The sequence below is a fragment of the Falco rusticolus genome, chromosome 5, assembly GCF_015220075.1.
Source record: "Falco rusticolus isolate bFalRus1 chromosome 5, bFalRus1.pri, whole genome shotgun sequence".
Taxonomy (NCBI): Eukaryota; Metazoa; Chordata; class Aves; order Falconiformes; family Falconidae; genus Falco; species Falco rusticolus.
This window is the reverse complement of record NC_051191.1, coordinates 6578552-6687383: the sequence shown is the minus strand read 5'-3', so window position 1 is coordinate 6687383 and position 108832 is coordinate 6578552. Positions and strand designations below refer to the sequence as shown.

The 108832-nt window shown below is 41.5% G+C and overlaps 2 protein-coding genes and 1 long non-coding RNA gene across 6 annotated transcripts; 1 reads left to right on the top strand and 2 right to left on the bottom strand.

The window, feature by feature from the left end:
- Positions 1 to 20191: 20191 nt before the first annotated feature.
- PANX2 (pannexin 2) lies at positions 20192 to 44798 on the bottom strand. Of its 4 annotated transcripts, none has more exons than XM_037389266.1 (4): positions 44252 to 44798; positions 43451 to 43769; positions 23916 to 25367; positions 20192 to 22041 (listed from the first exon to the last, which is right to left on the bottom strand). In XM_037389266.1, the coding sequence occupies exons 2-4, from the start codon at positions 43674 to 43676 to the stop codon at positions 21680 to 21682; spliced, it is 2040 nt and encodes a 679-aa protein (XP_037245163.1). In that variant the 5' UTR covers positions 43677 to 43769; positions 44252 to 44798; the 3' UTR covers positions 20192 to 21679. The 4 variants fall into 4 exon arrangements, 3 of the variants coding, with proteins under 3 accessions (XP_037245163.1, XP_037245164.1, XP_037245165.1); XM_037389268.1 differs by adding an exon at positions 22882 to 22955 and having other exon boundaries at positions 21935 to 22041; positions 43451 to 44798; XM_037389267.1 differs by lacking the exon at positions 44252 to 44798 and having other exon boundaries at positions 23916 to 25420; positions 43451 to 43650.
- Positions 44548 to 69153, top strand: LOC119148733. The gene is made up of 3 exons (XR_005104474.1): positions 44548 to 44661; positions 55002 to 55144; positions 68935 to 69153. It is a non-coding gene; the product is annotated as an uncharacterized LOC119148733 (long non-coding RNA).
- A 2607-nt stretch (positions 69154 to 71760) lies between these two features.
- Positions 71761 to 102830, bottom strand: MOV10L1 (Mov10 like RISC complex RNA helicase 1). Its single transcript, XM_037388192.1, has 23 exons — positions 102705 to 102830; positions 100062 to 100218; positions 99538 to 99650; positions 98511 to 98701; positions 96294 to 96434; positions 95298 to 95539; positions 94969 to 95164; positions 92807 to 93001; positions 91947 to 92061; positions 90309 to 90486; positions 89631 to 89701; positions 89172 to 89263; positions 88351 to 88409; positions 82915 to 83093; positions 82257 to 82403; positions 81456 to 81577; positions 80591 to 80690; positions 79980 to 80144; positions 78315 to 78488; positions 77426 to 77575; positions 75704 to 75811; positions 72602 to 72739; positions 71761 to 71856 (listed from the first exon to the last, which is right to left on the bottom strand). Exons 1-23 carry the CDS (start codon positions 102828 to 102830, stop codon positions 71761 to 71763), a joined length of 3255 nt encoding a protein of 1084 aa, XP_037244089.1.
- Between the last annotated feature and the right edge of the window lie 6002 nt (positions 102831 to 108832).

Below are 108832 nucleotides of genomic sequence, written 5' to 3'. Positions count from 1 at the left end.
ATTTAAGGGAGATGGCTGAGGTCAGGATGTAGAAAGGGGACCTGTAGGGCTCTCTGGTTGTGACACGTGGTGTTTCCTGGGATGCGACTCCAAGCAAGCCACTTATGAGAGCAGATGCCTACACAACTGACTGGACTAAGCTGAGATTTTTTTATTCTTGGGGGAAATTTTCTGCAGTTAAAAGTGGGGGGAGTTTTCCTACCTGCTTCTCGACACCTCATTCAATAAAGCTGATCTGACAGAACAGCTGGCATCTCTGAAAGCAGCCGGCTGTGATACAATGCAGTAGTAGGAGAAGAAGAAAAAGAAGGAAAGGGAGAAACGGCCTCTTCTTATTCTGTCGCTGACAAGTGGTGGTCAAAGCAAAACGCTCTTCTTCAGTCTGTCCTAATTCAGGCAGAGCAGTGCAGTCCTACTGAGTGTACACAGGTGGCAACAAGGAAAAGAAAGTGTTTGCATTATCTTGCTACGGAGGAATTGCCTTGGACAGATGTAGCGGAATGAAGCTGGGTTAATTAGCATTGATAACATACAGCTGTGGGCTGGCTTCAGGGGTGTCAGGTTGGCCGATGTAGATAAGGTGCAGCTGTGGCTGGTTCTGTTAAGTGGTTGAGAGTCAATGAAGAGAGAGCAGCTGAGGAAGAAGCAAGAGGAGAGAGGACACATGCCCTGGATGAGGTGAGGAGAAGGCAGCAGAGGGACTGTATGAAGAGTATGCTGGTATGAGATGGTAAAAGACCTTGTTGCAGCTTGATAGTTTGGAGGGAGCTGCAACAGACAGATGCTGTGCAGAACTCATCCCCATCTGCTGGTTAGCAAGGAGAAAGCAGACTTCACTGCCCATCCAACCACAGCTGCCCAAATCCATGCTGGGCTTCTGGAAGCAGTGTCCCCCCAGTGATTTTACAGCTTTTGGTGCTGTATTTTTGTAGTCTGTATAAACAGATAATTCCATACAGAATGGGTCAGCGCAATGTCAGCTGCGCCGTGCTAGTATCATGAGCGATCATAGCTGATGTAGGAGCTGTTTGCTGGTGTGGGTGAGCATATGTTCAGAAATAAGGAGCTAATCAGAAACGGGAATGTAACTGAGGTTATCAATTCATAAAAGCACAGATACTAGGGACAAGAATAAAATGTGAAATTATTCTCCTTGGTATTAATTTTGAAGTCCACTGCTCTAGTACTTTGTTCCATTTTCAGCTTTGCAGAAAAGAACCTGGCAGCGGTGGTGGGTGAGTCAAATGAGTCAGCAGGGTGCTTCTGTGGCGAAGGTGGTCAACCACATTCTGGGCCGTAGTAAACAAAACTGTAGCCATCAGGTCCAGAGAAAAGATTAATTCTCTGTTTGTAGCACTTGTGAGGTTGTGTCTGGAGTAGCATCCAGTTTCAAACAAGAAAGACTCAGCCAGCTGGAACTAATCTGGCTGAGGGCCACCAAGCCTGTTTGGGAGCTGGAGAGCATGATATATGAGGAGAGGCTGAAGGAGCTGGGTTTGTTCTGCTTGGAGAAGAAAAAGCTCGGTGGGGCATCAAAATTCTGTCTTAACCTTCTCATGACATGATTTTAGGATGCTAAATATACAATTCTCTGGCTATCACAGATCTCGACATTTGCAGATCCTGCACTCCTGGGTTTAATCACACAGCGGTCACTTGTAGGAACTGAGACGTGATAGTCACACTTTAGGTTTGAGGCAAAAGTGTGGGGCAAAGAACAACCATTATAGAAGCAAAAACCATGTGCAGAATATTGCTGCTGGGCAGGCGCTTCATCGCACCTCCAGACAGATCCTGGCAATCTATCTGTATTTGCCAGGAAGATGAGTGTTTCATTTCAGTCCCACTATGTCAGAGACAAGAAGCAGGGGTGATTCTCACTGCCTTCTGCAGCCATTTCAGGACAAGTCAGTCTCCATTTATATCTGGAGATTTCATACATTGTTCGTCATCTTCTATTTCTTATTCTCGGGCTGGGCTGACTGACTGGGAGCTGTGCTGAGTGGAGGCACTTGGGATGAAGTGGTGTGAGTTCCTATTGTGCAGCTGTCCTTCATTCACCCGTTCTTGAGGAAGCTTTCCACCTAGAAGGGACTGAAGAACCATGGCACAGCCAGGAGCAGAAACCCAGAGAAACCCGTAAACATCCCGGCTGGTGAGTCCCTATAGCTCAGCAGAGCACCACCTAAGTCTGCCAGCTTGGGTCGTGAAGCTTCCTGGCAGGTCCATCCAGCTGGGGCAGAGCGCACACTGGCGTAGCTAAGCCTGCTTCTGGTTGCAGTGATGGCTCCCACAGTGCTAACCGAAGCATCTGTGGATGCCGCTTCTGGGATTTACTCACTGTGGTTACCAACTTGGATGTGTCTGTACTCATTGTGTACATCAGTCAAACCGCTGGTTCATAGAAGGTTTGAATGAAACCTCTTGAAAAATGTAACCAAATGTTAAACAATAGTCACTAAGTAGTAACAGATGTGGCGGGACCGGTCAAGTGTTCTCGAGGCCTTGCCTTGGCATGCAGCAGCTTCTGGACTAGAATGTGGCTAAACACAGTCCTGCATTTTTATTTTCTGCATCATGGGAATGTGTTACGCACTCTGAAGAGGTCAGGATAAAAGCTGATTACAAATGTGTTATAAATTCTAACCTGATAAGAGAAACTTGATCTTGAAAATATGCTACACTGATTTTTGGCACATTTCAGCTACGTTTTGTTTACAGTAAGCTTCAGCAGAATGACTGGATGCTCAAAACATGGTACTGTACTTACTAAGCAGTGTGACTTCAGGTTATAGTTGAGCACTTTTGTTCATGTGGGCACATTTTGGAAAGCAGGAGACCAAAGGTATCATCTCAGGAGGTACCCTTAGGCTGAAGTACACTGCCTGCTTGGGCAATGCTTTTTTGGAAACAGGAATTTTACAGACGCTGCAGGAAGGTTTCCTTTCAGTTAAGTCCTTTGCGCAGCAGCGGGCTGCAAGCAAATTCATGAAGTCACGTTTTAGTTGAACACTGGCATTAAGCTTGACCCTGTGAGGACAAACATTTCCCTGAAGACATTCATACCTTGCATGTATACGTTTGTGTACACATGCAAAAGAGGAGGCAGTGGTACAGTCACCTTTTCTCACGTGTTCAGTGCCAGGCACTTTAGATAGCTGTCATTTTGTTGCTGGGCACTTTACCCAACTGTCATCTACCCGGACTTGTGCAAAGCATTTGACACTGTCCCACGTGACATTCTTGTCTCTAAATTGGAGAGACATGGATTTGGCGGATGGACCACTCAATGGATAAGGAATTGGCTGGATGGTCGCACTCAGAGAGTTGCGGTCAACAGCTCGATGTCCAAGTGGACACCAGTGATGAGTGGTGTTCCTCAGGGGTCTGTACTGGAACCAGCACCGTTCAACATCTTTTTTGGTGACATGGACAGTGGGATCGAGTGCACCCTCAGCAAGTTTTCCAGTGACATCAAGCTGCGTAGTGTGGTTGACATACTGGAGGGCGGGGATGCCATCCAGAGGGACCTTGATAGGCTTGAGAGGTGGACTTGTGCGATCCTCATGAAGTTCAAGAAGGCCAAGTGCAAGGTCCTGCAAGTGGGTTGGGGCAATCCCAAGCGCAAATACAGGCTGGGCTGAGAATGGACTGAGAGCAGCCCTGATGAGAATGACTTGGGGGTACTAGTGGATAGGAAGCTTGACATGGCCTGGCAATGTGCGCTTGCAGCCCAGAAGGCCAACCATGTCTTGGGCTGCCTCAAAAGAACCATGGTCAGCAGGTTGAGGGAGGTGATTCTCCCTGTCTAATCCACTGTCATGAGACCCTGGCTGGAGTACTACCTAGAGCTCTGGGTCCCCCAACATAAGAAGGACGTGGACCTGTTGGACTGACTCCAGAGGAGAGCCACAAAGATGATAAGAAGGCTGGAGCACCTCTCCTGTGAATGCAGGCTAAGAGAGTTGGGGTTGTTCAGCCTGGAGAAGAGAAGACTCTGGGCAGACCTTGTAGTGGCCTTGAGTACCTAAAAGGGGCCTATAAGAAAGCTGGAGAGGGACTTTTTGCAAGGGCATGTAGGGATAGGACCACAGGTAATGGCTTTAAGCTGAAAAAGTGTAGACTTGGATTAGAAATAAGGAAGAATTTTTTTATGATGAAGCTGGTGAGGCACTGACACAGAGAAGCTGTGGCTGCCCCATCCCTGGAAGTGTTCAAGGCCAGGCTGGATGGGGCTTGGAGCAACCTGGTCTAGTGGGAGGTGTCCCTGCCCATGGCAGAGGGGTTGGAAGTAGATGATCTTTAAGGTCCTTTCCAACCCAAACCATTCTGTGATTCTAAGAAATGCTCAGTGAAGATTACTGACTTTACAGTGGCAGTACATGGGGGAAAAAAAAATCACTGATATCTGGAACTGGTCAATCATTTCTAAACCAGTTTTCATCTGGCCGGAATATGTACAATGTGAGAACGGCAGCCTGCACACTCCTAATCTTGCTGTTTGTCTAGTGATGCAAGTGGCAGAGCTGTATCTCTAACATGAATGAGATTAGCAGCTAGAGGGCTTTGTGAATTGACAAATAACTTGGAAAGACAGTAAGTACTAAGTTACCAGTACATTGTTGGCTAATAATGTCTCAAGTCCCTGTTAGGAAAAGGGATTGGTAATATGGACATTTCCTACCTCACTCGTAGGTCTATGCCAGAGGCGTAAAGGACGCAGAAAGAGCAGTGAGAGACATTTTCTGTCAGAAATGGCAGATCAGGCACATGCCCATGTCTCATTTAGACTTCAGCTGTTGTGGTCTACAAAGATGCTGAGAATGCAAGAGGGAAAGGCTTGGCTGTTCTGGGCCACAGATCTCCCTGGGATGAATAAAGAGGTTACTGAAAATCAGAGTTGTCCTGACAGACTTATTAAGCTGGGATGCTTAGAAATGAAACCAGCTCAAAGTACAAGGCAGTATATTCCTAATTTCTTTACTGTCTGACAGTGTCCTGTTGTGTTCAATGAGCGTGAGTAAAGCTAAATTGTGAAATCCAGTTAGCACTTTTTTGGTAAGAAGTAAGAAGTGGGAGAAGATAAATACTTTAGCTCACTATTTAAAATTTGGAACAAATAGAGTAATTCAATAGTTGAGTGGAACATCTCTCTGAAAACATGATTAGAGAACACTAGAGAAAATGTCAATATTGTGTAACTTAAGTTTATCTTATTAATGCCAGAAAACTTTTCATAATGCCCTTTTGTAATGATTTCCTGGTTTATTGCTTGTATTTTAAACAAACTTCTCCATTTAAAGCATGCAATTACCAGCTTCAAAATCATTGTGGTGTGGGTTTTTTTTGTTTGGTTTTTTTTTTCCCACTAAGTAGGGCACATAAAGCCCCTTATGTAAAGAACAGACAAGAAGTCGGTTGTTTACCTTGCTCCTAGGTATCTAATTTCTGGGCAGATTGTTTTACGTGTTTATAAAGTTGACTGGAAGAAAATACAGGGCAGATATGTCACTATTATTAATGCCATTTCTGGCAACAGGAACTGTACTATGCAGGTTCATGCTGAGCTGTTTTTTCTGTCTCCTGCAAATCTCCACCTTGTACCCTGTGGTGATACTGCGGATATAACTGAAGGCTCCAAATACCAGGCAGGTGTGGTAGGTTGGAGAAATCACTGCAATGCTTGACAGCGCTGCTTGTCATTCAGATTAAAATGGTCCATGCTCACATTTTCATAGAGGGCACTTTTCACAGGATAAAAAAGAAGTCAGTGCTTGACATCATTGTATTAGACATTAGAAAGTTGACATTAATTTTTTGCGTGATGCAAACATCAGTGATCTGCAGATTTTGTGTTTAAAAAGTAACTCTCGTCTCCCTTTTTAGAGACCAGCAGGCTGAGCAATTTTTAGTCACCCAGTGACTGCGCAGCTTTTGGTATTTATCTAATGGGCTGTTAAGCTTGATGCTGTTATATTGATTTTCTGAAAATGTCTTTATTAGTGTTATTAAAAAGACAGGAGTGCCTGTATGTCTGTAGGCACTCCAACAAGTTTTTAACAATGCAGTGGACATAATGAAATCCAAAAGGTAGTGGATATCAAGCTAGCAAGTTGATTTTCAAGGGGTAGGTTAGGTGGCTGGGTACCACGTCATACCCTCTGCGAGTTCTGGGAAGCCCCTCCAAAACCCTGTAGAACACAGGCAGACCCTAGCTGTCTTATGTAGACCCTTGCTCAGTGCGTCACCAAATCTGGATGGATTCAGACTTGGAGGGCAGCAGACTTGTACTCTCCAAGATCTCAGAGTAAACAGTCTTGGACCCTATAATGAGGGGAAGTATCAGAGGAGCTCCTCTGTGACCACAGCTGTGGAAAGAGGTGATTCTGCACAGGCTGGCCCCTCCTCATGGAGACTCGGATGACTGAAATTCTTGCCAAAGCCTAAGCAGCAGCCAGATCCTTCGAGATACTTGCAGATACTGTTGTCTGATGCTCCCTATAAGCTGCCCCAATCACTGATGTTATATGATATCAGTTCCTTAAAGATTTTAAGATATAGCACCTCTATAGAATTATTTTTCTTTCCTTGTTTTGTATTTTGTTCTCTGATGTGAAAAAAAAAACCCAACCACCAAACCACCACCACTTTTCTCTTTCATTGGACTCATGTTAGGCTCTTCCTGTTTATGTATTTTTACTTCAGCTATTTCTTCCACCTAGAGATGAATATCGTTTCTTTGTTGCTAGGACTTTCCAGGCTGATCTACCTTTGGGAAACTCGAGCTGTCCTGAACAAATGCCAGAAAATGGCCTTTAATTTCATGGGTCACTTACGCTTGTGTTCAGGCGTGACGTGATCCAATACCCATCCTTTCAGAGTCTGACCTTGCCCATCAGAAAATATACAAGTAAAAAATGTTTAATCCTTCTTGCAGCCAGAGACACAGAGACCTGAGGGAAAAACTGGCTCCAGCAGCAATGTGTTTGCTGCACATTGTGGATGCATCCTGCACACGGCTGTGCTGCCAGGTGTGCTCAGTTACCTCACCTGGAGCCACGTATGCCAGTTGTGAAACTGCTCTCCTAGCACATTGGTATAAATTTGGTTTATGCAAAGTCAGTATTTTCAAAAAAGGAAGTTTGACTTTAGAGTGATTCAACAAAGCTTTCCTAGAAAAAGCTGTTTAATTTCCCTGGAAGCGTTGGGGTCCCTGGATATCTATAAATGTACTTACTCAGATACTTTAGAGCACGAGAACGTGAGACTGTACAGAGATGCTGAAACTCCTGAGTGCTGGCTTGGGCTGATGTGGGCAAGCAGGGACCTGCGAGGCCGCAGAGATGGGCTTGGGCCCCAAAGCAGCCCAACCCACAGCTGCAGCATCATGTCTCAGTGAGCAGTTACCCTGCTTGGCATTTTGGGGGTAGCTCACACAGAGCCAGTCTCAGCATCTGCATTGTGACTGCCCAAATCCTGTACACCATCTCTGGCCTTTCAGCGTATCTGCTCTTGTCTGTCTGTTCCACATCACCCACTCCTGTCCCATAATGGGAATTCTCTGCTACCTTCAGTCCCTTAAGCATTCCCGTGGGACTTAAAAAGAGATGCTCTATTAGCCTTCAGTCCTGGGTAATTTTCACCAGGTGTAATTACAGCCTGACTTCTCTCCATTCCCCCTGAAATTTTGCTTTGAAATTGTCACTGCTCCCTATTAGGAAAGCCATTTCACTTCACTCGGGGTGATTGCCCTTCAGAAAAGAGTGAAATGATTTCTAAATGCAGCTTGAAAATGCTTTCAGCTGAAGCTTACTCTGGCTTTTTTTTTTTTTTTTCCAGACAGAATGCAGTAAAATTGTTAGTCAACAAAGGAGATGGAAATTGAAGCTTTATGCATATACATCAGAGAGGAGTCTGGCTGATGAAGGGAAAGGTAAAATAATTCTTTCTTCTTTGAAACCTGACCTTTCCTCCGGCAAGGTAAATCCAATTACAATAACTGCACTGATTTCATTGCAGTACCACTGAGAGCACTCTAAACCTATAAAATAAATTAGCATAAACACAAAGCACACATGATAGGTACACGGAAAACTGTTCCAAGTTCTTTCTGTGCAATTTTAATACGTTATTTATCAAAGCTGTGAGTGAAGGCTTGCAAGTGAGGAAGGAATGTTTTCAGCTACATATGACTTGTGATAGTGAAAGAATAAACATTGCTGCTTACTGCTAGGAGGGTGTCTCTTTGCAGAAGGCTTAATAGAAGAATTTCTACTCCCTGTCCATCACTGAGATTAATTCAGATCCTATTAAACAAGCTTTGTGGAAACATATTGTCTCTATTTTTGTCATCTGCCGTTGTGGTAGTTTTGCATTTGATGTTGCAATTTAAAAAAATTAATTTCTTCCTGACAAACTGATTATAAACCTCTTGGTAGACAAGACTGTACAACATGTGCAAAGATGTGTAAGTACATTGGTTGATTACAAATGGGTAATAAGAAAAAATGGGTATGTATGAAAAAAATGAGATAAATGACCATGTCTGCAAGTTACTTGCAAGTCCAATGTTGTGATTCTCTCTTAATAAGAAAAAACGTAAAAGGTGTGTTGCTGGCTGAGGTTAAACCATGACAAGGTGATTTTAGCTTTAAGATGTTAAAAATTTATTTATTGATTCTTAAGTTTACCTTCAGACAAGGCTTGAATTTTAATTGGTGTCACTGGGTGAATGTATAATTAATGCAATCTACAATTAAGGTATTGTCTGATTAATTGTTCTTGTAGTTCATTTAGGAAGCCTGTTATTGATATTAGTTACCAGGATAAATGGCTGAGATTGTTACAAATACTGGTACTGGATGTTAAAATCACTCATAAGCAAGTTAACATATTGTAATATTTTATCTTCTCTAATGATATTAGTAATGGATTCGGTGATAATATTAACCAACAGAACTGGACATTTCGTGAGTCTATTCAGGACTGGTTAAATCACATATGAAATATCAGCTTTTTTATCAGAGGGAATAGAAAGTGGCTCCTTCCTGAACTTTTCATTTCTACCTCAGCCCGTGATTGTGATCAATGGCAATTTTGAAGTTAATAATGGAGACATTTGCACGTGTGTACTGAAGGTAGCTCCTGTTAACACTATTAAAGTCTCCTGGGGAGGGGTGTGGGGGGCGGGGAAGGAGCTGGCATAAGCTAATTAGAAATGCTTGTTATGTACTGTATGTGGAAATGCTATGTTACCTATACTTGCCACATGGACAGAGCACTGGCCAGCCAGCCTCCGGCTGAGCAGAGCAGACCTGTCAGCTCCCATCAGGCAGCAAGTGAATATTGAACAGCACCTTTTAGCTCAATACAATTCATACTGCAGATCCTCGGTTTGCTCTCCAGCTCAGTACGGTGTCAGACTTACTGGCTAGAAAATCTTTCTTATTGCAAGATTCTTAATGATCAGGAGCGTTTTAACAGTAAAGCAGAGCTGGCGCTGAAAGAATGAACCCCACCCTACCTCAAAACACTGGACCCTAAGAAAAGGGGAGAAAATCCCTCTACTTAATTTTTTTATCCACCGATCCAAAATTGCCAAGTACATTTTAATTGTATTTTTTATTGGAAACTTAATTAGCTGGATTCCTTGCTTCATATCAGCCATGGGAAGGGAGTGGAATTGTAACTACTGTTGTGCCTGCCTATTCATATATTCCACCCTAAAAGTCTCAGAGGTGGAGGACTGTCTCTTTTTTTTATGCAGCCTCAGGTAGTAGCCAGAACATCACTGGAGTGGCTCCTGCATGTAAGACAGGTATTTAATCCTTGTTTGAGAGTCCCAAAGCAGCCTGGCAGGAGCCTGGTTTCTGCAGGCTTGCACATGCCATTTATTGACTGAACGAGATGCTTTGAGGATGGGGATGCAGAGTGCAGGTATGCCTTAGCCTGTGTTACTACCTTTGAGTTAATAAACATTAAACCCCTTGGAGAAGGAGCAGTTGTACTTGCTCAGATGAATCTCTTTGTGTATGGTAACTCAGCTGGCAACAGACATATTCATAATAAACGAATATTTGTCACCAGACAGGTGACAATCTTAATACCCCATCAAAACCCACTGAGCTCTCCACCCCCAACCCCCTTTCCCAAAAGCAGCACCTGTTATCCACACTGTTCAGCACTGGGTTGAAGGGGGAAAGAACTGAGAGGTGATGCAGGAGGAAGGTCAATAAAAAACTTATTTGATAGAGGAGTGTTGCAGCCTGGCATTTGATTTTGACAGTTTAGCTATAGAATCATAGAATCATTTAGGTCTGAAAAGACCTTTAAGATCATTGAGTCCAACTGTAAACCTAACACTGCCAAGTCCACCACTAAACCTTGTCTGACAGTTCTGTCGCGCTCCCCAGACACTGACGGCATATCGCATGTCTTTATTTTACCTGTCTTAACAGTCTAACAGAAGAGGTGAACTTCTAATTTTGCACAGGCTGCTTTTATGACAGGAAAATGCAAGCTGGTTGTTATCACTGAGTTTTCATTTAGTAATTTCATGCGTACACCTGCTGTCCTCTCATTTCCAGTCCTGTACATCCCTTTTTCTGTATACACATCAGGTGTTTTCATACCAACATTTTTGCAGGAGACAGAGAAAGAGCACTACTTGAGAAAATATTTCACACAATTGTGTTTTTATTTATTTTCTTCTTCTCTTGACGTGTACTAAAGTAATGATCTCTCAGATCTCTGGCTAACCTTAACAAATTATGAAAATAATTGAGATTATGAAAAAAGTCCTGTGCCAGTTATGTCTGAATAAAGCAGTTTACGTTAAATTCCATCTGAATTTCTATGGCCTGGGATTAGTGGTTCAGTTATGCCACTGAAGCACAGGCTCCAGCCGATCAAAATTGCTGTGGTGGAGAGCACTCAGCAGGTAGGTGGCCTTTCAGTCACAGCCTTTCTGAGGACAAAGGCCAAGACATTTGCTGCCTTTGTCTTGCTGAAGACAAGCGAGCCCATCCTGACTGTCCAGCAGGACTCACGCTTGGCAAGACGGCAGGAACAGGTCCTGGTCCAACCCAAGTAATTACAAAACAAATGGTACAGGCTAATGTAGAGGAGTGTTGACTTCATTTCATTTGTAAAGCTTTTGTTTTGAACTCTTTAATTAAAAGGAAAGGATTTAATATATCAGCACAAGGGTGGATACACATCAACATTTCAGAAGGCAGTTAAAGGAGCTATCAAGAGGAAGATATTTTAACAGAGACATTTGGAGGTAATGTATCTTTGGAAAAAAGTTCTGCTAAATACTAAGAATTATTTCTCCAGGAGTACTAGATAATTGGACCAGCACATACGCACTACCTAGCGCACAGAGCAAGTCAATTAGCTGATTGCCAGCCTGCTAACAGAATCAATGTTATCTTATTCATACATTTGCTGCTTGATTAACATTCAGGGGAAAGAAAATGGAAATGATACCATTAAATTCTCAGTTTGCATTCAGATATAGAAACTTCTATGCCATAAATTTTGTATGTATCAGTTATCCATGCTAAACAAGTCTTGACAATGCTCCTCAGCAGCCAGATGCTTTGGGGCTTTATTTCTGCTACAAATCTGCAGAGGAAACATCATTAAAACTAGCTGTTTGTGTAGTCATTTCTTACTCTGAACCTGATAAGATTGCTCAACATAATCATAACTTATTTGGACACATTTTGTATCATGTGACATGGTCTTTGGCTTCCTAAGGAAAAGCAGTAAATGAACATTTAAAATTTCAAAATTGCAATGGAGACATAAGTGTTCCTGTCTCTAAGGAGTTTCCTAATGTGGAGTCTACTCCACAGAATACAAGAAGCTGGGGGGGGGAAGGTTAGGACATGGATTTAGGAGGTGTTAAGGTACTCTGGGGTAACAAGTCTTGCATATGTGTCTATCATATGGTAAGGTAAAGCTTGTTCTTCAGAAAGAATGGGGGATTTATTTATCATTTAGCATGGGGCAAGAGTAAGCACATGCATAGTTGCCACACAGAGGTTGTTAACACATGATAAATCCATAGTTGAATCTTACTTCATGGTAGCTGAACATTACCACATTCAATGGGCAAAGCTGAACATCATGATGGCTCATATGCATAATCTTACCCTCTGGGCAGAATTCACCTTGCACATGAACTGGTAAATTCCACTGAGTTTGGCTCTCCAGATCCAGTGAACAGTACTAGCAGCTGCCGGTCCTGCCTCTTTTCTTCATTGCTGGAAGGGGAAACAGTTCTGCAGCCTCTTCTGTGGCAGCTGTGGTGGTGTGCTGCAGGCGGGTGGGTGCTCAGGCCAGGCAGAGGCGGACGAGGTGCTGCACAGCCAAGATACGATCTGTAGCCTCGGCGTAAGGTGGCTGCGGGAGGGACAGTACGGGAGAAGAGAGTAAAACAAGGGCGTCAGCTCCAGCATTTTGGCTTGGAGGAACAGTGTGGGTTTGGAGCAAATTCCCTGATGAACCCGCCAGCTGTGCGCCGGTATGTTTTGCAGGGTAGATCTGTTGTGATCGCAGCTTCTCCGGGAGAAAACAGCCCCAGAGGCCTCACCTGTGGTACAAACTAAGCCCTGGTACAGAACTAAGGGCTCAGACACATGACAGCTCTCAGCGCACGCCTGGTAGGAATGTTTGGTCCAGGGCAGCCCATGAAATGTCGCCTGAATTTCAGCTCCCAGACCACATGTACTGGAGCAGTGAGGAGACCGGCACCAGCTGCTTCAGCTTACTGCTTGGCCCCTCTGGCCCTGCATTACTGGCTAACAAAGGAGTAACCAGTGAAACCTAGGCACAGTATTTGTAAGAACCGGCTTTAGAAGAACAGGTTTTATGTGCAACGAGGTATATGGTAGAGAAAGAGGGAGAATTTCAGAGGAGGGCTCAGCCGGCAGGGATGTCGCAGATTGTGGACTCTGGGTGAAGGGGACGGGAGCAGAAATAAGTTATAGTGTCCTGCCTGACAAAAGACAAGCGCTGGCTGCACAGCCTTTGGCTGTGATGAATTTCTGGAGAATGACCGTTGTCTTTGGTAGCTCTGGGCCCTGACTCACGCACTTTCTGCTCATCGCCTGCTCTCTTGCAGAAGCGAGCAGGTCAAGCGGTCTCTCTGGTGCCCCCATGCACTGTATAGCCAAGGCAGCAGATCGCTGGGCTTTCATTTCTCAGCGGGTAATATTTTGGCCTGCAGAAACAAAGAAGTGGCCAGCCCTCCGGAGCACAGGGTGCATTTTAATGCCTAAAAAGTTGAGGCTGCTCAGCACTTGCCCAGGAGCCCTCCAAGCAGGGGCAGCCCTATGCCCAGGCAAGCAGGCAAAGCTGCCTGTGCAAGGGCAGCACAATGGCTGTAGGCTTGCTGGCTTCTTGGCCGGAGCTGCCATTGTATTACTGGTCTATGACAGCAGCTCCCCAGTGGTCCTGCTGCCCAAATACTAGGTAGTAACACATAACAAATTATCAAGTTACCTCATCAGAGGTCTCCTGCCTTGATTTTGCACATGAAACCTGTCATCAAGTATCTTGCAAATTACTGTTAGCCCAAACAAGAAACATTTTTTTAAAAAACTGGTGATTTAGACATCTTAATTCAGTACACAACTTACAAAACTTAATTATACAGCTCAAAACTTGCAGAAATTGGATAATCTTTTATGGATTTTGGTTTCACTGCTTAGGGTAAAAATCAAAATGCAAATTTCCATTTGCAGTGAAAATTTTAGTATGTATTTGCTGAGGAAGCCAGCACAATATAAACACATAAAGTTTTAATTATAACTGCATAAAGTCCAGGCCAGAACCTCCAGAAGAGATACTTGGTCTGCTGGGAAAAAGAGGAGCATGCTTGCGGAGGACATCTCATTTGCCAGCCCTCTAGTGTTTCCCAGAGCTGCAGTGTAACATAAACCTGCATTTAGATGGTAAAAGGGAAAATAAGGAAAAGAAATATCTCTTGCTTTAGGTCCAAGTGACTCTTTCCAAGACTTCGCTCTTGGATCTGCCCTCAGTTCCCATCCTGTGGTTACTTTAATGTAAGCGTTCATTAAAACAAAAGGACTTATGGCAGGAGACCAGGCCTCCCCAGCACTTGAGTAGAAATATGGTTTGGAGCAAATTAGGTAGTGGCAGGCCAAGCCAGCAACTCTTATAAGTAAAGACAGGGCTGCAGAGAAATACTTTGACTGCTGCTGTGGGACATTCTGACAAATCTGTGGGAAAGAGAGTTAAACAGGCTTTTGCAAAGATTCTAGAACAGGGGTCCTCAAACTGTTTAACCAGGGGGCCGGCGCGCGGATGAAGCAGCAGGCAGCCATCTGCGGCTGCTTGGTTCCCCCCCCAACCCCTGGCGGGGGGGTCTGTAAATACCGGGGGGCCGGATTGGGGACCCTGGGGGGCCGTATCCAGCCCGCGGGCCGTAGTTTGAGCACCCCTGGTTTAGAATATAGAGGGGAAAATACCTATCTGCATATACATTTTATTGCTGCCTTTTCTCAGGCTGATGCTGCTTTTCACAGCAGAGAGTCCCTTGATTTCATATGGTCTGAGAGGAGTTTGCAGGAGAGCAGCCAGGCTGCTAGGGGGCCTGGAGTCAGGAGTCTGCATGATGGCAAGGACCTTGGGGGTGCTGGATGCCAGTCCTTTCACAGCCACCACTTTCCTAGCTTATATACATCGTCCCAGTGCCTCCGCTTTTACTCATAGGAGAGATGCTTCAGCACCTGTGTTATCTTTGTGGCCCTTCACTCCATGTCTTCTTCCCAGGTCTTACAATATTCTCTGACACTGCCTTGGAGTCATTCTCATGATATTTAAAGCTTCTCCCAGAAGCTCCTTTGACTCTTCTGTCATTCTTGTTGTCATGTGAAGCACCCCTTTGCTCTGCTGGAATACCTGGTTCCTCAGGTTCTCAGCTCTGTTGGTTTAGATTATTTCTTCCTTACATCTAGGCTGAATCTACTCTCTTCTAGTCTAAAAACACTACCCATGTCCTATCGCTACAGGCCCTATTAAAAAGTCTGAATCCATCTTTCTTATAAGTGCCCTTTAAGTATTGAAAGGCTGCAATAAGGTCTCACTGCAGCCTTCTCTTCTCCAGGCTATTAATTTCTTCTCTACATCTAGTCACTCCTTTCCAATAACAGGATAAAACTGTCAATGTGAAATCCGCATGACTGTACACAGAGGACAAAGAGTGCAGGGTTTTCTTAGCCCCCATTGTGGCATATCCTTTTTTCCAAGTTTGCATGGATGAACACATCCATCACTTTGCAAAAGAAGTTCCTGAACTGCTCTCAGAAGCTCTTTCCCTCAGCAACAAAATGTACCCATCTGTCTCCTGTGCTGTGTGCTCCAGGGTCTGGGCACAGGCCTGTTATCCCAGAGCAGTAACTGTGGTGAACTGCCATGGATGTATTGACATAGTATAAAAGCTCTAAGAGGGAAACAGTATTAATCTTTTAAGCATGCAATGCAATTTTTCTTTACAGGCAAGCATCTGCAACGCAGGTTATGGGGCGGTTTTCTGTCTCATTTCATGCAAGACATCAGATTTTCCTTGTGAATCATGCATTCCTTTTCCAGGGATTTATTGTATTCTGTGCACTCCCTGGATGTGTTTGTGGAAAGCTAGAGTGATGAATGCTATGAGGCCTGAGAGTATAAAGCAAAATTATTTCTGGTGAACCAAAACAGTCAGTAAACTTCTTTGCTCTTGACACCCAGCAGGAGGCACAACAACTTCTTTCAGCTTCAGCTGGCTCTGACTCTGGGCAAATTCATTCTGTGAACAAACAGCAAGTTAGTAAAGCATTAAGGCAGAAGCATCAATAACCACTGAGGAGAACAGGACTGGCAAGCCAGAATTTCTTTGAATCTGACCTGTCGAGCCCTGAAATCCTTATTGGTGTAGCAGAGTCATTCATAAATTTTTCTGTTTGTACAATGTTGCAAAATAGCTAAGAAATGCTTTAAAACTGTTCAGAGAATAGGAAAAGCTGAAAATGTGTTGCTTGTAAATAATTGTGCACAGAATGTTTTCCCATTAGTTACAGTCTGTTTACAGACAGAGTGGAATATTCCTCATTAAGAGTCAGAAAATATTGGAAGGTGTCTGAAAAATAATTGTCCTGTTTAGAACTCCCAGTGTGCTCTGTGGCTTGTATTTTAGCAGAACGATTTTAATGAGAAAACCCATTGTTTCTTTACAGCAAAACATAATCCAAAATGTTTCTGGTAGAATCAAAAAAAAAAAAAAAAAGTGCTTTCTTCTAGGAGAGCAATTCAGAGAGCCTTCCTGCAGCACCCAAACCCATCCTCACCTGCTTATGCTGGCAGGTAAAGGCAGCACCCTACCTAGGGCATGTTCTCAGTTTTAGATTAGATAGTCTAGACACAGCCTAAGTAGCTTTGGGACAAATCGTTTCACTTTCCTGTGCTTCAGTGTCTGCATCTGTAAGGTGGGGACAATGATGATAAGCACCTCTAGAGCTTCTGGGACCCTCTGACCAAAAGGTTAAGGCTGGAGTTTTCACTAGTCCTATTAATACTATTCTATGACTGTGATATGAAGGGAAGAATTTTCCCCTAGGCAGTGCTAGGTCAGGTGTGTTTAAGGCTGTCTCCAGTTTTCACTGAGTCAGTGGCTTTAGGAGCCTGGGGTCATGCCCTCAGACTTGTTTTTTCATTAGTGCTCCTTCTGATGCAAGCCTGAAAGGGCAGTGACAAGCTTTCTTAAAGCTAGCGATGAAATGCCCTCAGTGCAGCATCTCTCTCCTGCAGACACGGAGCCTGTGAGCACTGTCCCTGCTGGCAGACAACCTGGTGGCTGGTAACCAGCGACAAGTGAGAGGAACTTCAGCTCTGCTCGGCTTGCCTTAGCGTCCAATGCTGGCTTTGGGAGCCAGCTCTGGAGCTACAAAGGGTGTGCAGAACAGCTGTCAGCTATACTAACCACGTCCCCAGCACAGAGATAAATTCTGTCCTGTGGTTTGGTGCTAAGGAGTCATAGGAAGCACTGTGCAGAAAAAAGCTCCCAAGATCAGGGCCTGACTCATTGTCAATACAAAAGTATAAACTACCCAGCACACCTAACTTGCAGGGAATAGAGCATCTTCACCAGCGTGCCGAGTATCAGAAAATCCCAGTGGAGTAAGAAAGATGCACACGTTGCTGGGCTGGGTCTAATGCATCATAATGGGAAATTTAGAAAAAAGAAATAAATATAGCTTATTTACAATCAAAACCGAGAAGATGAACATTTCTGTGCAACAGATAATTTACAGGTATACATAGAATTTGTAGGTATACAGTTAAGTGTATATAAATCTGTGTGTGTTTGCGTACATTTACTTAGTACAGGTAAACGTTAGTAATGTCAATACTAGAAAGCATTATTGCGCTAAAAATATCCCAACAGAAGCACTTTAGCTGGCTGTGAGACAGATATGGCTGATCTGCTGGGTTTGCACAACCTAAATATAGCCCAAAAGATGTTTCTGACACACTCGCCTCTCCGGTTGTCAAACATACTCTGAATAGGAGTTCGCTGAAGAAAGGAGTTTCTGTGCTTTCAGCATGTGGTCTTTTTCCCAGTGAAGTAAATGGGAAAGCAGCCTTGGAGAATGTGAGTCATCTGATCTGTCAAGCTGAAAAACCATTAGGCAGAGACAAGGCAGATGGAAATGCTAATGCGATTCAGGCTAAAGGGACATTTAAAAATGAGGCTTTCTTCCTCATCTTTGCTCATTCATTTTAGGTAAGCTCCTCTCGGTGGCTAGGGCACTAACATTTTCCCTTCAGTTCAGCAAGGCAGTGTTTGCTAGGTGCCTGCATCAGTTATTTACCCCACGTCAGCCAAGACCAAGCCGCACGCGCTCTCTGTTTGCTTGGTCAGTGAAATACCGTGTCTAGGCCCCCATCCTGCCCTCAGCAGCAGTTAGCGTGTTAACACTCGGGGATGGGGGCCTGACATCTGCAGCCTCCAGCTTGTGAAAGAGGATGGCACAACGCTCCTGTAACACAGTAGGTAAAGTTGGGTGAAGTGGGTGTTCTCTAGGTTTAGCTTGTCCCAGGCGTGAGGAAAGCTATATGCTTTCCTTTCTTTCTTTACGCTGATCCAATCAAATCTAATATTGATTTCTACAAGGGCACCAACAGGTCCTAAATCAACAGAAACCAGCAGTATCATGGAGAACGACAGTGTCTCCACACAGACTCGAGTCCTGCTCTTGAAGGAATAGGGGACGTGAACCTTAGTGGGCAAACCATCCTAGGAAACACCACCCTCGTTCGACTGGTACGTGTACCTGCCTGAGAACCCAGCCCTCCGTTTGCTGCATAATGAAGACCCCTCTAGCTATTGAATGTTGCTCTTTCCAATGTACTACACAAAGTTCACATCCTGGGTTTTTAGACATAGTCTGCTTTGCCTGACACTGGTGTATACATATGTTGGTATGTATCGTTTCAGCTACAGACCTGCATGGTTGATATTTATTGCTCGACGTGTGATCCAAACGGAGAGCGAACAGGCAACCGCAAGGACTTCCCCATGCATTTGTAACATTGTGGGCTGAGCTGCTGCAACCAGGAAGAAATCCACCGTGCTACCTCCCGGCAATTGAAAGTACAGTGGCATAAGGGAGTTATATCTCCCTAAATCTGGCCTCAGGGTCCTATTCTTTCACTCTGCTTTTGTTAATAGGTTGCTGATTTTCTTAAGGCAATTTTCCATATTTTTTTCTAATTATTTATTGGTGTTTAACAAGTACTGAAGTATAATGTTTTTAATTTTCCAGAAAAATTAATTATAACTACAGTATTCATCTAAGTGAATAGGATATAGTGGGGTATTTGGCTCACCTCCAAAGTCTCCATTGCTTTCAGGTGACTCTGAATGGATGGCAGCTGTCCATCAGGCCAGGCAGACAGCTTGCTTGCAGTCCTGTCACAGGTGATGCTCCACTTCTAGGCTGCCTCACTGCAGAAAGATTCCTTCTGCACCTGGGGTGGAATGAGGCCCTGGCTATGCAGGTACAGATTTGTTATTTAAAAAGTCACACCAGTCTATCAGTCATGCAGGCGGTGGTGCCAAACACCCTGCAGCTTGTATTGGAGCGGGTTGGAAGAGAGGTGACCAACCGATGGCCCTGGAGCCACAGGCAGCGTATGAACTGCTTAGATCCCTGCTCATCCCACAGCTGCCTCACGCAGACAGCTCTGCTAGGGGGACACTGATGTCCCCAGGGCTGGAGCAGACAAGCCAGCAGCAGCCACCGCAGCCGTCGTTTCCCAGCTGCCCTGGACTGAGCTCCATGGCCGCCATTAGCTCCACACCACCCTGTGCTGAGACCTCGAGATGTTACAGCCAGGTCCTTCAACTGTCCCCAGCACCCCCTCCCCTGCCTGCCGTACGTGCCCTGCGCCTTGCTGCCTGTTTGGTATTTGGCTGTTCAGGTGTCCTGGTTTCACTGGGTTAGGGTTAATTTTCTTCTTAGTAGCTGGTGCAGGGCTGTGTTTTGGATTTGGTGTGAGAAAAGTGTTGACAGCACTCTGATGGTTTTAGTTGTTGCTGGGTGATGTTTGTACCAAATCAAGGACTTCTCAGTTTCTTGGGCCCTGCCAGCCAGAGGGGTGGAGGGGCACGGGAGACTGGGAGGGGACAGAGCCAGGGCAGGTGACCTGAACTAGTCATATGGCGTCCTGCCGAGTATATAAGCTGCGAAAAAAGAAAGGAGGAGGGGGACATCCAGCGTTATGGCGTTTGTCTTCCCGAGTAACTGCTACATGTGATGGAGCCCTGCTGCCCTGGAGATGGCTGAGCACCTGCCTGCCCATGGGGAGTGATGAATGAACTCCTTGTTTTGCTTTTGCTTTACTTATTAAATTGTTCTTATCTCAACTGCTGAGTTTTACATTCCTTCCCGATCCTCCTCCGCATCCCTCTGGGTGAGGGGGGAGTGAGCGAGCGGCTGCGTGGGGCTTGGTGACCGGCTGGGGTTACACCACGACATCAGGCCAAAAAGGTTAGGCATAAATGAAGTCATGTATGGGGGGAAATGGTAGCTTTACATGTCCTGCCTACTGCTTATAATAAAATCCCACTTGTACGTGACTAAGCTAGGAAGTAGTACACATTAAACTATTCAGAATAATAGGTATTTATTTTCAGAGCTATTTTCATTAAATATTGGTATAATAGATCCATGTCTGAGGTAATAAATTAAAAATAAAGTCAAGATTTCAGTCCCATATTTTTGCTGCATATTTTTTCTACCATTATACATAGTTTTGAAGCAAACACACATAGTCCATAATTCTGAATGCAGCCAGGAATATTATTTTAACACAGTCACTTTTTGTTCCACTATAATTTTGCTGAGAATGGTTATTGCATGATACACTTTTAATAGATGTTTTAGTTATACTAGAGTTTTCTATTAAATCACACATACCATAGTTATAGGAAGATGGGCATGAAGATGTGCTTTGAGCCAAGGACGGCAAATATTGAATCAAGAGTGATAGCACATACTGCAGGTTTATTGTCTGCCTGCACTAAAGCCCAGATCCAGCAAAGCCATTTCAGTGTGTGCTTAGCTTTAGACGTGTGAGTCGTTCCAGTGTCATCCATGGCCTTAAATGTTTGCTGAATCAAGGACTAGCCACGCCTGCAGACCTCCGTTGATAGTTCTTTAACTGTGTGTTAACTGAAAACAGTTTTGCTGGTTTCCTATTTTGTAAGATATTTTGTAATGACCTTCCTAAGATTTTTCGTATCAGTGAAGCACCCATGAAAGTTTCTAACCTGGTTCATAAATACACTATGAAAAAATAAGCAGCTACAATGACTCTCTTCTACATGTTTTGTTAAAAGCAACACCTGGTTTGAAAAGTTATTAAAGTAATTTTTCCCATGGTAAAATATATTTAAAAAAATAAACTCTTCATTTCATAATCTTCCATCAAACATATAAGCTCATTAAAGGGCGGGGCATACCTCAGGTATTTTCATTTATAAATGCAAGAGACTGAGTGTACCAATCTTTTTGCACTTAAATGCTGGTGGTCATAAGGCCCTTTCAGCTAAGTCTCCATCAAGCCCAACACTAGTGAGCTAAAGAAACAAACAAACGAAAATTTTGCTTGCATATAACTTTTTCATAATCCTGAATTGAAAAAAAAATCCTCCCTGCTTAGAAAAAACCTCTTATTTAACTGCTGCCATTAAAAAAGTATACCTCACCTCCATGTTGTTTTAACTTTAATCAGTGATTCTGAATACAAAGAATTTAAACACTCACTAAAATTACTGTGGCATGCCGTCAGACTCTTAATGTTCAAAAATTGTGCTAATCCCCACCTAAATCAGGAAGCTATAGTTTAGAGCTCGAGCTAATGCTTGTCTTGGTGTTAAACGTCTATTTCCACCAGATTTTCTTTATTCTATTTTGCAAATGACTGACAGTGCTCATGATGTGATCCTGAAAAACTGTTTGGTGTTGTTACCAAAAGCTATAAGTCTGTGTGAAAACTCTCCATGCTCATGCAGTGAATTGCATCGTTGCGGGGGACCGTGGCCTGCACTGCAGTGGTCTTGGGCCTGGCCACGGGGGCACAGCTGCACAGCCCAGGGTCTTCAGTACTCCACCGAGCTCACAATTGCCATTGGTTCATCAAATGTTGCCAACCTTATCTGCTTTGGAGTAGGGATGGAGAGAATTTCCCCAGTGTCAGTTGGTGAGTGAATACCATTGTCTATTATGTTTGAAACTTCCTCCTCGTGATCCTCGTACAGCGTGTTGATGTGCAGCAAAGGGTGGGCTGGGTTGCAGTTCAGTGCAGGTGTTGGCTCTGGCTTGACTTGGTTCAAAGTCATACTTGTTGCAGCAGAGGTTGTGGCTATATGGTTGTGGTTACATGTGACAAAAGCCCCAGCAGTAGGCACAGTTCTGCATGTCTCAGATGAGTATAGGATCTCTTTTGCAGGATGAGAGGTGTCTAAAAGAAAAAAAACCAAAACCAGCCAGTTAAAAGACAGGTAGTCTTTCACCTTTCCAGTCCATCAGAGAGGAATGTTCTGGACCAATAAAAGGCATTGGCAGTTTTGCCACTGATTTCAGTGGGAGCAGGAGTGGACACAAAAATGAATTGTCTTGGGACCCTTTGAGAAATCCAACAGGACTGTTTCAAAACAACAGGGTTGTGAGGTCAGGGAAACAGGACAAACAACAGATGGGTTTTGTAAATCTTGCTCTTTGTTAGCATGCTCATGCTTCCTTACATGAATGGTGTTTTCGTAAAATGAACAAAAAACAACTGAAAAGTATCTTTTATTCTCCTCTACAGCCTGGCAGGTGTTTTTCAAATGTTATGATTGAATGTTTTGACAAACGTTATGACTGTTGAAATCCACCGGATGGAATACAAAAAGCACTGATATTTTCAATGGGAAAAACTAGTGGTTACACATTGTAAGCCACTCGTCTTTAGAAAGAACTCAGCAATTTGACATTAACTGATGTCTCTTTCCAGAAATTGTAAGTCTTCCTTACCTGATGGACTGCAATGTAGGTCTAACTCAAAAGCAAAGCTGAAAATTTTAAATGGGAATGGGGAGTAACAGAGCCCCAAAACTACAGTAATTATTTTTTGCCCTTAAAATATTCAAGCACTAATTTAGATGAAGGTAATTGAGACCAGAAAACCCCAGTAGTTTTGAGGAGTTGAAATCAGAGCAGGTGACTGGATAAGGAATGTGTAGAATAGCTCACATGCACATTGGGGAGTTGGAGGGCTCTAAGGAGCATAGGGATTTGGAAGTGACAGAAACTTTTATACCTCAAATCACTTCTTTGCTGGGCAGTGGGGTGACGGTAGCTGTCAGTCTGTCGAAGCCCAGAGGGAGGTCTTAGCTTGTAATGAGATGAGAGCCATTGCTTTAAGTACATACAAATCTTTCTGCAACTTCAACTGCATAGTGCTTCTTTCTTATGTCAGTAGCTTACAAAAATAAACAAGAAGATATCTGTCTATCAGTTTATCTACTGATCTATCACTTTTCTTAATGCTCACATGGCTTTCCTCATCACTCTAGCATACAACAATTATTGATATAATTGAAACACTCCTTTGAGGTAAGAAAGGGACAGAATTTCCAAGACACACACAGGCAACTGAGGCACAGAAAGAGCATCTCCTGTGAGGCTACATGGGAAGGGAATGTCAGAATTCCTGAATCCCTGACCAGCATCCACACTTCAGACCATCCATCCTCTGGTCCACATGAGACAAAGGGCAATTCAAAACATCTCTTGTGTGCGTGAAGAACAATACCAGTAGTCTGAGTTGTAATTTCCTAGGTGGCAAGCACATGCCAACTCCTAAGAACTGGTAGTTAAAGAGAATTTTTTCTACAGGCAGCTTTAACTGCCATTAGCACAGTTTCTCACAGACTGCTAAGTGGCTGTTACTGGTCATCTACCATGGCAGTTCCCATATGACTTGAAAATAAGGCAGGTTTGAAACATGCCAGGTGCTGTGTAGCAGGAAAGGTACCATGGAGGCCAAACTCTCCTCATTTCCTTGGCAAGGCATGACCATATTCGTAATTGTGAAAATCTGGTTACACTTGAAAAATTACCTGCACCTACAGCCTCGCATGCTGTTTTGCGATACCTGTTCTCTATCCTTATCCTCCATATAGCTGTCAAAGAGAGAGAACCTCCATTTCTGAGGCTTGCAAGACCTAAGATTATTGCTATCCCAAAATCTAGCAAGGTAGGTCAAACAGTTCAGATAAGCTTTGAGTTCCCGAAGTTCGCTATGCAAATTATGGTCTGTGGAGGTGGTATGGGCATTACGGCATACTGTACCTTTGAGAGAGGAGGTAACGTGTACTACGACATTCTCTTCCTGGTTTAAAAATCCACCCTCTTGGCTTTTTGATGTAGGCATCGAGGGGATGGCTTGAATCTCTGGCTTGGTTTTTTTGCTACTAAGTATATATGGATGAACATCCAAGGAAAAGTGTCGCGTGTGTTTTTTTTCACTGCTTGTGCTTGGGATGGCATTTGGCTCAGTTTTATGAGCAGACGATTGCTGTGAGGTTTTTGCAGCAGACTCCAACAAAGGAGCTATAAGGCTGTCTGTTGCTGTTTTTCTCCGCACAGGCTTCGGTTTTTCAGGTTTATGGTTCTCAACCTTCATAATGGCTAACTGTTCCTTGAATGGCTGAGGAAGGGGATTGGTAGTTGGGATCCATTTCATTTTCTTCCTTGGTCTCTTAATGATGAGCTGCTCATTAGCATCAATGTCTGCTGGATCAACGCTAGGGTCTATTGTTTGGATCCCTGAATCACGCATGGTTGGAGTGGCATCATGGTTGGACTGGGCCAACGCTGCAAGCAGCTGGCGTACCACATTGTCATACATCAGATCGCTTTCATTTGTAATAAAATCCAGACGGTTCAGTGATTTTATGTGGTCCCGATTTTCATTACAAAACATGGCCAAAATATTGATATCACAAAACTGGGACTTCTGCCACTGTTTCTTTGTCTTTATTCCAACTTTGTTCAGTTTATCAAATATGAAGTTAGACTTGCGAAATATGAAGAGGTGAATTAAGTTGATGAGGATTATCAAGTTCATGAAACAGAGGAGAACAATATCTACACCAGCAATAATCCGCTGGAGCTGGACAGATGGCAGTTTACAGTTCACTCTAATGTGCAATTTGGAGCTGCTTGTTTTGTCTGGAGGCTCTCCTAGTGCACAAGTAAATTCATTTTGCTTCTGTGTAGCATAGTAGGTGGATAAGTAGGTGATTGGTATGATGCTTAAAAAGATGATGAACAAATGTCTCGCAAGATAAAGCTTAGCTAAAAAGTTACTTCGTCCTCTTCTTTCCAGGTATTTCTCAAACAAGTTCTGTTCAGGGCTTTTTTCCTTCTCTGCATTCTCAATGATTTCTCTCTTCTCTCTCTCAGTGATCCCTGGGCCTTTGGACTGAATCTGTTTCTCTATTTTTGGTGCCCGCCCTTCAGCTGCACGGTGGTAGCAGTTATCGATCTCCTGAAGCAAAAAATTAAGCTCTGAAGTCAGTCGGGTGGAGGCCAGAAATTCCCAGCCCAGAGCTGGAATGTACATTATCCCAGCAAAAGCCAGCAGTGCATAAGGTAGGAACTTATGCTCAAACAAGGAGGGCCAGTGGCTGGCATCAACTCCTGGCAAGGCATCTTTTAATTCTGTCCAACAATATCCTCTGGCATACAAGGCTTGATCGCGGGTGAAGTTGTGTGGTGTGTAACAGTATATTGGCTCCTCTGTATAACAGAGAGAAAAGTCACTGCTGTGCATTTAACCTACAAAAGGAGCTCTGGAAAATAAACATTTCAAATTATATCAATTTTTACTGTATCTTTACATGACCGTTAAGCCCTCCATGTCTATTAGGCAGCTCAGCCTGCACACATCTTCACAAGCCCCCAAGCAACACTATTTACCTGTAAGTTTTAGAATGAACCTGAGCTAGAAATTTCAGTGAGAAATACATATTTTGGTTTAATTACCTCCCTGAGAACAAAATCCTAAACAACTGTGACCTAAACTCTGTAAAGCTAAAAGACCTGATAACTACTATACAGCAGCTGAGGATGTTATGTGCAAACGCTGAAAGGCTCATTTAGGTGAAATTTAAGGTTCACCCCAGCTAAATATTCTAAATAGAAAAAAAAAGTTAGATGTAGCTGAAGGCAATGTTTTTAATCCTTATTAACAAAGTCTACTCATTGGATATGGTAGAAAAAATTGAAACTTAAAAGACTTACAAGCATTTAGTCAACTGCATCCCTCCCAGCTAACACTCTTGAATTAAAGTGTGACTAACCAGGACAGAATCTCGTGTGTTAACTGTACTTATCACTATGAAAATTTAATTCTACATTTGAAATTGTAACATTGTTTTTTATACAATGTGCAATTAAATGCTGGAACTTGCTTCATACAGTATGATGGAAGAAACAAATACTGTGGATCAAGAAAGCAATCAGACAAAGTAATGGAAGAAAAAGTATAGCAAGGATTATTAAATGCACAGTGATGTAATTTTTCTCTCAGGACATGTTTAAGTCACAGGCTGCTGGAGGGTGGAAGGGTTTATCAAAGGAATTAATACCATATGCTTGTCTATTTTAACACTCCTTCCTAAGCATTTGCTTTTTGCCATCATCAGAGACAGAGTGCTGGGCTAAAAGGACTTTTGTCTCGACCCAGTAGATAAATTATGTTCTTACACAATTACATTTTTCTAGCAATACATAAAAATAAGATAGAAAAACTTGTGAAAGCTAGAACAGTATTAATTGCCCAAAGAATAATGACCATTATCAAAACACCCTCTTCAAAGAAGAAGACCATATCTTCATATTTTGGCAGGTAGAACAAAGAGAATATATTTTACAGTGTTCCGGTGTACCTTTTAAAAACTTTCTAATATTAGACCCACAGGAAGAAGGAAGGCATGTTCTCTTGAATTGAGAATTGCTCAAGAACACCCAGCTTGCTCCATTTCTGAATGCAGTCTACAATTCAGATTGAGAACAGCTCACTGGAAGACAGTGGTGGTACTGTTCTCTTAATAATATAAATCAATAGAAGAAATACTAAAATATAGTGTTTGATAATAATAAAATATTAAAAATAAATAGGTAGACGAAAACCCTTATCCTTTTGACTTAACAGAGGACTCCTTACTTAAGCAACTGTTTCTCATATGCAAACAAACCAAAAGCATTTACTACTTCTTTGGTAAAATGTTGGGGTTTAAACTTCTTCTGTGACCTACAGAGAGCTACATACTGATAACTGCACAAAAAAATATTTTTTTAATTGATTCAGTGAGGATTCTTTTCTAAAAATACAACCAATTTAAACCAAATTGACAGAATAGATGATGCTACCTAAGACAGCATGTGAAGTAAGCCTTGCAAATTCTTTAAAGACCTTTAAATTCTTTAAATTCTTTGAAGACTATTTTTAAATGATCTAACTTCAACCTCAGAGGAGAGCTTAAAGCACTGTAATGTTACACAGCTTCCCATTTAGACTATTTTTGTGTATTTACAGCCATGTGCTACAAGAAAAATGCCCACTGACTCTCCTGGTTTTGGTGATTACATGTATGTCCTCCCAACCCTACGCATGAAGGGATGCATACAAAAAATTTCAGCTCCTCCTATGAGAGAGTTACTGTATGATTTCCCAGGAGACAAAATAGATTCCGTTGTGAAAACGTTCCCATGGGGGAAAAAAGGCAAAGAAGCGTGGTGTGTTTCTCATGAGCATAAATATTTTTAATTGGGTGTCCCTAAGCTCAGTAGAACCTGCTAATATGAAACCTAGTTTCCTGTGACAGACATGGGTTCATTTCCCCTAGGTCTCAACACCATGAATACTTGGGAAGACAGTAACAAGCATTCATATAAATCATCCATCAGGATTATTTTTGGATTCGTATATCAGTTGCTACTACCAAATAAACAGCAAGTAGTTCTCTTCACTGATACCTGAAAGTTAAGATGACTTCTCCCAAAATGGCATACATACAACAACAATCAAATATATATTTATTTTATACATTCAAAAAGGAAAAATACAAAAATGTATTTACATTTACATTGGATAGATCAGTTAGAGACTAACTCTGCCCTCTATCCACTGCCACTGCTTCCAGTCTGAAGAGCCTCACAACTCCGGTTTGGACTGAGCAACTTCATTAGAGGCTACTTTAAAAATGGGGCTGCCCAGACCAGTAGAGAAAGCAAATGTAATTTTACAGGAATTTTTTTTGCTTTTCCTGGTTGCCTGATAAGTTGTGAGAGATCTCTCACTTATTGGGATAGCTGAGCATGGTGTCCTGTTCTTATTCAATGTTTTGTTACTTGTTGACGCTAGTTCAGTATTTTCTTTGCACATTTGTTAAATTGACATGATTTTCATTATATGCCAGATAAATCCCAAGACCCTTCAGATGAAGCCCAATTTTCAGACAAGTCAGTGGGACTTCTGATAACTGATTCAAGTGGGGGCAAGTGAGTTTCAATGCAATTTTATTCGAATGGCGTTTTCTAATAATTGAGCCATACTCACCATCAGTGAACGCCACTAATTTTGGTGGTTATTCCACGACGGAACTTAGCTTAACCTTCTCAGCATAGGACTTGACTCACAGAGCATAACATCAGCTTAGGAAGCTCATTCATTTAATCCAGACAATGAAGAAGAGAGGAATACCCTTTCAGATAATGTTTCAAAGCGAAAGACTAATTTAGCTGTTGCCTGGAGGAGCCTGTCTCTCTTCATTGACAAAAGGCTGCCAAGCAAGATGCCACTAGGCTTGAACTAGCATCTGTGAATGCTGCTTCTTAGGGGATGGCAGCATTTAACCTGGCATTTAACACCGTGAAGGTGTTTGACCCCATCATAGTAGGATATGGACCTGCTTCTCCTCTACTGCAATCTCTGTCCATCAGGAATAAATGAAAAAGAAAAGCACTAGGTCAATAACTAATCTTGCTTGTTATGAAAGATGGCAGTAACATATAGCTGGATCTCAACACACAGATCTGATGAGGACAGGGGAGTAATGAGTTGTTCTCACACACATAGCTCACTTTAGCTGTGAGGGCCCTACTTAACGCAGTTTCAAGAAGGCACAGCAGGCCTGTTTTATTATTTTACAATGTTCCCCTGCTAGGCAAGTAGCATTAAAGAAACAGGCTGTAACAGTGTTAAAATCATAGTTCTGACATGGGATCATGTAATATAAAAAAATGTATTTGCTTTTAGCTTTATATTCATAAATATATAAAGTTTCTACTGATATTCTTATTTCACCCTGAAAATGCTCTAGCAGTTTAATAAGTTTCTTTTTCATATAACCACTCCAGCCACCATGAAATGCAGCTTTTCCCCCAAGACTCCACAGTTTAATTGCATAAGGAGTAACTGGTCAATTATGTAGGAAAAGACAATAGAGTAAGATGCTGTAAAGAACATTTTTGGAAAAGCTTAGGGGACATTATTATGGCTGAGTGGATTGGTCATCTTCTCAATGTTGTCTAGGCTTAAGCCCATAAATGCAATTTATCCCTCCACTCTCCTTGATAGCTACATTCTTGTGAGCCAAAGAGACAGAAATTCCTACAAAAAAAACCCCAAAACAACCCTGACAGCAAGGTCAACATCTCCAAAATAATTTTTTTTCCAGTTCCAAACACTGAAAAGGCAGTTCAGGGTAGACATGTATCTGTGATTTGTACACGTGTGCATCTGTAGCAAAGACAGAAAAAAAGTACGGTAACTAAGCTGCCATTTTTATTGGTGGCTGGAATACTAAACTCAACTTTTCTGCATTAAATGGGATGGCTTGCTGCAAGATTTTTTAGTTCTGATGTTCAGAATAAAATCTCAGTTAAGTTCAAAGTCTGAAGGTCTGCCCTTAGATTCACCTACACGTGCCAGAATACAAAGTTCAACACAGTTTCAAAAAAACATCACTCGGAATACCTAAGAACAAATCCTGTCTTCAGTAATACTTTCCTACAGTCACTGTCATTCCCAGGAAATGTTCCTTTTAAATAATTTTTAAGAGGCTAAATAACCCTGTGCTCATGCTGTGCAGAAATAATTACTACATCAGAAAAAAAGTCCTTGATGTTAACATATTGTATAGTATATTATACTTTATCTTATACTGACGAGTATAAAGATGCATACTAAGAAGGTTAGCTTCCCTTGTTTCAATAATATTAATGATCACAGGAGCACTACATCAGATGTTTTCAACAGTTGTATATAAATACATTTTATAACGCTCACTATGAATGTAAGTAGCTTCTAGAAGTCCACAAAATTATTCTTGTGGATAAGCTATGAGAGACATCTCACTGAATTTTCTGGACATACAAACAAGTTAAAATAAACAAGACAGGATTACTGAGTCAGTTGTGTAATACAATTGATTGTGGTATGCCACCTGAAAAATTTGAAATCCCTTGGCAGCTAAGGTTTTTCACATACTCCATTCTGTATCATCTCATCTCATCAGCTTAAGTACTGCTTCAGTGGAGAAAAATGAATTGCAGGAAGTCATGTGGTATAAAAGGCATAGTTTATGGGAATGAAACAGAGTGCATGGTTGTGAGAAGACAGGCAAGACAGGGAGATGGAGGAAGAGGCTGTGATCAAACAACTCGTTAGAAAAGACAATATGGAAAGAAGGAATGAAGTATGGAAGCTAGGAGATGCCGAGTCTGCTGCCTGTTAGTAAAGGCTCTGAGAAATGCTTGTGGGCTTCCTGCAGGCACAGACTCCCACTCCTACTGTTCCCAGACCAAGGTCAGCCACCTCCCTTCAGTGGTTTCCCAACCTCCATATACTTCAGTATACATTCAGCTGCTCTCTTCAAGAGGCCCTGAATTAAACACCGTTTGTCAGGCTGCAAGTGCTAGACATGAAAATATGTTAGATAAATAAATCTCCTGCTTAATTTCAACCAGGAAATACAGTATTGTAAGTTCTGAAATTCCTCTATCAAGGGGCTGGGGTGCTGAGGTTCGGGGTTGGAACCCCTGTGAAACTTCCCACTGCAAAAATCAATCTCAGATCTGGAAATGGAGTTACCAATGGGAAAATCTGCTAATTGCTTTTTTAGACCGCTCCCGGAAGTTATACCCCTATGCACAATGATGGAAACGCCAGAAGCAACCTTGGAAGTTACCAAGTGCCACATCCCACTCAAAGCAGGGCCAAGACTGAGTTCAGACCAGTTTGATTAGGGTTTTGTCAGTCTGAAAACCTCCAAAGATGGAGACTATACAAGCTGCCTGTGCAACCTGCTCCAATGCTTGATTGTCTTCAAGGTGAACATTTTTTTCTTTAGGTCACATCTAGCAAGAATGGCTGATTCACACAGGAGTGATTTTTTTCACATTTGGGAAATAGCCATTTAAAAAAATGAATGCAATGGCCAGTTGCACTAGGAACACATTAAGTAAAATATGGCTAGAAGGCTATCATTGAAATACAAGTGAGCCTCAGTATTGCATCTCAGTCAAAGGAATAGATCAACAGCACAGTTCACCAAAGACGCTCTTTGGGGTATGTGTGTGCATGCATGTGTGTGGATGTCTGTTTTCCTATCTATAAAAAAGAAAACCTTGCAAAAAAATATGAGCTGGTGTACGGGAAACAGAAACGACACTGTCAAGAAAACATGGTGAAGCTGTAAATATGTATCGTTCTCCATTGCCTCTGCAAAACTAAGTTTTTACAAGTCTTCCTGGGAAAGCGAGTGAATTGCATCTAACACAAACATTCCCTTGCCCCTTCAGAATAAAAATAACAATGCCAATCTCTTAATATTCAACACTAAAAAATTCGATCTGCTCCTAAAAAGACATAAGTGACTTCATGCACTGGACAGTTCCTTTGAAGCCAATGGGATTACTCACAGTGCATAGAATTTGGCACGTGCATCTCTCTTTGAAGAACTGATGCTGTAGGGGGGTCAATTTCAAGCTTCTAAAATATTATTATGATAAAAAGTTATTTAAAGAAATAATGACAACACCTTACAATGCTTTGGGTAGACATTAGAAAGTAAGAAAGGAAAATACTAGTAATAAACAGTATATACCCGTATATAAAAGGGCAAATGACCTTTCACACCTACCACATTCCCAGTGAAATAAAGTATATTCACCTAAAGCACAGTATAAACCATAATAATAAATTGTGTATGCCTCTTGTGACCTCCAGCTTTTAGAATTTACTCTGGAAAAAGAAATCACACCTCATTAATCTTCCAATTGAACTGCATGATTTCAGCATTCTAGTGCTGTAATTCAGTAATGCAGAAGGAATAGCACAATTTTCTTACAACAGACAGAAAAAAAGGAACCCAGTTTTCAGAAAATACAATTAAAAAACAAAAAAAGATGAAAATTCTTCTGCTTGCTACACCAAGACGAAAGTAAGTATGCCTCTTCTCTTGTGCAAAAAATTATTCGAAGATCTAGGAGTAAACATTCAGTCTGACCACCACGGTGTATAGGCAGCAGGAGTGGTGCCTAGGTGCCGCTGAACAGGCTGGGTTTCCCAGCTCCTGGACAAGTGCTCTCATGCTGGAGACCCCAGTTAAGTATCAGGTAGAGTATACTGATAGATATATTTACTGAGTTAATTATATAACAGACTCACCCTGGGCCTAGTGCTTCCTAGCTATTGGCTTTCTGCCCTTTTGAAGAGGATTGCTAAATCATCCTTGTGCTGGTGCCCAACCTGCCTATGAAGAAAAGCTGGCATTCCAGTCAAGTTCTCTGATGCACTCATTGTACAGTCCCCTCCATTTGACTCTAAGAAGAAATTCAGTGTTTAGGTAGAATCTTTGATTCTCCCTGCCCATCAGATGCCAGAACACAAGTTTCTAACAGCCAAGATAAATGAGAAACTCCCTAAATTCAGCAATAAATGCCAGTACTTGGCAAGGGTAGTCCTTATCATACTGCTCTCCTTACATTGTGTCACATATGTGTAAGCAATCAGACATACATGCCTCATTCATCTTGGGTACTAAAAGCATTGCACAAGAAAGCAGGTAGCAAACTGTTTATTTTGAGAAACAGAAATAATTTATTTAGTAGTTTTTCAGAAACGTTTAAATGGAAAAGAAGAAATGTCCTGGATCCTCTTCTCTCTGGAAAAAAGAACAAAAAACATTCATGTTACTGAGGTTGAACCTGTAGTCTAAGGAAGTATAACATTATCTAAGCAGTATACAGGTTTTCCATCTCAGTCACACAGTCCGCAAGGACTATGTAACTCTCTACTTTGAATGTGATTTCAACAAATTCACAGCCAAAGGAAAAACTCTCTTAATTTAAGTGGTTTATTTCAACTACTTTATTTAAAGGTTAGAAATCAGTACAGCATGAGGATGGATTCTGGAAATTACTTTTGTGTATCAACTGTAGTCATACAGTCCTATTTAACTCACCAAGTCATATGAATAAGAAAAGAAAACATTCAACAAACTAAGCCTTAACTTAGCAAGCTAATTATTAATAATTATTACTTTTATCAAAACAAAAAGACAATACCTTTACCTTTCTTAGGGAATATTCTTTCCAAATCTGAATATAGGTTCCATGCCCAGGAAGTCGTCCTAAGGTACAAACTTCTCCATGATTAACAAGGTAAGGTATAGCCTTTTTTGCCCACTCTCTGAAACCACTTGTCCTGTTTAAGAAAAAAATCTTGAAAAGAAAGTCCCTAAAGAAATGAGATAGGAAACCACTGCTGCTAGTAAATTTTACTGGCCTATACTCTACAAGGATTAGTCGTAATGGCTGAGATGTAGATAAGCAGTTTCAATGACTGATAGGTAATGGGTTACCCACAGGGGTAACGGCAATGTAAGGGCAGCAGCAGGTGTCCCCATATTTACAATTTATGGTTTTTTCCTTGCAGGACTGCTGCTTGAACTGCATATATTTTGGATCTGCAGAATCAATAAATTAGTAATGCACTTTCCTAGTGTATATATATATAGTGTATATATATACATTTACAGAACTTTATCCCTTGGATGTAATTAACATCAGCTCTTCTAAAATTAGCTGGCATGCTGAAGTTCACTTACCAGCAATTTGAGGCTGAAAGACTTGTAACACCTGCCCAGGTTATTCAGGAGAGAAAGATACCTACTCCTACTTGGTTGATATGTTGAAGTCTGTTGGAGAAGGTTATTCCAGAAATGGCAACTGTTATGCAGAAGGTGCAGAAACACCTAAATGAAATCCCTTAGGTTGCTACTCTAGAGGAATGTTTCCTCAATAATGAGCTACCATCTGCCATGTGACGGCCATGCGGTATGATGGTAACATCATTGGAAAGAGAGCTTATTTACAATGACTGTACTGTTGAACATCACTAGGAGCATTTCTTCCTGTGCTCAGGAGAGCTCTGTGAGAACACAGAAAATAACCTAAGAAGGAAATGATGATGCCAGTAATTGTACATAGAGGTGTGTTTCTGTATTATAATGTTGCTTTGTATTATGTTAAGATTTAAGGGAAGGTTAGATCTGAATTTAAAAGAATGCATTCATCAAAATATAATTAATGAAATTCAGCCATGCACACAGTCCTACAGAAGAGATCTGAATAATATTTACTTCTAAATTTAGCGCTTACATGAGAAGATGAGTGGAATTTGGTGATGTACAGATCTTCTGTACAGGAGAAGTAATGTGTGAAAATAAGTGTTTTAATGTTTTCCAAAGAAGAAAAAATATTTTTTGGCAATTCAAAAAAATCCCCTCTGGAGATGGATCCCCAAAGCAATTACAAAAGCACCCAGACAGTATGATAATGTGGACTAGAGTAACACCTGAAGTGAACCGCGAAAACATACAAATGCCAAAGTAAAATGAATTACGAAAATCCAGTGAAACTGATGATACATATACGAGGGTGGCTTCTTAAGTCATGAGTCAAGTACAAAATACAAATACAGGAAGCAATATGGAACAGTAGGTTTGTTCCATTACATTATTGTTATTTAATGACTAGAAATGAAAAAGATTGCCTGTATTAAGTACCTCTTGGCATAAACACAGCACCCCAAAAATGTCATTGAAAAGGAAAAAAAATGCCAATAGTTTGCTCATTATGTAATAATGTTATTATAATAACATAGTGTTTAGGAGGCAGAGATGGCCGGTCTACTGCTTTTTGTAGAACTGGTTCCTCCATGTTCAAAGAAATTGGGTTTTTAAAGTAACAGAACCATTTTGATCTGTCACAACAGAGCCAGGAAAATCAGCGTCCCAAGGCTCCCAGGGGCTCTGCCAGTTCCAGTGTGGAGGTCTTCTGCCCTCCTGAAAGGTCATGGATGGCACAGAACAGAAGGTACCTCAAACTCAAAATGCTGAAATACTTACTTCAGCATTTAACTAAAATGCTCCAGAAATAGCCACTGAGCTCTAAGATGCAAAACCCACACCACATGTCTCTGCACCTGGCTGCATCATTGCTCCTTAGAATCTGCACGACAGGCATGGTGCCAGTAAAGAAAAGCAAACAAATCCCCAAAACTCGCTATCATAATGAACTGCTGTATTTCCCAGTTCAAATGGAAGAGTATAATACATACCTGGGACAAAATCTCTGGTGATGTAAATATCTGCAATGATTTCAGTGTTTTTCTTAGAATAAAACCTCCACAAGAATCATGCCAGTCTACTGAAAAATTATTTAGCTTTTGTAACTAAATGTGTATACCTACTGAAGATGCCCACTGCAGTCATTTTTAACACTGACAGAACCCAAGGAACTCAGTAATGATGCAGATTCTTCTTGAAGAGTTGTACAGCTCTAAGAAACAATACAAGCTGAGATTTCTTCTTGATCATGGACGCATAATTTCTATCTCATTTAGGGACAAAAAAATCCCCTCAAATACTTCAGGGTAGCTTTGAAAAAGAGTCTCTACCTTATTCTTATGTATTCACAAGATTTCTTCTTGACAAAGGTGAAAACTAATTAAGTACCTCTTACACAAAAATATTTCTGACCATCTGTTCAAATTGTTGAAGTTATCTGAAAGCATGTACTAAGTTAAAGCTCATCCACATTTTGGACCCCTTCACGTACATGACACTTGAGAAGATAAAGGGGTTAATAGTGCAAACAGGGTCATTAAAGTGCATACAAAAAAAAGATTATGTATACGTGTCAATTAAGTTTGAGAAATGGAATTCATGACAGAAAAATATCTGTAGCCACTAGGAACTGCAGTGGAATGATTACATGTGTGAGGCTCAAGCATTTCCTCAAGAATACCTTTCTATTTAACATTCAGCTGTGTAACTGCAAATCTTTAAATGATCAAAACTCATAGAAAGCCAGCTCGCATATCTTGTGCACAGCTCACATTTGTGTGTGAACTGCCCTTACCCTTTGGGAAAAATTCCATCAGCAGTGCAAACAGCCAGCAGCTTAACTGCAGCCAGCCTGTGGCTGCTTGTACTATTACAGTTCTTTTTAAAAATATGTGATTAGAAAGCACTTAAACACAAGTGGTACTGAGACACTTCTTAGAAAATTCTCTTTTCACTGCTAATGCCACCTCAGAACCAATTTCTGCACTGGTGTCATCATGTACATAAAACAATCTGGCCCTGTACTTTTCGCACAAAAAATAATCCTCAAAAAATGTCATCTTCACTTTCTTACTGTATGTGGCTTTAAGTGCAGTTGAAGTGGAAAACAAGATCAAAAACCATCCATCAGATAAGTCACATAAGTACAGCATATGTAAATATCTTGCCCTCAACTTGCAACACAAATACAAAGTAGAACTCCATCTCATAATACAGAAATCCTCAACATATACTATTTCAAATATACTGTAGGGTGAAATGCGTAAAAAGACATTAAACTCACTCATATACAGTATTACACTGTGAAGTAAGCATTGCTTATGCAAATGATTACAAATCAGAAAATAAAACAGAAAAACTTGAACTGACCCTTCAGTCATTTAACTTACTGTCTCCTTCCATTACTTCCTCATGAGAATTTTCTAGGAGAAGGGTGGTAGAGGGCTGAGCTACGTAACTGCTAAGAGACATAGAAATACAGTATTTATGAGCAACTTTTTGGTATTTTGTAGGCACTGTTTTATATACCTAGCAAGAAAATCAATGCCAAAGCTTGGCTTTTGATTAAAGTACAGAAGTCAACTGGATGATTGTTTTGCTTTACTTTATTAAAGTACTGGTATTTAACAGCTTTTGAGGGAAAAGCAAACATGATTGCAAAATGGCAAGAATAATTCACTGTGAATAGAAAGCACAAGGCACTACACAAGAGGGATATGACTTGGCAATCCCTGTAATTGACCACATCAGTTCTAAAACTTTTGTAGTTTGGAAACCGAAATATTTCAGTATGGTGAAGATAACACATAACAGAAACAGCAATGTATTCTCCTTTGGGGCCCACCACTCTGGTCCCTTACACAGAGAACTCCCACAGACATTACTGATAGTTTTGTTTCTTAACACAGCACAACACCGAACTGGAATATTTAAACCACTTACTGAAAACATAAAACAATACAAACAAACAAAGCAGCACATCATGAAAACCAAGTATCTCTTCATCAACTGGATTGCAGAACAGTGTCTTGGAAGTTCAGTGAACACCATGAGATGCTTCACTACAAAAGGCTACCACTCACTGCTCGTAGCATCGTTGCTGGTCACAGAGGACAGAATACAGTACTTGCTGACCCAGCAGCATCTTACTTGTAGCTGTGGTTTGTATGTACTAGTTCCATGGTAAAAACAGGGATAGCAGAGGATAATAGAAAAACACATGGAACATCAAACTGATAATTAATATTGTGGTCTAATACTTTGCATTCTGTGCATTTTAGAAAGTGAAAATGGAAACGTGGTGTATATTAAAGGAGTAATCCCTTTTTATCTAGATCCGTATCTCCCCTGACTTACCAGGCCTTGACCCGAGATACTGAAACATCGTAACTAAAACCAACTGCTGAACACCAACACAGTGTTGTTCATTGTGTTGAACTATAGCTGCACTAGAGCCTGACCTACTAACAATTAGAGTTGGGTGGTTTACCATTTTTTTCACTAAATACTAGCCTAAGACTAGTCTGCTTCAGCAAAGAAACACTTCAAATACTTTCTTTAAAAATAAATAAATAGATAAATAAATTAAAAAAACCCAAAACTTTTATTGTGAGAAAGGGAACAATCCAGCAGGCTCCACTGCAGCTAAAATGGAAGGACAAAAGTGACAACCTGTACTCACAGGCTTACAATTTGCTTCTCCACCAGCCAGTGCCTGGTATAGTCACCCATTCCGGCACTGGGCAGTGCAGTACTACCAAATCTGAACTCTCTATTCATGTTAGCTGCATTTTACTTCTAGTCTGCACAGGAATAACTAACTGTTCAAGCTGCTAGGGAATGAAAAGTCAGGCTTCTGGATCTTTAGGCATGGGAAATCAAACCTCCAAGGAGCCAAATCTAAGCATGGACCTTTGCAAAGCACTGCATATACATATGCATATATATCTGCATATCCAGCAGATACCTAAGAATGTATAGGGTGTGACGGGGGTCATGTCATTGTTCTGACAGAAATTCAAACACACTGGTATTTGTATTTGAAGAAAAAATCTAATTGCTGTCTTTAAAGCAGTAATTTCCAAACCCCCCAGCCCCAGAGCAAAAGGTCCCCTGGGACTACCAGCTGTGAGCACTGTTATTCTCAACAGACATTGCTACAGGGGAGGTTTCCTTTAGCCTGTGCTACCTTCTGTACGCACCTTCACCAGGGCTGAACCCTGTGACTCCAGAAAACTTAAATCCTGATCCACCCACTGGGTCAGAGAAACATGCCTCCAAAACTTTCCTTATCATTCTCAAGGTCAACATATACTGGCCTCTAAATACCCGATGTCCTGGTTTTAATGAAGTCTGTCCGTGGGTGAGTTTTAGAAAGGGAAACAATATCATTCTTCTCTTGTTGGTGCTCATGTGGGCTTTCTTCGTGTGGGGTAGCTGACTATTGCTCCTAAACTACTTGATGATGACCTTATGCCCAGTATAAATATGGCACATGGATTTATTTTAATTAACTTTCTAGGTGTGTCCTTTCTGGAATCACACTAGTTTTCTTGAAAAACAATAAGGGAGAATTTGGAGACTCAGAAATTATGATGTATGAGGTTAGCTGAGTGGCTTTCCTTTCTCTTATGAAAGAAAGTTTAGGAAGTGCAAAGAAAGGCTGTATGCATTTCTTTGCAGAGGGACCTGTGCAAGAATTGTATCTTACTTCAGCGATCAACGTGAAGTCCGGTCTTCACTGAAATCAATAGTCAAACTCTCACTGACCCTTTTGCAGCTTGAATTTAACCCTCGAGCACATCCTAGCGGTGTGTATGCCCCAGGCCTTCCCTCTGCAGAGAGCTCAATTTCACCCAAAATGCACTGCCATCTAGTAGTGAAGTTTGGAAAACAGAATTTTATCTCCCAATAAATGTTGGCTATGTTACAGATTCATTTACAGGGCAAAAAAGTGAACCAAGGATGACAGCCCATTTTTTCACGTTGAGACAGACTGTAAGGGCACTAAGAATCCAGGACTGCATAACAAGGAGTGTGATGAGCTGGTTGAGGGAGGTGATTCTACCCCTCTACTTGGCTCTGGTGATATCCCATCTGCAGTACTGTGCTCCGCTCTGGGGTCCCCAACATAAGAAGGACGTGGACCTGTTGGAGCGAGTCCAGAGGAAAGACGTGAAGATGATCAGAGGGCTGGAACACTTCACCTATGAAGACAGGCTGACAGAATTGGGGTTGTTCAGGGTGGAGAAGAGAAGGCTCCGGGGAGACCTTATAGCAGCCTTTCCATACTTAAAGGGTCTTATAAGAAGAACGGAGACAGACTTTTTACTAGGGCCTGTGGGACAGGACAAGGGGCAACAGTTTTAAACTGAAAGAAGGTAGCTTTAGATTGGACATGAGGAAGAAATTCTTTATGATGAGGATGGTGAGACAGCGGAACTGGTTGCCCAGAAAAGTTGTGGCTGCCCCGTCCCTGGAGGTGTTCAAGTCCAGGCTGGATGGGGCTTTGAGCTACCTGATCTGGTGGAAGGTGTCCCTGCCCATGGCAAGGATGTTGGACTAGACGGCTTACAACCCAAACCATTCTATGATTCTATGATCCATGTAATAGAAGAAATGCCCTATACTCAATTTAAAGCCTTTTGTAACACATAAAGTTCAGATGGATTGTGATTAATTCAGCAAATCAGCATAGTATCTGCTAAACAATTAGGTCTTGCCTTTGATGCTACTGCAACAGTAATTTATCATTTAATTTCTGAAAAGTGATGTAAAGATCAGAACACTCCAATATGAGGACAAACAAATCACTCTCATGAATAGCAAATGCATTAACCTAACTGCCTTTGCCCATGATACTAAAACATAGCTAATAACTTTATCTTCACTCACAGGTAAACAACAGTATACAATATATTTTACTATAGATATAATGATTTTTAAGGTTGTTAATGATCACCTTTTAAATAAATAACACACTCTTTCTTTGTCCTGTGTTGAGGCTGAATTCTGCTTTCATACGTGCTTCACCACAGCCTCTGGCTCTAGAAGGCTTAGTGCCACCCTGGGATGCTCCAGCTTCCTGTGACGATGGGGTGCCTTCTGCACACTCCCGGGGCAGGACATCCATGCTGCTTGACCAAGCAGCTCTCACTACACTTGTTGCACAGACCATACAGTTGCTGTTGACTATGCTTTAAGCTACACTTGATCCCACGCACATAAACTCAAAGGTAGATCAGAGAGATAAAAGACTCTTAGTTCCTTTATGCACTTGTCATGCAGATGTTCCAATCCTCATCAAAAAGTTTTGTGAGAAACCACGGCTTTTTGGTAACTACACTTTTATGTCTCAAGTGCACACACCACTGTTCCAAGAGCTTTACCAACACTGATTTAATAAGATGGTATAGATCCCAGAAAAGGGGGTTGTTCTAAGTTTAGTGGCATGACAGTAGCTTTCCATGGCTTGCAGTGGATATCACTAAAATGGTAAGTATTAGATAAGCACACAAGGGCCCAAAGCAAAGTTGGGAAGCTACTATGATATTCACAACTAAGGGGCAGAAGAACCTTACTCAATTTCATCAGCAAAGTTTGTACTTTTCATACCTAGTATTTAAATTGTACACAGGGAGCATATCCAAAGCCATCAAACAAAGTCAGATTTTTTCCAAAATCAGTGCCAGTGCATGGGTGAAAACGTAACACAAACTTCAGTATCAGTAGTAAGCTTGTATCCAGCTGGACTATTGCTATTACCAGGGTCACTCTCTGGACAGGATTGAATTAGTAAAGATGTCTGAGTAAATACTATTTTGTTAACAGAGTAACATCTGATTCAGGTCACATTAAAATTAATAGAAGTTTTGCTCTTGAACTCTGTGGAAGCAGAACTGAATCCACTAACCCTGAACTCCTCAACTCCACCACAATAAAGAATCTATTTAGCTTCATCAGACACTTAAGTGTTTCTATTACATTCTCTTGTATCTTTAATTTTTTTCTTTTTCTCATACTATGTTTCTAACTGCAGACCATCTGAACAAACACATGACATCATATGAGAAAAAAAGTCTTATCTCGTGTTTTTCCAAAGACATAAGGGTGTTTTCTGTGTTGCCTTACAAGCTTTGCCCAGGCAAGACACAATAGGCTATTGCTCTAGATCTCACTGGGGCAAATAAGCATACGCAGTCCATAAGTGTACACAAGTGACATTGCTTTTAATACTTCTGAAAAACAAATTTGGAACACAATTGTCAGCCTAGAGAATAGTCTTCCACAGCACAAAATAAACTCAATTGCAGCGATGTAGGCAGATGCGAGCAAATTCAGTAGATACCCTATCTTTCATGTACTTGTGTGGACCACGGTTTAGCCTTGCAGAGGGGATATCCACTGTATAAATCTGAGCCTTTTAGACTTGGCACCTCCTCTGCAATCTGCAGTCTCGGAGGGCTTGATCGCACGGAGCAAGTTACTGCTGTCTCCACAAACAGTCATCCAAGGGCTTCTTCTAGGAAACTTACACTATGTAAAGGAACACACATGAGGGGGCATGACCTTTACTGCACCCAAGTCTTTAGGCCTACTGAGGTTCAAACCTGTACACCTCAAACAGTATGAAAGCACATATGTAAGTATGCACTCTTGTGAGCTTCTGTAGGATTGCCTTTTGCTAGTTTACTTCTCTACAAACCAGAGGAAGAGATCCCAAAACCTCTGCATTCTACCGAGGATCCCCAAAGGTGACCTTGAATCTTGCCTTTCAGTTGCTATGAAGATTGTTTTCAGATGTTCGGCAAGCTCAGCATGGCCTGAAAATATGGTCTTTCTGAGACATCTCTAGATGACCATCCAAAAAATGAGGCTGTGGCTCAAGATCTTGAGCTACATAATGATATATTTAAAAACTGAGGTAGACTGAAAAAGTTTTAACTATAATTAAGAAAAATCTCAAGACTACCTTTGCAAGCAGTTATTCTTCTAGGTAATGCAACTTTATCTCATAATGAAAACAAGTATTAAGGATATTAAGTGTTGGAAGTCAATCCCAAAGCAGCGCGCAAAGCAAGAGCCTGATTCTGGTACGTTTAGACTGATTGAACGCAGCCAGTTCTCACTAGACTTACAAGCTACAGACTGCCAGGTTGGTCCTGTATGTTAAAGCACTAGTGCTTTCACATGGATCTTCAGTATGGAGCTTCAGGGTACCTTAAAAGCAGTCATGCACTGGCAGCTACACTCATCAAGCCTATACTTCACAAAGTAGAACAATGTTTACCTACCCGCTAATGGCCCAAAAGGTGTCGTAACAGTTTATTGGGTCATTAATTTCCAAGGCTCATTAAAACTTGACTTTCCTGGATGGGAAGGACTCCACATTGGTGGTGACAGGTAATTAAAGTGGGCTTTTTAAACTGTTACCGGCTATATGCAAGACGCAGGCCCTTAACAGATACAAACATCCATGATTTCCACTATTACAATATGGCAAAGCACAGTGTGCGTGTGCCTCCATATCCTGCATCAGTCTCCCTGAGAGCACTGCCTCTGCCTAGGGCGCCAGTAAAACACTCGTGCTCTAGACGCCTTAACTAATGTCAGGACAAACGCTTTAAGTCAGCTAGGGTCCAGCTCAGGGCCTGTCCAGGATCCACCTCGGGAGGCATAACACCGCACCCTGTGCCTCCCACACCAGCTCTTGGCTGCCACAGGGCAGCAGGTGCCTCCCCACGTCATTGCTGCCTGCAGGTCAGCCACCCGGGACGAGGTGGGGTGGCTGGGGTCCCTTCCCCAACGTGGGAGCAGGTGTCACTCGCCCGCTGAGGTGAGAGGCAGCAGCTGCCCCCTCAGTGCCAGTGGCCCTTCAGGGATCTGCCGCCACTGCTGCCCCCTCAGCACCAGTGGCCCTCAGGGACCGGCCACCACTGCTGCCCCCTCAGCGCCGGTGGCCCTCAGGGACCGGCCGCCACCGCTGCCCCCACCTGCCACGACGCGAGGGCGAGGGATCGGCCGCCTCCTCAGCCTGGTGGCAGCTGTTAGGGAGTGGCTGCCGCCGCGATGCTGCTGCCCCCGCCCGCCCAGGCCGCCCCCGCAGCACCAGCGGTCCCGCGCAGCTGCCACTAGGGCACAGCCCTGCCCGCCCCGCTGCTGCCGGCGCCCCGCCGCCCTTACCGGCGAAGTTCTTGGTGAAGACGAGGGTGACGAGGAGGATGGGGATGAGGACGGTGCCGATGGTGACCACGCGGTCGAAGGGCAGCTCCAGCTTCAGCTGGAGGAGCAGAGCCGCCAGCGCGCCCGCCTTGTCATCCTGCTGGCCCGGCAGGATGAGCTCCTTCAGCTTCTCGCCCGCCAGCAGCGCGGTGGCCATGTCGGGGTGGTTATCGATGATGTGTTGCATAAGCGGCGGCGGCGGGCGGCCTCACGCCGCCGGGCCTCCCCGGGGACGGGCGGCGCGCTGCGGCGGGCTGGCTGCGGGCGGCGCCCGCGCGGCCTGCGGGGACAACACCGACAGCGGTAACGGCGGGGCCGCGGCCGCGCTCCTCTGCCGCAGCGGCACCATGTTAGGGCCGGCGGGACCCTGCCCCCGCCGGGCCTGCCGCTACCCCCGGCCTCCCGCCGGGCCCGGAGCGCGGCGCCCCCGCCGACAGCCCCGCGGGGGCTCTCCCCCGCCCGCCCCCCGCAGCGCCGGGGGGAGCGGTGCGAGCGGGCCGGGATAACGGCGCGGCGGGGCAGCCGCCACCCCAGCAGCAGTGCAGCGGTAGCTGCGCGGTACGAGGCAGCCTCCCTCTCCCCAGGGCCCGGCGGAGAAATGTCACGAGAGGCGGGCAACGGCGCGAGCTGCCCGGCGACAGCTATGCAATTAAACGCTGCCTCCGCTCTGCAATTCATGCTGTAGATAGCGGTGAAGCAGCCATGCAACAAGACAGATTGGAGCTGCCTCAAAGTGCTGCAGACAAGGAAGAGGGCATTTACCTGGCAACTTCGGTTCCCTCGGTTCCCAGGGGATGGTGAGCAACACCGATGACTTGTAAGTAACAGCGGAAGCCGCAAATAAACTTACACTGGACCTTCCTGCCGGAAAAAGGCCCCTGCACCTCCGCAAGTAAGAAAATCGCTCCGGATTTGGAGCGGGAGGCGAACGATGTGTTGATGCTTGTTATTGCAATGGGTGGCTGGCGCTTGCATGGAAGTGCCCGCCTGCACCAAGCAGCAGTAACGTGCAGAGCAATTCAAGAAGGGGATTGCAGCAGCCGTGGGGAGGAGGAGGCGAGAGCAGCACCGGAATGAACTGCGGAAACGCAGAGGTCCTTTAAGGTTTTGAAGCGAACAGCTGGAGCCTGCGGAGCTGGGAGCGGCCGCACCGAGGCGGCCGCAGGCAGCCGGTACACGCACAACACATGCGAGGCTGCACCGTGCAACACGTTGCGGCGGCGGCCCCGGGCGGCGGCGACGGCCGCGTCCCTGCAGGAGCCACCGCGCGGCGGCAGCGCGCATGCGCCAGCGCGGCTCGCGGGGCGCGCGCGGCCGGCCCGGGGACGGCGGCCGCTGGTGGCCGTTAGTGCCCGCTGAGGGGCGCCGGGACGGGCGGGGGGAGGGGGAGGAGGAGGGTGGGAGGCCCTGGAGAGGAGACCCGGAGGCGGAGGAGCGGGTGCCGCCGGGCGGGCTCCCCCTCCTGCCGCCCCGCAGCGCGCACGGCGGAGCGCAGGCCCGGCTGCGGCGGCGCCTCCCGCCCCAGGGCGCTGGTGAGGAGCGGGGTGTAGCGGTGAGCGGCGGCGACACCCTCGCCCAGGCGGCCTGTGCCCTGCAGGTCTTGGGCCTCGGGCACGTCAGGACGCAGGTGCTCCCTTTAGAAACCCGTCCGGGTGCCTGTTTTTTAAAGTTCTGTGGGGTCAGCCACACCTGATAAAACAGCCCGAGGCGCAGAGAGCTTGCCAGGAATGCAAAGGACAGCTTTCAGCTTGCCTCAGCCTAATGGGGTTCAGGCCTGTGTCTTCACAGAGGTGACCAGACCTTGCTGTCCATCTCTGGAATGGGCTGGGAGTGGAGCACTCTCTGGGCAAAAGCTGGACCACACAGCATCAAAGGAGGACATACATGCTGCATCATAGCCAGCAGCTATGGCACTCTGACAAAAGCTTCAGGTCACGGTTCCTCCTCAAGTTGTTTATGCGTTTTATATTTAGTAGTACTCTAGATGAAAACCAGAGATGCACTTAAACAAATACTACTGACATTTCTCTCAAAGATTTGCAGTTGTCATCTGCAACACAGCATGAGTAAATCTCCCTTTCCCCAGTCACTGTGAACAATATGATGGTCCTGCTTGTTATTCAAGTTTAAATATTGAGTGCAAGGTTTAAATAATACTTCTTGGCAGGGGTCCTTCCATCCAGGCGGGGATGTAATGAGCAAGGCAAGAGGGATGTCCTGATGGCAGCAGCCCTGATGAAGGATCCCAGGCAGCAGACTCAAAGCTGTCAGTGCCACATGCTCCTGAAGACTGCTGAGGATGAGAAGGCAGGAGAGCTTAAACTTGAAGCTGCCACCATCACTTCTTTCATTTTTCCTGCTCCTCACCCTCTGTAGTCTCTGTGGCTATGTTGGTCCTCTGTAAGGGCCAACACGCAGTATCTGTCTTATGGGCAGATGACAGGGAGAAGAGAGACCATCTTCTCACCCCCTTGTTCAGGTACAGTGGGTACTTGTGATGTAGCACAGCAGACAGTTCTCGGTAACCAGCTTTATCCCAGGCAGGAGAGCAGGCAGGGCAAGGTAGGACACAGAGCAGTGAGGAGCTTGGTGCAGTGAATTTGGGAATGGAATGGGAATGCCTGTGTCATTCCCACATGTGAGGAGAGGTTGGGGACAGTTGCTGGGTCAGGCCTCAAGCCTCAACAATCCTTCCTACCTATGGTGAGGGATGGATGCACCAAATTCTCTTGCCATAGCTGTATTTTGTCATCTCCTAATATAGAGGCTTTCCGTTCCAACAACATTCCTTCCGCAGTTGTCATTGCTGCTGCCAGAGGAATGATACTGAGCAAGGTGGACTGACAGCCTGAGGCAGTACAGCTAATCTGCTAAAAAAACTTTTGCTCAGACTTTCAGTTTTGTAATTGTTTCACCATGCTTTTATCTGCTGTTGACAGTCTTGTCCTCCTCATTGAGAATGCTGCTGAAAGGCCATTTTCCTGATCCGCACTTTGTCATCTCCTTTTTGAATCCTCTCTTTTGCCTGTCCAATTGCTCAATTCAAAACTAGCTGCTTGCTTTTTGTTTTCAGAGGATTTCTGTGGTATTTCTCCTCCTATCTTCCCCTGCCTAAGTCCTTACCACTTGTCTGCTATCTAGTTGCTGGCTCTAGATGCTTCCTCATGTTTTCCCATGAGGAAATAATGCCATCCTCTAGTAACCATTTCTGAGGAAGCTCAGTGTAAACATCTACAAACTTTAAGAACGTAGCAGCAGCCATCCCAGGTCTGTCCAGTCCCTTATATCTCCAAGTGTGGCTCTAACTGGACAATCAAGGAAGCGTAAAAATGAGGCAACCTGTACTGATGCCTTTTCCCTAACACTGCCCCAGCTTCCAGCTTTGTTCGGGGAATTTCCTGAGCTTGTGATGGTGTAAAAACCCCAAAAATGTCTCTTCTCAGAGTATTTTTTTCTGGCCTCCTCTTGGGACTGTGCAAAATTCTGGCATCCAAAGCCTCTTTTATTAAGGACTTCCACAAGCTTACAACCTATTGTGTCAAACCCACCTTGTTCGGTTTGTTTCAAACATAATTTAATTTGATGTGCCTTAGTTATGGGAAGGTATTTGGACCAATCCATATCCATCTTTTCCATGACACATGCACTTTTGTAGACAACAATTGTATATTCCCTCTATATTATATCTAGTTCCACATTTAATATGCAAAGAGTCCTACTGGCACAGAAAAATAACCATAAATCAGACACTCTGTTGTTAAAATAAATATGACATCCATGAGTAATTTAAATTTCTCTTTTGAAGCTTGATTCATTATAATACCATTATTTGATGTAATCATATTGATTTTGTAATCTTGCTTGGCAAGATTATGTCTGTATAGCAAGCCAAAGAGACAGTCAAGATGGAAGAGTACTGTCAGACCAAAACATGAGTAAACAGAAACCTGTAGTAGGGCAGAGACTGGGATAAGGAAAATTACTGTCATAATTGACAGACAAATAACATAGCCAAGTTTCTCAGCAATAACATGCTGGCATGTATGCTGCTGGATAATCTAGAAAATAATCAGGCTGTGATAATAATCCTGTGCTAATAAATATTTCACAAACTCCTGGTAGGGTCAGAAATTGATTTACAGATCAAAGTGGAAAGTCGTGTGAATGAATTCTAATTAATTCTAACAAAAGATCAAAAAAGGAGTATTATTTTTAGACAGCTTGAATAAATCATTTGGTGTTATAGCATATATTGATTCTTGAAGGTAGAGTGAACGGCTTTTTAAAATCTTGTTTTCTGAAGTTCTGAAAGTTCAGAAATTTAAAAGCAAATGAGTAAAAGTGAGAGACTGCAAATTTTGACAACGAGACCTATAGCATCTAGAATTTGCCTTCTAAGCAGAGGGTACACTACCTCTAGATGCAGGGTGAGATTTATCTATTCAAATGTGAAGGCATCTGAGCTAGATATGCAGAGCACTATTCCTGAATCATGTAGGAGGAGAAATAACTAGATGTAATGGTGTAGTTCTTGTGACTCAGTGCAGATGTCCTCTTCAAAATGGGATGAATCATTTCCCATTGTAGGTGTCCAGAGTTTACACATGAATCCCACTCACTGTCTCTTGCATTACAGCTTGTCCCAGCTTAGCCATTTCCCCAAGGGCAACTACATGCTGTCCTTTTCCTTGTCAGTTCCTAGGCACCTGGGAACTGCTGCCTTTTGACCTGGTGATTTTAACATCTGTCAGGCTACCATGAATCTTTCATGTAGTGCCCCTGGATGTCTTTATGGAAAGGATGCGGCTTCCCTGATAACATCTGGGATAATGACTGGGAAGGAGCTATGGGGTCACAGCCAAGGCTGTGACTCTAATCCATATAGCCTTTATCCCATCAGCCCACCTTGAGAATTGCATCACTCATGGAGCAGTGGCGTGGGGACAGCGTGGCCCTCACGCAGACCAGCTACTGCCATGGTTGCATGGATGCTCTTGCCTAGGCTAGGTGTGCCGTTAGTGCTGATACAGCTCTGCAGGTACTGCTGTCTGCCTGCGTGAGCGGCAGTCATGCCTTTGGTGAGAGCAGGCATGCCTTTGCAGATGCACCCAGCGAGATGAGACTCTGTAGGGTTGGCAATGGGAACTGGCAGATGGCAGTGAGCTGTGACAGTGGGTCTTAGCACTAAGGTGAGGGTTTTGGCAGTAAAGTGAAGCGAGATGCCAGATGAGAGTGAAAAGCGGCAACTGGCAATGCAGCCTGGCTGTGGCTGCTGGCACCGAGACGAAGCTTTGGCAGTAAGAGGAGGGTCTGTGCTCCTTGTTAAGAAAAAGTGACTCTTAATAGTAAGATGTGATACTATTACTGACATTGATGAAATATTTTTTGCAGCAATGCATGTCTCTTTGCTAGTGGATCTCTTCTGGGTTTGTTTAGAATAGACTAGACTGTTCCAGTTTCAGCAATCACCTAGTCCAACTGCCTAAGCCAAATCAGGGCTGACCAAAAGTTAAAGCATGTTATTAAGGACATTGTCCAAATGCCTCTTAAGCACTGACAGGCACGGGGCAGCGACCACCTCTCTAGGAAGCCTGTTCCAGTGTTTGACCACCCTCTCGGTAAAGAAATGCTTCCCAATGTCCAGCCTAAGCCTCCCCTTGGTGCAGCTTTGAGCTGTCCCTCACATCCTGTCGCTGGATACCGGGGAGCAGAGGTCAGCACCTCCCTCCTCGCTTCCTCTCCTCAGAAAACTGCAGAGAGCAAGGAGGTTGCCCCTCAGCCTCCTTTTCTCCAAACTAGCCTACCCAAAGTCCTTAGCTGCTCCTCAGAGGGCATTCCTTCCAGCCTTTTCACCAGCTTTGTTGCCTCCCTCTGGACCCGTTCAAGGACCTTCACATCCTCCTTAAATTGTGGGGCCCAGAACTGCACATAGTACTCCAGGTGAGGCTGCACCAATGATGAATACAACGGGATAATCACCTCTTTTGACGAGCTAGTTCTGCTGTGTTTGATGCACCCCAGGATGCAGTTTGCCCTCTTGGCTGCCAGGACACACTGCTGACTCATGTTGAGCTTGCTGTCAACCAGCACCTCATCTCCCTTTCTGCAGGGCTGCTCTCTAGCTGCTCCTCTCCCAGTTTATACTTGTGCCTGGTGTTACTCCATCCTAGGTGCAGAATATGGCATTTCAACTCGTTAGATTTCATCCCATTAATCATAGCCCAATGCTCCAACCTATCTAAATCCCTCCACAAGACCTCCTGTCCCACAGGTCCCACAGTACCTCCCAGTTTGGTATCACCAGCAAACCTGCTAATGGTGTATTCAACTCCTGCATCCAGATCATTGACAAATGTATGGTACAGAAGTGGCCCTAGAATTGAACTCTGAGGAACACGGTTGATGACCGGTCACCAGCCAGATGTAGCCCCATTCACTACAACCCTTGGAGCCTTGCCCTTCAGCCAGTTCTCCGCCCAGTGCACCATGAACCCGCTCATCCGACAGCTGGACAACTTGTCCAGAACGATGCTGTAAGGGATAGTATCAACCCCTTACTAAAATCCAGAAAACTACATCCATCTGCCTTCCTTTCATCCACTAGGTGAGTGACCTTGTGATAGAAGGGTATCAAATGAGTTAAAGAGGACTTTCCCTCTGTGAACCCTTATTGACTGTGCCCGGTGAGTGCAATATTCTTTAAATGCCTTTCAACAGTACCCAGTATAATCTTCTCCAGGAGCTGAGGTTAGACTAACAGGTCTGTAGTTCCCTGGGTCTTCCCTCATGCCCTGTGTGTAGACTGGAATACCACTGGCTAATTTCCAGTCAGCAGGGACGTCCCCAGACACCCAAGACCTTTAGCAGATGATTGAGATCTTGCCATAACAGCCTCCAACTGCTTCAGAACTCTGGGATGAATCCCATCAGGCCTCGTGGACTTGTGAACATTCAGCTGACACAGCTGGCCCCTTACAATTTCAGTGTCCACAAACAGAAGGTCACTGTTCCTGCACTTGTGGTCCTCTGACTCAGGAGACCTGGCAACCCAAGGTCTATCAGTATTATTAAAGACTGAGGCAAAACCAGCACTGAATACCTCCACTTTTTCTTCATCACTATCAGTCAATGACCATCTTCAACAAGTATCCGTCCAGTGTTTTCCTTAGGCCTCCTCTTTTTTATGTCCCTAGTCCTCCCAGTCCTGCAGTTCAAGTAGAACTTAAAAAGTTTCAGCTCACTGTGCTGTATGTTATTTCTCAAGCAGAAGTGAGTGATCAAAAGCAAATTTTGCTCCCTTTTGTTCCGATGAAGTGAGAAGGTATGAAGAGATTATACAACCGGCCTCATTAAAATGATTGGAGAAGGGGTACTGATTCCAGGTCCCTTTCCTGTCTACCGAGTATTGGTTACGTGTTCAAGCAAAAGAGGCTTGTGCCGGTGGCTGAGGTGGTGCTGACCCTGCAGGCCTGGCCTGTGGCAGCAGGGTGCTGGCCAGGCTGGCTGCTCGCTCTCCCTTCTGCTTCTACTTCAGCTTCTCCCTGCCGGGCAGAGGAAGGAAAGGATTGCTGCAGGAAGACCTGATGTGGCCTGGGCTCTTTCCCACTGCCATCATCTGCCACCGTGTCAGCAGCACAGGATGCAGGAGACTGATTTCTGCCTCCTTCTTTATGTCCTTTCCTCCTTGTATCGTCTTGTGCTAAGAAAGGCCCATAGTGAGCAAGACATTCTCTTAGCGACTCATGCACCCTCTGCTTGCCATGAGCAGGGATGCGCTGGGGTGGAAGCACTGGCATGTGGGGGGCCATACTGTGAGTAAGAGCCCCTGCTCAAACACTGGGCTTAGAAAACAGCTAACGTGGCCATGGGAACTAGAAGGGCGACCGAAACTGCTCAAGGGCAAAGACTGTGAGCACAAAATGGGTTATTCTGTTGCTATGGTATGCAAGCTGTCTCTTTGAAAAATAAGAAACTGCTTGGCTTAAACAGAGTTCATAGGGAAGTCAAGGCTAAAGTAAGGTCACATAATTCTGTCCAAAAAGCATATAGTATAGATTAAATGTAACCAGCTTGAGCAAAAGGGTCTGAAAGCAGTCTTGGAGCTATCTAGATAACAGTATGAGTAACACCATATTGTATGAAAACTGCCTAGATAGTGTTAGAAACATCAAATTTGGGGGTGGATGTAGCAGACTTGGGACCAATGAGGAAAAAATAATTAGGAGCAGGTCATTAAATGGGTCCCATTTGTCTGGGAGAAGTCTAGGCAGAGAAAGGGACGTGCAGGGTTGGTGAAAAGGTGGGCTTAGGAAAATAAACACTAGGAATTAAAATAATTTAATAGGACACACCACACACCCCCCAGGAAATAATTAAAATAATAGGCATTAGGAATAATCCAGTGGAGAAGGCAGAAGGGTGTGATATTTGGGTCACAGAATTGTGGACACCTCCGGTGGTAAAGATGACCTGTGGCCCCAAGCCCATCAGGGTGCTGGACAACAGCCTTGGGACAACCCGCTGGACTCTCATCAGGTCTGCGTCCAAAAGACTTGGTGTGCAAAGGTGGGTTGACAAGGAATAGGCTTGTGCCCTCATACGAAGTGGAGAAGGGAAGGCAATAGAATTGTAACGTGGTAGAGCTTGCATGTGATATTTCTTCATAGTAATACAATTATGAATTACTTCTACTAGTAACAGACAATATAATTGTAACTCAGAATTGTGTTTGTAGTGATGCGGCTGTGAATGACTACTGCTAATATTAGACATTTGCTCCTTGGCCAGTTAAGGTATTATTAGTCTCTTACAAGTGTGTTGATTAATCAGTAAATATCGTAACTGTTTATCAGTTACATCTTAGGTCTCCATTCTAAAGGAGAAGTCAGACACATAATATACAATGATCATTATTTTTAAAGCTATTTTATATGCAAAAAGCTAAACCCATTTCATTTCCTGAAGACTTCCAAACTAGTTATGCACAACAACCAAGAAAATGAAACAGGGAGTACTTTTGTGTCCTGTGATGTGGGACTTTTCCAGCATTGACCTAGTACTTTTATTCTAACGTCATTATGACGCTGATCCTTGTGGAGTTGAGACAGCTTACAGTGGTGCAAGCCAAAAGGCTGCACAGAGTTCAAATGTGGATGTTTTGGGGGGCTCAGTACTGCAGCTGGTGACAGTGAGACATGGTGCTGAAATGCTTCAGTACCAGAGACTGCAGCTGCATAGAGATTGCTCCTGGCAGGGAATGCATGTGGTATTGGAAAGGTTGGGCATGATGGTGCATGGGACCTGGAGCTGAAATTGCCAGCGTGAGACTGAACAGGCGTTCACACAAAGCCCACCAAAGTACAGAAACTAACACCAAGGGAAAAAACAGAGAAAACAGCATCTCAAACATTTATCTGAATTTAATTTTGGCAGTTTGTATTACTTCAGAGGAGACTAAAGATGTAAATGTATGGTGTATTTGTGCTGGGTTTGGCTGGGGTAGAGTTAATTTTCTTCATAGTATCTAGGCTGGGGCTGTGCTTTGGATTTGCGCTGGAAGCAGTGTCGATAACGCAGGGATGTTTTCGTTACCGCCGAGCAGCGCTTGCACAGAGCCAAGGCCCTTTCTGCCTCTCACCCCACCCCACCAGGAGCTGGCAGGGGACACAGCTGGCACAGCTGGCCCCAGCTGACCAAAGGGATATGCCAGACCATGGGGCATCATGCTCAGCATATAAAGCCGGGGGAAGAAGGAAGGGGGAGGCCATTCAGAGCGATGGCGTTTGTCGTCCCATGTGACGGAGCCCTGCTGTCCTGGGGATGGCTGAGCACCTGCCTGCCCACGGGGAGTGGTGGATGAATTCCTTGTTTTGCTTTGCTTGTGCGTGCAGCTTTTGCTTTACCTATTAAACTGTCTTCATCTCAATCCATGAGTTTTCTCACTTTTACTTTTGTGATTCTCTCCCCCGTCCCACCGTGGGGGGTGGGTGGGGGGTGAGCGAGTGGCTGCTCGGTGCTTACTTACGGGCTGGGGTTAAACCATGACAGTACTGAGTTGAGGGTGTCTTTATACTTGTATCCTTCCCTTGTCAGAAGACAGCTTGTTTCTTGTTTTAGTCTCTTGCTTCAAAATTTCAAATTCTGACAAAAAGAAAGCAAAGCACATGCTTAACTGCTTTGCTCAGTACAGATTGCAATCAGCAACATTCTTTCAAATTCCAATCTGAAGCTTGCGAAGGAAAGGCTTCATCCTGCCAGGCGGTGGTATTAAGTATCACATGGAAGGCCGTCATAATTCCAGTTCAGTGTAGCCAGAAACATTTAAAGTTGCACTAAACTTTTAATGCAAATAAACACGGAAGTACAGGTGAGATGATGATGTGTTTTGGTTGGTTTTTTTTGTTTGTGTGGTTTGTTTTTTTTTTTTTTATTAGTAAGCCCTAAGTGAAGGGGTAAGAACCCTGATTTCTGCTGCTAGTCCTGCTTGCCTGAGCATCACAAGCCAAAATACACAAATACAAAAATGAAGCAAAGAACAAAACTCCCCAGGACCCAAACTGCTGGGAGTCCTTATCTCGCTGTGCTATGCACCGGTCCCCTATTGCTTGTCCTCTCTTCCTGGTCCCATTAATCTTGGACTCTCTGCTGCACGTTGGGTCTGCTTCAGCAGGATGGATGGAGTACACCAGTGCTGTCACTGATTTTGCAGCATGATTAGGCATTTTATTGACAAGTACAGATTCAAATCCTTTAGGCTGAAGAAAGCTTAAAGCTCAGATTTTTCACTTCCCAGGGAAATGCTCTAACCCCTAGGATACCACATTGTCTCATCTGCTACAGGATGTTAGAAATTTCTTTAATGAAAAATAAATGAAAATACTAATGTTGTAATTTTACAGTTGCTCAGAGCGTTCAGTTATGCTAAATTGTCTTGCTGTTTCTATGCATCAGCCTTCAAATAAATAGTATATCAAAAGGAAGGATGGTTTTAACCTTACATCTTGACATACAGAAGTAGTATTGGAGGGATTCCTTCTCTTGCATGTTTGTTAAGGAATTCTAGCTGAGTGGGTTCTGCATGGAGCTCTGAGATCTGCAAGATAAACTGTGCTGCCAGAAAGCTGGGCATACTGCTGCTACCCTGAAAGGACGTCAGGAAGAGAGCTGTGGAAGGTACTGGCGCAGAGGCAAAAGAAGAAGCCATGTTCCAGGAGGTAGAGAAATGCAGAAGGAACGCAGCAGAGAACTTGGAAAGGTTTGTTGTAATAAGGAGGAGTGTCGAGGTGAGGGACAGCAACACTGGCTCACAACTACCCTAAGCAACTTCCAGCATGTTTTCTTGTAGGTCTGTGATCCCGTACAGTGTTATGAGTACACAGCTCCTCTCTCCCTGCAGCGTGGGTCAGACCTCTGTGTCTTGTTCTGGAGAGAGGCATGTGCCATTCACTGCAAAGATTCCTTCGCAGATGCTTAACAGGGAGTTAATCTGTCCTTTTCATTTTTGCTACTGCAGAGTGAGAATGATTCCATGGAGTCGGACAGCTCAAGCAATTGAAAGGGGAGAAACAGTTCTCATCCATGTAGTCTCTAGCCAGTCCTGCATCACATGTCCAAGTAAAGATGTGAAAGGGAAAGGAAATGAGGAGAGACAAGGAGGTAAGTGAAACTCCTGCATTTTTCATCAGTTTCTGTTCATGCAGGTTGCAGTCTTTTTGATAAGGACCATTAACTGTTACTATCAAGCAGCTTTTCTAACTACATAACTATTTTAATCCTCTTGCATACATTGGCAAAATTAATACAGACCATTGCTTGTTTTTAACACTCGGTGTTGTCCATTTAGTTGTAAGGAAACGAGAAGCAGCAGCTGTGCCAACGTATTATTATTATTAATGTATATGAAAACAGTGAGTAACCTACGCAGTTCAGTTACAGGGATCCCCATGTCCCCAAGCCAGCAATTGCAGAGATTCACACTTCAACTGATATTTTATTCTGTAAATGAAAATAAAAGCCCTCAGCTACATAATTCCTTACAATTAATTAGGCACAAAGTACTCTGTAAAGATTAATACTGCCATTATCCCAGGAGCGCTCAAAAAACCCAAAACCCCCAAAAGGCAAAAGAAGCACTTTAAAATCTGTAAGGTATCAGCACAACATGTCTAACAACAGTTCACAATCCACAAAACAGCACATGCATTTGCAGCAAGTAATTACTCATTAGAATTGTCAGGCGTGGAATGAATTTGAACACATATGGCATCTCTAATTTCCAGCGCCTGCTTTAACTGTAAGTCTATAGTTCTTATGAGGGCACATTGTTTGGTCAAGGGATCTATCAGTATGTGGGCTCTGCTCCACAAAAAAATATCCACCTCTAGTTTTCCAGTTACAGACTGTGCAATCTTGACATCCAGGTGATTTTGTGCCATTTTGGTTTTGTGGCACATGCACAGGCCAACCTTACCCTGATTCTTCTAAATGTACTGGACTGCAAGTAAAATTGCTGAGTCTGTTTCAGTACTTGAATGGATTTCTTCAGTCTTGTACCATGGCCCTGAAAGACTGGAGTACCTCCCTTACAGCCACGACATCCTCCAGACATTGTGGAGCCATTACTGGTCATCCCGTGTCAGCAAGGCAGTGCAATCCCACCTACCATGCTGTGCCTTGTTCTGCTGCTCCTTAAGTGCTGATGGATTACAACGCACCATTCATCTTCTGTGCCAGATTTATCATATGCTCTGTGTTCAGTCTCCATACGCAAGGCCTTCACATAATGATGAACTGTCTCTCTGATCTAGCATCCCAAACCACAACTGCTAGTAAACACAGAACCAAACAGCGTGCACGCCCTGCAAAGCCATATGCCTTGGCAGACTAACACAGTTTCTGCCCTTGAGCCTACTAAGAAAAAACAAGTCTCACAATGCACAACAGGGAAGTGTCCTCCTGGGAACAGATAGATCTGCATTCCCATGGAGAGGGTGGATTTGCCCCTACCGACTGTCATAAAGCCGTTAGGCACAGCATGAGCACCGACAGCCATTGATCGGAGCCTGTTAGGCAAGACAGCGTGCGTGGGAGCAAAGGGACTTTACCCATCTCAAGCCTGACGTCTGTATGTGTGGATACTTCCTAACACATACCTGCCTTGTAAGGTCAATTATTTTTTCTATACCGACTTACAGGGGTCAGGCAGCCTTTGTCACATCTTTTGGCAGATGCTGCTGTGTATGAACTTGGGCATCAGCCCATCCTCAAGAGATGTTCCAGTGTAAACCAAACCAGATCTGGGAAGGACTTAGTGTCTAGAAGATTTCAGCTGGTGACATTCTTCATTGTTAGAAGAAAATCTCACAGAAAAGGTAATGCAGAACCAGAATACAATCTTCAGCGGCTCTTGCTGTCAAATGTTTGCAAGTGGGCATGTACAAATGGAGATTTCCTGGCATTTATTTCCGGATGTGGGCATATATTCTCAAGGATGTCAAAAGATTTATTTCTGGAACAACAAGATTGGATGAAAATTCCTAGTAAGACCAGTGCTTTTCCTAGTTAATAATAAAGCTGTTTTTAATAATAATGTAGCAATGAAGAATGAGTTAAAATAGAAAATAATCTCAGGATTTACTACTCAGGAACTCATAATGATCTTTTCCCGTTTGAATGCGCTTTGACTATAGCTTATACATGAATATTTTGGCTTGGCTTCAGCCCAGCAATTTAGAAGTGACTGAAGTAAAGAGCCGAGAAAAGAAAGATTCTTGCAGCATTTCTCAAAAACGTTATAATACAAATATATACGAGAAATAGAGTCAATGCTCAACAGCAATGACCAGTATTGGTGCCACAGATACTGCCTTCCGTAGCACAGTGAAAGCACGGTCTTGCCGATCAGAACCAGCTTGAATCCAGCAGCAGCAGGCAGCATCTGCACTGCACCCTGCAGCAGGACTGCAGTGTTTCTGTGATTTCCCCGACAGAAGCGCATGAAGTCTGGCAGAGGTGAGACTCCTCACAGCTTCTATGTGCACGCTGCACCTATCGCCTGCTCAGTCCCGTATGTCCTGAGTAAGTCAGGTTTGCTATGCAGGCTGCCTGCTGCAGCACAGCGTTTGCACCTGCACACTCACGGTGTCCCCAGTTGCAGATCTGGTCTGTGCATGCCCAATAGTCTTTTCTCAGGACGCCCAGCAGTCGGCTCCGAACCATCGCTGCAAGCTGCCCGATACTTAGAAGTAAACGTCAGTGGACTTCTAGTTCATCCAGTAGCCTTGTCCTGGTTCTTCACAGGGCTTAGTAGCTCACATACAGCGTGGGACAAAGGCAAGAAACTTGCCTGGGCTGAGGAGAAACGGGAACTAGTTCCCCAGGAATCTGGAGTGCTGGGCAGTGCCATGCAGGGTCATTAGTGTGACTGTCATTTTTGCTGTCTGCGGCTATGTTATCTAGATTTTAGGGCTATCTGTCTGGAGTATCCTTGCCTATCGTGCCCCTGAACTAAGTAAAACGACAGTTTGAAACCTGAAAAATAAATAAACTTTCAGTAATTCACATCCTCTGAGTAGTTCTATTGACTTAATGTTAAAATGGTGTGTAAGCAAATTTGATGCCTAAAATTATCATAAGGCAAACTAAGCTGATGAAGGTTTGAAGTAATACTAACTCTGTCTTGTTCCAGACATAGATAGTAATTATCAGTCCTCCAGTAAAGGACAAACTTGCAAACAGAACCTCCCAGATAAGTTGTAAGGAATTTCTGATTGTTTCAGTTTAGACAATTTTTTTTTTAAATTTGGCTTTATTTTATTTGTCCTGTTTCAGAAGACTATCGAAAAAACATTTTTGTCTTCACCTTCCTATGAGAAGGCAAGGACACAAGTTTGAACAATAGAAATTCTAACTAGGTGTAAGAAAAAAAAAAATACTGCAATGATAGCCAAGCACTGAAAGAGGTTGCCCAGCGAAGCTGTGGACTCTCCATCCTTGGAGCTATTAAAAACCCAACTGTACACGGTCCTGAGCAACCTGACCCTGCTGGCTGGGCTCAGAGCAGGGCAGCTGGACTAGATGACCTCCAGGGGTCCCTTCCAAGCTAAATCTATTCTATAACCTTTTGTTACATAGGTAGCATTTCGCATCTCTGTTGTATCTGGAAGGATGCCCAAACCTAGAAAGAAAATATGCCTTTGAGAGCTACTGTGGTGTAAGTGCCGTATAGCTGCTGCAAACATTTTGCTTTCTAAGAGCTATTAGGCTAAGATTACACACAACACATCCTCTGAAGAGCTGGATTCTCATCTATCAACAGAACAGGTTTTTCTTGTAACCTTACGAATGTTAACTTACGTAGCCTTGGGCAAAACATTTGTAATTCATGTGCTGCTCTGCTAGTTTTGGCAAACCTGCAGGTGTTGCTGGTTGTGTCGCTGGGTCTGTAAACCCTGACACATGTTCTTAATTTTATAGTCCTACACAGCCAGCCATACTACAAAAAGTGCAAATATTCACATTGGTAAGGCTAAGCCACTGCACACGTTTGCAAATGTCTGCATTTGTACCTCATTTAGCACAAGCGGGCTCCAGTCTGGCCGAGCTCTCGCTGGACACTGCTGCAATCTTGGTGTAATAATGTGGAAGTCCCCAATATTAACTTGACTGTACTGAGCTACATACATCTGAACGGAGAATATCAATAGTTTAATAATCCCCATTATGCTGAATTTGTATTATAAAATACTGATTTTGGCATAAGCCCCTACTGCTGCAGTTAGACTATGCCTAAAGCCAGAAGCTTAAGTTATTGATCAAACCCCTTTTGTTTGTGGTGATACAGACAAGTGGCGAAGTTCCTGATACAAACTTGGAACAGATGAAACTAACAGCCGAACAGATCAGATAGTGGGCAGGGAGGGTAAAGCTGTCAGTCATGATGCAGAAAATGGAGTTACACTAAATTAACATTTTATTTGGAAAGTAGCAGGAAGATAAAATTAATACATTGCAGTAAGGGGGAGATACTTTATATCCCATCATTATCTACTACAGCTTGTTAAAAAATAACCAGTCGTGAAAAAACCCCACCAAATTAAGGGAGCCAGTTAATCTGCAGAGAGTTTATTAAGGAGTTCATTAAAAAATAATCTGAATAATTTTGAACTTAAACAACTGCTTGAAACCTGAAGAAGTTCTGTTTAGTCTGGAAAAAAACGTTTTACTCATAATTAAACTGGGTGAGTGCCATGACATGGGGAACTACAGGCCATGCAGTCCGCACTGAGGAGCAATTGTAGGGGACATGCTGCGTACAGGATCATGACTAATGCTCATCAACAACTGAGGGCAGACACTGCTCCTGCAGGAAGGCTGTGGGATGGATGCGACTTCCTCCTAACCCTGCTAACATCAGGTCATGTAATGTTTGCTGCTGGCAGGAACCGAAGGCTTTCCAGCTCTGCGTAATGCCACAATGTCTCTGTGGCTTCTAATAATGGATGTATTTCGCTGAGAAGCCAAAGAGAAGACCAGGTGATACACCAGGAACCCAGAAATTCCTATCTGAAGCAAACTGTATCAAATACATCTGGGCAAAGCACAAATTTGGTTGATAAACTCTGACATAATTACTTTATGTAATAGACTTTTTGAAGGCATTTGTAAGATATTAAACAGGTACCTGTTAAATTTTTGATAAGAGAAAATTACAGCATATGAGTAACTTCCATGCTGATTCACAAGCTGCTAGATATATGACAGTAACAGCAACACATATTTGATGGAAAAAACTTACGGTCTTAGGTTATTCAATAAGGCTTCTGCTGGAGCAGAATTAAAGTAGTATAATGACATGTTCACATTAGAAGAAAAACTAAAGTAAAAAATAGTCAAGCAAGACAAGTAATATCTACAGAAAATCTGATGCTGCCCTTCGGACATTCAATTAGTATCTGTGAGCATTAGTTGTTCATCATGACCCTAAAGCCACAAAAGGAAAATTAGTCTTTGTAATATTAGATCACAATCTTTTTTCTTACCTGCATGTAAGATACACACACATCTTTAATCAGTAAAAGAAATGAAACTGGAAAAAATTAAAGGAATATCATAGTAAAACCAATCTTTAACAGTTACCCTGATAAGACCTCCGAACACCTGACTACTATCTGAAGAAAGAAACAAGGTGCCTGTGTAAACCTTGCTCTGCACCACACAATAGAAAGCAGGAGTAACCCTAACAAAGCCTAAAATACATGGCATGAAACTGCTGGCAATGGGAGTTAAATCAGGCTGTGCAGCTTCTTTCAATGCAATACATTTGATCAGTGTGAGGCACTGCAGAGGGCGTGCAGGAATTTCTTACTTTGCTAGGGAGAGGGAGGTCTGTCCCTCCCCAGGCACTGCTGACGCAGATGTTGGTGAGGTGGAAGAATCGCTGAGGTACCTGTCTCATTCTGTCTGTGCTAATGGAACCACTCAGGTGTTAATGCATTATTACACTGCGTACATCCACCACTAAATACATAGGCAGCTGTTCAAAAATGTGCATTACATCTGTAATATTCTGTTAAAAGGGGAGAGATTCAGTAAGCCCCTGACTGAAGGTCATAATTTAAATATTTTCAGCCCCAATGAATGCAAATACACAGATGTAAAGACAATGCACTTCTTTTTCTTTTCTGTTTTTTTTTTCTTCTACAATAATATTATTTTTTTTTAATTATATTACCTCTTGAGCTTTTAATGGGATTCCTTCCTTAGCAGTCGGTGGGGAGTGGATAATGTCCTTATACAGAGGCTGTATCTGTAGCACATACAGCTGTTGCTTTTCAAAGTGTCAAAAAATGTTCAGTTAGAACTAGACTTTCCAGATGCAAACAGTACACATATATTTTTAAGTGTTAATGTTTGGGAAAACCTTAAACTGGAAACTGGGATGATTTAATTTCTCATGTTCTTAACGAGTTCTGCAGTTCCCAATCTTTAAAGTGAGTTAAGTAAACTGAGAGCCCCACAGTTCTGACTCCATGTAAGGTGGTGGGTTTGTTCATACTTCTAACATACTGTTAGTTGTCTACATTTACATTCAGTGACTTGGTTCGCTGAGTCAGTGTCTTCCTCAAACACCATGAGGCCTTCTGCATACATCCCTAACCTACTGCACAAAAAGAAGCGGAAAGAGAAAGTTGAAACTCTTGACATAAATAGATCTACAGTTTCCCTTTGCTTCTCAAATCACGTTCAAAAAGTCTGTGAAGTGCAGGGGGTTACTCACAAGCTTAAATGACATTACTCTTTGGGCACAGAGTGCTCAGCACTGTCTAGGAAAATGCCTGAATTTCAATGGCACTGCTCATGGTGAGTTTACTTGTGTCTAGGCTGTGTCTTCAGATCACATTAGATAATCCCGTGAGGAGTTGTTTCGCCATTCAGCTCAAGGCTTGGTGATGCAAATTTTATTTGTAATTTTGTCTGAGTACAGACACCTGCTACTTCAGGCTTGTGGATTACAAGGTATGGCTTGCTACAGGTTTCCAGCTGCAAGTCCAATGCAAAATCCCAGCATAAAAATCTGGAAATAGCAAATTCCTTTTACATGAGGAGCACAAGGAATTACTAAAATAGAAATCTTTGGAACACAGTTGTTCCAGGATCTCAAACATAATTTTACTCTGTAGGAAATGATGAACTTGATGCACTGGGCACTAACAGAAGAAAAGAGGAGAATGTATTTTAAAGCACTTCATTGTTGTCTTCAGGAGATTTTTTAAATGTACCTACTGTGTGAGGGAAGACTTAATTTTTAGCTGGTTCTTTGAAAAATTAACTCTTAAAACGTCTGCAACATAATTTATAAAAGGAACGTGTTTGAGACCACATTCAAGTGCCGTTCAAATGACTGTCCCCAGACTGTTCACTGCCGTATCTTCAGGTACGGTGTATGCAAGGCCAGTTCTTGTTCATTACGTGTTAGTCCTTCCTTGGTATGTTACGACTAAAGGTAGCACTCTGCTGTTGCCTGGCTATACACGGAGTGATGCAAACACCAGGGTGTAAGAATGAAAAACAGAAGGGAAAGCTATCTTGAACCGTTAGCACTTCTCCTGTTGAGAAAACAATGTTAATTTTTTTTCAGGACACCCCTACAAGCAGGCAGCAGGACAATAAAGATTGGCTTTTAAGTCCAGAGCAAATCTTGTTAACTTCAATCCCAGGCAGATCTGCAGTTTAATCTGGATAAAGATTACAGAGTGATTTACAAATGACAGCATTAACCTGCCTGTAATTAATTTATCTTTATTTCTACTATTAATTACGTAAAAATCAATTCTGCTTTTTTTTGTAACCTGTTCCTTTCCATTGTACTTCTGCGATGAGTCGCTTTTAAAAATAATCTGTTCTTTAAATTTTCCTAGATTTTTCTGTGGTGGTAGCAATGACTCCACACACAAATGAGGTTCGCGTACAGGGCACTACCACAAAGGCCATACATGCTTATAGCACACACTAATTTAAGACTTAATTTCAGGACGTGCTGATGGACAAAGGGGTAATACTACAGTTACCATTTTCAGTGCAAATGAGACTGTCTCATTCACGTGGAATGTGTCCGGGATGACTTACTACCTAGGTAGTGGTACGCAGTACAACACACTTAAAATAAAAGCTGGATAGTATTATACTGGAGGATGAAATCTGACTGAAGACTGGCAAACAAGCTGCTTTTAACAATGAGTGGTTTAAGTAAAATTAATGAACAGCCCGAGAAAGTTAACTGCATGTTACTTACTAGCCTATTATTAGCAATTCCTTGGGTCTGAAGTTAAAAATCACCACACCTGACAAGCGTTAAGTCTTAAAGCCAGGCGACTCCATCACAACCTCAAGACTATGGAAATCTGGACAGGTCACATATATCGAGTCGCCCACCAGCCTGAGAGCAGCACAGCACGCCGGGCTTGCCTGGTTCTGCCCACGCCAGCACCCGCCCCTTCCACCCTGGGCCGCTGGGCTGGTGGCAGGGGTGTGAAAAGCAGCGTGCTGTTTTGAGAATGGAAACATCATCTGGAGGGTTACAGGGCTGATAATTACTGACGCTGCCCCCTTCTATAGCAAGACCTGAACGGTCTTCGGAGAGCGCTCCCCAAAACAGTAACGAAAGAGGTGAAAATGCCTTTTGGTGGCTGTCCTGTTCCACACAAAGAATGACTCATTTTAGGCACTCTACAGGGAATGTTTAAGCTAGATTTCTTCTTATGCCTCAGTTATCCCATCTGTGCTGTTTGCTCATTAATTTAAGGGAAGCCAAAGGGAACTTTTCACTACCCTTCTGTCCTCGCTATCTTGTCCTCTTCACAGCCCCAGGGCACGGCTGTTTGCAACAGAATGGAAACCATCACGAGGCTCTTGACTTCCCAAAAAATATTTTCAGCAAACTGCCTAGAGCTGACAATGAGCATATTGTGCTTCTCCCACCACACCCCTGCTGCTGGAGATTGTCCCGCAGCCGCTCCGCTCTGCCCCAGATGGCCTGGCACACCCGCTCCACGCCGAGGGCAGACCCCCAAGTGTAGAGGACTGAGGGCGGCGGGTTGATCAGCATTGATAACATGCAGCTGTGGCCTTGCCTCAGCGGCAGTGGGTTGGTTGACATGGATGATGTGCAGCTGTAGCTCGTTCCAGCTAAGTGGTTAAATAGCCCTGAGGATGGTGGGAGGGGGAGCAGCAGTGTGGTCTGACCTCTGGAGGAAGGTGCTACAGCACGGACAGTAGAATCTGACAACGGTAAAGCCCTGTTGCAGCCTGCTAGTTTGATTGTGCTGCAACAACTGGTGCCCCGTGTGAGGACAACTGAGTGGGACTCGACTACAACACGTAAGTGCAGCAGTAACCGCACCTTGTGCAGGCACTGCTGCTGTGCTGGGCTGTGGGCTGCAGCCCCGCCACCCCCCGAGCCCCAGGGACACCCTGCTGAAGAAGACCAACCGAAACAACAAAGGCTGCAGCACTCGAGCTTTTCCTTTGGAGCTGGTTTTCCACCCCGCAGTCAACACGGTACATGCGGTTCCTTAAGAAGCCTGTTGGAGCTGGCCCTGGCCCTGCCTGCCCCTTACACGAGCAGGACCGCTCTTCCAATTGCTATGACCCCTCTAAACACACTGAAATATTGCGATAATGATCACCTGCCAGATCACCGGTGACTGGGATCACCTTCCTGGTATTCCCACAGGGACACGTTTTGTTACTTTTCAGATGTATTATTAAGAATACACGGATCTCTTAGGAAAGCACACGCTTCTGCTAAGCATCACTGTACCAAAAGGCACATTAAGGGGGAGCTTTCTGTTCACGCAAAAGCAGCCAAATGCCCAGCTTTTATTGAAGCAAAGTGTTTTCTGGGACCCTAGCTTTAACTGTACGCCACTGAAGACATGCACAGGCATGTTAAAGCCTGACACACAGGATACGTTTTATGGCCCTCCACCCCCTTGCATTATCACCTGTATGGTTTTATGAAAGAACTGAGAAGCCACAAAGCTTCCTCAGCTCCCTCAGCCACCAGCAACATCATCGGCTGCACCTTCAGCTACCCACGTGCTAGATTCAATGCTACTGCCGGACACCTCTCCTGAAGGACAGTACACGTGGAAATATTTCTCTATTATTCATCTCTGGTAATCTTTCCTACTCTGAATTTCTGCTACTTATCACCTGCCCTGTAATGTAAGGACACACTTTTTTTCCCTAGGTAAAAACTACAAGGAGTGAACCACAAGCCACAGTATTTACATACTTTTACCCTTTACGCTGTGCGTACTCCACAGTAAAAAAAGAAAAGCAGTACTTTCTTTGAAGATGGTAACTGAATTCTACTGTATAAAAGCATACCAAAAGCAAAAAAAAAAAAGGACCCAAGTTTTGTCCAGGACTTGTCTATTTCTGTAGAATATAACTATAATGTTATTTCTATATAAAATATTTCTATATAAATAACAGAAATTTCAATATAAACCAACTAGAATGTTATTTCCCATTGGGAAGGGTATAAATTTGAACAGCTGCTGAACTCCCATATTTATTTTGCATCACAAACACTTTTAACTGTTCATTCATTTTAGAGCAATCTAAGATAATTCATACAAGTCTCTTGGACTTGCACCGTGGGTGTTATTTGAGGAGTGTTGTCATAATGAACAACTCTCCTCATTTATCAATAAACCAAGGTCTTTGGCACCAGACATTTGTAAATTTAAATTTATTCAAAAACCTAGTAAGACTGCACTGAAATAACGCTTTTTTTGTACTCCGTGTGATCGCTGTTGTTATTGAGACTAGTCTGGCATCAGTTGCATGTAAGACCTCACATTAGCATGTACTGAGCTCTGCCATCGTGACTCAGAATTATTCTACTACTAATGCAGCTTTTCACTAGATAGTGATCACTGAAGTATTTCATTTTGTGCTACTGCATTCCACAGATGTAAACCAGTCTACCTCTACATTAGCAATATTTACTTCCCAGCAAAAGGAAGAAACAGTAATTAAAATTGCAGTTGTGTCGTTCTCCCGCTCATAGCCCCTCTTTGCTACGCTGCTTCCCATTAACTCAGAGGAGAGCTTCTTCCCGGGCTGCTTGGAAAAGATGCAAGCAGCTCGGGTAGGGTTCCCCTCACCTAGCTTAGTTATGCAGACTGGGCATGTCCCAGTTTCTAGACTCCGTCACCAGTCAGGCACCTTTGGGGATTCACTTGCACGTTCCAGACACATTTTAGATGAAGTAAACCACCTTCCAGAGTACATTCTCTCCATCGGCTAGAGAGAGAGCCGAGATGATCTAGACTAAACACAACTCTCAGGCATTTACTTTGCCAGCTGTATGCACGCCAGAGGGTGGGGAGGAATCTTCTGTTCATTTCTAGCACTTCCATGTCATCCGCACCTTCCAGTTAGGCAAGAGGAAGAGAAGTCATATACAAAGAGCACTGAAGAAAAACAAGTGACTAATTCCTGAAGGGGTTTTTGTTTGGTACGTGCTTTTTTGTTTGGTTGTTTTGTGGTTGTTGGATTTTATTATTTTTTTTTTAAACTAAAAATTGTCTCTCGATTTTCCCTTTGTTGACCGTATTCTTTCATTACCTATAGTCTCTTCTGGCTATTAATTTTTTCTTCCTTGACATTAGTATTTCTTGAAAGAACTATTAATTCTAGACTAGAAGTATTCATTGATGCCTTCTGGATAAATTCCAAGCCTTTCCAAATTTAACATTTCAACAGCACTTCACCCTCTCTTCACATACAGTTCTTCCCTCCCCAGTCTGCAGTCTGACTTCTGTCCTGCACACCACCTCCTCCCCTAGTGTACTTCTGGGAGCGCACGGGAAGAGTTTCCTTTTGCTCTTGTACAACAATTCTCAAGAAGCCAGTACTAAAATATCTTTAAAGAGATACCGAGACGTAGCAACACTTAAAGCTGTAAGGAAACGTAAGCAGTTTAAAAGGATTTTACACTCCCACTCTTCTCCATGTGCTGGAAAAACACCCTTCCCACAGCTTAGAGGAGTATTGCATTTTCCTTACCATTAGTATTAAACCAAAAAAAGCCAATTATTTAAATAATGACAGAGTATATGAAATTTCACAATCCTGGCAAAGCTGAGACAAATGGACTGTTTCTGAATCTGTGAATGAATGCTGATGCCCTCTTTTGTTAGCTGCAAAAAACCAATACTGCTTTTTAAAAGAGTCTGTTTCTTATTAAAGTTTAGAATACTCATTATTCTGGTATCTGAGCTCCAAAATGTACAGCACAATACTCCTCGACACCTTGAAGCAATTTTATATAAAGGAGAACAGTTTCTTAAACTTTTGTATCATTCTCAATTCAAGGCTGCAGAAGACAGTAAACAGTGGGTGCAGTTGCCTGCATACTCTGAATTCTATTTCTTGCCCTGTTGATTTAATGTCCTCACCGGGATAACAGGCCCTATGGAAAAAAAACACCATCACAGGTGTTGAACACAAGTTGTAACTACACCCTGATTTTTTTTCCCCCTTAAGGTGTAGACTGACTGTTTTTTCAGGAAGACGAAGGATAGAAAGAATTAACAGGGCTCCACACCCCCCATTATCTGGAAAAAATACACATAGCACGCCCGATCGGCATGGCACTGGGCAGCATCCAGCCGTGCATGTGGCTCGGACTACTAAACCGGTATGACTTGAATGATTAGGCTCATGCCAGAGGCCCACAGTTTGATCTTCAAAATGTTAGTATGTGGTTGGTAGGGATCTAACTTTTATTACATGAAGTGCAGTTAAACAGCTGTTAAGAAAAAAATCTGGAACTATAAAAAAAATAACAAGTGAAGCATATAAAAATACTTGCCCAGCAACTCCTGCATCAACCAGTGATGTGGTGTGACTTGACCTACACTGCACCAGCATGGACAGATGAACAGCAGCAGTTTAAGGGGAACTTAAAAACATTACAGCTAGTCAGTAGAAGACTATAATAAGCAATGCAAAGGCTTGCCGCTCTAGTGAAGCCTTTATATTCTAAAAGACTATTAGCAGTGCATACTTCTTTTACTTGTGATGTAAACACAGCCACCTACAAGGTACTTCTTTCAAAAAGCAAAGGCCATCCATTGAGGGAACTCTTGCTGCCACAGCACAGAATCCTGTTCTTGGGACCGCTGTAAGGTGGAGATGGCCACAACACAGAACGTACTTCTCAGACCTTTGCTACTATTTGAAACATACTGAAAAAACAAGAATCTGCTCAGTGCAGAGTTGAGTACTACATGTTTTGATTCTGGCAATGTAACCTCTAGGTTTTTTTGGTGGCTTGACTGGCCTTTCAAAGGTATTTTTAAAATTTTAACTCTTAACTGCTTATGTTAAATGGGTCAGGAACTGCCTACTTTACAGACTACCTCTTTCTCAGTCTCTTCCTTTTCTTAAGCCCACAATGTCTAATTAAGTATTTAGAAGGAACCAGGGAAAGAGACATTTGTAATAGTGCTCCTGTGCTTTCCGACTCTGTGTACCTCAGATGCTCCTCAAGATGCGGTGGAAGCACTCTGTGGCTTTTGCAATTTCTTAGCAAGACAAGGAATTGGTAAGCCAGAAACAGCCATGACAGAGTTGGTTTGTTTTTTTTATTTATTTTATTTTTTATTTTGTTTGGGAAGACCATTCCTGTAAACAGAACTGAATAATGGAACATGGTTTTCATGCAAAGTAAGACTTAGTTCCACTGTCTCTAGAAGACACTAACTCTAAACTGACTCTGTCATTGCTGCTTTTGCATGCAGTGGCTGATCCTCTTTTCACATACTCCCAAATAAATCTATGTGAATTTTTGTCACAATAAAAATGAAAGGTAATTTTAAACAATAGCAAGAACTCAAGACTGTTTTCTCCTCTTTTCCTCATTCCAGCTTATCAGGCCGTATATGTCTTCATGAAAGAGATGACTAGACTATTGAAGCTAACACCTCTGCAACAACCACCTCTGCCTGCACATCAAGCTGCCAGAAGAAACTGTTCTGAAGTTGCAAACACTGTTTAATCCTGTACAATTCTGATGGGTAAGCCTCTCTTCAAACAAGGTTTTCAGTAGCAGCTGGGTAGGCAGAAGGAGATAAGAAACATTGCAAGTGAAGGAGGAAGACAAAGTTGGTTAATAACACAAGGTAGAGCTTCTCAGTCATTAATAAGCAGCACCAGACGGGGTGGGATAAAAGGTTTAGGGAAAAAAAAAAAAGCATTTTAAACTATATAACAATAGAAGCAGAAACAAATTCCTCTTCTCCCCATTCTTAACCATAAAGACAGTGCACGCTTGCTTTGTGCGGCCATGTCAATGAGGCACAAGCACTTCTCTGGAAGCTAGTCAGCAGCTATTCTTTTGTGACTCAGGGAAAAGGTTTCCATATTTTAGTTGTGGATGATATGAGTTACAGTAAGAGTAGTTATCAGTGAAAAGAGTATATGAGTTTCTCCACCGGCAAAACGTAATTGTTGGATGAAAATTTTTTTTCTTATCTCAAAAACATGTATTTGCCCTTTAAATTAAGAGCGCTTCTAGAAAAATAAACATCAGGTATGATAACAGACATTTATCATTTGACTTTTGATGAGTACTAGAAGTACCATGTTAAAAAATAAATCAAGTAGGTTTTTAGTCTTCTGTAGGAAATTATGTTAACATGCAAACTATTAAAGTTAAAAGATTATTAACTTTTGGCTATTAAGTATCACAATATAAATCAAACCTCTGCTACTTTGTTACGCAGAGGTTATTGAAATACTAATCAGAAGTTCTGGATTGTATCTTGCAATAAAGTAAGCGCCATCCATCTCCAACGCGACCTCTTCACTGTTCTCTGAAGACAGCACGAACATACAGACAAAAGCCAAGGCTGGCAGTAAGTCTGAGCAGTGGCGGGTCTAAACAGTGGATTGTGAGATGTGGTACATCGTACCACAATCCTGAGGCAAGCAGCCTTTCAATATGCAACAACTAGTTGAACAACTTCCTGAGTTTGATGCAGAATATTGGCATGGCATTATCAAGGCTTGGATTTTCAGCATCAAGCTGCCAACAACACAAGCCATCTCTTCTGGCCTGTCGAGAGTGTCAGCAATTTAAGCTACATAATACCACGCCCACGAGGCTGGGTTAAATCGCCTAGAGTGCTGCTCAAGTAGAGCTGTGACTCGGATCAGATACTCAACACAGTGTTATTTGGGTGAGAGGTGATTCTGGGTTCTCCAAACTACCTGTAACAGCACTGCATATCCTTACATAGCATCCAGCTTTGATATTTTACCATGTTTGCCACCTTACAAGTTGCCATATCTACATATTATGCATTGCAGAGGGAAGTAGTACAGTGCATACCAGGAATGGAAGTGATATGACCGGACTGTAAACAAGCAAACAAAAGCTTGCTATATTTCTCCCCTCCCTTTGTTTCTCTGTAGGCTACAGTCTTATCCAAAATACTTTGTCTGTTACAGAAAGCCACCTTGATGCACTAGCAGTTCCTAAACACAGTGGCTAGCTGTCCAACTACTCCTTAAATCTTGCCACACAACACTTTATCACCAAGGAGAGGACAAGAAAAATGGAAAAACACTGTTTAAGGGGACAGCACTGTGCCCAGTGAAGCCGATAGCAGGAATACTGCTAAAACATCAGTTATTCTTAGTTCTGTCAAAATAAACTGAGATACTTCATTTTACAGTGTATTTGTAGAAATGCAAAACATGGTTTTCATTTTTTTTTTTTTAAACTCACCATTTGAGGTGTTGTTCTGACATCTACCACAGCAAATAAGCTGTGAAAACAAGAAAATCCTGTGGGATCTCAGCTATGTATACAAAGGCCTTAAAAACCACAAGTAGGGTTTTTAAGCATGCTTGGCTTAAGACACTCGGCATCATTCAAGTGGAGATACCAGCGTATTACTCCAGTTCACATCATGGATATATTACTGTAACAGTCCCATAACAAAACTACAAGAAACATGTATGTTCTTGGGAAAATCCAGTTTTAGGAGGCATTACACAAGTCTGAGAAAACTGAGAAGCTGAAAACATTATAGAATATGGATAATCTAACAAAAGAGTTCTGAAGCTTGGAGGATTCATGCATACTGTTCTATGCAAAGGCGTAACATCACATACATTCTAAATAGAAAAACAAGTATGTTGCCACTACTATTTTATACTGTTAATTTCAACTTGTTCACTTCTTAAAAAAAGTATTAAATCTTGTTTGGAGAAGCTTTGAACTGTTTCAGAACACATGCCCTTCCCTTACAACAAAAGGTGCTGGATTTCCTTAGGACTGAATTCCTGTTATGTATTCTTAGTTTCAAAACGGATGAGGACTGCATGCATCTTCAATGCTGAAAAACTAGTCACACCTGTCAATTAAAAGGGAATAAGATAAAAATTTTGCTTACCTTTCCATGAACAACAATTCTGATTAAAAGGGATTTCATCTAGTAGATAATACCCATTTAAACAATGTATCGTGTGTTACTAGGAAAAACGTGTTTAAATTAATCTTCAAGCATTTCTTTAATTACGATAAAGTCACCTAAGATATCACAGGTTTTTGCATTTATCAATCTCTCAAATGATACTAACTTTGTATTCATTACATTAATTATTATAAAATGTATAAATTACATTAATATAAAAATATTGTAAACCAATCCATATCTAGCAAGCTTAAAGTGAAGACCAGACACTCACTTCTGCAGGCATTCCAGCTCCAAAGGCAGGTCACAACCTACATAAACTCTATTCGTTAAACTGTATTCTAACAGTTCACAAAAACAGGGATCCTACAAGAGAAGATTAATGTTTAATTTAAATCATGCTGCTCTGTGAAGTGAATTTTCAAACAAATTAGTAAGGCACATGAATGCAGGAGATTTAATAGGACCTTTTCTAGAAAAACAACTCTGCAAATGGTGTAACGTGAGAGAAAGATACCTATAGCTACTGTAAGTTATATTTGTTGCACATAGCTGTGGGGAAACTAAACATGTTATTCAGAGTATTTCTGGAATACTGCTTTCCTTCTTATCCAGAAAGTCAGATGTAACATCAGATATTAAAAGCTCACCTTATTCCTGTGGAAGAACCATGCAAGGGTTCAAGAGACCGCCTCCCTGGCAGGCTGTTATTATAACTAGGAGCAATCACTTCTACAAGCTTCCGTTTAAAAGTGAAGCGAATTCATTTTGTGAAGGATCCGATTGCATAAGGTTATGCAGAATACGCTTACTTGGACTTGCTGCTGGAGAGCTTCCCTCTCTTGTAGAGAGAAAAAGGAGGCAGAAGCCCAGATGCACCACAGCATTACAATTTCCTTCGTGCCTGGAAGCTTACTGCGTGGGTGCCTGCACTGTTCATCCTTACAGGAACCTATGGAGTTCAGATATTTGCAAGTGCAGACTGAGGACTGCACACCAATTCTTAACATAATCTGATGTTCCTTCCCTCATATCAGATTAACCCCCTCAAATCCTTCATTTACTGTGGCAAATACTGGATCCAATTCAAAGATATAAAACCAAAACTTACTTTCACAAGAACATGAGGATTTCCCACGACAATCAGCAAAGCTTTTGATCTAGTAATTGCTACATTAAATCTCTTAGGGTTCGAGAGAAAGCCCAAGCAGTGTTTGTCATCACCAAACAAGCCTTCATGAGACCGCACCTAAAATTAAAGATGGATAATTTTAGAAACAGAAGAGTAAGGAAGTTACCCTATGGCTAGGTAAGTTGTTTTAAGATAGCGTTTACCTACTGCAGCAATCCACACACAGCTCTGTCAACAATTAGCACAAGTTAGCTTCCTAATCCAAGTTTCAGCTAGCTATTTCCCACCATTAGCTCTCCCACAGAAGGTCTGTCCTCCAAGAGGGTGCTAAGACAACTTCAGCAATTTCAAGAGAATTGTGTACTAGTTTCATTTTAGCATCATGAGCATCCACTGTAATTTGAAACAGAAGATACCAAAACTGCTTCCTAAAAACTAGCGATTTTATCTTTTCAGTAGAAGAATTGCTAGAGCTCCTGGCATTCCAGTTCCTAAAGCTGAATGACAATTCAGTGTGTCTTTTCTGCAAGCCTTCTTCAGCAGTCTCAGTGTGCTTTGACTGCTTTTTCTAAGCTAAGCCAAAGCAATTAGTACGCTGTAACTACTGCTCATTAAACTTGCACCTATTTCATCTATATTTGAACACATTTTTGATAAAAGGAAAATTTCATGACCTAAATAATGAGTCTTTGTAAACAGGAGCATAGTACATACCTAGAACTACTTTAAGAAAGATGTAATGCTGAACTGAAGAGCTATGGTATGATGCAGAACAAAAAGCAAGCATAGTATGACTGCCCTCAGGAAAAAAAACAATCAAGAAAGTCCCACAGACTATTCCCTCAAGCCACAAAAGAACCCCCCAAACCCATCCCTTTCTCCACTGCCTCATTCACCCTGCTTTCCAGTGTTTTGGTTTTTACGCAGCTCTTTTACCCTCCTCTCTCCAAGAAATCCTACGTACTCCTGTTAATAGTCATCCAGTACTGGTCGTATCTTCAGCTACACATTCCTGGTCTACACTTCCTTCTTTGATCAGTTTGCCTTATATGCCATTACTCAGACTTACACAGGTTGTGTCTGTACTGTACATTCTTGAACAGCCCCGAATCACAAACACCTCACACACACCATGTTGCAAACAGTTAAGTATTTTTCTTTATTTAGAGACTTAGTGCACCAAAACCACATTACCATTTGGAAAAAAAGCAAGCATATGCAGACTTTTTTTGTATTCTGAACCGAATTCCACACTGTAGAAAATAGGTAGCTGTAGGGTAGCTCTGTAGGGCCCTTAATGCCTACCAAAAGAAAGTCTAAACACTCAAATACAATCAGGTACACTGAACTAGCATCACTTGCTGATGTTCAAAGTATTAAGTTAGTCTTTCTCTAAAGTTTCCCCAATTGTCTTTTTCACTGATCCAGCACAGATTTACTTCTGTCCAGGAGTTCAGCATGCCTACAACAGTGCACATTTGATGGATGTCGTCTCAGAACATAAACGATTGGTATCACATATTGTGGTAGCAAAAAGCCTTCTGCAAAAAGCCTCGGTAGCTATCAACTGACTTATCACCTGCTGCTTACACTTCTCAACCCCACACTGATTTCTCCTTAGAAACACATCCTCTTGTCAAGAGCCCCAGCCAACAATCTTACATGTCTGAGAAGACAAAAGACAGAAAAGTAGGACATAAAGAAACTGCTGTAGTTTTTCCGTTTAGGGGGTTTTCATGTCAATTCAAATGCCAGGGCTATGTGCATGCACTGGAGCAATATCTAGTGCATTTAGAGAGAGGGAACTGGCATATGTCAGCACCTAACCTCAACTTCAGTCTTCCGAGGCCTGCTGTCTTGGCTGCTACAGACAGGATTTCCACACTCTAGTCAACTGCCTGAAAACTAGGACTACATCTTTGTCTGTCACCTGCAGATAACATGTACTAAGATCTTTCAGAAAAAACAGACATCAGCTGAAGCATACTGGTCATCAAGTTTGCAAAAGGTGAGAGACAAGGGCTTCCAGCTTACAAACAACAACCGCAACTCCCCCCAGTACTCTGTAACACAATCCTCTCTTTCTCCCTTTGTCAAATGCAAGGGATAGGCTCAACACAAAGCCACAGAAACCATCTTCCCAAACACATGTGTCTTCCTACATTTCCCGAATGCTCCCTTTTGCCAGCACTTTTCTGAAAGACCCATTTATTGCAAAGAGTGAAACTAAATACCTCTGCATTTTCATGGTCATCTAGAGAACTCTAGCGATGCAGTTTATGCCCCTATACCATTGTATTTACATAAATGCAGTCAACCAAAATAAACTCTGAATCAAGGAGGTGATGCATTGTTAAAACGATGGCCTGTGACTAGTGTACTGCTGAAGCAGATAGAAACAGCATGGATTTCCCGCCCCGCCCCCCCCGGACTTTTTTTCAAGGCTTGTGATAACTTCAGATTCAAAAAGCCAGCATCTAGAAAAGACCTTTACTGACATTCCTATAATACAACCAGTACCACACTTAAAGTGCACCATCAAGACAATCATGAAAGACTATCAAGTGCAGTCCCACCAATGCAAAATAAATAAATTTTGATAAAGGGTATTCAGCTTCTAGGCACAGTCAACATTAGTGTCTGGGAAGTCATGAGCTGTATACCATTAAGTGATAATTCTCAAAGTGATGGTGAAAAATAATGGAGGAACCTACATCAGCTTTTGTAAGTCAAACAGCAATTACTTTTTAATACTGTGATTCACACAGTTGTCTTTCTAATATTTATAATGCATCCAGTTTCCATTCTCCCTATGCACACTTAAGTGAAAGGTATGCTATACGCATGAAACTTAAATAAACTCAGCAGAAGTACGTACAAAGGTTTAATGTTTTACCTCAAAATTTCTCTCTGTACTGTTTCTATGCACTTAAAAATAAGCTCTGTTTTCAAATACTGTGAAAGAGACAAAAACGTAGCTTTTAAATTTTTACTTTTAATTTTTAAAAGCCCTATATCAAAAAGGAAACAGAACCAGACACATACAAAAACTCTCCAGAGGACCACAACAAATATACATACTGTTGATAAGATGATAACCATGTACTCCTGCCCTTGAAACTCTTCTACTGTGCCAACTTTAATGTCTGTCATATCAATACTTCTCAGAAGAAATTTAATTTTTTCAACCTACCAAAACAAACAAAAAAAAGTGTTGAAGGAATTTATATTTACATTTGATGGTGGATTAACTAAAACTGAAAACATACTACATATACAAGTAAGTGATTTAACACAGAGGTGTCACAGGGAATGCCTACACCAAACTTAGCCACCACCTACTAGTAAGGTTTTGAAATAAACCACTAATGTTTCCTGAGAAGCACCACACTTATTACATAGCTTAGAAAGTGCTCACTACCATCATTTAAACAAAAATCAACAGGTTTGTTTTTTTTTTTATAATCCAGGTTTTAATGAAAAGAACAACTTAGATCCATAAACCCTCTTCTTCCATTGTGATTATATCCACAACTATGCTTGCCCCAGACGCAATAGGGCAAGCAGCTTCCCCCAGCCCCTTAAGGCGGCTGTACAGAGATTCCAGCTTTGCTTGCCCGTTGCACCACGCAGAGTGAAAGACAGAGGTGAGATGTGATCTAAAGTACCCTCCCAAAAAGAGAAAGAGAACAAGGAGTCTTGTGCACTGGAACACTGGTATATGCAGGGTCAGTATACTTCCATCTCCTAAAAGCTGCTTGGAGACTATACCTTAAGTGCTCCAAGAAATTTACCAAGAAATCATGCCTGGCTAAGCTGAGGATTACAGTCAACGACTATTTTCTAACCAGTGTTCCTCCAATACAAGGTGACTTTCTTGAAGCAGACACTACTATTCTATGTCTTGCATCATAGGCAGATGAAAGACATAATCATACGAAATGTTTTAGGGAGTATCAGAGGTTCAGTCACTTCAATACTATATATAAATATTTGAAAAATAAATAGTAACTGTAAACATGGGCAGGTGCATACACCTGAACAGTAGGATCAGTACAGGCAGAATTCTAATTGGCAAGTGAGATTTCTTCAAAAGGGGTTGGTCTTTTCCACACACCTCACAGTGTTTCACCCAACCTACACAGGCAAGGCCATGAATACTGAGATGTGAACACCAAGAAAAACAGTACACACACTGTCCAGAGCGTACTCTGGAAATGAAAGGAGATTTAATCCCTTTTTGTTTTTTTAAAATGAAAGCAGACATCACATGCTGAATAGACATGAACACAAACAGTTTTAAAAATAAACCACAGCATTTGAAGTTGAATCCAACATTCTCTCCAGGTTTAAACAGCAGCACAAACTTCAAGTCTGACTGCAAGACAGATAAAAGTCCCAATTCCTCTAGTTGCCTCAAAGCTTTAATGAGGTGACGTGCCACCTACTTCACTGCATTTCTCTTGTTCCGCTCCTCAGTGCGGAGTGACAGAATCAGACTGCTGTTTCAGCTGTTGGATAATAAATTCTTGACTTGCACTCTTCACTCCTAACAGCTGAAAAATCTGCTTCTGACTCCAAAACTGCAAGAAGATTTCTCCTTACATAATTTACTGATTTTTAAAACTGAAAAAGTAGAATGCCATTAGAATTGTCTTTCTCTAGGTTTAGATTTCAATGGAAACATCATTAATAACTGATGCCACACAGTGTAATATGACACAAAAAAAGTGAAGTTTTGAGATATGCCTCCCTGCTCTAACCAACCACAGCCATGCTAAAGTTCTTATACACCAGCTATACCTGTTTACGATACGGTGTAATCACTCCAATATCAGTCACTGACACTGCAGCATTTTCATTTTTAGCAAGGTGGCAACAGTACTGCATTACTTTAACTGCTTCTGTTGGATTAAACCACGAAAGACTGCAACCTTCACGTGTTTCACTGCCCTGTATTAGGCGAAAGGAAATGAGGAAGATGAAGACCAGGTACAGAAGTCACTAAGTATTTATTAATAGATTATTCTTACACATCCTAAATGCAAAATAAGAGTGATGTAATGTTACACACATTTTATCTTCCTTGCTATGTACCCTTTCTAGTTAACAAGTATTACCTAACATTTTATACTGTGTTATTTAAGCTGAAGAAGAGTTTATGACAACAGTATGTTAAATGTGCAACAAAAGTTAAATCTCAACTCAGAGTAACATGCATTAGCAAGTTGGTATCTTACTTTTGTGCAAGGCAGAAGAGTTCAGGCCTCTTCAAGCAGTGGATATTATGACTTTATTAACCTCTTCCAAAGTACTATTCTTCCCCCTACCCACTTAAACCTTAATAATCCTCTAGTTTTAGAAGCTTTTATTCATTCTAACGTAGCAAACTCATCAAAAGCAACCTAAAAGAGCTGGCTGTAGCTCCATCTTGGTCAATCTGCTACAAATTTAAACTTGTATCAAAATGTCTCCACAATACAATTCAATGGGCAGCTGCTGCTTAGTTCTTAGTGAACATCTGACTTCAGTAGTTATTTCTAAAACCAGATAGCCAGGAAGTCAAATTATTCACAAAAGAGTTTATTTTCATATCCTTTGTAAAATTCATTCTGAAAACTCACCTACAACATCAGCAAATTTCTATCAGGCCTCCTTATTCATTCTTCCATTACATGAACATTTTACATACCCTTATTCCATGGAAAATTAGTGGAAATCCTTTCCTGGGCAATTTCTTCCAGTGCAACAAAGAATTTACTACTGAAGTGTCTGCGCAAACTTCTAGCTCCTTATGATAAAACAATTTAGATGGCAAGGCAAGCAATGCAGCATGTGACCTGTAGTTCTTTACAAGTTTTGTGATCTGCAAAGATAAAAACCAAAATCCATAACTGAAACCGGTAATTATTTGTCAGACTCCACAGTACACACCTCCCAAGCAGATACTACCTTACTATCCTCTAGCATTTAGCTTTTCCAAAGCTGCTGAAGAACTGTATATTAAAGGCAAAACCTGCAGGTGTTACCATCTCTAAGTAAAGAAAATAATTAAAAAAACCTAAGTGAGAGCGATTTTTTGAAGGATCACCTCTTTCCCCTCCAAAGAAAAAAGAAAGAAAGAACTGAATGTACGTGACAGTTGAATTGGTCATCCTCCAGTTCCTTAAAACATTTGATCTATAGACACAGACACTTTTTTTTTTTAAGAGAGTCAGATTTTTTTCACAGGATTTCCATGGATGTAACTTGTTCTTTTGAGGAAGTCTTGACAGGCAGCAAGAAAGCGACAGGATAGCTGACAGAAGCTGGCCTTAGAAACCAGTAATGTATTTGTCTTTAAATGAAAGAACAGCTTTAAGGAAGCATTCCGGTCAGTAATAACTAGCTATGCCCTGTAAAAACACTAACATATGATACTGAAGTCCAATGGTATCTAACAAAGCCCTCACACTTCCTTGTCTCCCATTACACCAATTCTCCTTAAGCATTGTATCACGAACACAATAATGAAAGTTTGTCATAACAGATTTTGGGAGGAAGCGTGTTAGGCTTTTCAGCAGGCTGAACCTAACCTAAAGCCTAGGGCCAAACACCCCTACTTTCCCCCTTGAACCTGCCATCAGATTTCCTCTCTCCTCTGCTTACATGGTCATCCAGCTAGCTCTTGCTCCCACTTTAACTCTTCAAAGTATATTATCATGAGAAGGGGAAGGCATCTTAGTAAGTTTAACTTTAGCCCTACATTCCACATTCAGACAAGAATTTAAAGCAGCTGAACATCTGTGCTCATTTATGCACTACACTACCTCTGCCACTTAACACAGACTTTAGGTACCTCACCATACAAGAGTTTTGGGAAGTTATCCTTCAGAGGAAGGGGTGATAACCAAACAGGAACAGTTTCTTTTTTCCCTTCTGGAAACACTATGTTTGCAAAATTAATCTTTATGTTTTAAAGGGAGGCTTCGTTTGTCTTATGTTAAAAGTAGAAGTTGTACTTGTTCATTTGTGGAAAACTAAGTTACAAAGTTATGGTATGTGTGGATAATGGAGGTGGAAGGGAATTTTAAGCCGTTATTTAGAATTCTGCTTTGTGCACCATATTTGACTTACTCTGCCTAAGAATAGACAACTCCTTCAAAGAAGGTTTTTAGCATGCTGGAAGGCTCAGTATCCTTGCTATTCAGAGTATATATTAAAAATAATCAAGCTTTCCTAGAGAACTAATGCTCAAGCTAGACTTATTACTAAGCATCAGGGAACAAAAAGGTGCTAAGAAAACAGCAGGAACCACAGTCTCTCATTTTTTTTGATTTAGATGAAAAAAATTGAATAAAATTGCCGTTTTACTCACCAACAAAGGATTATATGCTCCACAGGCACTAAAAGCATCCTCATCTCTCATATATATTTCTCTTGATGTCAGTCTTTCCAGCAAGGAAATATTTAATCCAAAAGTCAGTGCAAGTTCGGATTTTATTACTGGCCCTAACTGCTTTGGATCTCCAGCAAGAACTATCTGTATATACAATAAAAAAAATAATAATCCATCTTGTATTAAAACAGTTATAAAAAAAAAGTACTTTCAGTAATGTACACACTTCAGAATTCAAAGGTCAATTTATATCAAGTATTCTGCTCCCCTCCAAACTTCTCATCTGTATGAAAAGCAGAGTTAGGTCCAGGACACAAGTACATTGTTGTCTTACACTAAGAAAGCATGTTTTTATTTTGTCATCTTCCACACACTGAATCCTGTCCTACCAATGCAGACTTGCTTTAGATGTAAAACAGCTTGTTTAAGTGTGGGAAATGGATATTGTACATGAATAAGACTTATTAAAAGTACTCAGAATTCCATATTTGTTACCAGGAAACAGCTGATTGCATTCTACACAATTCACAAAAATACAAACAGTAAACCAAAACTTTTTTGCTTTCAGTAAATGATGCTAAAAGAATTACCTGTCCATTAGCTTCTGAAATCAACCCAATAGGAATCAGGCTCTCTGGTTCACTTGCTTGCCCTGCCTCATCCAGAATCACATGAGTGAAGTGTCCAAGCCTGGAATTAAATAACATGAACCCAAAACAGGGCTGTTTTCAGATTAGTTCATTCTGCCACCCGGTGGTTGACCTCAGCAATTCTGTTAACTTCCTTGTCAAGTGTGCCAGGTAACTCCACACACACAGAGAAAAAGATGGGTATTTTCAACACAGAATACAGAAAGAACAACCCAGTAACTTTAATTTGCCATTTTTGATTTTGTTTACATACTCAGATATATACAACCACTGGTTATCTTACTTAAAGCATAGTTTACACAAAGGTTAAGACATTCAGAAAAGCTTTCCTTGTTCCGTTTCCTTCACGTACAGCAAAAGGTAATTCCCAGACTTTGTTTCTCAACCAAAACTCCTCAAGCCAGTTAGGCTTCAGAGTGTCCTTTTACAAGGTTAAAATAAAAATCAAAGGAATCTTTAGTTAACAGAACTTGACATGGTGGTTGTTCACAGTTAGCGAAGGTGACTTGATAAAAACGAAATACAATACAATTTTTAGTGTGACAATAATTTTGAGCCAGAACGATTGTCAACAGCAATATAATTTCCATGGCTTTCACTGGTAATGGTGGAGAAGTTACAGTGTCAAGAGAGTCTCTGCTGAAACATTACAAAAACCAAGTGGTTTGCTGGGAAGATAATTTTGAAAGAGAGACATATGCAATAAACTATTGAAACAGCTCAAGTTACAGTACAGAAGGTATCTAAAAGCTCTGGGTTTCGTAACATCCATGTCTCAGTGATGTTCCTATCTATAGTACTCTACCGTATTTCTGTTTGATAAAACATTCCTGCACTGCTGCATGTGGTAATTATTATCCTGAACCACAATGCTTGTCGAATATCATCACCATCTTTGCAGTAAGATTTCACTGTGTCATCAATTTGCTGCAAAAACAAAAAGGTATTTTGTAAAATGAAATGCCACTCTAAAACTAAATGTTTAAATTTGAATAAAAAAATCCACTGGAAACCATTTTAGAAGCGGAGCAAAATGCTTAGATTTAAACTCATTCATAAAACAAAATGGTTTTTTCATTAATTTGCCTAAACAAAGTAGTACATACTCAAGATGTCTGTTTTCTTTACTGGAAGGATCAAAACTGAACATAGAGATATTTCATATACATACATTTATATATGTCTGTTTATATATGTATTATTTTTTTATATATATATAAAGATGACAATCCTACTTCCTTGCTTTTCTGCATAAGTAGCCTTCATTTGGAGACAAAGGCTTGACTTCAGCAGCAGATTTTAGGATTGCTTTGCAAGTCAAGGCATCTTACCACATTAAAAATCCCACAAATATGTATGTGCTGCTTGTGGAGTTAAGCACTGCAAGAATGAACTTAAGATTCTACAGTCATACAATCAAATTAAGAACTAAGATCAACATTTTCCAGCTAATCTTCTGGAAAAGCTGGAGTAATATGTTCCATACTTTGGATCCTAAGCAAGCCTAACCAGCCTAATAACCACTGACAGTTACATTACTAAATCAGTATTTTAAGATTAAAACATTGCAATGGAACTATTAAATGGCAGATATCAATAATATTACCTCTTCTGACCTGAAGCTAGCATTAACTCGGACCATATCTCCTGGTTTTAACATATTGCTTTGATGCAGCCGCAAGCAAATCAGATCTGTTGCAGCATTTGATGGTGCACAAACCAAAATTCGACTGTCTGGTAGAGTATAATGTATCTACATTAAAGAAGATTGACATTAAAACACACACTTATTCAGAGAAGTAGCAATAACTCAAACATGCCTACCTTATTTCACCGAATACAGAACCCAGAAGAGCCCTGCATACGCATTATATTTACTTTTGCAGTTCAAGAACACTAGTCTTGATAGTCATGACTAAGTACTCTCAAACTGTATGCACTGACAGCAGAATTAATTCCTGGTTATCAGATTAACGTATACCTGTGCTTCATATTATGCACTACTGGAGGCACAGGTTAGATACTGTTCACCAAAAGACAAGAAGACTTGAAAATAAGCCATTCAGGAATTCTGTTAAATCTTTATCAAGTTCTCTCCTCTTTCACAGAGCTACAGAAAATGATGTTTAAAAAAAAAAAAAAAAAGAGTATTTTGAAAACTCCTTGGCAAAAAAAAAAAATAAAAATGATGGTACTTACAGGATTACTGTAAGTGTTCCATCACTGAGAAGATTAGAGGTGACTGAGTTGTCATCCAGTATTACCTGTAAAATAGCTTCAACTACTGTTAATGTTTTTCCAGTTCCTGGTGGACCAAAGAGAACATAAGGTGTTGGACGACATTCACCACTCAGTATCCTTTTCACTGCCAGTTTCTGTTGTGCATTCAGCACAGGATTGAAAAATTCACCAGCTCTCTGTTGATGTGTCACAGTTTCACCAACTATAATAAAGATAAGCTTATATTAGAACTCCACATTCTTCAAAAAATTTTCATTTTTCTTATGTGGTAACAATTAACAACTTTCTCAAAAGTTCTGATTTCATAGAACAGCATGTAGAAAATAAGCCATTAATATTTCAGAAGTGTACTTGATGTTTTATTAAAGTGAAGGCCAGAAAAGGACTACAATTATGGAACCCAACTATCTGTAAAGTCACTAATTTTAGCATGAATCTCACTTTTATTTATCCTAGAATAGCAAAATTTCAGTAACTCTCAGTAACTGGTACTTCATGGATAGTACCAGTATTGGATGACAAGTCACAACCACTGAATTTTCTTAATCCTGTCTGAATTAATCTAGCTTTAGCTTTCTACAGCAAAATCTTATTAACCCTTGCACAGAAATGCACTCTAGGTAATCCATTCCGTATTTCTTTAGGCATCCTATTGCCACAAAGTGATGAAATCACCCTCTTTGGCAATTAAGTACACTGATATTTAAAGTCACACTTTCCAGAGAAGCACAGGAATGGTATGGGCTTTCTACTCTCAAGTTTTAGCTACTTTGGCAAAACAGCTATCTCAAGATTAAGACAACACACCAGTAACAAATTGGAAACTTTGAATGTGCCAAAATTTATAACTAAATGACTGGGAAATGATTTATTGAGGACAAAATACATCACTAGATGTTTGCTGCCCTGCCTTGGAAGTTTTCAAGGCCAGGTTGGATGGGGCTTTGAGCTATCTATTGGAAAGTGTCCCCGGCTACGGCATGGAGATGGGACTAGATGATCTTTAAGGTCCCTTCCAACACAAATCATTCTATGATTCCATGAAACGGAGATGTTTAAGTTATCCACAGAACAACTCCAATGAAACTTCCTGCTAGTACTGTTCTAGAATGTGTCTGTAAGAGACAGAGCACGAGGACATCTAAAAGGTATCTTGCTCAGCCCTGGTTTACTGAAGTGATCACAATCCTGAACTGTAACACTTTTGAATATAAAGTATAGAAAGTATACCAAGTTGGCTTGGTTGCACAGCTACTCTCCTCACATCTGCTATGTTTATCTCCCTTGATGCCATGCATTTTGCCTGTTTGCTCTGCAGCTTTTTGACCTGAAAACAGCAAAGATAAATGCATTTATAACCTTAAGATGACAGGCAGCTATCTTCACTAACACTTTTGAAGTTGCTAGTTTTTAATTTTTCCCAGTAAGTAGCATTATCCCATTAAACAGAGTATCTACCGTAAAGACAGAGCAGTAGAGAAAGGTGCTAGGAATTCCCACCTTAAGTTTAAGATTTCTAAAAGTTTGGCTTATGTTAACATTAAACATTTATTTCACAAATATTTTGCAAGCTCAGACAGGGATTTTTAAGCCATGACTGAATAACTTGTATCCTTCCACAAAAGCTAATATTCACATTCCATACCACTAAGCAAGATTATGTCTCTTTCAGATTGTAGCATGGGAGAAAACTGTTTGTAAGGAACGTGGTGTTTGCAAGGTTCTGGACCAGATGCCTCAATCATCTTAATACTGATCCTAATCCAGTGAAGTGATGAGCGTTAGAAGTCGATTACTCCTCATACAGGACAGAGGTATCATACAGAGATTTTTGCTGCTTCCCCAGAGCCATGATGTCATGGAAAGACTACAAGGCTCATCTAGTCCTTCTGACTGCTTCCTTTGCTGCTCACCCATGTGGGTACTCATGACACCTTGAACAGATCAATGGGAGGATCACATAGCTCTGGGTAAGCATGGGGGGTCCAGGTTACGTTCTCCATCCTAGTCAACCAGAAAGGTCCCAACAGAAGCAAACATCTTGCAGAACAATAACTACCTGTGCTGCCGCTCTCACCAGCACAGCTCTGGGTGGACGTGCAGGAACTCCTTGACTGCACATTATTAATTGCAAAAACAGAGATATGTCTGAGTTGTTACCACAGGAGGATGGAACAACAGCAATACTGTCTGGTGGTCTGTAACAAATCTCTGCCAGAAGGAACACGACATGGATGACACTTCTGACAAACAACTGGCATCAGTGTCCTGATCACAGGTTGTGCAGCTTTCCTGTAGATTTCAATCATTCACATGCCTACTTAAAATTCACCCAAGGAAGGGTCTAGAATTTCTAGCCTGAGTTGGTGACAACTTCCTAACATAAATTATCACTGATCAAAACACGCTGATCAGAAGTAACACTCTACTAGACTTGCTGGTCATATACAGGAAAGGTATATGTGTCCATATAGCAGCTTTGGTTGCAGAGACTACAAGATTAGAGGAAGGCTAAGAAGGTAGAGCAGTGGAGTCACAACTCTGGCCCTTCTAAAGTAAATCTCAGTCTTCCTAAGAAATCATCAGGCAAAATCCTCCGGGAAGCTACCATGTGGGGAAAAACGTGCCTACGAGAACTAAAAGTTGCATATTGAGAGATCATAAACAAACCATCCTGTTGCACAAGATCATCAGGCATTTCAATAGAAGGCCTGCTTAGCTAAGCTTGTAGCTTCTTGATGAATTTATAAAAAGTTTATTACAAGCAGAAATAAGGACATGCAAAATGTAAAAACACTTTGTGGACAGTTGACAAAAATCAGGAAGGTCAAAGAGATCAAAGCACAGCTGAAGCTAAAATGCAGCAATAACAAAGTAATAGGAAGGGATTTAGCAAGTGTTGTGATGGAAGACGTGACAGTTCAAGAATCACGGAGGCTCACAGATGGATATGGGAAAGAACTCAACGTCCTTTCTGCCTCACATGCAGGCATCCAGACCCTTGTGCAAACTAACAGTACACAAAGGAAAGGGATGAGCAACAGAAGGGGAGGACCATGCCACAAACTGCCTAGAGACACTGGATAGGGTAGATGTGATTCACCACACTAATATGATTGTGGACACTGCTGCCTATTATCTACAATAAAAAAAAATAAAATCAGGACAAGCCAAGGAATGTATCTGACAGCAGGAAAAAGCTAATATTGCTCCAATTTAAGATGGACAAGGAAGACCTGGGTATAGCCCATAGGCCTCACTCCAGTTCCTGAAAATATCACGGAGCACATCCTAGATTCCACAGCCTTCACACGACTGGAAAAAAGGGTGACCAAGAATAGTCAAGACTGCTAAACCAAGAGGCAGATCTTTCATGAGCAACTCTATTTTCGTCTATGAAGAGGAGACTATTATGTGGACAGACTATTATGGACAAAAGAAAAGCAGTCATTGTAATACTCCCTGACATCAGGAAGGCTTTTGAAATGGTTTACTTACCACATCATTCTTATTTATAGGCTGAGGACATATTAGCTAGATCAACAGACAGATGAGTTGAAAATTGACTGAACTACTGGGCTCAAGGAGTATTAATCAACAGATTGATACTCAGCTGGAAGCTGGTCAAAAGCTAAGAACCCCAGGGTTTTTGTTGGGACCAATACTACTCGGTAACTTCACCAATGACTAGGGTAAGACCAAATAACACCCTTGACAAATCTGCAGGTAACAAAATCAGGATTCATACCTCAAATGCCTGATAATTCATCTTCACTTCAGATGGACCGAGAAACTTGGCAACAGAGCCAGAGACAACAGAAAAATCATGAAATTCAGTAAGAAGTGGAAAGCTCCACACCTGGGACTGCATAACTGCGAACCACAACAGGCTGAGAACACACTGGTTGAGCAGTAATCCTCAGGCCCTTTTCAGGATCCTGGGATACTGTAGATGCTAGAACTGTACACGAGCCAATATAATGTTCTTGTTATGAACTGGAGAAGCTGAGAGAAATTGGATTTTTAGTTTAGCCATGAGAAGGTGAAGCAGCAGTCTAATAGCCCAAGATGGCTTAAATCAGAGTTACAAAAAAAATGAGAAACAAACACTTCTTTGTAGTCACATATGATATATATATATATATATAAATAAAATATATAACAAGGGACCACATCCACAAATTGCAGGTAGAAGATTCATACTGGGAATTAGGAAAAAATCTTGAGCGGAAAGGTGGTGAAGCACAGGTTATGCAGGGGCTGTGGAAACTCTACACAAAAATAAAGAAACACCTCCCAAGCTGTCCCATTCCCAAGCCGTCTTGATTTAGTGTTGGCGACAGTCCTACTTCAAATAGGAAGGAGGACTTGGTAACTTTCTTAAGTCCTTTCTGAGAAACGTTTCTAAGTTTTCTTCATAGAATTTAATTAGCAGTAAAGAAGCCTGGGTCAACCTACCCAGAACAGCATCATTACCTTCTATCACAAAATTATTTCCTGCCACAATAACAGGACTTAAGTACCTACTCAACAGTAGCTATGAAAACTACTCCAAGGCAAATCTGACAACTCCAATTACAATCATACAGTATTTTTATAAGCACTTTCCATTTTGAGACTGGAGCATTAGCTTCACAGTATCACTTATCATAAAATCCCATCCCCAGGCAGCAAACAAAACCTTCTGTCATCAGAAAGTAGCAGAATACAACTTAGATTCATTCTTTGGTACTCCATTATGCAATTCCTTTTTAACAATAGCTGTACAGTTAGTATCTGAATGGCACTCAGCATTTTAAGGACCATTTACAGAATAGATACCTTACTTTCCTGCTGGGAACATTGTTCAACGCCATCATCAACAATGCTATACTCAGTAGTATTCTGGGTCTTGATAGCTTGTGGCGATTGTAAGACAAACCTTTCCGGAAATAACACTTCAAATTTAGAGATGAAAGAGAAAGAGAAATTTGAAAGCCACACAAACACTTTGCACTTTCCACTAATTAACGTTATTGCTGATACATCAGCTTGCTCTGAGTCACCAAAAATGGTTTATCAGAACTAACGTAAAAATGGTAAAGAGCTGTGTGAAGTTTATGTGGACTGTTCTACTCAACCATAAACCAGGAAATGAGTACCTTTTAATAAATTCCAAGGTAACACAAAACAATGTTGTTTCACTTGCTATTATTATAACAGTACGATTACTATAATTCTTATTGGCTCAAACAGTTCACAAAAGTTTGTTTCGACTCCTCTCCCCTGTGATGGCCCACAGATGAAATTATTCTGATGACATTTACTCTAGACTCAGAGAGGTTTGCTTGTTTTTTTAAATACTACAGAAAACTCCTCTAAGAACAAGCTACAATGCATTCTTCTCAGTATGCCCTTATGTGAAAGCAATATAAACCATGTGACTTCCTCTAGATCGCTTAAAGTCAACTGAAACATACCTTTTTCACCCAGGTAGACTGCTTGCTCAACTGCCAGCTGGCATCGCCTGCTAGTAATCCTGTTATCAGAATATGAATTTGTAGATTAAAGCAAAAGTTTATTTTGCAGTATTTATTACTATGCACCAGTGGATAAGAAAATAGGAGTTTAATTTTTGTAAAGCAGCATCTATTGAGAAATATGCTGCAGAAACGCCAATGAACAGCTTTGCTACGAACAATATTGATACGTATATTCTTTAGCTCATCAGTGAGACAAAGAGGGGCTGGTGTTCCAGACTTAGATAGTCTTTCAAGGAAGTTCTCTGCAAAGCTGATTTCACAAAGAAGATAAAGCAACTCCGTACAGATAGCAAACATCCCACAAATAAAACAAAAGTATAAAAGGATGGGTGGTTAACATCAGTGATTTATTTTTTTTTGGCACAGTCTTGCAGCCATATTAGTATATTTTTTTCCTAAAAAAAAAACCCCAAAAACCCCAAAAACAAAACAAAAAAAAAAAAATCAAAAAAAACCCAAAAAAGAAACAACCACCCTGCCTCATCCCTCCTCATTTCACTGCCTGGCACTGCTGCAATCACTTAGAGTGGCTAGAGACAAGAATTCTTTGTACATCATCACTACAGTTGCAGTTTTTTACCAATGCATGTAGTGGCAAAGGTATGTTGAGGGAAAGAGGTAAAAGAATTGTCAAAATCATAATTATGTCCTTCTCCTACCTGCATCCACCAGAACACCCAACTGACAGTCGTATATATTTTAGAAGTCACTTTACTAGAGGAATCATTAAATGCAGCTTTTTGGAAACATGAAAATACCTGCAATGCACAAACTCCACATCCATGGGTTCCAAGTTATAAGCCTGTTCAAAGTCTGCATTACATTTAAGAGTAACATCTTCATTACGTATCTGTTGTAAAGATAAAAGAAGTCAGTGTATTGATGTGTTTAAAGTATTAAACCTTGAGAGAAGCACCTCTGAAAGCACTGAACAGCCCTGTCGCCTCCAAAAAGAACACCCAGATTTACCTGCTATCAACGTATTGCATATCTAGATTATGTTACGAGTGCTTTCAGAGCAGGTAAAGATTATAATCTAGAAAGAACAGGGAAGCCAAAGTCTTTAAAAAATACAAAATCGTCACTCCAAATGTAGATAATACAAATCTAGCTTCCCAGAACACAGGTTAAACTAGTCTGCAACTCTACGAATTGCCAGCTTCCCCTTTGTAACCTGTTGACCACAGTACTTTCAACAAGAGATACACCTTACTTACCTCAGTAATATAAGCAATGTACTCAATTATATGCTCAGAGTAGATCTGACTTTTCAGTATCACCTTACCACCTAATTGCAAACAAAGTTACAAGACAACATACTGTTACAAGGAATAGTAAAATTCTTGCTGTAGCACTTAATTTCTTCCTCTTTTGCATGGCTAAACAAGGAATTTGCAGGATGCATGATGTTAACTAACTTCAGTGAAATTACTGCATCTGTAAGTACCTCTTCTGAAATGCAGTTGTATGTTACATTTCAAAAGGTACCTAATTACATCATCAGACAATACTTCCTGAAAACAGTCTTTTGTATATTGTATTATTTGAGATTCTGAATTTAAACTACTGTCCCAGCTTTTGCTTTTGATACACTTAACTGTAATGTAGTAATAACTTAAAAGACAATTATTTTTGCTGAAAGCCCCACCAATTTTCATACATAAAAATCCTAAAAAGTAGTGGAACATACATAAGAACAGACACATGCAATGCTGCTTCACACAGCAGCCAATTAAGACTCATGTTAACAGTACAGTTCATCTGGCTAGGAGTCTAGATTAATAACTTTTGTTCAAATATGTGACAGACTTCTTTAAACAAATGAATAAGCAATGGAGTTTGTGTTGCACTGAAAATATTGATCAGCCTGCCATTTATCTCACATTAGTTACTACCTGGAATCAGGTGAGGTGTGCCCTCTTCCACTCCTGGCACTTCCAACACTAACAAGTTCCCATTCCTTTTCAAAGTAACCCCACTCATGTTAAAGTCTTTTATGTCCATTTCTGCATGGATCTCTTCAAGCCACAAGAGAGTAGAAAAGTTTGCTTTATAATTATCTAGATTAAGACCCTGAAAACCAAATCAAAACAATATACATTATTGTAACTTCTACACTAAGATATGGAACCCACTATTCTTAACATAATATGAAACACCTCTTAAGACGGGCTGTACAGCAACTAGGTTGCCAACTGAGGCACTTAAATATATGTATCTATATATTAACTAGTATTTTAAACTCCCCCTGCAGTCAAAGCGCAGTTAGTATAATCCCTGGAGTTCAGATACAATAGCCAGTCAGCTAAAGGGTTAGCCAAGTCTCTCCCTATTACAATGGCAACTTCAACATCTGAATTCAGTGAGCAACCTACAAACGGATTTCTATGCTCAGAAATCCCAAAAAGCATAAAATCTAAATACATAGGTCAGAGACAGGTGAAGAGAGTCATGTCAGTCTTGACCCTGGCTGATGATTATACAACTTCTGGCAAGCTGAAAGAACCTGAACTTCCTCTTCAGAGGTTACTACATCTCACTGAAGTGGTATTCTCCAAGACTTCTAAATAATAAGTGATAGCACAGAATGGTTTCTATTTGGTATCTTCTCATTGAGATACAAGGTGAATGAGTAGTGCTTTCTGGAACAGACTTAAAAGTCACCAGTATCAGACAGCACTTAAGGTGTGTGGTTAAAGAGATCACCATTAACAGCAGAATTTTAGTATACAATTATTTCAAACACTGCAGTTTTGCCTTCCTTTTGAGAGAGGATCGCTAATCTGCTATCTTAACGCTGTGACCTCAGCTTTTGTGTGAGCTGTTTAGAAAGCAGACAACATAATTTTTCAAAAGTGTAAAAGGCTAAGTACCATCTGCAGTTCATAAGTCCTTAAAAAGTTAGGGGAAAGAAGTGAGTTGCAGCAGAAGTTCTACCAGAAATCAAATCAGGACAAAGTTTTGAAGAATGAATCACTGGAATATTCTTGTTAGACTTCAGGTTTTTTTGGGGTTTTTTTTTTGGGTTTTTTTGGGTTTTTTTTAATGTATTCTGAAATAGCTATACTTGAAGGAAGAATCTTAACAAGCTGTAGTGAATTAAATTTGAGGATAAACCAGAAAAGAATCCTCTGTTATTGCAATAACTTAAGAATTTCTGCTTTCATTTGCTATGAAACAACTGCTAGACTACTGTTCTGACATACCAAAAAACCCTTTCCAATGACACCTAAAAAGTGACAGTGAAAAATAATCTCTGTTCAGCTTCTGTAATATTTCTCCCACTCCCACTGCACTTCTACTCCGTTTTCGGTTTGTCACATTTACCCTTTCGTGCTCTTATAAGCTTGGATTCTGCGACATATTGAAATACATAGAAGTTATGGCATATAGATGTCTTAAGCCTACTTGGTAACAGTACTACATCACCTTGTATTACACTATGGGCTACACATCTTTGCTAAATTAAGGCCAGCTTGAAGAAACACACTTACATAGAATATATTTTCTTATATAAACCTACACTTGCATACCTCTGCCAGGAGAGGCTGAAAGGTCAGTATGTCTAATTTCTGCTCCACACATTTCCGTAACTCATTTGGTATGGTATAATGTGGGAGAAAGCTTGGCAACTTCTTTCTATGATTTCTAAAACAAACAGATAAAAATAAGTAGGACATATCATTTAGCTTTCTCAAATTATATATGTGAAAAACAGGTAATTAACATGCCACATCATCAAGGCTATAAAACCAACACACACACACCCCCCAAACCCAATGATTCCTTCAAGGTAACAGCTGAGACATGTCCTGGTTTTGTGGTAGTTGCCAGCTGGGGTTAAACCACAACAAGAAGTTTGCTGTACTGGGAAGAAAGGTAAGCGTTGCAGTTACAGATTACTTGAAAACATTGTGTGCCTGCTTTTTCAGTAGTGATATTTTTGTAACTAAGCAAATACTGTAAGTATAATGGAAGAGTATTTGCAAAAGAAGTTTTGAATGAAAGATGGGAAACATTTATCAGATACAGATATCGGAGTTGCTTGATGAGTTGAAAAGCTAACTCTCTTGCAAAACTATTTCCAAGTTTCCATCATTTTTCTCAATAACACAACTGTTACTTGTGGATTACTATACAACAGTGTTTATCATCACATTATACAGTAGAAAGAGCTCCCATTTGAGAAACCTACAAAGAAATGAAGCAGTTCATCACTGAAACAACCTCTTCTATCAGTTAGGTCTACAATGATCTTGTTTACAACATATGTAGAAACACGTACAGACTCTCAGTTTTGTATCACCTTTGTCAGCATTACAGAAGGGATACAGCAATACCAAATACAGCAGTATTAGGCAAGTGTTATTTTTTTGGCTCTAACTCCCAGTACCTTCTGCATGTAGGGGCAACCACTGTTGTCTTCCTTGGCTGAGGTTCTGGAATAATTTTAGGCTTTCTTAGAGAAAATGGTTCCACAGGTGCTATTAGTAATTCTTCTTCGGTTTTTACAGTGGCTTCAACATAGCGTCCAACAGTAAAATCAGAAAAACCAAGCAACAGGAGTTCCTTGCTGTACCCAGGATTTCTTCAAAAGTAAGCAAAAGTTATATTCTTAAAACCATCATGTTCATACTTCATTTTCCCCAGTCGTTAAGTATATTTTAAAATAAAAGTGTAGGTTCTCATTTCAGTAACGTGAAAACTACTAAATTAATTCCTCACACTTAGTCCCCATCGTGGTTCAATCAGGGTATCATAAATAATAATAAAATAATAAAAAAGAAGTAAAAATCTCAAAACCCTAATTTCATCAAAAGTGTGGATAAAGAGCAAAATCCCTCCCCTCAGCATACGAGGTACAGAATTAATACTTCCGTCACAAGGAACATCTTTGAATTACTCTCACTGAAAAAGATGAGCCAAATACTTCCAGAGGAACATGAAGCATAGCCCTTCACTGTTTGCAGCAACAGCTTTGTTGGAGCAAAAGCTCCACCTTGCTTAAGCATACCCAGAACTGAATCCTAACTGTAAGCACATCAAGTGGAGAAAGAAGGAAAGAGCCTTTATTTCTGAAAAATGCACTTCATATTTGTAAGCTGTGCTTGGGGAGTGACAAGGGGGGGGGGGGAGGGAGGAATAAAATCAGAGGGAACATTTTCTTCAGACTGGTTTCTACAGAACTTAAGACAAAAGATCTAACATACACCATCTGCTCTAAAAATCCCTTGAAGAACTCATCCCAGCGCTACCTAGAGCCCAATTCTCTCCTCAGCACTAACTACATAGTCCAACACTGTTATTATGTGCCTGAAACAAAAGCATCCCAGAAGGACTCCAGCTTACTTTCTCTTTGGCAGGAGTAACACTTTTTCCTGCCAACTAACACTATCTGCTCAGATTAAAGCTATAGCCTGGTTTTCTCTGATATACAAATTCAGTGAGACACTATAAATTGTCCAGATTTACGGTCTGAATTTTCAGGTTCTGTGGTCTCTTAAGTGGCCAGCCAGCACTTGTTACCTTCATGCTGCAGTGTCCCATGCAGTTCTGTGTGGATTGTTCTGTCTTATTACAAGATTCTCAGATTTTAAGGCACTTATAGATCTACAGTGAAATATGAATTGTTCTTTCTACGTACTTCTCCACAAAGGCAACCCATGCCTGCCACTTACCTTTCAATTTGCAGCTAAATCATCCCCCTATGAAAATTTCTACGCCTTGCCTCACTATTTAAAATGGTAACAGAAGTAGTGTGAAAGTTAATGCAGTGTTACTTTGATGAATGAAACCATTTGATCTTGTTTTCCCCTGTCCAGCTCTTAAATTATGATCACAAGAATCAGCGGTTGTGGTACACAACGTTTGTAGAGCTACAGCGGGAAGTAAGTGAAAAGAATATGAAAGTAAGCTTTCCAGCATGAGGTTCCTACTTGAATTCTGAAAGAGCTCACACAAAGCCACTTTTTGTTCTTAACTAAATCCATGAAATATTTTTTATAGCAAAGTACTTTTGTTTTTCAAGGGTCTTCTAAGATCTGCAAACCAACTGCACTATAAATTACACCATCAAGTCAAAAAGTTTTATTTAAGCATACATAACCTGCATTTAATATCACAGGGCAGCAAAGCTTGAGATGAAGGCATGTAGCAATATGAACATGATGTCAGGATACCAAGACTGGAAGAAACCTGTCAGATATAACAAAAATTCCCAGGAAATCTACATTAGCTCTAGTGCTCATGGAGCAATAGGTTTCCTGAAAGGAATGTAATCACCTGTAGGCATTATCTTCACCTTACTGTGTTCATTTTACAGAAGTTATCTACTCCCGCTATATTTCTTCATTTACTACTACCGTGTTCTTTCAACAAAAATCAGAATCAAGCATCAAAATGCTAACTATTTTCAAATTCCAATATATACTGGTTTACTTTAGCCTACACAAAAAAAGAAAACACTGCAGAACTGTGCCCAGAATAAGGGAACTATTACATCAATTTTTATGACTTGTTTCCATTGTATTGCTCAGAACCAATAGAAATACTCACACAGCTGTGCATATGATCACTATGAATGTTTTTCCACCTGGTGGTATGCAGATTTCTTCAGCAATATTGACATGCTTTATTGGTTGTTTCACATCTTCCCTTTGCTCATCTTCTGCATTATGTGGATCTTCATTTTTCACCAAGGAAAAGTTCTCTTTCATCCTTGATAAATTTGTATCCTGAGAATTGATTCCTTCTGCAGTAAACACATTATAATAAATTCTGTTACCACAACTGCTATCACTAGCATAGGCAAGTCTACTCAAACAAACTTACAGGTCTTTTGAGGAGATAACACTCAGCATTCAAATGTTAACATTTCACTGTACCTGGAACAACTCTATGCTTTGTAATGGATGTATTATTCAATGGCTTGTATGTTGTTCCTCCATTGTCATTACATGAATTAATTGCAGCTTTTGAGAGGTCGTCTTGGTTTATAGGAAAAGATGACAGATGTGCTTCTGGACTGTTCTCACATTTTTGAGGAATTTGGAAACTGAATTGCTTGTCTTTCACCCATCCAGCCAATCTGCAGCTGATTAACGACTGTGATACACTCCCTTTATTCCTAGAAGTAGTTATGTAATTAAGCACATAATTAAATGCATAGTTAATATTTTTGGGAAGCTTAATTCTACCTGAAGTCAAATACAACTGTCTGTAGCAGGTTAGCTCACCATTATTTCATAACCACTATCAGAAAGTTGCACTGTTGCTTCTAACTCATGAGGACTAGAACATCTGCTAAATGTACTAGGCCATTATCAACCACCATATGCAGCATACAGAAATACTACGTATAAAAAAAGCTGTGGTAACTTAAAATTTATCATTGGGTAACTAACTCTTAGGAAAGAGACATAGCAATGAATAGAGGGTATTCAGGTGTGACTTCATTTGAGCCTCTGTGCCCAGATGTGAAAAAAAACCAACCAGAAAACTTTTAATACATGAGCATGCAATAGTCCTCTTTTTTCTAAGATTTTGAAGATGACAGTGTATCTGCAGTTTAAATTAAACACACTTACAAGTAAAAGCGTTTCCTTTAATCCTCATTTCAGAAAGGATTTTACTAGGACTGAAAAGAGACATAGGACTGGGGAGTCTCAAACCACTATCTTTAAGATAGATACTCAACAAAAAGACTATCCTAAAGACATTAAATTCGATATGAAATTCTCTGTAATTCCATAGTATTTGACGGTCACTTGAAGACCATGAACCACAAGGCTCAACAATGAGGGGCTTCCGTATGAAAGACAGGTTTACAAACTATGGAGTAATGATAAGAAAGCAAGCTTAGAACAATCAGAAAGGCTTACTCTATCCAAAGAATTATTCTTTTAGATTCCCCCTGCTTCAGAGTTCCAAAATTAGTCATTCTTGATACTTCCAACCCTCCTTTGTCTCTTATTAAGTCTTCATAAGGCTCATTCAGATTGACTCCATTAGAGTGAGACTGTCTGTAAAAATAATTTTCATTAGCAGTTTTGAAACGCAGATAAGATTCAGCAAATATCTTTGATTCAGCATAAGCTTAAGAATCACTATACCAAAATAGTCATGCTATTTAGGAAGAAGCAGGTGAGAGGGTTCACTTTCTCAGCTACTTATAGTTCCAAGACAATCAATTGCCTTTACTAATTTAAGCAGTAAGTTAAAAACCACAAGTCTCTTGTCAACAGCAAAATAAACCAGCATAAAACTTTGGATACAAGACTAAAATGATTAAGAAGCTAGCTAATCTTTGCTGAAGAGCTGAATCAAATGGTGACTGAAGCTGTTGCAGATCTCTTTGGGAGCTTAACCAAGACACAACAAAGAGCAGCTTCTTAGCAAGAGCCCTGATTAACACTGGGGTTTAAGAGATAAAATAACTACACTGGAAATATTTAACAGGTACTCCAAGCACTTATGTCTTCTGCTTACTGCTACAATCTGAAAGTAGCAAACTGAAGATTTAGTTTAAAAAAGGCTGAAAAACAAAAAACACCCTTAAAAACTATCACACATACTACTTACGAAAAATGCCTATGAAACCAAAGTCACATGCTCTTCGCTCTGAGACAGTGACCACCACTCTAACCTCACAGTGTCATCTACCTGTAGAAATCATTTGAACAATTGTTTCTATGCTACAGCTAAAACTATTCAGTTAGATAAAATGGCACAAAATTAACTTGGAAATACTTTAATAATCTCACCAATATTTACACACCCTAAGTGATCCTTAGTTATCCAATAAAGTAAAAAATGACTGCATCTGTTCTTTATTAGCTACATCAATTTACTAGCAAAGCCCACTAGATGTCTCCCACTGCAGCTTAAGCTGCTTCAATTTTTTGATATGGTAGGAAATACACGAAAACTGAGAAATCAACCCTATAGGTCTACTTTTGTAACTTGGGTTTAGTAATAATTTTCTGTTTAAAATCCATCATTAAAGTTACGTTCACCTGAAAGAAATCAGTGAGTTGTACTATTGTGCCAAGTGATGAAGCTTCATCCAGGTACAATTTAAACCTATTATATCTGTTATTTCCAGTGAAAACATCTTATCCCATTCTTCACAGTTCCTCCGAAAACACATGTACCACCCTTAGCTATATTTCCTAGAGATTGAACAAGGCAAGTTTTCCCAAAGACTATGAATGAGAGGTATCAAAATGTTGGTTTTGCTCTCGTTTGGACTTGCCAATTGGCCAGCAGTTTATTTTTGGCTTGCAGAATCAGATTACCAAGTCCTTGTTAGCACTGGGAGTGAAAGATTTTACATGAAATAGCCCTATTTATACACATTTGGGCAGTATTTGTGTTTTTCACAAGACAGTAACTCATAAGTCAAACTATCATTGCTGAAGAACTGCTACTGACTAGTGTTGCCTATTCTACACTTGCGTAGCTGCTTATTTCACAAATTTTTGCTGCTGCTTCTCCACCCTGATCATCTACTTTTCCAACCTTTACTGCAGTCTGGCCAGATCCACCTCACATCACATATGCCATCTAAAGTACCTGCAGAACCTCTCCCTCCCTTTGGTATTTGCAAGCCCAATGAATCTCTATTAGTCAGATCATTAAACTATTCCATTTAGGAGAGACATCTGAAGAATCACTACAATGTAAGCAAAATGGATTAAACTTCCATTTCACATCAGTTTTGCAAAGAATGGTTTTCAAACAGTAAGATCCTTGCAAGAAGAACATAGATTAGAGAAAAAACAAGGTCAGAGAGTGAGCCTGGCATTTTACTAACAAAACCAGGCAATATTCCTTCCTTGCCTAGCAATATCCCTGAGCTCGGTGGCTACTAGTTTTGCTTCTTGAGTAAGCACAGATGTCCCCACCTTCTAGACAGGAAGAAAAAGCAAGGGCCAAATCCTATCAGGCTGATCTTCCCAATGGTCTATGATGACTTCTAGACAACCAGTGAAGAACTGACAGTGTTTCTTGCTTAACAGATGCAAAAAAATTATGCTGCATAATTACAATTCATCTCTAGTTGTTAAATGAAAAGAGAATGAAAGAACAAATATTACCGATCCCAGCTGACTGGTACCAAACAGAGAGCTCTCCAAAGATAATAGGACCGATTGCTCTCCACCACAACCACATTCACTAGATCATGTCTACAAGGCCAATAGCCATCAGGAAGTCTCAATGAATCCAAAGTGAAAAATATACTGTCATCTATTGTACCACTTCTTCCACAGATGCTGGAAATGCGAACCTGTAACAGTTTGTTATTCAGTGTTACTTCATGTTATCTGCTTAAGCTAACAGGCATACTAGTATTGCATAGCTTTTTCCTGCAACAATCATTCTAGCATTAACAGAGATGAATTCTGAAGTTTCAGTTATTCGTAACATATACACATAACATACAGCTCTAACCTAGAATCATTGTGCTTGTTTTTAAATTTAGAAGTGCAAAGAAACACAAATACCTCAGATAAGCATCACGTTCTACACAAGTGCATACTACAATATGTACATTTGATTTAATCATGATACCCATCTTGTGACTTACCAACTTATCATGGACTTCAATATTAGCAGTTACACGAGAAGAAATTTTTGTTGTTTGACATGCAAATATGTACAGTTCATTCAGTATGCACAGTTAAGGCAAATACAATAACCATAAACCTAATCTATGTATTAGCAGAGGGAACAAACATTTTCAGTAAAATAAAAAAAAAAAAAGGAAAATGGTTGTTTTAAGCCAAACTTGGATAAATTAAATAATTTAAATTCCAATTACTTCTCAAAAAAAGACTGAAAATCCACACATCCTCATCATAATTAATGTAACTAAACCAACAGTAAGCATCCCAATCAACGATTGATAGCCAGTAGTAAGTTGCTCTTCCTGTTCTAACCAAAAAGTTTTTTTCAAAAAGCTTTGTAATTTTTGAAATAATCCTATAAATGGATGAGTTTATATGTTTTATCTTTTAAAGACGCATTATAAAGATCTACCAATACTACCAACTTAAAACCACCTTCAAAGCCCTACTTCACACAAGATTCTTCTTGCCAAAAAACAACACGCAGAACACTTACCTTGTCTACTTGCTTGTATCTCAAAGGCTTAACAGCAACTGCTTCACTGTTCCATGTTGTCGAGTTAATAAAATATTTTGCTTGCACCCAGTCACCTTCAAAAGGTTTGAAACCTATGTAAAACAGAGCATTTCTCAAGTTTAATTGCTACCAATGACATCTGCATTACTCCCATACAGAACTAGTTTATAGTTAAATAAAATGACCATCCAGAACAATGCATTACTGAGATCCACAGAGTTCAAACTTCTCTGCAGTTCCTCCTCTAACAGGTTATGACAAACTATGTAAGAAATGCTGGTGGAAAAATACACTTGCTTACATATAATTTAAGATTACATGACTGCATGCCAGTTATGCTCAGTAGAAATGAACAGGTAGCTTTCTTCACCCAAATACCTGTTTGTTTCACAACATACACTCTATCAGAACTTGGGACACTGACTGCAAGTTTATCAGAAGATATTTCTATTGTAGATATTAAAAAAAAATAATTAAGGAAGAACAAACAAGAAAGTCCTTACCTTCACAGACATTTTCCATTGCAAAAAAAGTATTCTTATTAATATAGCCACCACCCTTAGAGACAGAGGTAATATTGCCAATTAATACTTTCATATTTAGTTCAGAAGCATCACAAGTAGCGTTGGAATCTCCCCACGTATTCTGGACAGCATCGACCTATAATACAAACACCCCTAACATTCAAACAGCTGATACTTCAAATTATATCTTAAACATATTCCTACAATAAATACCAGAATTTCAACTGTTATGGAAGTCAAGCTTCTTATTAGACAATTCTATGCTCACTGTAGCTGTTCATTTTTGTACAGGAAAAAAAATGAGTAGTAAACATTACGTTGCTTCTCTTTTAAGAAGTCTGCTGTGCACTGCAACACTACCATAATTACATGTTGATTTGTCAATCTTACTCATGCTTCCTTGCTTTAGGTCTACTTAAGACTTTTCTTCATAATAACAAGAGGACACCCCACCCCCCCCCAATGTGATTGTACGCAAGTGAAACTAGATCATCACTTTCTCAGAAAGCAAAACAAAAAAGTTTTCAAGTTATTTATAAACACTAAATGTATTTCAGACTGCCCCTCAGGCATTCTTTAGTAATTTGAACAAAAAAACCCCCAAAGAGCTGCTTCTTAGAGATTCTCCATATCAACACCTCAAACCTAAGTTTACTAGCTTAAACAGCCCTCTGCAGAACACAAGCTACAAACTGTCAAAGTATACAAACCATTCCCCCCCCCAGCTATGTTAGGGCAAGGATGTGCCACCTCTGCTCTTAATTACTAGAATTCCTAGAACCACAAGTTCTCTTCCTCGCTCCCAAAGGGCCACCACCATCACGGGTTCAGGGGTCTCTACTCTGCAGTTCAAACATTCATTCTTCAGAGGTTCCCTGCGCTGTACAAGGTCTGCTAGGGCCAGTAACAACGCCAACGCCAGGGGACAGAAGCACTTATTACTATTAAGCAAGAACTGTTTACTCCAGCTGTTATGTAGAGACACTACACTGTTCAATAAAGCAGGAGGAAAAAAAAAAATCAAATTCTTCTTTTGTGAGGCTTATGAGGATAAGGACGTAGGCAAGCATGAAGAAAGCGTGCAAGGTATCTCTGCAGTAATTAAACCAATACAATGAACAAAATGCCCATGGACAAGTTTTTCCATGAACTGTAGCGTAAGTGTACAAGTTAGATCATTAAATTAACAACTTACTTCCGAAAACCAAGTGTTTACGAATTCACAATCAGAATAAAGAAACTGAGTGGAAAACTAGAATAACACAGATAAGGGAGTAACTAAAAAACCCACAACTGGACAGAAAACAAAAGTTCACTGTAGAGTTTTCACTTCTACATGAAGACTAGAAACTCTGAATAAAAAGTATCTTCTCAGTATATAATATGAAAAAAATAATACAGTGACGTAAGACTATACAGTGCAAGCTTTCCCTTACAGAGCAGTATGCACAGATGGAAGACAGCCCTCTCATAGCCACACTTTTCACAAATATTAAGACACACTTGTTAAATGCTATTACTACCTTTCTATGGTGCACTTCTTGGAGGCACAATTTGCACAAAGAACAAATGTATTACAAAGCAAGAAAAAGCAGTTCGAAGGCTAACTGCTCTGTCCTAATCACATGGATCTCATTCCAGATGCTGAAGCATCATCCTAGAACAAACACTGCTGAGGGAAGTTCATCCATTTACTAAAAATCTCAAGTTAACTTTTAAACTAGTTACACTGTGATTTGCTCCGTACAAGCAGCTTAAGCTTTGGTTCAGACTTTTGGTCAGGGTGAGTTTATCAGATTAAGTACACTGATCTAGTGCTGTACTTAACTGGGTACAGAACACGTGTTCTTGGCTTGTATCTGCTTGCTTTAGCTGCACTATACTTTATCAACTGCTTCTGCACTGCTGTCAGTCTTTGAAGCGCCAGTCATATTTACATAATAACTAAATGGAGAAGGGCCACTTGACTCAGCTTCTTAGCTAGATTATCACAGGCACCTGAGAGTTGAGCCTATATGATTTTTAAAAAAAATACAGTAGTTTAAAGTTGTGACAATGTATAATCAACCTTGAAGTAGGTTTACAAATGAAGTGTTAAGCAAGAAAGGTACTGAAATCAGCAACTTAGTGTCTTGGAGAGGTATAAAAATGGAGATTTTTTTACAACAGAAGTTTTGCAACTTGATGTTCTTATGCACTTCTGCGCAAAGAAAGTAAACTTGCAGCCCCTGTTTTTATGTTCTTAACTATTCATATAACAATAACAAAATTGACTTTGAAACTCAAAAAAGGTAATACAGAGATCTGAACTAGGTATGATGAGATAATTGCATCAGAATTTCTTTAAACCAACAGTTTCATATTCACTACATCTGGACTTACATTCAGAAAAATCAGTATTCAAGGAACAATATTTTAAAGGATATGGAATGTAGTAATAGTAAAAAACCAAAACAACTTATCCCCACTAGGTGAAGGGCTGGCAGTTTCTCCCATTTTGTAGAATTTGGCACGCTAAAACTAAAGTAACTTCCAAAAGAACGTCTAAAACTGAAGTAAATTCCAAAAGAACGTCTCAAGACTAAAGAGAAAACGAGACCACTGTTTGTCTTCACCTCTTACCCTGATGGCCTTCAAGCCACCTGATGTTTTATCCTCTTCAACAGTCACAGTAACTTCCTGTCCAACCAGCAGTGGCATATTTTTTGTAACAGCATCCTTTGTGAAGATTATCACGTCATCTATCATCCCATAATCATGGCAAAATCTTGTCACTACTCCTTGTACAGTTTTTAATTCTTTGTCACCTGCATCCAAAAGTGTTGACATAAAACCAAATCACTTGTTTACATGACTATGCAATCAGTAATGAATGCTATTAAAAGTGCTATCCCTTCTACCAAAAAGTCATTCTCTTGTTCAATTAAAAATACCAACGGTTGCCAACTAATTAGTTTCACATTTAAGTCTTGAAGTCTTACAGCAGGTTATGCTTTCAACCAATTAAGCAAGCTAGTTAAATACAGACTACACTGTAAAACCAACACTCTTTAAGCTGCATGAAAAGTCCAGAATATTTTGAGGACCCATAAGGATCATTAAGGCCAACTCCCTGCTCCTTGCAGGACTACCTAAAACTAAACCATATGACTAAGATCATTTTCCAGATGCTCCTTAAACTCTGACAGGTGTGGCGCCACCACCACTTCCCTGAGAAGTCTGTTCCAGTCACTGGCCACCCTCCCAGTAAAGAATCTTTTCCTAATGTCCAATCTGAACTTCCCCTGATGCAGCTTCATTCCATTTCCTTGTGTCCTGTTGCTGGTCCCCAGAGAGAGGGGACCAGCACCTCCCTCGCCACTCCCCCCTTGAGGAAGTTGCAGACTGTGATGAAGTCACTCCTCAGCCTTCTTTTCTCCAAGGTGAACAAGCCAAGTGATCTCAGCTGCTCCTTCTGAGTCCTGCCCTCGAGACCCTTCACCATCTTGGTAACCCTCCTCTGGACAGACTCTAATAGTTTGATGTCCTTCTTAGTTGACAACAAAACTGCACATAGTATTTGAGGTGGGACTGCACCAGTGGAGAGTGGGACTATCACCTCCCTTGACAGGCTAACTATGCTGTGCCCGATGCACCCCAGGGTGTGGTTGGCCCTTTTGGCTGCCAGGGCACACTCTTGGCTTATATTCCACTTGCCATCAACCCAAACCCACAGATCTCTTTTCAAGGCTGCTGTCTAGTCTCCCCCAGTTTGTACATATAAACACAGAATCACAGAATCATTTATGTTGGAAAAGACCTTTAAGATTATTGAGTCAAAATGTTAACCTAACACTGGCAAGACATCTACATGTCTTTATAATACCTCCAGGGATGGTGACTCAATCACTTCCCTGGGCAGCCTGCTCCAATGCTTGACAACCCTTTCAGTAAAGAAATTTCTCCCAATATGCAATCTTTCATGAACCCATGCTGACTGGGCCTCATCACCTGGTTGACCTGTACGTGCCACGTGATGGCACTCCGGATGGTCTGCTCCATAACCTTCCCCAGCACCAAGGTCAGACTGACAGCCCTACAGCTCCCTGGATACTCCTCCTGGCCCTTCTTGTAGACGGGTGTCACATTCGCTAACCTCCAGTCAACTGGGACCTCCCCAGCTAGCCATAACTGCTGATAAATGGTTGAAGGTGGCTTGGTGAGGACTTCTGCCAGCTCTCTCAGTACCCTTGGGTGGATCCCACCTGGCCCCAGAGACTTATGTGTGTCTAAGTGGTGTGGCAGGTTGCTGACCATCTCCCCTTAGATTACGGGGGCTTCATTCTGCTCCCCATCCCTGTCTTCCAGCTTATGGGGCTGGGTATCCACAGAACAGCTGGTCTTCCTGTTAATGCCTTCTTTGCCTCAATCTTTAAGTACCTAAGCCTTTATCAGTATGTTTCCTTCTGCATGCAATAAAGGATGGAGATACTCCTTAGTCCTCCTTTTGTTGCTAGCTATGTATTTATAGAATCATTTTTAACTGTTTTTTTAAGGCAGTAGCCAGATTAAGTTCTAGTTGGGCTTTGGCCGTTCCAATTTTCTCCCTGCATAACCTCACGACATCCTTGTAGTCCTTCTGAGTTGTCTGTCCCTTCTTCCAAAGGTCATAACTTTTTTTTGTTTGTTTGTTTCCCTGAGTTCCAGCCAAAGCTCTCTGTTCAGCCAGGCCAGGACCACCTCATATTAGGTGCAGAATCCAGCATCTGCATATATATATGTAAACACCTTGAAAAACTTGAGATAAAGTAACACCTGCAAGCTAAACAGCTTCTCCCAAAAGCTTGGGGCCAACAACTACTTTCAATATTTACTATAGCAAAAGAAAGCTCTCAGCATTGTTTGCATGGGGTATCCAACACATTTAAGAATTCAATACCAAAAAAGCAGGAAAAAAGTAAAGAAGATATACCAATTAATTCTTCAAATTTGTTTACATAACATTATAGTTAATACACTTTTGAACTGAGATGTGGTGCTGTTTCTCTGTTGACCTAGGAGTTTAAAGTCTTTTGGATTAGAAGTAGTATCTGCTTATGTATCACACAAACTACCACTGAACAGAACTACAACTTCCAGCTTAAAGCCGGACTGAAGCATGCTAGTTTAGATTTCTAACGTATTACTAGCTACACTCATAATCAAGACCATTAATACAGTAAGAAATCCTTTTTCTCTGTCTTCATAAACATGAAAAGGCACTTTTTGCTACATTGAATAATGCTACTAAAAGCATCTTAAACGTACACCATTTTGGAGCCTCAAAAATCAAAGCTACACCATCATTTTCATTCTACAGCCCAAGAAAAACGAACAAGGTTTATTTGTTAATACAGTAGTACAAGAAGAAGCCCAAACCATCCATCACCCACCACCACAACACCAACACTCCTCTTACACCTCACTCCATGCTCTAAGCAACAACAGTAACCTCTCCTACTCAGGGAACATGGCAAAAAAAGTTACTGCTAGGAATACTCCCACATGCTCTGTAGTCAAAAATTTATCTTCTTTTCGTGATTTTTTTTTCATAAGGAAACAGCTCTTCACTCAGTGCCACTCATACAAGGGACAAGACCCCCAATGCCTTCAAGGCTCTGAAGCTGCACAGAGGCCCTGCATCAGGCCCTGCAATCCCACAACGGGCCCAGGAACGCCTACCTGAGGCTGCCCATCTTTCACCTCCTTCCTCGTCATCTGCACGTCTCCAGAAGTAGGAGAGCACCTTAGAAAAGAGGCTGAGCATCCCCGAGCGTTAAGCACCCCACACCAAAGCCTCCGGAGCGCCGGCCACCCCTCACCAAACTTCCCCCTTCCCGGGGCCCTCTCCTACAGCCGCGCTTCAAGACGCCGCGACGCCGCCGGCCAATCACGCTGCTCGCTCTTGGTCACGTGAAAGAGGCCACGCCGCGCGCCCTGGGGCGAGGGCGAGGCGCGGCTACCGCGCGGGCTGGAGGGCGGGGCCGGAGCGTGACGCATCGTGACGTCACCTGGCGCTGATCCGCGCTTGGCCGCTGCCCTCTGTCCCCGTGGCCTCGCGCCTTCTGTCCCCGCCTGCCCGGGGCCGCGTTCCCGCCTAGCCCGCCCCGCCGCGAGGGGGCCGCCCTCCGCGGCGCCTCGGCCCCCGGCACGGGGGACTGCCTCCCTTGGAGCCGGGGAGGGGCGCGGGGTGCCACCCCCGCTCCCCCGTTCGAGGGTGCGCTGTCTTGTCACGGCAGGCGGCACAGGCCCCTCGGGAGTCGTAGGCTGTTGGCAGAAGTGAGGGTGAGAGGGCCTCCCTCAGGAGGGTCTCGTGGCGGGGGCTGAGGAGGTGTTAAAGGTGGTGTGCAGTGTGGTTAACACGAAAAGCTTAAAAGTAGCGCGGTGCGTGCAACCTGCTGCTTGCTGGTGATGCTGTTTGGAATTGTGGTTGTAGTGCATGGCAGGTTTTATGGGTTTCTGTAAGCGAGGGGTCCTGAGCAGGCAAAACCCACCAGCAGGCTGCCATCTCAGCTGGGCCGAGGGCTCTGTGCTTGTGTGGCACTGGCAATCCAAGTCGGACTCGGAGTCCATCCAGCATGGTAAAATGCGGTGTGTGGGAGGGCATGCATGTACACGTTGCATGTTGTTGAATCACTATGATCTCAGTAGCAGCTAGTTTCAAAATGATAGAATAAGCTCTAGAACGTTATAAACTTGCTTAAAAGAAACAAAAAGTATTTTTGTCTCAATGGAGGAACTGTTGTGAATCTAGAGGAAATAAAATGTTGCTGACTTACATATCATTTCCATAGTTGATATTTTTACCATTTCTCTTCATGCAATGTACTTTTGGTATCTTGTATAAGCCCCCTTTAAATTGTTTAACAAATAATAATAAATAAATAAAACAAACAAATAAATAAAACCCCCAAACAAATAAAGCATAGTTTTTGAGTTGATGTGTTCAGCATCCCAGTAATTTCACTGGGAATGACTGCATAACACAGATGTTTTCAGGAAACTGGGCAGAGCAGTGTATGCTTCTCTGAGAAACTATGACTGTTATAGAGAAGCAGCATTGTCTGTGATTAGATTCTAAGACCAGAGTAGCACTTTGGCAACCTTTTATTTTCTACTTGTATGGTTAGCTCTCCATTATTTAGGCAAAGAAGGGCTAGGGGTGTATTGCAGGTTGTTTAACACTTCTATAGGGTTCTGTACAGTTTCTAGACCAGAAGAAATTCTGGTTGCTAGTAATTACGCACAGGTTCCAATGTCTTGCTCTGAAGTAACTGAGGTGATGCTACTGGGAAGAGAAACGTATATGCGTGTTTGCAGTCACTGATCTTTTTAGAAAAGTGCTGAGGAGGTGACAGCCTCCCCTTTAGATACATTGATTTAAAGCATTTTAACCACCATTTTCTTTCACTGAGATTTCTGTGGAGTGCAGGCAGAGGAGTGTTGGCAAAAATATGAGAGGTGAAGAAATCTGTTTTTTTGGAGGAGGGGATTAGTTATACATGCATAAATTCCTGTCTGAAGATCCTGTGGTTTGTAAGAGGCTTCCCAGGCTTTGGCCTAGGCAGAAAAGACTGATATTCAATCTGGATGTCCTTTAAAATGCTGTGTTTATGACATCCGCAAAACTAGAAGTGTTTTATATTTGTACTGATCAAACCTGTTTAAACTCTTACGATGAAGATCTAAGTCAGAAGAAGCGTATATTATACTAGAGGAGCTCTTTGAAGCTATTGGGCCTACATTTTGCTGTTGGTTCAGTACATGTCCCAAGACATGAGCTGGGAAACAAGGACTGAGGAATCAGCTCCAGAGAAACAAAGTATTTCGAAGAGCTGATTTTAAAAGAGCTGAAAATACTGAACAAGGAATACAGGTAATGAGCTAAAATAGTGTAATTAAATATTGTGTGAAAGAATGCATAGGTAGTGTAGCTAATAAAAAATAATCAGCAAAAGGAAGGCTTGGTCAATTGAAACAAATTTCATCAAAGCTTCAGGTGCTGTATATTTTTGTGTTTAGATTTGGGAACATGGGCATCAGCCTGGATTCAGTGCTAAGTAAACTGGTCCAGGACAGAATGCTTTTTTATTAATTACTGATAGAAAAGCAGGACTATGACAAGTTTATGTACCTTGTTATCATATTGTCCCTTGGGAGATGAGTTATAATTGTCAATCTGTTTTTTTATCTTTTGTGGTTGTTTTGGAGGATGCTCGCGTGGCACAGCCCTGGGAAATGACCTATTATTTGCTGTAGCTGCTTCAGTTGAACAAGCTGAACAAGTTCAGAGGTCATTTCAATGGTGGAAGCAAGTAATACTTCATAGGCTGTCATGACTTGATTTGATTGTTATTCCTTGACCGCTTTTGGCCTAACCCTAACCGAGCATAAAAATGCTTCATTTATTAATCCTTTTCAGAAGTCTCTAATGTTCTGTTGGTATTGTTATTTTTCCTGCAGTCTTTGTGTAGGTTTCCTATGCAGTCTTTAGAATTAGGAGGAATCTCTTTGTACAGCACCTTTGTACCTTACCTAGCATTTTAAGGTCTTGGCCTGTGACTTGGGCTCTGGTTACCAGATCTTGCCTTGAGGTTGTGTATACACAGAATGACTTTTAGAGTACAATCTGCACTGTGAAGTTTAAGTGTTTTTTGTTGATAGTGATGCCAAATGCAGAGGATAGATTAACTGTGTGGTAAACCTAAGTGCAAAAAGGAGAATGGCAAATA

What these genes read in the sequence shown, in the direction of transcription:
- PANX2 (XM_037389266.1), bottom strand. Translation starts at nt 43,676, where the DNA reads ATGCAACACATCATCGATAACCACCCCGACATGGCCACCGCGCTGCTG. An exon ending in CTTCACCAAGAACTTCGCCG is followed by an intron (nt 25,368 to 43,450) that starts GTAAGGGCGGCG and finishes TCTGTTATACAG; the next exon opens with AGGAGCCAATATACTGTTAC. An exon ending in CGTTACCTCCTCTCTCAAAG is followed by an intron (nt 22,042 to 23,915) that starts GTACAGTATGCC and finishes TTTTTCTTTTAG; the next exon opens with ACACCTCTCATCCTGCAAAA.
- MOV10L1 (XM_037388192.1), bottom strand. Translation starts at nt 102,830, where the DNA reads ATGATAGATGACGTGATAATCTTCACAAAGGATGCTGTTACAAAAAAT. An exon ending in GATACAAGCAAGTAGACAAG is followed by an intron (nt 98,702 to 99,537) that starts GTAAGTGTTCTG and finishes AAACTGTTACAG; the next exon opens with GTTCGCATTTCCAGCATCTG. An exon ending in TGGTTATCATCTTATCAACA is followed by an intron (nt 72,740 to 75,703) that starts GTATGTATATTT and finishes CTTTAATTTTAG; the next exon opens with GTGCGGTCTCATGAAGGCTT.